Source organism: Oncorhynchus mykiss, chromosome 9 (assembly GCF_013265735.2).
Source record: "Oncorhynchus mykiss isolate Arlee chromosome 9, USDA_OmykA_1.1, whole genome shotgun sequence".
Lineage (NCBI taxonomy): Eukaryota > Metazoa > Chordata > Actinopteri > Salmoniformes > Salmonidae > Oncorhynchus > Oncorhynchus mykiss.
In genome coordinates, this window is record NC_048573.1 from 63,088,019 (window position 1) to 63,232,197 (window position 144,179).

At 41.4% G+C, this 144,179-nt stretch overlaps 1 protein-coding gene across 2 annotated transcripts; it reads right to left on the minus strand.

The window, feature by feature from the left end:
* Positions 1 to 33,673: 33,673 nt before the first annotated feature.
* LOC110532613 (teashirt homolog 2-like) lies at positions 33,674 to 109,196 on the minus strand. 2 transcript variants are annotated; one of them, XM_021616667.2, is made up of 2 exons: positions 108,667 to 109,196; positions 33,674 to 37,399 (listed from the first exon to the last, which is right to left on the minus strand). In XM_021616667.2, exons 1-2 carry the CDS (start codon positions 108,704 to 108,706, stop codon positions 34,356 to 34,358), a joined length of 3,084 nt encoding a protein of 1,027 aa, XP_021472342.2. In that variant the 5' UTR covers positions 108,707 to 109,196; the 3' UTR covers positions 33,674 to 34,355. The 2 variants fall into 2 exon arrangements, with proteins under 2 accessions (XP_021472342.2, XP_036844530.1); XM_036988635.1 differs by lacking the exon at positions 108,667 to 109,196 and adding an exon at positions 46,769 to 46,807.
* Positions 109,197 to 144,179: the final 34,983 nt, after the last annotated feature.

Below are 144,179 nucleotides of genomic sequence, written 5' to 3' on the forward strand. Positions count from 1 at the left end.
TGCTGAAGAAAAGCAGGCCCAAACCATGATGCTGCCACCACCATGTTTGACAGTGGGGATGGTGTGTTCAGCTGTGTTGCTTTTATGCCAAACATAACGTTTTGCATTGTTCCCAAAAAGTTCAATTTTGGTTTCATCTGACCAGAGCACCTTCTTCCACATGTTTGGTGTGTCTCCCAGGTGGCTTGTGGCAAACTTTAAACGACACTTTTTATGGATATCTTTAAGAAATGGCTTTCTTTTTGCCACTCTTCCATAAAGGCCAGATTTGTGCAATATACGACTGATTGTTGTCCTATGGACAGAGTCTCCCACCTCAGCTGTAGATCTCTGCAGTTCATCCAGAGTGATCATGGGCCTCTTGGCTGCATCTCTGATCAGTCTTCTCCTTGTATGAGCTGAAAGTTTAGAGGGACGGCCAGGTCTTGGTAGATTTGCAGTGGTCTGATACTCCTTCCATTTCAATTTTATCGCTTGCACAGTGCTCCTTGGGATGTTTAAAGCTTGGGAAATCTTTTTGTATCCAAATCCGGCTTTAAACTTCTTCACAACAATATCTTGGTCCTGCCTGGTGTGTTTCTTTTTCTTCATGATGCTCTCTGCGCTTTTAATGGACCTCTGAGACTATCACAGTGCAGGTGCATTTATACGGAGACTTGATTACACACAGGTGGATTGTATTTATCATCATTAGTCATTTAGGTCAACATTGGATCATTCAGAGATCCTCACTGAACTTCTGGAGAGAGTTTGCTGCACTGAAAGTAAAGGGGCTGAATAATTTTGCACGCCCAATTTTTCAGTTTTTGATTTGTTAAAAAAGTTTTAAATATCCAATAAATGTCATTCCACTTCATGATTGTGTCCCACTTGTTGTTGATTCTTCACAAAAAAATACAGTTATATATCTTATGTTTGAAGCCTGAAATGTGGCAAAAGGTCGCAAAGTTCAAGTGGGCCGAATACTTTCGCAAGGCACTGTATGTAAATGTGATATTTCACAAATCTATTTTTGCTTTGTCATTATGGGAAATTGTGTGTATATTGATAAAAATAAAAATAATTTCATCAATTTTAGAATAAGGCTGTAACGTATCAAAATGTCGAAAAAGTCAAGGGGTCTGAATATTTCCGAATGCACTGTATAATTTTTTTTTCTCACCTTTATTTAACCAGGCAGGCCAGTTGAGAACAAGTTCTCATTTACAACTGCGACCTGACCAAGATAAACCAAAGCAGTGCGACAAAAACAACAACACAGAGTTACACATGGGATAAACAAACATACGGTCAAAAACACAATAGAGAAATCTGTATACAGTGTGTGCAAATTAAGTAAGGAGCTAAGGCAATAAATGGCCATAGTGGCGAATAAATGACAATTTAGCAATTAACACTGGAGTGATAGATGTGCAGATGAGGATGTGCAAGTAGACATACTGGTGTGCAAAAGAGCAGAAAAACAAAAACAATTATGGGGATGAGGTAGGTAGCTGGTTGGATGGGCGATTTACAGATGGGATGTGTACAGCTGCAGCTGTAAGCTGCTCTGACAGCTGATGCTTAAAGTTAGTTAGGGAGATGTAATTCTCCAACTTCAGTGATTTTTTCAATTCGTTCCAGTCTTTGGCAGCAGAGAACTGGAAGGAAAGGCGTCCAAAGGATTTGTTGGCTTTGGGCATGACCAGTGAAATGTACCTGCTGGAGCGCGTGCTACTATGGTGACCAGTGAGCTGAGATAAGGCAGAGCTTTACCTAGCAGGGTCTTGTAGATGATCTGGAGCCAGTGGGTTTGGCGATTAATATGTAGCGAGGACCAGCCAACGAAAACATACAGGTCGCAGTGGTGGGTAGTATATGGGGCTTTGGTGACAAAATGGATGGCACTGTGATATACTGCATCCAATTTGTTGAGTAGAGTATTGGAGGCTATTTTGTAAATGACATCGCCGAAGTCAAGGATCGGTAGGATAGTCAGTTTTACGAGGGTATGTTTAGCAGCATGAGTGAAGGAGGCCTTGTTGCGAAATAGGAAGCTGATTCTAGAATTAATTTTGGATTGGAGATGCTTAATGTGAGTCTGGAAGGAGAGACTACAGTCTAGTCAGAAACCTAGGTATTTATAGTTGTCAACATATTCAAAGTCATATTCTAAGTCAGTATGTAGCTATAATAGGAGCTACTTAGCCATAATAGAGATCAGAAATATACAGTTGATGTCAGAAGTTTACATACACTTAGGTTGGAGTCATTAAAAATAGTTTTCAATCACTCCATAAATTTCTTGTTAAAAAATTATAGTTTGGGCAAGTCGGTTAGGACATCTACTTTGTGCATGACAAGTCATTTTCCCAACAATTGTTTACAGACAGATCATTTCACTTATAATTCACTGTATCACAATTCCAGTGGGTCAGAAGTTGACACTAAGTTGACTGTGCCTTTAAACAGCTTGGAAAATTCCAGAAAATGATGTCAAGGCTTTAGAAGCTTCTGATAGGCAAATTAACATAATTTGAGTCAATTGGAGGTGTACCTGTGGATGTATTTCAAGGCCTACCTTCAAACTCAGTGCCTATTTGCTTGACATCATGGCAAAATCAAAAGAAATCAGCCAAGACCTCAGAAAGAAATGGTAGACCTCCACAAGTCTGGTTCATCCTTGGGAGCAATTTCTAAACGCATGAAGGTACCATGTTCATCTGTACAAACAATAGTACACAAGTATAAACACCATGGGACCACGCAGCCGTCATTCCACTCAGGAAGATGATTGTACTTTGGTGAGAAAAGTGCAAATCAATCCCAGAACAACAGCAAAGGACCTTGTGAAGATGCTGGAGGAAACAGGTACAAAAGTATCTATATCCACAGTAAAACGAGTCATATATCAACATAACCTGAAAGGCCGCTCAGCAAGATAGAAGCCACTGCTCCAAAACCTCCATTAAAAAGCCAGACTACGGTTTGCAACTGCACATGAGGACAAAGATGGAGAAATGTCAATTTTTGGAAAAATGTCCTCTGGTCTGATGAAACAAAAATATAACTGTTTGGCCATAATGACCATCATTATGTTCGGAGGAAAAAGGGGGTGGCTTGCAAGCCAAAGAACACCATCCCAAACGTGAAGCACGGGGGTGGCAGCATCATGTTGTGGGGGTGATTTGCTGCAGGAGGGACTGGTGCACTTCACAAAATAGATGGCATCATGAGGCAGGAACATCATGTGGATATATTGAAGCAATATCTCAAGACATCACCAAGTTAAAGCTTGGTCGCAAATGGGTCTTCTAAGTGGACAATGATCCCAAGCATACTTCCAAATTTGTGGCAAAATGGCTTAAGGATAACAAAGTCAAGGTATTGGAGTGGCCATCACTAAGCCCTGTCCTCAATCCTATAGAACATTTTTGGGCAGAACTGAAAAAGCGTGTGCGAGCAAGGAGGCCTACAAACCTGACTCAGTTACACCAGCTCTGTCAGGAGGAATGGGCCAAAATTAATCCAACTTATTGTGGGAAACTTGTGGAAGGCTACCCAAATTGTTTGACCCAAGTTAAACCATTTAAAGGCAATGCTACCAAATACTAATTGAGTGTATGTAAACTTCTGACCCACTGGGAATGTGATGAAAGAAATAAAAGCTGAAATTAACAGTTCTCTCTACTATTATTCTGACATTTCACATTCTTAAAATAAAGTGTTGATTCTAGCTGACCTAAGACAGTGAATTTTTACTCGGATTAAATGTCAGGAATTGTGAAAAACTGAGTTTAAATGTATTTGGCTAAGGTGTATGTAAATGTCCGACTTCAACTGTACTGGGGAGAGCTGAACAAGGGCTGTCTTATTTGTCTTGAAGAGCTGTATATTTATACTTAAACTAAAATTACATTTTAACCTTAAATGATGACACAAGGACGTTGGAAATTAACTTTTATTATCTTTGATGATGATTTGTTTTAACTTTAATAGTTGTTTCCACCATGATGCAGTTTACTTATACTACCCAAGTATGTTGGTATGATATTTATGACATCCTGAACCATTCTGAAAGAATGTATTACAGCATATTTTGTGTGACTACTGTGCTTTTAACTTTTTCTGCACTGGCTGGTGTGGTCAGCATTATGTTCTACATGAGAAATGGTTCACAGAAACTCCACAAGGCTGAAGGGCATGTAAATAATGAAGTCAGATCATTCATTGTTGAAGCGCCATCTGTGTTTTGGGTTCTGAAAGTCCCAAGGTAGCACTCAATACTTTAACGTGTACAGGACAGATTACCCTGATGGGAGAAATTCAAAGTCTTAAGTTTACCACAATTTTGTCATTTGCTTATCTTGTCCTGCTGTCAAAACTTTGTCACATTACAACTTGAACTGTTCTGACAGTCATTCCCTTTGGGGCAGCATAATAATTCAAATACAATACAAAAACAATACAATGTTTTGAGTTAATAAAGCTACTTCTTCTTCTGGTTTGAGTTCACAAGGACAGTTAATGAAACAAATAATGAAAAGGTGTATGATTAAAAAACAATAATCTATATACAACACCAACAATTGCTGAAAGCACTCAATTAAATAGGAGAAGTGGAAGCCTAAATGTATTCCGTGGCCGGAGAATGAACTTGCCGGCCATGTGACACATGATTTACACACAAAAGCCTACTGACTCTACAATGATAGATCTCCTCCTCAGTCTACTCATGCTCATTCTATGACATAGAATCCTTCTCTTTAAAGCTGTAGGATAGAGATAGATAACAAAACGCTATATTGTTTTCCCTGTCTGCACAGGCTGGGCTTTATAAGAGAGCACAATAATATCATGACCATGTCTGAATGCTGAAATTAAAGATGGCTGCTATTGCAGTTATTAATTTTTTCCCCTGCTGGAATTGTTATTATGGTTTTTACAACGAATGTTAACATATTGTAAATTAATTTCTATATTCATTCAATAACAATTTTCATTTTGTTTCACACACTATCATTACATTGTAAATGTTGAATATAATGGTTAATATGCATATCACCTTTCAGTGCAATTCAATCATATTGAATTGAATTCAAATAATGGGTTGCAATACTGGGTGGAATTAGAATTTGGTTTTGTGAGAAAATTGAAAGCAATGTTTCTCCTAATCAAACCAGCCTTTTATTGGGTTTGTGGACTATTGTTTATCTTGTAAAAAAAAAACATCACTCTGAATAAAATAAACATCAAATCAAATCAAATCAAATGTATTTGTCACATACACGTGGTTTGCAGATGTTGATGTGAGTGTAGCGAAATGCTTGTGCTTCTAGTTCCGACAATGCAGTAATAACCAGTGAGTAATCTAACCTAACAATTCCAAAACTACTACCTTATACACACACACAAGTGTAAAGGGATGAAGAATATGTACATAAAGATATATGAATGAGTGATGGTACAGAACGGCATAGGCAAGATGGAGTAGATGGTATAGAGTACAGTAGTGGTGGGTAGTATTTACTGTATATACATATGAGATGAGTAATGTAGGGTATGTAAACATTATATTAAGTAGCATTGTTTAAAGTGGCTAGTGATATATTTTTACATCAATGTCCATCAATTTCCATTATTAATGTGGATGGAGTTGAGTCAGTGTGTTGGCAGCAGCCACTCAATGTTAGTGGTGGCTGTTTAACAGTCTGATGGCCTTGAGATAGAAGCTGTTTTTCGGTCTCTCGGTCCCTGCTTTGATGCACCTGTACTGACCTCGCCTTCTGGATGATAGCGGGGTGAACAGGCAGTGGCTCGGGTGGTTGTTGTCCTTGATGATCTTTATGGCCTTCCTGTGACATCGGGTGGTGTAGGTGTCCTGGAGGGCCGGTAGTTTGCCCCCGGTGATGCGTTGTGCATACCTCACTACCCTTTGGAGAGCCTTACGGTTGTGGGCGGAGCAGTTGCCGTAGCAGGCGGTTATACAGCCCGACAGGATGCTCTCGATTGTGCACCAGTAGAAGTTTGTGAGTGCTTTTGGTGAAAAGCCAAATTTCTTCAGCCTCCTGAGATTGAAGAGGCGCTGCTGCGCCTTCTTCACGACGCTGTCTGTGTGGGTGGACCATTTCAGTGATGTGTACGCCGAGGAACTTCAAATTGACTACCCTCTCCACTACTGTCCCGTCGATGTGGATAGAGGGGTGCTCCCTCTTCTGTTTCCTGAAGTCCACAATCATCTCCTTTGTTTCGTTGACGTTGAGTGTGAGGTTATTTTCCTGACACCACACTCCGAGGGCCCTCACCTCCTCCCTGTAGGCCGTCTCGTCGTTGTTGGTAATCAAGCCTACCACTGTAGTGTCGTCCGCAAACTTGATGATTGAGTTGGAGGCACGCATGGCCACGCAGTCGTGTGTGAACAGGGAGTACAGGAGAACGCACCCTTGTGGGGCCCCAATGTTGAGGATCAGCGGGGTGGAGATGTTGTTACCTACCCTCACCACCTGGGTGCGGCCCGTCAGGAAGTCCAGTACCCAGTTGCACATGGCGGGGTCTCGAGCTTGGTGACGAGTTTGGAGGGTACTATGGTGTTAAATGCTGAGCTGTAGTCAATGAACAGCATTCTCACATAGGTATTCCTCTTGTCCAGATGGGTTAGTGCAGTGTGCAGTGTGGTTGCGATTGCGTCGTCTGTGGACCTATTTTGTCGGTAAGCAAATTGGAGTGGGTCTAGGGTGTCAGGTTGGGTGGAGGTGATATGGTCCTTGACTAGTCTCTCAAAGCACTTCATGATGACGGAAGTGAGTGCTACGGGGCGGAATTCGTTTAGCTCAGTTACCTTAGCTTTCTTGGGAACAGGGACAATGGTGGCCCTCTTGAAGCATGTTGGAACAGCAGACTAGGATAAGGGTTGATTGAATGTGTCAGTAAACACACCAGCCAGCTGGTCTGCGCATGCTCTGAGGACGTGGCTGGTTATGCCGTCTGGGCCTGCAGCCTTGCGAGGGTTAACACGTTTCAATGTTTTACTCACATTGTTTGCAGTGAAGGAGAGTCCGCAGGTTTTGGTAGCGGGCCATGTCAGTGGCACTGTATTGTCCTCAATGCGGGTAAAAAAATGATTTAGTCTGCCTGGGAGCAAGACATCCTGGTCCGCGACGGGGCTGGTTTTCTTTTTGCAATCTGTGATTGACTGTAGACCCTGCCACATACCTCTTGTGTCTGAGCCATTGAATTGCGACTCTACTTTCTTTACTCTATACAGACGCTTAGCTTGTTTGATTGCCTTACGGCGGGAATAGCTACACTGTTTGTATTCGGTCATGTTTCCGGTCACCTTGCCCTGGTTAAAAGCAGTGGTTCGTGCTTTCAGTTTCACGCAAATGCTGCCATCAATCCATGGTTTCTGGTTTGGGAATGTTTTTATCGATGCTATGGGTACGACATCGTCAATGCACTTTCTAATGAACTCGCTCACCGAGTCAGCGTATTCCCCACTGTTGTTGTTGGACGCAATCTGGAACATATCCCAATCCACGTGATCGAAGCAGTCTTGAAGCGTGGAATCAGATTGGTCGGACAAGCGTTGAACAGACCTGAGCACGGGAGCTTCTTGTTTTAGTTTCTGTCTGTAGGCTGGGAGCAACAAAATGGAGTCGTGGTCAGCTTTTCCGAAAGGAGGGCGGGGGAGGGCCTTATATGCATCGCGGAAGTTAGAATAAAATGATCTAGCGTTTTACCAGCCCTGGTTGCGCAATCGATATGCTGAAGTCAGGTGAACAGAAGGACTTGAGTTCCTGTATGTTGTTATGATCACACCACATCTCGTTAATCATAAGGCATACCCCCCCGCCCACCACATCTCGTTAATCATAAGGCATACCCCCCCGCCCCTCTTCTTACCAGAAAGATGGTTGTTTCTGTCGGCGCGATGCGTGAAGAAAACAGCTGGCTGCACCGACTCCGTTAGTGTCTCTCGAGTGAGCCATGTTTCCGTGAAGCAAAGAACGTTACAGTTTCTGATGTCTTGCTGGAATGCTACCCTTGCTCAGATTTCATCAACCTTGTTGTCAAGAGACTGGACATTGGCGAGTAGTATGCTAGGGCTGCAGAGATCTACAGCTGAGGTGGGAGACTCTGTCCATAGGACAACAATCAGTCGTATATTGCACAAATCTGGCCTTTATGGAAGAGTGGCAAGAAGAAAGCCATTTCTTAAAGATATCCATAAAAAGTGTTGTTTAAAGTTTGCCACAAGCCACCTGGGAGACACACCAAACATGTGGAAGAAGGTGCTCTGGTCAGATGAAACCAAAATTGAACTTTTTGGCAACAATGCAAAACGTTATGTTTGGCATAAAAGCAACACAGCTGAACACACCATCCCCACTGTCAAACATGGTGGTGGCAGCATCATGGTTTGGGCCTGCTTTTCTTCAGCAGGGACAGGGAAGATGGTTACAATTGATGGGAAGATGGATGGAGCCAAATACAGGACCATTCTGGAAGAAAACCTGATGGAGTCTGCAAAAGACCTGAGACTGGGACGGAGATTTGTCTTCCAACAAGACAATGATCCAAAACATAAAGCAAAATCTACAATGGAATGGTTCAAAAATAAACATATCCAGGTGTTAGAATGGCCAAGTCAAAGTCCAGACCTGAATCCAATCGAGAATCTGTGGAAAGAACTGAAAACTGCTGTTCACAAATGCTCTCCATCCAACCTCACTGAGCTCGAGCTGTTTTGCAAGGAGGAATGGGAAAAAATGTCAGTCTCTCAATGTGCAAAACTGATAGAGACATACCCCAAGCGACTTACAGCTGTAATCGCAGCAAAAGGTGGCGCTACAAAGTATTAACTTAAGGGGGCTGAATAATTTTGCACGCCCAATTTTTCAGTTTTTGATTTGTTAAAAAAGTTTGAAATATCCAATAAATGTCATTCCACGTCATGATTGTGTCCCACTTGTTGTTGATTCTTCACAAAAAAATACAGTTTTCTATCTTTATGTTTGAAGCCTGAAATGTGGCAAAAGGTCGCAAAGTTCAAGGGGGCCGAATACTTTCGCAAGGCACTGTTTTTGGGGAGTCTCCCACATGCCTTTTGGCAAACACCAAATGTGTTTGCTTATTTTTTTTCTTTAAGCAATGGCATTTTCTGGCCACTCTTCCGTAAAGCCCAGCTCTGTGGAGTGTACGGATTAAAGTGGTCCTATGGACAGATACTCCAATCTCCTCTGTGGAGCTTTGCAGCTCCTTCCAGGTTTCTTTGGTCTCTTTGTTGCGTCTCTGATTAATGCCCTCTTTGCCTGGTCCGTGAGTTTTGGTGGGCGGTTCTCTCTTCGCAGCTTTGTTGTGGTGCTATATTCCAAAAAAAAATTATAATGGATTTAGTGGTTCTCCACGAGATCTTCCAAGATTTGGATATTTTCTTATAACCCAACCCTGATCTGTACTTCTCCACAACTTTGTCCCTGACCTGTTTGGAGAGCTCCTCTGCCTTCATGGTTCCGCTTCCTTTGTGGTGCCGCTTCCTTAGTGGTGTTTCAGACTCTGGGGTCCTTTCGGAACAGGTGTATATATAGTGAGATCATGTGACAGATCAAGTCACACTTAGATCCCACACATGTGACTTCTGAAGGTAATTGGTTGCACCAGATCTTATTTAGGGGCTTCAAAGCAAAGGGGGTGAAAACACATGCACCACTTTTCATTTTTCAGTTTTTTTAGAAGTCTTTAAAACATTTTTTTTTTTCATTTCACTTCACCAATTTGGACTATTTTGTGTATGACCATTACATTAAATCCAAATAAAAATCTATTTAAATTACAGGGTGTAATGCAACAAAATATGAAAAATGCCAAGGGGGATAAGTACTTTTGCAAGGCACTGTATACAGTACCAGTCAAAGGTTTGGACACCTACTCATTCAAGGGTTTTTCTTTATTTTTACTATTTTCTACATTGTAGAACAATAGTGAAGACATCAAAACTGTGAAATAACACAAATGGAGTCATGTAGCAAAATAAAAGTAAAATATAAAACACTTTTTTGGTTAATTAATGATTCCATACTGTATGCGTTCATCATTTTGATGTCTTCACTATTATTCTACAATGTAGAAAATAGTAAAATAAAATAAAAACCATGAATGAGTAGGTTTGTTCAAACGTTTGACTGGTACTCTATATACAGTTGAAGTCAGAAGTTTACATACACTTAGGTTGGAGTCATTAAGCAAGTTTTCAACCACTCCACAACTTACTTGTTAACAAACTATAGGTTTGGCAAGTCGGTTAGGACATCTACTTTGTGCATGACACGAGTTATTGTCCCAACAATTGTTTACAGACAGATTATTTCACTGTTTCACAATTCTAGTGGGTCTGAAGTTTACATACACTAAGTTGACTGTGCCTTTAAACAGCTTGGACAATTCCAGAAAATGATGTCATAGCTTCAGAAGCTTCTGATAGGCTAATTGACATAAGTTGAGTCAATTGGAGGTGTACCTGTGGATGTATTTCAAGGCTACCTTCAAACTCAGTTCCTCTTTGCTTGACATCATGGCAAAATCTAAAGAAATCAGCCAAGACGTCAGAAAGTAATGGTAGACCTCCACAAGTTTGGTTCATCCTAGGAAGCAATTTCCAAACGCCTGAAGGTACCATGTTCATCTGTACAAACAATAGTATGCAAGTATAAACACCATGTGAACACGCAGCCGTCATACCACTCAGGAAGGAGACGCGTTCTGTCTCCTAGAGATGAACGTACTTTGGTGCGAAAAGTGCAAATCAATCCCAGAACAACAGCAAAGGACCTTGTGAAGATGCTGGAGGAAACAGGTACAAAAGTATCTATATCAACAGTAAAACACGTCCTCTGTCAACATAACCTGAAAGGCTGCACAGCAAGGAAGAAGCCACTACTCCAAAACCGCCATAAAAAAAGCCAGACTATGGTTTGCAACTGCACATGGGAACAAAGAACATACTTCTTGGAGAAGTGTCCTCTGGTCTGATGAAACAAAAATAGAACTGTTTGTCCATAAAGACCATCATTATGTTTGGAGGAAAAAGGGGGAGACTTGCAAGCCGAAGAACACCATTCCAAACGTGAAGCATCATGTTGTGGGGGAGGAGGGACTGGTGCACTTCACAAAAGAGATGGCATCATGAGGCAGGAAAAGTATGTGGATACAGTGCCTTGCGAAAGTATTCGGCCCCCTTGAACTTTGCGACCTTTTGCCACATTTCAGGCTTCAAACATAAAGATATAAAACTGTATTTTTTTGTGAAGAATCAACAACAAGTGGGACACAATCATGAAGTGGAACGACATTTATTGGATATTTCAAACTTTTTTAACAAATCAAAAACTGAAAAATTGGGCATGCAAAATTATTCAGCCCCCTTAAGTTAATACTTTGTAGCGCCACCTTTTGCTGCGATTACAGCTGTAAGTCGCTTGGGGTATGTCTCTATCAGTTTTGCACATTTTTTACCATTCCTCCTTGCAAAACAGCTCGAGCTCAGTGAGGTTGGATGGAGAGCATTTGTGAACAGCAATTTTCAGTTCTTTCCACAGATTCTCGATTGGATTCAGGTCTGGACTTTGACTTGGCCATTCTAACACCTGGATATGTTTATTTTTGAACCATTCCATTGTAGATTTTGCTTTATGTTTTGGATCATTGTCTTGTTGGAAGACAAATCTCCGTCCCAGTCTCAGGTCTTTTGCAGACTCCATCAGGTTTTCTTCCAGAATGGTCCTGTATTTGGCTCCATCCATCTTCCCATTAATTTTAACCATCTTCCCTGTCCCTGCTGAAGAAAAGCAGGCCCAAACCATGATGCTGCCACCACCATGTTTGACAGTGGGGATGGTGTGTTCAGCTGTGTTGCTTTTACGCCAAACATAACGTTTTGCATTGTTGCCAAAAAGTTCAATTTTGGTTTCATCTGACCAGAGCACCTTCTTCCACATGTTTGGTGTGTCTCCCAGGTGGCTTGTGATAAACTTTAAACAACACTTTTTATGGATATCTTTAAGAAATGGCTTTCTTCTTGCAACTCTTTCATAAAGGCCAGATTTGTGCAATATACGACTGATTGTTGTCCTATGGACAGAGTCTCCCACTTCAGCTGTAGATCTCTGCAGTTCATCCAGAGTGATCATGGGCCTCTTGGCTGCATCTCTGATCAGTCTTCTCCTTGTATGAGCTGAAAGTTTAGAGGGACGGCCAGGTCTTGGTAGATTTGCAGTGGTCTGATACTCCTTCCATTTCAATATTATCGCTTGCACAGTGCTCCTTGGGATGTTTAAAGCTTGGGAAATCTTTTTGTATCCAAATCCGGCTTTAAACTTCTTCACAACAGTATCTCGGACCTGCCTGGTGTGTTCCTTGTTCTTCATGATGCTCTCTGCGCTTTTAACGGACCTATGAGACTATCACAGTGCAGGTGCATTTATACGGAGACTTGATTACACACAGGTGGATTGTATTTATCATCATTCGTCATTTAGGTCAACATTGGATCATTCAGAGATCCTCACTGAACTTCTGGAGAGAGTTTGCTGCACTGAAAGTAAAGGGGCTGAATAATTTTGCACGCCCAATTTGTCAGTTTTTGATTTGTTAAAAAAGTTTGAAATATCCAATAAATGTCGTTCCACTTCATGATTGTGTCCCACTTGTTGTTGATTCTTCACAAAAAAATACAGTTTTATATCTTTATGTTTGAAGCCTGAAATGTGGCAAAAGGTCGCAAAGTTCAAGGGGGCCGAATACTTTCGCAAGGCACTGTATATTGAAGCAACATCTCAAGACATCAGTCAGGAAGTTATGGTCGCAAATGGGTCTTCCAAACGGACAATGACCCAAAGCATACTTCCAAAGTTGTGGCAAAATGTCTTAAGGACAACAAAGTCAAGGTATTGGAGGGGCCATCACAAAGCCCTGACCTCAATCCCATAGAACATTTGTGGGCAGAACTGAAAAAGAGTGTGCGAGTCAGGAGGGCTAGAAACCTGACTTAGTTACACCAGCTCTGTCAGGAGGAATGGGCCAAAATTCACCCAACTTATTGTGGGAAGCTTGTGGAAGGCTACCTGAAACATTTGACCCAAGTTAAACAATTTAAAGGCAATGCTACCAAATACTAATTGAGTGTATGTGAACTTCTGACCCACTGGAATGTGATGAAAGAAATAAAAGCTGAAATATATAATTCTTTCTACTATTATTCTGACATTTCACATTCTTAAAATAAAGTGGTTATCTTAACTGACCTAAGACAGGGAATATTTACTAGAACTAAATTGTGAAAAACTGAGTTTAAATGTATTTGGCTAAGGTGTATGTACACTTCTGAAGAAACTGAAGATCTCATACAAGGCTGAAGTACAGTAATCGGTAAGCTGCTCAGAGAGCTGATGCTTAAAGTTAGAGAGAGCGATATAAGACTCCAGCTTCAGAGATTTTTGCAATTCGTTCCAGTCATTGGCAGCAGAGAACTGGAGGGAAAGGCGGCCAAAGTAAGTGTTGGCTTTGGGGATGACCAGTGCAATGTACCTGCTGGAGCGCGTGCTACGGGTGGGTGTTGCTATGGTGACCAGTGAGCTGAGATAAGGCGGGGCTTTACCTAGAAAAGACTTATAGATGATCTGGAGCCAGTGGGTTTGGCGACGAATATGTAGTGAGGGTCAGGCAACGAGAGCATACAGGTCGCAGTGGTGGGTAGTATATGGGGCTTTGGTGATCAAACGGATGGCACTGTGATAGACTACATCCAGTTTGCTGAGTAGAGTGTTGGGGGCTATGATGTAACTGAGGCTTTGTTGCAAAATAGGAAGCCGATTCTACATTTAATTTTGGATTGGAGATGCTTAATGTGAGCCTGGAAGGACAGTTTACAGTCTTACCAGATACCTAGGTATTTGGAGTATTACACATATCCTAGGTCAGAACTGTCCAGAGTAGTTTTGGTAGTCGGGCGGGAGGGTGCGGGCAGCAATCGGTTGAAGAGCATGCACTTGGTTTTACTAGCATTTAAAAGCAGTTGGCCACGGAAGGAGTGTTGTATGGCGTTGAAGCTCATTTGGAGGTTTGTTAGCACAGTGTCCAAAGAAGGGCCAGATGTATACAGAATGGTGTCGTCTGCGTGGAGGTGGATCAGAGAGTGACCAGCAACAAGAGCGACATCATTGATATATACAGAGAAAAGAGTCGGCCCAAGAATTTAACCCTGTGGCACCCCCATAGAGACTGCCAGAGGTCCGTACCACAGGTCCTCCGATTTGACACACTGAACTCTGTCTGAGAAGTAGTTGGTGAACGAGGCGAGGCAGTCATTTGAGAAGCCAAGTCTATTGAGTCTGCCAAAAAGAATGCGGTGATTGACACAGTCGAAAGCATTGACTTGGTCGATGAAGATGGCGCACAGTACTGTCTTTTATCGATGGCGTTTTCGATATCGTTTAGGACCTTGAGCGTGGCTGAGGTGCACCCATGACCAGCTCAGAATCCAGATTGCATATTGGAGAAGGTACGGTGGGATTCGAAATTGTCGGTGATCTGTTTATTAAAAACTTCTCAAGGATCGGGGCCCCGCTAGCGGGACAACTTCCGGTGAATCTGGAGGGCGCGCAATTCAAATATATTATAATATATATATATATTAGATTTTAAACATTTAGGTACACATAAGTGTCCTATATCGGCTGAAAGCTTCAATTCTTGTTAATCTAACTGCACTGTCTGATTTTCAGTAACTATTACAGCTAAACGTGCCATGTAATTGTTTGAGGACAGCGCCCCACATCAAAATATTTTTACACCGGCACAGGTTTCATACATTCACATATAAAGATTACATTTTCACTGACTTTTTGAAAATATTCCTCTGATTTGTTTTCCAAATTGTCCCAGCCATAACATGTAGTGTCGTTTTGTTAGATAAAATCCTTCTTTATATCCCAAAAAGTCTGTTTAGTTCAACTTTCTATTGTGTTATTGACTGTACGCTTGTTTATTCCATGTGTAACTCTGTGTTGTTGTTTGTGTCGCACTGCTTTGCTTTATCTTGGCCAGGTCGCAGTTGTAAATGAGAACTTGCAGAGAAAGGAATCTGAAATCTACCCCTACAACCTTGTTTCAACAAGTCAAAATATGTTCTATATACTCCTCAGATACCTTAAAATGTAAACTAATATTTATTTCTGAAAGAAGTATGTTCAATAGGAAACCGATTTTAGCAGGTGAGCAATTTCTTCATGGCGTGCGCAAACACAGATTTCCAGGACTGTGTCCTTCTACAAAAACTGTTATTTCTTATTCATTTTTTGAAGTTACAAGCCTGAAACCTTGAACATAGACTACTGACACCCTGTGGAAGCCATATTTTATAATATGACCTTTCTCTTGCATTGCTAAGAAGATGGTCTCTCAAATTTTTTAAATTCTGTTTGTTTTTCTTTTCTCAATATCTATTGTGTTATATTCTCCTCCTATAAATGTTAAAGTGTTAACTTCCAATGGTACCAATTATATGCATATCCTGGCTTCAGGGCCTGAGCTACAGGCAGTTTACTTTGGGCATGTCATTCAGGCGGAAATGGAGAAAAAAGGGGCCTAGCCCTAAGAAGTTGGCGTTCAAAGATTTTAGAGAGGCAGGGCAGGATGGATATAGGTCTATAACAGTTTGGGTCCAGAGTGTCTCCCCATTTGAAGAGGGGGATGGACCGCGGCAGCTTTCCAATCTTTGGGGATCTCAGAAAGAGAGGTTGAATAGGCTACTAATAAGGGTAGCAACAATTTCCACTGATACTTTTAGAAAGAAAGGGTCCAGATTGTCTAGCCCAGATGATTTTTAGGGATCCAGATGTTGCAGTTCTTTCAGATCATCAGCTATCTGGATTTGGGTGAAGAAGAAGCAGCAGGGGGGGCAAGTTGCTGCAGGGGGTGCTGAGATGTTGGCCAGGGTAGGGGTAGCCAGGTGGAAAGCATGGCCAGCTGTGGAAATATGCTTCTTGAAATTATCGATTATCGTAGATTTAAAATCAAATCAAAGTTTATTTGTCACATGCGCCGAATATAACAGGTGTAAACCTTAGAGTGAAATGCTTACTTACAGGCTCTAACCAATGGTGTGGAAAAAAAGGCATGTGTGTGTGTGTAGGTAAGTAAAGAAATAAAACAACAGTAAAAAGACATTTGAAAAAAGAGTAGCAAGGCTATAAACAGACACCTGTTAGTCAGGCTTATTGAGGTAGTATGTACATGTAGGTATCGTTAAAGTGACTATGCATATAAGATAAACAGAGAGTAGCAGCAGTGTAAAAGAGGGGTTGGGGGGGTACACAATGCAAATAGTCTGGGTAACCATTTGGTTACCTGTTCAGGAGTCTTATGGCTTGGGGGTAAAAACTGTTGAGAAGCCTTTTTGTCCTAGACTTGGCACTCCGGTACCTCTTTCCATGCGGTAGTAGAGAGAACAGTCTATGACTGGGGTGGCTGGGGTCTTTGACAATTTTTAGGGCCTTCCTCTGACACCGCCTGGTGTAGAGGTCCTGAATGGCAGGCAGCTTTGCCCCAGTGATGTACTGGGCCGTACGCACTACTCTCTGAAGTGCCTTGCGGTCAAAGGACGAGCAATTGCCGTACCAGGCAGTGAAGCAACCGATCAGGATGCTCTCGATGTTGCAGCTGGTGACAGTGTTTCCTATCCTCAGTGCAGTGGGCAGCTGGGAGGAGGTGCTATTATTCTCCATGGACTTTACAGTGTCCTGATTTAAGACAGCAGAGGTGTATTTAGAGGGCAGGTTGGTCAGGATGATATCTAAGAGGGTGCCCATGGTTACGGATTTAGGGTTGTACCTGGTCGGTTCCATGATGATTTGTGGGAGCTTGAGGGCATTTATCTTAGATTGTAGGACGGCCAGGGCGTTAAGCATGTCCCAGTTTAGGTCACCTAACAGTACGAACTCTGAAGATAGATGGGGGGCGATCAATTCACATATGGTGTCCAGGGCACAGCTGGGGGCCGAGTGGGGTCTATAACAAGCATAAACGGTGTGAGACATGTTTCTGGGAAGGTGGATTTTTAAAAGTAGAAGCTTGAATTGTTTTGGCACAGACCTGGATAGTATGAAAGAACTCTGCAGGCTATCTCTGTGGTAGATTGCAACATTGCCCCCTTTGGCAGTTCTATCTTGTCGGAAAATGTTATAGTTAGGGATGGAATGCCAGGATTCAGACACGGCTAGGATATTCGGGTTGGCGGAGTGTGCTAAAGCAGTGAATAGAACAAACTTAGGGAGGAGGCTTCTAATGTTAACATGCATGAAACCAATTATTTTACGGTTACAGAAGTCAACAAATGAGAGCGCCTGGGGAATGGGACTGATACTGGGGGCTGCAGGGCCTGGGTTAACTTCAACATCAGAGGAACAAAGGAGGAGTAGGATAAGGGCACGGCTAAAGACTAAAAGAACTGGTTGTCTAGTGCACTTGGAACAGAGAGTAAAAGGAGCAGGTTTCTGGGCGCGAAAAAATAGATTCAAGGCATAATGTACTTACAAGGTTATGGTAGGATATAAGTACAGTGGAGGTAAGCCTAGGCATTGAGTGACGATGAGAGAGGTTTCGTCTCTGGAGGCACCATTTAAGCCAGGTGCAGTCACCGCATGTGTGGGGGTGGAACATAAGGCAAAGCTAAGGCTAGCTAAGGCATATTGAGCAGGGCTGTAGGCTCTACAGTGAAATAAGGCAAAAATTACTAACCAAAACAGCAATAGACAAGGCATATTGACATTAGGGAGAGGCATGTGTAGCCGAGTGATCATAGGGCCCAGTAAGTAGCTAGGCGAGCTGGAGGTACGGCGATTCAGACTTGCAGGCCGGGGCTAGCAGATGGGCCTCAGGGAGACATCGCAACAAGAGTCTGTTGAAACCCCTTCGGACAGTTACGTCGGCAGACCCGTCGTGATGGATCAGCTGGGCTCTGTTTCGGCAGCAAAGGGTCCAGGCCAATTGGCAGGAGATGTATTGAAGCCCAGGAATTATCTGATGGAATTCTTTGGCTAGCCTGGAGAAGGGCCTAGCTCGAGGCTAGCTCAAGGCTAACTGGTTCTTGCTTCGGGACAGAAACCCCCTTGGACGGTTACGTCGGTAGACCAGTCGTGATGGATCGGCGAGGCTCTGTGTCGGCAGCAAAGGGTCCAGGTCAATTGGCAAAAGAGGTAATTGAAGCCCAGGGATTGCTTGATGGAATCTCTTCAGCTAGCTGGCAGATGGGCCTAGAATGAGGCTAGCTCCAGGCTAACTACTAGCTAGTAGCTACAGTGCCTTGCGAAAGTATTCGCCCCCCTTGAACTTTGCGACCTTTTGCCACATTTCAGGCTTTAAACATAAAGATATAAAACTGTATTTTTTGTGAAGAATCAACAACAAGTGGGACACAATCATGAAGTGGAACGACATTTATTGGATATTTCAAACTTTTTTAACAAATCAAAAACTGAAAAATTGGGCGTGCAAAATTATTCAGCCCCCTTAAGTTAATACTTTGTAGCGCCACCTTTTGCTGCGATTACAGCTGTAAGTCGCTTGGGGTATGTCTCTATCAGTTTTGCACATTGAGAGACTGACATTTTTTCCCATTCCTCCTTGCAAAACAGCTCGAGCTCAGTGAGGTTGGATGGAGAGCATTTGTGAACAGCAGTTTTCAGTTCTTTCCACAGATTCTCAATTGGATTCAGGTCTGGACTTTGACTTGGCCATTCTAACACCTGGATATGTTTATTTTTGAACCATTCTATTGTAGATTTTGCTTTATGTTTTGGATCATTGTCTTGTTGGAAGACAAATCTCCGTCCCAGTCTCAGGTCTTTTGCAGACTCCATCAGGTTTTCTTCCAGAATGGTCCTGTATTTGGCTCCATCCATCTTCCCATCAATTTTAACCATCTTCCCTGTCCCTGCTGAAGAAAAGCAGGCCCAAACCATGATGCTGCCACCACCATGTTTGACAGTGGGGATGGTGTGTTCAGCTGTGTTGCTTTTATGCCAAACATAACATTTTGCATTGTTGCCAAAAAGTTCAATTTTGGTTTCATCTGACCAGAGCACCTTCTTCCACATGTTTGGTGTGTCTCCCAGGTGGCTTGTGGAAAACTTTAAACAACACTTTTTATGGATATCTTTAAGAAATGGCTTTCTTTTTGCCACTCTTCCATAAAGGCCAGATTTGTGCAATATACAACTGATTGTTGTCCTATGGACAGAGTCTCCCACCTCAGCTGTAGATCTCTGCAGTTCATCCAGAGTGATCATGGGCCTCTTGGCTGCATCTCTGATCAGTCTTCTCCTTGTATGAGCTGAAAGGTTAGAGGGACGGCCAGGTCTTGGTAGATTTGCAGTGGTCTGATACTCCTTCCATTTCAATATTATCGCTTGCACAGTGCTCCTTGGGATGTTTAAAGCTTGGGAAATATTTTTGTATCTTCACAACAGTATCTCGGACCTGCCTGGTGTGTTCCTTGTTCTTCATGATGCTCTCTGCGCTTTTAACAGACCTCTGAGACTATCACAGTGCAGGTGCATTTATACGGAGACTTGATTACACACAGGTGGATTGTATTTATCATCATTAGTCATTTAGGTCAACATTGGATCATTCAGAGATCCTCACTGAACTTCTGGAGAGAGTTTGCTGCACTGAAAGTAAAGGGGCTGAATAATTTTGCACGCCCAATTTTTCAGTTTTTGATTTGTTAAAAAAGTTTGAAATATCCAATAAATGTCGTTCCACTTCATGATTGTGTCCCACTTGTTGTTGATTCTTCACAAAAAAATACAGTTTTATATCTTTATGTTTGAAGTCTGAAATGTGGCAAAAGGTCGCAAAGTTCAAGGGGGCCGAATACTTTCGCAAGGCACTGTATATATACCAATATACATGAAATAGTGTATATACGAAGAAAAACTATATATACAAAGGACGGGGACAAGACAATCAAAACAGACATCCCCACTGCTACTCGATCTTGGTTGACAGTGAAGAGAAGACTTTGGGATGCTGGCCTTCTAGGCAGAGTTCCTCTGTCCAGTGTCGGTCCAGTGTCTGTGTTCTTTTGCCCATCTTAATCTTAATATTTTTATTGGCCAGTCTAATATATGGATTTTCTTTGCAACTCTGCCTAGAAGACCAGCATCCCGGAGTCGCCTCTTCACTGTTGACGTTGAGACTGCTGTTTTGAGGGTACTATTTAATGAAGCTGCCAGTTGAAGACTAGTGAATTAAGCACACATAATTATACCTACGGAGGTGTGGTTTCTTATAAAGGAACTTTGAATGTCTTTGAACTTCAGAGAGTTGGCTTAACTAACGTTTGACTGGAGCTAGCCCTTGATCATGACTCTCAGTTCCATTACATTACACATAATGCTGCCTTTTCACGAGCTAGAGCAGAGCTAGCTAACAAGCTTGTGTGTGCAGAGCAGCACCAGAATTAAAATAAAAACACATCTTTACTTTCTGTAGTTAATCCAATGTGAAAGTGATAACTATAGTATCCTTAACTATAATTTAATTTAATCCGGTGTTCTCTAATTAAAAATCTCTCCCTAATTTCTGAATCACACCTATAACGTCAGTAGCTGCAGTAGACTATTCATAGTTTGGAGGGAGGGGAGGGGCAGGTAGCATACACACATACACACTCGCAAAGTTTTTCAGCTGGCAGGCAGACAGACACTAGAATACGTTTCTTAGTGACAGTGAAGGCTTTGCATAGGCGCACTGTTGCGTTTTTTGTGGGACTGGAAAAAAATGCTCAGAACATGAAAAGGAGTGTATTTACCAGTTCATGCTTTTAAAATAATGGTTCTGTTGGGGAAAGTATAGATCACTTTCCTTCTCAGTTCTGGTTCTGTTCCTTGAAAAATGTATTTATTTTCCAGTATTTGGTTCTGTTTCCTGAACCGTTTCAAACCCGTGCTCTAAATGTAAAACTGCTCTTGTGGGTCATGCACCTGTCCTGAGGCCAGTGGTTTCAGGCCATGGTGTGGTTAGTGAAGGCTGTTCTTTCGATTTGGGCCTGCTATGTGAACTCTGCCTGTGTTTACAGACTGAGAGAAATGGCTTAAATCTGCTGGTGTCAACCCTGATTCATGTCACTGTGAGTGATGGGTGACCTAGTAGCTGCTCGTCTGACAGTGAGACGGATTACAAATGAGCACAACGCCAACAACCTCTGGCCTGCTGTGGGGCAACAGATGACAGGAGAGGAGGGCAGGAGGTGAAGAGAAAACACAGGGCCTGCATTCATCCTCCCATCCTTTTTATTTATCTCTGCATGCTCTTAGACAGCTTAGGCCTAATGTACAGAACAGCGGTTGAAAAGCATCCTAAGGCCAAAACTTCATCTTTCTGTTTTTCATCAATCTAATAATAGACATATAATCATCAAGCATAATGAATTTGCTAAAAATGATATATTTCTATGAATAATTTCTGAAAAATCCATATATAGTCGGAAGTTTACATACACTTAGGTTGGAGTCATTAAAACTCGTTTTTCAACCACTCCACAAATTTCTTGAAAACAAATTATAGTTTTGGCAAGTCGGTTAGGACATCTACTTTCTGCATGACACAAGTAATTTTCCCAACAATTGTTTACAGACAGATTATTTCACTTATAATTCACTGTATCACAATTCCAGGGGGTCAGAAGTTTACATACACTAAGTTGACTGTGCCTTTAAACAGCTTGGAAAATTCCATAAAATTATGTCATGGCTTTAGAAGCTTCTGATACCTGTGGATGTATTTCAAGGCCTACCTTCAAACTCAGTGCTTCTTTGCTTGATCAAAAGAAATCAGCCAAGACCTCCGAAAAAAATTGCAGTCCTCCACAAGTCTGGTTCATTATTGGGAGCAATTTCCAAACGCCTAAAGGTACCACGTTAATCTGTACAAACAATAGTACGTATAAACAATAGTAAGTATAAACACCATGGGACCACGCAGCCTTCATAACGCTCAGGAACGCATTCTGTCTCCTAGAGATTAACGTACTTTGGTGGGAAAAGTGCAAATCAATCCCAGAACGACAGCAAAGGACCTTGTGAAGATGCTGGAGGAAACAGGTACAAAAGTATCTATGTCCACAATAAAATGAGTTCCATATTGACATAACCTGAAAGGCCGCTCAGCAAGGAAGAAGCCACTGCTCAAATACCGCCATAAAAAGCCAGACTACGGTTTGCAACTGCACATGGGGACAAAGATGGTACTTTTTGGAGAAATGTCCACTGGTCTGATGAAACAAAAATATAACTGTTTGGCCATAATGACCATTATCATGTTTGGAGGATAAAGGGGGATGCTTGCAAGCCGAAGAACACCATTCCAACTGTGAAGCACGGGGGTGGCAGCATCATGTTGTGGGGGTGCTTTGCTGCAGGAGGGACTGGTGCATTTCACAAATTAAATAGCATCATGTGGCAGAAAAAATATGTGGATATATTGAAGCAATATCTCAAGACATCAGTCAGGAAGAAAATGTTTGGGCAGAACTGAAAAAGCGTGTGTGAGCAAGGAGGCCTACAAACCTGACTCAGTTACACCAGCTCTGTCAGGAGGAATGGGCCAAAATTAACCCAACTTATTGTGGGAAGCTTGTGGAAGGCTACATGAAATGTTTGACCAAAGTTAAACAACTTCTGACCCATTGGGAATGTGATGAAAGAAATAAAAACTCAAATTAAATAATTCTCTCTTCTATTATTCTGACATTTCACATTCCTAAAATAAAGTGGTGATCCTAAATTACCTAATACAGGGATTTTTTACTAGGATTAAATGTCAGGAATTGTGAAGAACTGAGTTTAAATGTATTTGGTGTATGTAAACTTCCAACTTCAACTGTAGGCTTTATAAAGGGTTTATAAAGACTTCATTAATGCATTGACAATTATATTTAGTTTAATGCTTTTGACCAAATACCATACAGACAATATAGCTACATTCAGAGTTGGTTTAGCACCCTTCCATAAAACAACCACATTTGATTTGACTGAACACAGACATTGTTGCAGATGTAAGCTCTATTTACATCTCAACCATGTATTTACCGAGGCAGAATCCTCCTCTCTCCCCTCACACATCTTTACAACTGTATTAAAGTCATCTGATAAGCATAGGTGTCAGCCTCATCTCTGGCGTCCAGCCATTAGTGTTTGGTCTGTGAGTCTGAAGATGCTTGGGAGGCACAAGCAGCCAGTCGGCAGGAATTAGAGAGGCGTCCGTGATTGTGCTGACGTCTGCAAGGGGGCTAGGCTGCAGATTAGGCTCCAATAAAAATGTGTGATTTGTTGTGTTCATATTCGGGACATGTCAGCTTCAATTTGAGCCAGCATGGTGCCTTGAGTCAGGCTGGGTGACACATTTGAAGGATGCACTGATGAACTGCTGGCAATCGAGTGTTTGTTTTCTCCTCCAGTAAATGATTGCAATGAAAATGTTGGCCATGCATTCCTACGCTGAAATTCATCCACATTTCTCTGTGGCAAACTCATCCTGTTTAATAATAAACTTTGTAAGGGGAATACAGAAATGCTAAATGTGGACTTTAAACAATATTTGAATTAAGAGGATTTGAATAGATGGTCTATGTCTGGCTAAAAATAATCACACTATCCAAAGCAAATAGGAGAATATTGGATAAACGGGGGGGACTGTTTCACCTTAGCTACCTTATCGTCCTCTGAACTACTCAATTACCCCATGTCAGATAAATTTTTTTAGATCGCCAAGTAAGTTAGTCTAACCAGATTTTAAAACCTTGTAGTCATCATGGCCAAATTACTGACCGTGCACATTGGCCCCTGACCTTCAGGGGGCCCCCATTCATTTTGTCAGTTACTCTCACTCAGATATCATATGAAGATGGCTTAAGACAGGGGAAAATGTGTAGAACTGAAGGGCATTAGCTTTAAAACTGCTAAATATTATCTCCATCCCATTGTAAAATGAGTAGAATCAGATCAAATTAGTTTTGGTCACACTTTATTTGAATAGTCTGGGTGTTCCATCTGTAGATGCTCTACAGATGATCATACTATCAAAAAAACTATATTTTAATAAGCAACTGCTTGCTACGGTTAGGGTTAGTTTTAGTATAAGGGTAAGGGTTAAGTTTAGGGTTAGGATAGGAATTAAGGTTAGAGCTAGAGATAGGGTTAGTAGATAGTTAGTTGAAATGGTACCGATTGTCTGTAGATAATCTGTAGAGCATCTACAGATGGACTGTCCAAATAAAGTGTTACCTTAGTTTTAACACTGCAACATGTTGTCTCTGACCCATGGAAAAATGTGTAGTATTTGCAGAAAATGTGCTTTAAAACAGCAACATTTGATCTACGACCTATGGCAAAATGCAGGACATTCACATTCAAGCTGCAGATTTTTCTCTACACAGCTAAAATGCTTTTTTTTGTTGCTTTGTGGGTGTTTTTCTGCTAAGGGGACAGGGCAACTTCATTGCATCAAAGGGACGATGGACGGGGCCATGTACCGTCAAATCTTGGGTGAGACCCTCCTTCCCTCAGCCAGGGCATTGAAAATGGGTCGTGGATGGGTATTCAAGCATGACAATGACCCAAAACACACAGCCAAGGCAACAAAGGAGTGGATCAAGAAGAAGCACATAAAGGTCCTGGAGTGGCCTAGCCAGTCTCCAGACCTTAATCCCATAGAAAATCTGTGGAGGGAGCTGAAGGTTCGAGTTGCCAAACGTCAGCCTCAAAACCTTAATGACTTGGAGAAGATCTGCGAAGAGGAGTGGGACAAAATCCCTCCTGAGATGTGTGCAAACCTGGTGGCCAACTACAAGAAACATCTGATCTCTACTTGCCACCAAGTACTAAGTCATGTTTTGCAGAGGGGTCAAATACTTATTTATAACATTTTTGACATGCGTCTTTCTGGATTTTCTTTGTTGTTATTCTGTCTCTCACTGTTCAAATAAACCTACCCTTAAAATTATAGACTGATAATTTGTTTGTCAGTGGGCAAACGTACAAAATCAGAAGGGGATCAAATACTTTTTTCCCTCACTGTAAGTGTTCATGATTCTTTATTTACTTAGAACACCAAACAAAACAACAAAAGAATAACGAACGTCACGTTCTGCAGGCTTCACAGAGCTAACCAAAAACAAGATCCCACAAATAGGAGAATGACATCTTATATGTGATCCCCAATCAGAGACAATGATAAACAGCTGCCTCTGATTGGGAACCACACTCGGCAAAAAACAAAGAAATAGAAAACATAGAAATAAAGGAACTAGAATGCCCACCCTAGTCACACCCTGGCCTAACCAAAATAGAGAATAAAGCCTCTCTATGGCCAGGGCGTGACAAAGTGAGGCCTAAGAGGGTTTTATAAATAAGCATCAAACAGAGATGACCATGGCCAAAAGGAAAATAACATCTAGCCGCTCGAGAGCACCCTTACCTGCCGATCTATAAATTATGTCTCTGTAATCTAGCAGGGGTAGGATGGTAATCTGAATCAGGGTTCGTTTGGCAGCTGGAGTGAAAGAGGAGCGATTACGATAGAGGAAACCAAGTCTAGATTTAACTTGAGCCTTCAGCTTTGATATGTTCTGAGAGAAGGACAGTGTACCATCTAGCCATACCCCCCAAATACTTGTATGACGTGACTACCTCAAGCTCTAAACCCTCAGAGGTAGTAATCACACCTGTGGGGAGAGGGGCATTCTTATTACCAAACTATATGACCTTTGTTTTGGAGGTGTTCAGAACAAGGTTAAGGGTAGAGAAGGCTTGTTGGACACTAAGAAAGCTTTGTTGTAGAGCATTTAACACAAAATCCGGGGAGGGGCCAACTGAGTATAAGACTGTATCATCTGCATATACATGGTTGAGAGAGCTTCCTATTGCCTGAGCTATGTTGTTGGTGTAAATTGAGAAGAGTGTGGGACCTAGGATTGAACCTTGGGTTACTCCCTTGGTGACAGGCAGTGGCTGTGACAGCAGATGTTCTGACTTTATACACTGCACTCTTTGAGAGAAGTACTTAGCAAACCAGGCCAAATACCCCTCAGAGACACCAATACTTAGCCGGCCCACAAGAATGGAATGGTCTACCATATCAAAAGCTTTGGCCAAGTCAATAAAAATAGCAGCACAATATTGCTTAGAATCAAGGGCAATGGTGACATCATTGAGGACCTTTAAGGTTGCAGTGACACATCCATAACCTGAGCGGAAACCAGATTGCATACCAGAGAGAATACTATAGGCATCAAGAAAGCCAGTCAGTTGATTATTGACAAGTTTTTCCAACAATGTTGATAAACAGGGCAAAATAGAAATAGGCCTATAATAGTTAGGATCAGCTTGATCTCCCCCTTTAAATAATGGACGAACCGTGGCTGCCTTCCAAGCAATGGGAACCTCCCCAGAAAGGAAAGACAGGTTAACAGGTTGGAGATAGGCTTGGCGATGATAAGGGCAGCAACCTTAAAGACGAAAGGGTCTAAACCTTCTGACCCAGATGTTTTTTGGGGGTCAAGTTTCAGGTGCTCCTATAGCACCTCGGACTCAGTGACTGCCTGCAGGGAGAAACTTTGTAGCGGGCAGGGGGAAAAAGAGGGAGAAGCATCGGGGATAGTCGCATTGAAAAGGGTGGTAGATGTGGAAATGTTGAATGGCAAGGAGGCATGACTGAGTCAAACAGGAATCCTGACTTAATGAAGTGGTGAGTAAAGAGCTCAGCCATGTGCGTCTTGTCAGTAACAACCACATCATCAACTTTAAGGGACATGGGCAGCTGTGAGGAGGAGGGTTTATTCTCCAGTTCTTTAACCGTTTTCCAGAACATCTTGGGGTTAGACCCACAGAGAGAGAACTGCTCCTTAAAGTAAATAACTTTGGCCTTCCAGATAGCCTGAGTGTACTTATTTCTCATTTGTCTGAACGAAAGCCAGTCAGCCTGAGTATGCGTGTGCCGAGCCTTTCGCCAAATGCAATTCTTGAGGTGGAGTAACTCTGCAAGATCACGGTCAAACCAGGGGCTGAACCTGTTTTTAATTCTCATTTTGTTTATGGGGGTGTGTTTGGTAACAATACCATAGGTCCTAGCGTCTTCGACAGAGGGGATCAAGCTGATTCTATACCATTTTACAGAGGCCAGTTCATGAAGGAAGGCTTGCTCTTTAAAGTCTATGACAAATCAGGACAGGTCATTTCAGTGAACAGCCATTACGAACACAGGCTGTAAAACAGTGATCACTAAGGTCATTACAGAAAACACCAGACTGATACCTACAGTGCCTTGCGAAAGTATTCGGCCCCCTTGAACTTTGCGACCTTTTGCCACATTTCAGGCTTCAAACATAAAGATATAAAACTGTATTTTTTTGTGAAGAATCAACAAGTGGGACACAATCATGAAGTGGAACGACATTTATTGGATATTTCAAACTTTTTTAACAAATCAAAAACTGAAAAATTGGGCGTGCAAAATTATTCAGCCCCCTTAAGTTAATACTTTGTAGCGCCACCTTTTGCTGCGATTACAGCTGTAAGTCACTTGGGGTATGTCTCTATCAGTTTTGCACATCGAGAGACTGAAATTTTTTCCCCATTCCTCCTTGCAAAACAGCTCGAGCTCAGTGAGGTTGGATGGAGAGCATTTGTGAACAGCAGTTTTCAGTTCTTTCCACAGATTCTCGATTGGATTCAGGTCTGGACTTTGACTTGGCCATTCTAACACCTGGATATGTTTATTTTTGAACCATTCCATTGTAGATTTTGCTTTATGTTTTGGATCATTGTCTTGTTGGAAGACAAATCTCCGTCCCAGTCTCAGGTCTTTTGCAGCCTCCATCAGGTTTTCTTCCAGAATGGTCCTGTATTTGGCTCCATCCATCTTCCCATCAATTTTAACCATCTTCCCTGTCCCCGCTGAAGAAAAGCAGGCCCAAACCATGATGCTGCCACCACCATGTTTGACAGTGGGGATGGTGTGATGAGCTGTGTTGCTTTAAGCCAAACATAACGTTTTGCATTGTTGCCAAAAAGTTCAATTTTGGTTTCATCTGACCAGAGCACCTTCTTCCACATGTTTGGTGTGTCTCCCAGGTGGATTGTGGCAAACTTTAAACTACACTTTTTATGGATATCTTTAAGAAATGGCTTTCTTCTTGCCACTCTTCCATTAAGGCCAGATTTGTGCAATATACGACTGATTGTTGTCCTATGGACAGAGTCTCCCACCTCAGCTGTAGATCTCTGCAGTTCATCCAGAGTGATCATGGGCCTCTTGGCTGCATCTCTGATCAGTCTTCTCCTTGTATGAGCTGAAAGTTTAGAGGGACGACCAGGTCTTGGTAGATTTGCAGTGGTCTAATACTCCTTCCATTTCAATATTATCGCTTGCACAGTGCTCCTTGGGATGTTTAAAGCTTGGGAAATCTTTTTGTATCCAAATCCGGCTTTAAACTTCTTCACAACAGTATCTCGGACCTGCCTGGTGTGTTCCTTGTTCTTCATGATGCTCTCTGCGCTTTTAACGGACCTCTGAGACTATCACAGTGCAGGTGCATTTATACAGAGACTTGATTACACACAGGTGGATTGTATTTATCATCATTAGTCATTTAGGTCAACATTGGATCATTCAGAGATCCTCACTGAACTTCTGGAGAGAGTTTGCTGCACTGAAAGTAAAGGGGCTGAATAATTTTGCACGTCCAATTTTTCAGTTTTTGATTTGTTAAAAAAGTTTGAAATATCCAATAAATGTCGTTCCACTTCATGATTGTGTCCCACTTGTTGTTGATTCTTCACAAAAAAATACAGTTTTATATCTTTATGTTTGAAGCCTGAAATGTGGCAAAAGGTCGCAAAGTTCAAGGGGGCCGAATACTTTCGCAAGGCACTGTATCAGTTTAGGTCACCTAGCAGGACAAATTCAGACTTGAAATGCCAATACCATCCTCCTCTCTTTCACATTGACGAAATGGTCTATCACTACCACTATCTATCACTATCATACAGTACACATTTTCATTTTTTGTTGTCCTTGGCTACATGGCTAAATAGTTGTTCGCTAGCCTAACCTCCATACATGGGCAACATTAGCTAGTTAACATTAGCCTTCTACATCTAGCTACATATTGAACTTCCATACTCTCAGGCCAAGGGCACAACAATGTATGAATTAATGGTTGGATCAAAATCGCCATTTTAATCATTGGCTAGTATGGCGAATTAAATAAAACCACAAGTCCAAATCCCGATCTCCATCCATGGCTAATTTAGGAAAGTGCCAATTTTATCTAGCTAGCCACCAGAGGACAACAACACAACGAGATGCAACAATTCAAGTTTTTCTGTCAATGACGGATGCTCTCAATGGGATGTACAGTTGAGCTCGCTCAGTTTAGCTCAACGCTGATTGGCAAATTTTGTATACTTTTTTATTATGGGAGCCCAAATGCTCTCTGGCTTCCCTTGCCTTCAATGCTACAGGTGGCAACAATGTCATACTCGTTTCGACAAGACAGCATCAGATAGATGGACTACATGTAGAGAGACAGAGGGGCACAGTTTCGTTTGCTCGGATGCTTTCTCCTGTGAGATACACTCAGCTCCTTGCAAATTGAAGGAAAATGATGAAATACAGAGATATGAAAGATCTTCTCTTTTTTTTGACATTGGTATATTTTTTGGGGAAACCTGGCCTCCCTTGGCATCCATGAATACATCCATGAATACATGAATACATGAATACACCCCACTGCGTTGGACTCTGCGTTGATAGTGCAACATACAGCACTTCAAGAGGGAGGGAGACTCTTCAAATCTCCTTGACATCAGATTACTGACTGACACAATGGTGAAGCCTTTCAAATGTTATTCTCCTCTCACAGAGAAGTAATGATATGACTCAATCATTGACTGGCCTATGTATTTCGCATTGAACAAGAAATGAAACAAAATTAATAATTAAGGACGACCATTATAAGTTAAACCATAAGAGACAGACAGAGAAAGCACAAGGAAGAGAGGATGATTAGAAGAAAAGATGGCAGAAATCATGAGTCGGCCTAAATTATGAAAATAATGTTTGAACTATTATGATAGAACATTTTGTAGACTTCTAATGGAATACAGCACTGTTCCTGAGTTTTCACCTGTTCTCAACTACTTTATCAACCCTTATCTTTTCGTTTTAGAATCAGGTATCAGGTTACATGATTGATAAGACATGCATGTGCCATAATTGCTAAATAACAAGGAGTTTATAATGTATGATGCAAGATGAATATGCTGTATCATGCCACTTGATTGATTGAATGTTTTGAAGTATATTAATCAAGTGTTTGATATGATTAGCACATTTGTAACAACACAACAATCTAACATAAATAACATGAGAGATAGGCCTACTGAAGGAGGCGTAATGGAGATGGCTACTAATTTTGACCAATTCTATAGGTAAAATCTGTGCAATGAGCGCTTTTATGTGAAAATTGCAATCCATTCTTTGCTCATGCAATAAGTCATGCATACAGTATGAGGACTGAAAATGGAGGCCTAGAAGTAATGAGGTGTAATGGTGTAAAATGGACATTACAAATCATAAAGATTTCAGGGAAGAAGAAATGATACTCAAGGGCTCGGTCTCTGTCCCTTATCTCTAACAGGTAATTATTTTCATGGTAATTCATTAAACAAATGAGATTCACTTATTATGATGATGTTGTGTGACAACCCTCTTCCAACCCTCTTTTCCTCTGTGATTCACAGAAAATGCAGAAAACACATCCCTGTCTAACCCATAGAAAGAAACAAAGTCAGGCACATAGTTAATGTTTTGTGTGTATCCAAGCAGGCAAATTCCAATGTCCCATTACAGCACATCAACATCATAGCGGACCAAGCAATGGGCGTACACTTATCATTATTTGATAACATGTTTAATGGCAGATTGACAAAGGATTTGCAAATGCGAGCTGGCATCAATTTTGCTAAGTTCGGTTTTCACGGCTGTGTCTGCAATGCTAGCATAGTTATGTGCATAATTTGATTTTTCTACTAAGCCACTGGTACAGTTTTTTAAAAGAATCTCCAAGCCCTAGCCTGTGTGGAGAGAGTAAGCTGTTTTGATGTTTCGGATCCATCAGACTGTGAATAATCAGAATCATGACATTTATAGACCTTAATAAGACAGTTTAAATGTTTCAATTTTTTTTTACAGCTAGACAAACCGCATCATGGTATAGGCAGGCTGTTACTTTTCATTGACTGCAAAACATTAGGCAAGAATAATTTCTTAAACCCGATATGACTAAGACAGAGAATTTCACATAACAGTACTAATATTTTTTCCAAAGTTTATTTTATTTACTTTTCCTTCATTCAATTTCCATGGATGCTAACACAGTCTAGCTTTGACAATTCACCACAACTTCTGGATTTACAGTACTGTGTATACTACGATCTCTGCTAACCAGGGGTGTAACTGGGCCAATTGTGTGCTGCTCTATGGGACTCCCAGGGTATGGTTCAATTCCAGACCCTGGAATCAAACCAGGGTCTGTAGTGACGCATCTAGCACGGAGATGTAGTGCAGCACCACTCGGGAGCCCAATTTTCTAATTGGAATGTGATACAAAACAAGGCAACGGTGTGCTTTAGGACCATACTGACACTTCCGAGCGGTCGTGTAGGGTGTTTGGAGTGTTCATCGGACTGGATAAAAAAATGATATTTAAAAAAAATGTATTATGTCCCCCCCACCAAAGTTGCACCCCTGCTGCTAACCATATATTTCAGTCCATGAAGTGCAGTAGGGATACAATACTACTACCTTCAGCCATTGCGGAGGTGCCCAGTTATTTTGCAAATGAAAATGAAAAATCTTAATAATCATGCCCGGTGTACAAAGATTAACTGTATGGAAATGGAAACAATCCATATGAAAAATCATGAAGCCTGGATTGTTTAGCAACTCACTTACCAGAGTCTGCTTTTTGTTTGATAAAATGGAATTTGAACCTTGCGGAATATTTGTTTTAGCTCATGGTCACATATACAGTACATATATTTTACTTATAGATTATACACTGAGTGTATAAAACATTAGGAACACCGTCCTAATATTGAGTTGCATCCCCTTTTGCCTTCAGAACAGCCTCAGTTCGTTGGGACATGGACTCTACAAGGTGTCGAAAGAGTTCCACAGGAATGCTGGCCCACGTTGCCGCTAATGCTTTCCACAGTTGTCTTAAGTTGGGTGGATGTCCTTTGGGTGGTGGACCATTCTTGATACACACGGGAAACTGTTGAGGGTGTAAAACCGAGCAGCGTTACAGTTCTTGACACACTCAAACCGGTGCACATGGCACCTACTGCCATACCCCGTTCAAAGGCACTTAAATATTTTGACTTGCCTATTCATTCCCCCTCTGAATGGCACACACACACAATCCATGTCTCAATTGTCTCAAGGCTTAAAAATCCTTCTTTAACCGGTCTCCTCCCCTTCATCTACAATGATTTAAAAGGATTTAACAAGTGACATCAATAAGGGATCATAGCCTTGGATTTATCTGGTCAGTCTATGTGATGGAAAGAGCACATGTTCCTAAGTGTATCACTTCCCTGTACAGTAACAAATCACCAATGTGACTGACTTATTAGACCAAATCAAGGTAAGAAACAATCCAGTTGATTGCATTGATGACAGCATTTTATCAATGGTAAGCCTTAACCTAATGTTGATCACTTGCATGCTATGCTGATAGAGCCAGACTACTATATATGCTTGTTGTCCCACATCCAATACTGCAGTGAATTTCTATAGTAATTTCACAAAGGATAAAGGAACTTAAGCAAAATTGTGACATTCTGAATGCTTACAACTGCAGCAGTACTGAGGCATATCTCCTCTTTAATAAGACAATTCAATCTCACATTTTAATTTCCATGAATAAACACAAATGATCTGAATATTGCAATCCGTTTTCCCACTATAATCTTCCCATATCTTAGATCATTTGTGCTGGTCTCAATTTAAAATAAGTTGCTGCTCTACAACATAATGGCTCTACAGACGAATTAGGGGATCCATTGGTGAGGCGAGGCATTACATCATTTATAGCTTTAATCTGCTCACTGAGGTGTGTGGTATATGACAGTAATTATAAATGCAAGAAGAAATTATAGCTGAATACTTTAACTGCATTAGGAGTCATCTGATGAACAATTGTGATTGCCTGCTCATTTCCAACAGAGGGCAAGTTGGTGTCACAGTATTCAAATCACCATAGAGCCCATGTGCTTTTCTCCATTTGCCATCAAATGTCAGCCGCCTGTTATTAAACAGAGATTTGATGGTGGTGGTAATTGAGGGACTTGATTGCTGGAAAGAAGAGAGATAAATTGTGTAAAATGTTTATGAATTTAGCAGGCAATTATATTTTATAGCTGTGAAATAAAAGAGCTGAAGAAAATGTCTACTTGTTATGAAGAACAGACATTCCCGACCACACATTGATCTACGCATATATTGTTAATTTACAATATTTCAGGAGACGTACAGGAGACTCATGAAAACTTAAAATGAACACAGTCTGGTATCAAATGTTAATTCTTTATTTCAATTGGTAAAAAAAAAGGTGCAGGTATCATTTATCTCACTGTCATCCTTTTAAAATGAAACCCATTTATATTTGATTTTTCCTTGTTTCCAACCTGTTGTTGGGTTCATGTACATAATCTGAGTCTAAACTGTTGATTTAACATTTATTAAAGTGCTTTTCTGTTCTATCAATGAAACACAAAACATTTTTACGTAGCAATTAACTGTACATTTCAATGTACAGTGCAATAAATGTGTTAACATGTGTCTGGCTACCTGTTTAAAACAGCTGCATATTTTACAAAGGTGTAGCATTGGAGATGAACATTACAATTTATCCATTACATTGTCTTAGTAATAATACAATTGAAACTTGACATATTATACAAATAAATAGTAGTCATAGCCAGAGCTATTGCATGCAAACGTTAGCAATTATATTTCAAGCAGTAATACATTTCATTACTGGTGATGCATTTGAGAAGGGTGCAAAGGTATAAGTTGGTGTATTCTTTAACATTTTAGGGTTTAGTCTAGCCAGTGTGTCCATGTCATATTCAATCAAATGTTTTCAATGTCTTTATTCATACTACACAATGCTACTGGAAACATGGCTGAAATATCTAACCAGTGTTTCAAAAATGAACAACAACAAAAAAGGTAGCAAAAATGAACAACTCCTACTCTTTATCCATTTCCACATATTGTGAATGGTTATCAGGCGATTTGCTGTGAGTTTTACTCAAGTGGAGTTTAACTGCATGGTTACTAGCAAATGTCCTACAACACAGCTTACATTTGAACTTAGTGTCAACATCCTCCTCTGTGACTAGCGTCTCTGTCGCACGGACACTGAGAGCCTTTGACAGTTCTGGCTCCACTACCTTCGTCTGATGCTCAATAGGCAATTTGCGCATATCTTTGATTTGGAACCCTAGGTGTGATTCCAGGTGAGAGATGAATGCTGGTGGTGTCCTGAACTGGGAAGCACAGTCATTGCAGTAGAAGATCGGATGGCCAGTGTCCATGCTCTTCAGAAACTTGGTCCCCCCTGTTTTCCTAAGTTGGTATTTCACATTGGCCAACCAGTGGCTGATGGTTGTCATGGACAGTCCAGTAAACTTAGAGATGTGCATTCGTTCCTGAGGACCAAGATCTGAGAGTAAGTACTTGCCCTCAGAAGTCAGAAAGAGGCTGGAGACAAACTGGGCTTGGAGGATGATAAGATGTCGGGGGTTCCAGTTCGAATGCCTTCCCTTGCGCTTGTGAACCGAGTATACCTCAGCCGACACGTCCTCAGAGCGTCTCACGTCTGATTCCAGTTTCATGGTGGGTATCCTTGATGGCATAGAGGCTTTTGGTGTGGTGGCTTTAGGAAGAACCTTGACCATGTCAGCAATGTCAGACAGAGCGTGTTTCTGTGGCATTGGGGCAAAGGTTTGTAGGTGGGAGGAACTTGGCTTGTTAGGTTTATATTTTGTCAGGTCTATTGGCTGATCATTGCTAGCAAACAGGAAGGCAATGTTAGCGCTGTTCCTAGCAGGGGTAGCATGCATCACTGCTGGTTTCTCCATACTCTGGTTGAGTTCAGCTATTATAGATTGAGAGCGAGCAGATGGTTTACTATTTTCAGATCTTGAATTGGTGGGCTTATTTGCTTTACCCAAATGGCTGTTCAGAACTGACTGCAGTGCACTTAGAGGGTTTATGCCGAGTATTTCCGGGGTGTCATTGACAAGCTCTGAAGTAGTGCTTCTTCCACCGGTGGCAGGAGGGCTTGGTGTCTTGCCTCTGTCTGAGAAATCTGGGCTCAACTTCCCTCTGATCACATCACTCCCTTCATTCAGACAGCCTATATTGAGCTTTGAAGAGGTAGAGGAATCATCCTGACAATCGCTGTCATTATTCTCCACCAGATCAAACTTAATATTCAGACGTTCTTTACCATCGCTAATGCCAATCTTTTCTTTCTTGGTGTCCGCTTTTCGATACGGTTGCTGTGGAGTGTCAACTCCCCCAGCACCCTGAAGAAACTTCCCCTTTGGGGCGATCGGTCTCAGCTTGTGGTTGAATGTGTGCTTTATCTGAATGGGGGGAGACGCTGAGAGATGAGTGCTGCTCTTGATGATCCCAGAGAGTTGATAGGAAGCGTGGATACTGGGGTAGGCACTCCAGCTGGGGGTCCCAGTCTGAGCCTTGTTGATTGCAGAGGCCACTGTGTTGGCTAAAGACTTGAGGATATCCCCTCCACCACCTGACGATCCCTGCTGCTCCAGATCCTCCTCACGAAGATATCGATATTTAATCACCCTGTTCCCTGCCTTTTGATCCTCACTGTCTGCCTTGTCATCTTTCACTTCACTTTCTTCCATTTTGTCCAATGTGTCATCCCTCTGGCTATCTTTCTCACTGACCCTTGGGGAATATGTTTTTGGAGACACTTTATCGCCATCAGTTTCGTTAGCAAGCGGCTCAGCTAAAACCTGCATCTTTTCTATAACCAAGGGATCCAGAGCTAACTGTTTCCCTTTCTTAGAGGCTGAGTTTGTAACTTTCATGAAATGTCCAGTGACCATCATATGAGTGGTGAGTTGTTGCAGGGTATCGTGTGAGCTTCCACACTCCATGCATTTTAGAATCTGAGATTTGCATGTCTCAAACTGCCAAGTGTAGCTAGCCCCATTTTGATAACCATAGCGATTACTGTTAGCATTTGAAATAGCAGCTGACCGTTGGGCCTCGCTGTAGCCAGCTAACCCTGTGGTAGAATCAGGAGAACAAGGTCTGTTGGCCTCATAGGTCAGTTTCTTTGCTGGTGGCAGTAATTTCGGTGAGAGTACTGGAATGGGTTCTTTCAAAGGCACTTTTTGGTAATGCTTAGTTTTTATCATATGGACACTCAAGTCCTGGAGGGACTCAAAAGAATGGCCACAGAACATACACTTCAGAACTTTCTGTGCATCCTCTTTCCCTTCAATGTCTTGCAAATTTCGTTTCCTTGATTTGGAAGAGGATGTGGAGGCATTGCTTGGTTTGCCATGATTGTTGTCCTGGTAATGTCCACTCTTGTTCATGTGCACTGTCAAATCCACAATACTGTCATAGGCTGCACTGCAGTCCTTACACTTGAAACGGCTGGCCCCTGTAAACACTGTCCCACCTGCTTTGCTGCTTTGTCTGTAGAGGTGGACCGAGCTGAAGAGGTTGGGTTTGGACACAGGCTTTGGGGAGTGTGTTTGCTGGAAGGTTTTGGATAGTGCATCCTGATGCCAGTCAAATTCACTCTTGGTGCTAACATTGGTGCTGTCACAGTTAGCCTTGCTGGGAGTTTTGCTAATTTTCAAGTCCATTCCGAATCCTGTGCAGTAGGAATCTGAGAGGAAGTTAGCATAGGCGGCCCTCATTTTCTCCAGGCTGCTGTGCATGTCATCCTTGTATTTCGAACCGCTGCTCCCCTCGTCCTTCTGGCTTTCAGGTGGTGAGGAACTTTTGAAGTCTGAGAGTGAGAGTCTATCGCTGGCGTCGCTAAGGCGCGACTCCAACTCGGCTTCTTGATGGGAAAGGACACTGACGGGGGAGTCCTGGTAGCTGTAGCTGCTTTTGTTGTCAATCTCTTTGTCCTCTGAGGCCTTGGGACTCGTCTTCTCTTCAGTTGGAGTGTCATTCTCTCTGTCATCCTCAGGGATGGTCTCTCGCATGACGCCATGTTCATCAGGCTCGTATACTGAAAAAGAAGGAGAAAGATAGAAACAATTTAGAGGCCTTTGTTATTACGCTTCACATAATCTCGTTCCCAGACACTTCCATCCAATGAAAATCTGGTGGACCAACGCGTCAAACTGTGTCTTCGTTAGCCAATAAAGAAAGACCCGGAGAAACTCCCGGTGCATAGGCATTGGCTTAATCTACAACATCTTCCTTGTAACCCTCCCCACGCCTCACAGTCATGTGATAAATTATGACAAATACTTGACTCAGTAGGCAATTCCCATAGTGGGAGTGAACATAGAATTCTAAGGCCAAGTTTGAATCGTTGATATCCCAGGCTTATATGCCCAATAGCCTGGGGGCGAGGTTATTCATTACAAGACCCCTATCTCTGTTTAGACTACATAATAGTAAAAAATCACCATAGGAGAGGGAAATTAGTTGAGTTGCAATCACTTCTGAGCATTTGAAATATTTCCAAGAGTGGAAAAATATGCAAAGTACGTCAAAACATGAGGTTTTGTTTGTTCTGTTTTCAGAGAAACTGTGAAATCCACACAAGGCTACATGCACAATGCAGGCCTGAGCTACATGAGAGGATCAACAGTGTGGATGTCACATGCCTTTTTTAACAAACTACTAGAGGTCAAGCAGCTCCTTGTGATTCACGGTGGGCCATTGACTTAGTGCTGTGTCAAATGGTTCCCTGCCTCATGTTGAAATGTTTACAACAATCGTTGGCCAATGACAGGCAAAAGGCAATTGATTTTTTGTAGGGATTTACTAAGTGTTATTGCAAGTGGCCTATTCTAAAGTGATTATGAGTATCTCCAAACTGCAATGAACTTGCAATGAAAAAACTGAAGCTTTCTCAGTTGGATAATATCTTTCCATGCTTGGATCCACCAGATTGTGTTGCAGCAAATTACAAAGACTGCGCGATATTCTAATATTCCACAAGTGTTCTATGAATAAATGAAAAAGCCTGAGCCTTGCAAGATGAGGGGTTTACTTACATTTCAGATTTCAAAATGAGATGAAATGTATCCTGTCTCCATTTAAGTGGTTACAGAGTGAGACAGTCTTTCTTGACAGTGAAATTTGAATTATTTATGCAAATGTAAACCTAAATCTGGATAATTATTAACACATGAATCACAGCACAACAAAGAACCAGTAAATTGTTGAAAATATATGTATTTATCATAAGATCATTATCTAACATTTCTAGAAGTTGCTGGCAATATGTCACATTGTTATATTGTCCTTGACAGTCTCAAACAGCAATTATCCATTTCATTATTCACCTGTTTGTTCACACACATGGGGCTCAATGTTATTGCATCAATTAACTGATAATTAAACAACAATTTTTCTAATTGACATATTTAACATCATCTAATTTGCATTACTTGTGATACAGCATATTAAGCCGTTTTGAACAAGGCTGGAGTATCAGATATTCATACAGTAAATTAAATCAGTAAAACTATTATCAATACAAAACAATCAAACTCTTGTCTGTTGAATTAAGGTCCCTTTCAAATTTAGCCAGTCTACAATATGAAAACAAACTACTTAAAAAATACTTTTGAAGAGAAATCTTGCAGTATGTTCTCTTATTCATGTTGGAAAATTTGCATTTTGGGAGAAGTTATGGCAGATGTGCTTTTACATAAACATGAAAAGGACACAACGGCCTTGTTTAGGAACCTATGCATTTAATGTGGGTAATATTTCACCTTTGATTTAGGGGCACTCTATGGAATGCTGAATGTAAGGAGCACTCCAAGTACTACAGAACACTGGGTCAGCCCATAGAATGAAGAATGTCATCCTCCTTCGCATTTGGAAAAAAATACTGTTTTTTTTTAAATCAGTATTTCACAAGTGCCTCAGGACAAGCTCTAGAGGTGAACTGGTTGCCAGCTAATGGATGAAGATGGTCATGGGACACTAAACTTCAAAACAAACATGGAGAACAAGGAGCCACGCAGCACACCAAAGATTCCCGAATGTGCTATGACCCTCAACCACAAGATAAACTTCTGGATTGGCCAACAGATCATTGATGGCCTCCAAAACACCCTCTTCCCCCCATGCTGGAGAGGGAGTGTTGTCAGAGTACAGAGACATGTTTTATTGATTGTTTTATACATACAGTTGGAGTTGGAAGTTTACATACACTTAGGCTGGAATCATTAAAACTCATTTTTCAACAACTGCACAAATTTCTTGTTTAAGTCGGTTAGGACATCTACTTTGTGCATGACACAAGTCATTTTTCCAACAATTGTTTACAGACAGATTATTTCACTTATAATTCACTGTATCACAATTCCAGTGGGTCAGAAGTTTACATACACTAAGTTGACTGTGCCTTTAAACAGCTTGGAAAATACCAGAAAATGATGTCATGGCTTCAGAAGCTTCTAATAGGCTAATTGACATCATTTGAGTCAATTGGAGGTGTACCTGTGGATGTATTTCAAAGCCTACCTTCAAACTCAGTGCATCTTGCTTGACATCATGGGAAAATCAAAAGAAATCAGCCAAGACCTCAGAATTTTTGTAGACCTCCACAAGTCTTGTGAAGCGCACCTTGGCTGGTGCACTTCACAAAATAGATAGCCTCACGGGGAAGGAACATTATGTGGATATATTGAAGCAACATCTCAAGACATCACCAAGTTAAAGCTTGGTCGCAAATGGGTCTTCCAAATGGACAATGACCCCAAGCATACTTCCAAAGTTGTGGCAAAATGGCTTAAGGACAACAAAGTCAAGGTATTGGAGTGGCCATCACAAAGCCCTGACCTCAATCCTATAGAACATGTGTGGGCAGAACTGAAAAAGCGTGTGCGAGCAAGGAGGCCTACAAACCTGACTCAGGTACACCAGCTCTGTCAGGAGGAATGGGCCAAAATTCACCCAATTTACTGTGGGACGCTTGTGGAAGGCTACCCAAAACATTTGACCCAAGTCAAGCAATTTAAATGCAATGCTACCAAATACTCATTGAGTGTATGTAAACTTCTGACCCACTGGGAATGTGATGAAAGTAATAAACGCTGAAATTAAATAATTCTCTCTACTATTATTCTGACATTTCACATTCTTAAAATAAAGTGGTGATCCTAACTGACCTAAGACAGGGAATTTTTACTAGGATTAAATGTCAGGAATTGTGAAAAACTGAGTTTAAATGTATTTGGCTAAGGTGTATGTAAACTTCCAACTTCAACTGTAGTTATCACAGATAAACAAGAACACTATCGCCTATGACAAGCTTCTAGTTAAAGTCTTCTATTCTGAAAGTCTTGAAAGAATATGGACAGAAGTCAATTATAGCACATTGCTTTTTGGCAAATTCAAAATTACCGTAGAACCTTTCACTTATATCGACCATTACCAAATATTGATTGATAAAAGAGCTTTTTCAAGTAGAAGTTTCAAGGATTGTCTGGTGACATATGGCAGATATAGCAGAACAGCGTTACTTAGCCTACTTCATGCAGATAGTGAACCTTCTAACTAATTCATGGATTAGGAATTAGCATTAATAAATATTTCACTAAGACATTTAGCAATCATACAGCAATGGAGCTGACATGCATCCAATAAATTGTTATTTCATGGCAATTAGATGATACAATTTACTATGTTCAAGTAGCTTTATCTACACTGCCATAGAGCACTATCAAACTCAGCATGGCTATTTAATGAAACAAAAAGTTATTAAGATAACTTAATTATAAGGAATTAAAATCCTAAAGTAACAGAATGTGAGAATAGTCTACATTCAGTATATTTTGTATTTCCAGACGAAATTGAGAGAAATTATCAGCAGCATTTCCTGCCCATTTGATCAGAAGTAATATCAGTGAAAAAGATGTGACGCGAGAAGTTCCACTCCCGTCCATGCGGGAATACAGACCGCCTGCCTTCCCACATTTGCGACAACCACTCCCATAGTTAGTGCGGAGACAAGACCATCTCGTCATTATATACAGTATCTTTGGTTATCAACATCCAAAGGCACCAGGCAGGGGTGACTCCAAGATACCCACATGTCTACTTCCACTTATCACACTCTTTGTAACTCCATTTTGCCAACCCTTGGTTGATGCCAATTAGCAATATCAAATGCAAGGGCAGAGCCTTCTCTGATGCTACTTAGGGACATTGTAGTCTACATCTCTGATACAAATGTATGATCATCATTTGATTACCTGTTGCAGAATAACTTTCCAGGAAGGCAGGAAATTTAAAACTTGTAGTCTATTTGAGGCTTGAAAAGGCTTCTGAAGATTGTAATTTCCACTAATTTCCAAATTTCAGACTTGAATTTCTCTTACAAATGTCCATTAAGCATAATCCACATAATAATTCACATTTCCTGGATTATTTTCCTGCTGTAGCAAACAGTCTCAAATTAAGATCCTAAAACTTTATGATGACAAAATGTGTCAATGCAAAACTGGAACACTCCACCCTAGTAGTAAATTGTCAACTGAATACCTGTGGTTTACAATTGCTACAACTGTCAAAATACAGTACAAGATTAAACAAGATGTAATAATACTGATGATGTCATAATTTCAGTGATCATCAACTTTTAGGAATGTTTCCTAAACTACAAAATAGACCTTCCGAGGAAATGTTGTGCCTTTTAGTCTGGTATAGGCAGCATTCAGTCTAACTAGGCTTGTAAAATGAGAGGGTTGGCATGCCAGGGCTGAGATTTATCATGTCATAAACCCCTGCAAAGCCTCCAATCTGTGTCACTACAAATGTATATCTTCAGACAGGGATATGCAAAGGTCAAAAAACCTACAGTGTCCATCATAAAACAGCTACTTGAGGTGTTTATAACATGAATCCGTTAGAACAGACCCCTGGCACAACAAGGCCTGAATATCCAGGAGAAGCAGTCACTTTCTAAGCCAAGGCAATTTTAGAACACAGCCTAGTGAATGGGTAGTGGTAGACGTAGTATAAGAAATCATATTCTCACACTTACAGGAATGATTTTTCCCCCCAGTTAAAACAATACTGAAAGGGTATTAAACATGTCAGAATACAGAAATACAAACATTTAAAAATGTATGACAATCTTGGCATTTTCCAAGTTAGAATGCTGAAATTAGTCTGTGTTTTTCCCCAGTAACAGTATTTAACTTCCACTATTAGCCTTTTAGTATTAACTTTGTAATGGTAAAGATATCAACATTTATCCCATGGAAGGTCAACATTTCCCTCATTAAAGTGACAAGGCAGTCAGTGAGCAGCCTGACAGGATTAGCTAATGGACAGCTGCCTGCAATACCCTGAATATCCCAGGTAGTACTATCTTCACAGAAAATTGGGTAATTCATAGGTGCCAGTGACAGGTCTGCACGTCTGTGCCACTTTCCTGAACTGCTCTCCGGTTGTCTCAAGCTACAGTTTTCGCACCTCACAAATCAATATCCCTTTTTACTTCACATTGATTGCCTGGCAGTGGGACCGACCTAAGCAGGACTGTTATGACATTTCTAGATTTCCCCCTGTCCTTGGAACAATCAATTACACGCTCATAGCAATCAAAACCTCTTTGGAAAATGATCCTGCTCCATGACATTTTCATCTCCCGGATTTATGGCACGCTAAATAGAAAAAAATAAAACAGCAGGCCTGTCCGTCTATGCTGTCCCTCCGTCTATGGTGTCCGTCCGTCTATGGTGTCCGTCCGTCTATGCTGTCCCTCCGTCTATGCTGTCCCTCCGTCTATGCTGTCCCGCCGTCTATGCTGTCCCGCCGTCTATGCTGTCCCTCCGTCTATGCTGTCCCTCCGTCTATGCTGTCCCTCCGTCTATGCTGTCCCACATAAGGATGCAGCTTCTAGAGTCTACATGTTAATAAAACAGGTCGGGCAAATAAAGCAATCTACAGACTTTGTCTTCTGGAGTCAAATTTTCTCCCTAAATTCTGCAAGACTTTTGTTGATATATTGTTGTAAATGAGCAGTTTCATTTTGTCGTCTCTATAGATTTCAGTTCTATAATAAGGTAAGTGAGATATGTTGTAGGTTCCTCTCCAGAGCCCTCTATGGAGTTGGAGTCCTTGTAGTGTGAAGGGAGACATCTCAAAGAGAGGCTGTGGGGGGCTGACGCACTGTACTGTAATTTTGATAAAATATCTACTAAAACTATACTTTTGTTGTTGACTTCATAGTGTCTGCAAGATGGCTACACTTTTCTAGTGGTTAGTCATCATTATGTACAGTATTAACTTACGCTTAATGCACAAGCCTGTCATAAGACCGAGAGACATACCAGCTATGTAATATTTGACAGAGATGTACTATTTGACAGACGTCAGTCAGTTGAAGTCAGGTTACAGTATGCTGTTTATCTAGATCAATCTGAGACTGGATACACGGCTGACATTGCATGAGTTAATTTTTAATCCGGGCCAATAGTTTACTGTAAACTCAATAATCATTGCTTTATTTTACAGATAGTATAAAAGACAAACAAGTCAAATATACTGTCTCGAAACAATGAAGGGACATGTTTACAGGGTTCACAAACTGCCTAGCCTATGTGATCCAGTTAACTATTACTGGAAGGTAATAGACAAGACACAAAATATCTGTATTTTAAAAAATTGTAAATTAAGTAGGCCTAAATAACTTTTACGATCTTTCTCACACTCCACCTATAGCCTAGATGGTTTATTTGGCTTGATACAGTACATCACCCCCACAGTCATAAATACACCCAGAACGCTTATGTTACCAGCAACAATAAGATGAAGTCAGAATGCAGTGGTTGCAGAAATCACAAAATGTCAAATAGTTTGCCTAATTTCAGTTTATGTGACAAAACAAGCAAGTATAGTGTAGAGAATCATTGTACCATCTAAACCGCTGTGAAATATATTTTTCATAACCAAACATATTTTATTTTCAGCTGTTTGAAACTGGTATACTAAACCGAAAGTAAAAGATGCAAAAACAAAACTTAAGCATGGGAATCATAGAAATAATGCACACAGAACAGATCTTCCGCTTCTTAGACTTGCTTTCAACGAGAATGACATATCTATAACTCACATTTCTATGTCACCCAAAAAGTTACACATTGCAGCTTTAAGATCTCTCTGAGGGCTCTGCTGCAGTGTGAAACCATGTGACAGAGTTTAGTGTACATTTTTGTATGCATGAATGGGATGATACTTAAAGTGCATTACCTACTTCACTAAACAGGGGCTATTCATGCAGATAAATGCCTTGCTTTCATACACCGGCACATTCAATATTTCATAGTCTAATATGATCAAATAAAGAACCTCAACATTTCAAAGCAGACGTGGACAACGTGAAGAAAGGCAGATTGTGAATTGTGCTAAAGGCAGCACGATGTAGCTACTGGGATGGATAGATTTATATGATAGGATCATAAATATGACGCCAGACCATACCCTACCATCTGGTGGTTGATTTGGGCAAAAATCAACAAGTTGGTTAGTGAATGAAGGTAAAACATTGAAAACCTTACTAACCTACACCATTGACACTTGATCTTGAAACAGCTACAATATGTTTCAAGACTGTAAGACTAAAAAGGAGCTGAATCTATTTGGAGATTTTTATCTTTCTGATTTGGGGATTTTCATGTTAAAAATAAAAATGCTGTCAATCGTCAGTGTCCTTGTTTCTTCATCGATACTAATCACAATTCTCACCTAGTCACATTAAGCTGTGGCTGCCATCCTACTGTAGCTCCAGGAGTTCCTTCCCCTCCCTCCCTCAATGATGTCACTGAGCGACACTGCTCTTTTTGATGCCTGGCTGCTAGAAGCTCCTGCTCCGAGATGCATCACTCGGCCCGCTGCCTAATTGGAAGTGAATAGCAGGAGAGCAATGCAATTTGCACTCTAGCACCCAAGTCATCACGTAAGCGTGCCACCGTGCTAACGCCAGCCGCCATGACGCCTGCCTGCCACCGCCTCACATGCAGTACTGTTGCCTTGTGTTGCATCTCACCAGAAGAGGAGGGCCCCGCTTTGAGGGCTGGCAGGGGACATTCTACACACCCTTCCAAAAAATATAGATGGAACCACGAGAATATTGCCTCACTGGAGGTGGCACTACAGTCCATTGTTAAGTTCAAGGATTTTGTTTCTGGAAAATGCAACAAATACTTTCTTAGGAAAAGGAAAACAGTACATTTAATCATGAACAGCAAGTACTACTGTCAATATAATAAAAAAAAAAACATTTTTATCTGAGAAAAAGAAAGAGAGACAGCGAGAGAGAGAGAGAGACAGCGAGAGAGAGAGAGAGACAGCGAGAGAGAGAGAGACAGCGAGAGAGAGAGAGACAGCGAGAGAGAGAGAGACAGCGAGAGAGAGAGAGACAGCGAGAGAGAGAGAGACAGCGAGAGAGAGAGACAGCGAGAGAGAGAGACAGCGCGAGAGAGACAGCGCGAGAGAGAGAGCGAGAGAGAGCGAGCGAGAGGGAGACAGAGAGAGAGAGCGAGCGACAGACAGACGGACAGAGAGAGACAAGGGGACAGAGAGACAGAGCTGCTACTCAGTACAGCCCAGCGTGCTGCTGCTTGCTCCTCTCTGTCACTTGGTATTTGAAGAGCTTGTGACATGGCTCTCCAGGAGCGACGTGATGAGGTCTGATGGTTCCTTTCTGCAGAATAGCAGTTTACCCCTCATTCACCCTTATCAGAGAGAACTCATCATCTTACTGTACGCCACCCATCCAAACTGTGCATATTGGAGCTGACCAGTCAAGCAAACAGAGGTACATCAGAGACCATCCTGCTTCGGTTCAAATTTCTCTGATTGAATGTCAGTCAGGAATGTTTGCGTGGTTTGGCAGGCAGGGTAGGGGAAAGTGGGCCATCGTTTAAAGGACCACTGCCTCGCACAGATTAGGTCTTTGTTCAAAGCTTTTATGAGCCACAGGCTGGGAGGAGGAGGATGGGACAATTATTCTACGCTTGTCTGACCGGACTGGGATTTTATGATGCCCAGTAGTTCTGCCACATACAGACTAATAAAACAAATGTATTATACATTTACCAGGTCATTTGATTGCAAATAGAGATTTTTATTTAATTAGATTTTGCTATATTGAAAGTGAAAGTGGTTGAATTGAATCTTTTTAGAGAAAATTCTTAAATTAATTAAATAACCTATACATTATATTTTGGTCCTTTGCTATATAACACATTCTGTTGTGGCAATAAGCTATTACATATCATATGTAATTTCACATGACTGGGAATACAGATATGCATCGGTTGGTCACAGATAAAGATTTTTTTAAAAGTAGGGGCGTGGATCAGAAAACCAGCCAGTATCTGGTATGACAACCATTTACCTCATGCAGTGTATAGAGTTGATAAGGCTGTTGATTGTGGCCTGTGAAATGTTGTCCCACTTCTCTTCAATGGATGTGCGAAGGTGCTGGATATTGGCAGGAACTGGAACACGCTGTTGTATACGTCAATCCAGAGCATCCCAAACATGCTCAATGGGTGACGTCTGGTGAGTATGCAGGCCATGGAAGAACTGGGACATTTTCAGATCCTTGCGACATGGGGTCGTGCATTATCATGCTGAAACATGAGGTGATGGTAGTGGATGAATGGCATGACAATGGGCCTCAGGATCTCTTCACGGTATCTCTGTACATTAAAATAAAAATATAAAGCAATTGTGTTCATTGTCTGTAGCTTATGCCTGCCCATACCATAACTCCACTGCCCCCATGGGGCACTCCTTTCACAACATTGACATCAGCAAACCGCTCTCTCACAGGGTGCCATACACGCCATCTGCCATCTGCCCGGTACAGTTGAAACCAGGATTCATAAGTGAAGAACATGGAATCAACACTTTACATGGTGCATTTATATTTTTGTTCAGTGTACAACATGAAATATAAAGGCTGCTGGTGGTCCACCTCTGTCGCTACATGGTTCACTCTCTGTTACATTTCCTCTTCTCCGAGATAAGTGAATGTATATAGTCACAGCATCATGAACTTCACAAAAACGCTGGCCATCATGAATCTGATACTGCAGCTGCATGGTGAAGTGTGTATTCTATTAAAACAATCTGCATTTCACTAACTCTCTCCCTCTTCTGGCTCTATGGATCTTTCATTAGAATCTGGACGGGAATCCAGAAGAGGCTTTCCCTATATAAGCAGTTTTGTGCCGTTTTCAGCAAAGGGAGGCATTTTTTATATTCCAAATTCATTAATAGTAGATTGCTGCTTTTTCCCTTCATTAAATACAACAGAAGCGTGGTACTGTCAGATGGTTTCTTGTGGGACCAAAGGCTGTTTCATGGCAAGTGTAAAGGGGAGAAGCAGACCCGCCAAACCTGCAGCAGCTTTCGGGAACGAGACAAGCTAAAAAGTAAGAAAGGCAGAAATGCTTCAAAACAACCGAGCCTCCCTCCCATTCATTTTAATGGCAAATTTGTTGTCAAATGTCCTTCTGCAAAAATGATTAGGGCTCGCAGTTTTTCTGAAAAGCGCAAACTTCTGGATTTACCTGCTGCTGCATTGTCACTTTGACAGCCCGTTCTGAGAACAATGGTTGCCCAAATAGTGAAATGTGTTGGCACCAAATTTCTGAAAGTTGCCCCTCAATACTGTGGCTCATGGCTTCTTTCCGCTGTTTGTGGATATTCTGTTGCGTTGATACCTAGATGTGGATTAGAATGGTAAAAGAAAGCAGCTAGTGAATTGAAGCTTCCTGCGACGGGGCATCATCTATTGTTGACAGATTGACATTCACTCTATTGAGTCAATGTTTCAGTTCATAAAAACCTTTTTCTATAAGATCTGGTTAAAGAGTACAGTCATTGTGTCATTGTAAGCCTCGGTTTGTAAAGCATTACCGTTTCCAGTAAAGCAATATAATTTAGTGGAAGGGCCCACCACAAATACTGGTTTGAAAGTACAGAGTAACTTTATAACCCTGGCTACAAATAACAAAATCCTTGTGATGATATTCCTTTAGTTTGTTAGGTTATTAAATCCATAGATTTACATAGTATATGTATGTAACTGAGTAAAACAATTATGTGCACATATAGGTGTTCAAATATTTCCATTAGAAAACATTTTTTGTTGTTTTGCATGTGCTACATCCTCAATTACGCTGAGCTTCTCAGCAGTGACATTTCTGTGGTGTTATGCTGCATTCGTAACCAAGTATGAGGTGGGAACTTACCCATTGTAAATACCAGTTGGATGCATTCATGTGCTTTGAACTTGTTGAGAAACGCAAATGAATTATAGCATTCAAAAACCATATTAATAAATTGCTTTTTATAAATAAAGTTTTGATGTTGCATTTAACTGCTGAAAATGCTGTTATCAAGGTAATTTCCTTAGTAGGCAATGTCAGAGGTCACCATGTAGGAGAAGTGGGGGCTTAGAATGATATGCTGTGTTCATATACTAGTCGGAACTAGGAAACTGAAATGTCTGACATGTTAATTGGTGGTAGTTATACAGGTGCTGCGTTCAACCAATTAGCAAGTTGGACATTTGAGTTTCCTAGTCCCGACTAGCGCGTGAACGTGGCAATAGACCGGTTTCCAACTAGTAATTATCAGGTGGAGGGCTGCTTATGTGGATTTGTCCCAGTCATATGTGGTAAATTCCCACTTCCCACTTGGTTATGAAAGCAGCATTAATGTAATGGAGGAGGAGTAGGAGCTGCCTGCCTGCCTGACGAGTACAGGGCCTTTTTGTTCATTGGTTAATTTATTGAAAAGAAGGTAGGCGGACGGACGGGGCAGCGAAACGGAACTGATACCCTGTGTGGCTGTAGGTTGTGCATTGAGGGGGAGGAAAAGGAGGGAGGGAAGGAGAGAAAAAAAAGAGAGGTTGAGGAAGCCGCAGACCAGAGCGACAGAGGAGGGGTTAATGGTAATGAGTGACAGGCTTTCAGAATGATTTACAACGGGTGGCGCGGCGGCAGAGCCGGAACTTGATGGATGATCCTGAAAGACGGAGACAAACCATAAATCATGTCTTTGAATCATTGACAGAGATAAAGGAGGGGGAGAAGAAGCAATGGCATTGACGTTCATTCTTCCAATAATGTACATTGACGAGTTACACTACGGAGCCTTAATTAAAAAGTGAACATGGCGGGTCCTCGCTTTCTATCCCCTCCCTCCTTCTGCTCCTCTATCCTCTCCTCTTGCCTCTCTCTCCTTCTCTCGCTGTGGCAATATCAACGATAATTAAATATGCAGTAGCATCCACAGCCCGTCCCTGTCCCCTCTCTGCTTCTGTCCCGTAGCCGCTTCCTCTGGCTTCCCAAAGCACAGCAGACGGATTAGATAAGTGCACTGCTTAAAGATAGTCACTCCTCAACAATATCAATGAGGGCCTAGTCTGCAAACAGACCCGACAGCACAAACTGATAAAAGCATACAGCGGGCCTACACACAAGTGATAACATAGCCATGCAAATAGTAAACCGTGTTTGAATGAGGCCTATTCAATAGAGTAATACACATCAGTTCAGTTTTTGATAACAGAAGTTGGTTGTATTTAAGATAAGTCTATTTAACCTTTTTCTTTGGATACAAATCCCACTTGCGGAGATTATGGCCTGAGAAGTGGGTTAGAGCTACTCTCTGTCCAGTACAGATGGCTGTATGGAAAAAAGGATAGAAAAGCCCTGGGGTAGCAAGGAGGCTGAATGAGTGGCATTCCACATCAGCTAAACTCTGTTAAAGTGCAAACAAGGTGAAAGTAATCCTAAACATCTGTCTTATGTGTCCTACACACACGCTGTTTGTTCAAGTTCTAGAAAGACATTAGCAAGCAGAGGAAGAAGAGGGAGAGATAGAGGGATATGTAATATCATGTCCTAGCTTTCCAAAGAGATTTGGCATGCAAAAGGTTATTTTGTTGTGTGTTGCCTCACTGCTCAGTCAAACAAAATGGAAATGACTGCTCTAATGGTAACACTTTGATTTTTCAATATTAAAAGCCTATGGGGTGTTCTACATCTCTGTTTGCATATGGATGCTTTGACATACTGTGACATCAAGCAGCCTACAGAATGGACTGCGCCCAGGGGCATTAGTGGGTGGGCTGTTTAAGCAATAAGGCATGAGAACCTGGGAATTATCATGTGATAACTCACAACTAGGGGCAGTTATTAGGCCAGAGGCAAAGCCAAGGGCTTGTGAAACAGCCCTTAGGATGGAGTTATCACACAATAATTCCTGGGTTTGAGGAACTTATTGCTTTAATGAACCGGTTGCCAACATATAAAAACAAGATGAATGACATGTTTTCAGTAGCCTTTTACACTTGTACCCGTATACGGGTTGAAAATGGCTGATTTGGGCACTAATAAGCACCTAAATTGGAACATAGTGGCTCTACAGTAACATGCTATACAGGATGTGAGAGCTCTGGCTCTGCACTTCACAGCAATCTATGGGTTTTGACTGAACTTAAGCGTGTGACAAGTTGCCCCCATTCTTCCCAGCAATTGGTCAACTTGCAACAAAAAAAAAAAATGTCTGAGTGAGGGAAACGCTATAAATTAAGATGACTCAATGTATTTTCAAAGGTGAGACGTTGAGGAGTATAATAAATACTGCTTTGATTTCAAACAAGCAAACCAAACCTGCACTTTCCAAATCATATACAGTGTCACTATGTTTGATGTACAGTTACAAGATGACATGGCAACATACCCTGGGTTGTTCTGAACAGAATGAGCCTGTCTCTGTTAATTGTGAAAAAAATTTGCCGGGGCACCTGAACGCACTCGAGTTCTTTCTATGCTCACCAAAATTACAAAAACGGTTTCACTGAATTGCATTGTGAAAGCCTAAGAGTAAGATTATATTTTATAATTTATGTTGCCAATAGAACTTTCAAATTATGCCCACCTAACCCAGATTGCGATTTATAATGGACCGTTTATTTTATTGTATAAACAGCAACAGTAATTGTGTGATGGCGGGGATGCAAGGTTGTGTTTCAAATGAAACAACAAGTGTGCTTGCTCTAGACCCTCAATGGCACAGCTAGAAGAGCTACAGAAATACCTTAGAAGACTGAGTCATAAAAGTGCATTGAAATTGCTTAGGAATTGTGCACACTTGAGAGGTGTGTGGCCTCTTGGAGACACCAGTTAGTCCTCTCACTGAGACCCTTGTCATGTTTTTGTCTTATGTTGCAGCTACCCCACATTTTCCAGGATTAGTTTTACATTACTGAATGTATCCAGGTTTTCAGATTTCAATGTAAAATGCACAGAATGTAAACATTTTTGGATACAGTACTGTGTCAGGTGAACTGTTGTGTCCTCACATTTGGTATAATAATTTTCCCATTATCTCCGAACTGTTCCCTTTAAATTCCTACCATTGTTATGCATACTGTATGCTTTTCAATTTAGCCTTATCCATATAGGCCAATTCCCACGAGTGTAAAGGGTTAAAAACAAGTATATTGAGTAAATTCCACCATACAAAATAATCTGGGCAAAAACCAATCGTTAGTTCGGAGATTCTGATGTTGATATCCAAATGGGATGGTTGTTCTCATGTTTTGACCCAGTTGTTCATTCTATTTATTTCATGTTGCTATGCTAAACAAATCACTGGCATGTAGCTTGTTAGCTAGCTATACAGTTAGCTAGCTAGCAGAGATAAAATTATGATGAGAGACAAGAATTTCAATAATTAATGACTTAAAGACATGTTCCCGGAACTTTGGCAACTAGCAAGTATTTTTTAAACCTCAGACTTTGGGCTGGATTTATCAATGTGTAGTTCATACATGCTTAATGGGCAGAAGTACTGTCTTACCTCAATTAGTCACGAAATCCCTAGTTTGAAAGCAACTGTTTTCCAGAAGCTGTGAGCTTCAGTGCCTCACCATTTGACTGACAGCTAGCAAGATGCACATATACAGCAGAGAGCGAGAGCGAGAGCGAGACAGAGAGAGAGAAATGACGTGGCGCACATATTTGATATAGTACGCAATCAATTTTTGGGGACCACTTTTGTCTTGTGAGCACTACTTTCAGAACTCCTGACTAAAAAGTATACAATAGTAACAGAGAATCACTTTAATAAATAAATATAGTAAATGGTTGGCCAGTCCATATTATAGCAAGCTAGTAGTTGGTGATGTTGATATGAACAGCACCTTGTTAGCTAGCTAGCCAACTTGGGCTAATTTAGTCACATCAAACATTGCACTGGAATGACAGTACACTAGCTGCATTTATTTGTTTTAGCTTTTTCTATTGGTATTTAATTGGATATATCCATGATAATGATGTTGATGTGTGATTTCGCTTGGCTCAGAAAAATGTGTCTCGTCTGGGCACCGTTCACTTGTACAGGGCAGATTACAACTTAAAAGTGAAACGTTGTTTCCGAGGTCAGATAGTCAGACAGTGAGGCTTACATTAACCCCCGCTGTACCAAACCAAATGCTAGGTAAGAAGCATGGGGAAATCATTTCTAGACGCCCGCCCCCCCATCCCCCCATCCGCCCGAGGGCATTTGAAGTTTAATTGCCTGGCTGGGGTGCGGGACAGTGGATACATATTGATACTTGAAAAGAAGTTATGCCATTAAAGCATCTTTGTATTTTTCAGGAATTATTGTGTGTTATCTCCCTGCTATCAACCAATCAGCATCCAGGATCCAAGCAACCAGGTTTTATAATGTGTATGGGAGGAAAGGGCTACGTGATGAGTATGTAGCAAGATTACCAAGGCCTGGTGGACTGTCCTAACTGTCCTATATTCAATGGCTGTAGAGGGAGACTGGGGACATCCGAGACACAAACAGCGTTTTGTGGGATATTCTCCGTTGTTGCTGAACGACAGCAAAAGCGCACTCATTCCAGCTGGGAAAATACTTTTTTTTTGTCTAAATCGCAACTGAAGACACAATGGCCATTTAGAATTGAAACTCTGTGGCAGTGGAATGCTGTGGATATTGAATGCAGAAGCTCACATGCACACTGACATAAACAGCTTTTCAAATACAGTAGTAATCATTTTCAGGTGAGATTTGATACTGTATATCAATCATGTTTGATTCAACAATGGATCAAAACAGTTTGATGGACAACTGAAGTAATTGCTTGCCATTCATCTGTTTCAGTTTTTCTTTCTCTGTTTTCTTATTGTTGTCCCAACTCGTATAATTATTTTTCAAATTCAAACCACCGAGGGAGATCTCAGAAGTAACACAAATAGCATATCTGCTTTAAATAAAAAATAAGAATTTGTCATAACACCGGTGGTATGTTTATTCTGTACAGAAATAAACTAAAAAAGACAAGCACGTCAAAGAAGAAGTGCTCCTCAAGTTGAATGAATGAAAGAGCTTAATGAACATCTGAGTCTGTTGAAGTAGTCATTACTTGACTGTGACTCTGGGCACTGTGATCTTAAATGGTCTTAAAAGATGATCCATACAGTAACGAAGCGAGTGCTCATGTTGGCTCCAAGCCCAAAGTGGAACATAATCAAAGTAGAATCACAGGGATACTACTGTAGCTTTGACTACTAAACAGTGTTTCTTCCTAGTAGTGTTGCTCTTCCAATTGACGAAAATCGACAAAACAACATGCGGCTTTATATTCAACATATCCTGAATATTTGTATTTAAACAGGCAAATTCATTCCAGGTCCCTAGACCAGCAGACTGCAGTCAAGTGTACTGCGCCTACGCAAATGCAGCATGTAACTATTGCTCAGCTCGGACCACCCTGTTCGCTGTGTGGCTGCAGCTGCACATGACATGACGATGCTACTCAGTCCTTGGACCCATCACATACTTTTTCTTGGACAGTGGTGAAAGCAAAAAGTAGCTAAAAGGACCCAGCACTTGCAGTAAAAAATAAAAACCTGTGGAGTCATTCATCAAAGCATCAGACAATTCGCTATTTCCCAAACTCCTTACCTCCCACCCCCCAAGGCATGCCATCTCCCCCACTCTGGGCTTTTAACTAGGACTCCACGTAACTATAGAAATGACCAATTATACTTACTGTATATACACTACCGTTCAAAAGTTTGGGGTCACTTAGAGATGTCCTTGTTTTCAAAAGAAAAGCTATTTTTTTGTCCATTAAAATAACATCAAATTGATCAGAAATACAGTGTAGACATTGTTAATGTTGTTGTAGCTGGAAATGGCAGATTTTTTAAGGAATATCTACATAGATGTACAGAGGCCCAATATCAGCAACCATCACTCCTGTGTTCCAATGGCACGTTTTGTGTTAACTAATCCAAGTTTATCATTTTAAAAGGCTAATTGATCATTAGAAAACACTTTTGCAATTATGTTAGCACAGTTGAAAACTGTCGTGCTGACTAAAGAAGCAATACAACTGGCCTTCTTTAGACTAGTTGAGTATCTGGAGCATCAGCATTTGGGGGTTTGATTACAGGCTCAAAAGGGCTAGAAACAAAGACCTTTCTTCTGAAACTCGTCAGTCTATTCTTGTTCTGAGAAATGCGCAAACTGGCCCTAACCAGAATAGAAAGAGTGGGAGGCCCTGGTGCACAACTAAGCAAGAGGACAAGTACATTAGAGTGTCAAGTCCTCAACTGGCAGCTTCATTAAAAACTACTCGCAAAACACCACTCTCAACAGTGAAAAGGCGACTCCGGGATGCTGGCCTTCTAGACAGAGTTCCCCCAGTGACTGTGTTCTTTTGCCCATCTTAATATTTTTATTGGCCAGTCTGAGATATGGCTTTTTCTTTGCATCTCTGCCTAGAAGGTCATCACAGAAGTGATGGTTGCTGATAATGGGCCTCTGTACGGCTATATAGATATTCCATAAAAATCATCAGTTTCCAGCTACAATAGTAATTTACAACATTAACAATGTCTACACTGTATTTCTGATCAATTTGATGTTATTTTAATAGACAAAACAATTGCTTTTAAAATGTATTTTAAACAAAGACATTTCTAAGTGCCCCAAAACTTTTGAACGGTAGTATATATCTTCCCAGTGCCGAATAAACAAGCATGCAACACAACTATCCATCTTGAGAGGTACTGACAGTAGTGGTTCAGTGGAGAAGCTCTTGGTGGATTTATTCAAAAGTAGGATGTAGAGAGAGCGAGACAGTACACACAGTACATACCCTTATAAATGACAAATATTGAATGGTAGTTTAAAACCAGCCGTTGATGCCAACAGAAAAACAATGGCAGCAGTCTATCTAGAAGAGCCATGATGTAAAACATCCCAATGCAACGTGTCCTCCTTCATCCCACTAAACAAGGATGACCGACTATCCATCCATTTGTGGAAATATGTGTGACCTGCTGAACTGGGACAGGGGTTATTTTGACAGGAGCACTTGTACGTGTTTACATGGCATTCTGGAATATGAGCTGATGGCTGCTGTAAGGGCCCCTCTCCTCTCCGGGCCTGTATCAGAGAAGCAGCTGACAGATAGCACTTCAGCCCAGCTTTAGCTGCAGCTCCCCTTGAGGGCCTGTGATTGATGATCACACTGCCACCTAGATCCACTTTTCTGCACAATCTGGCTACTCTACCTCAGCTAGCCTAGCTAGCGGATACAAATAGTCTGTTTTTTCCTCTCTTCCCTTCTGTCAACATTCTTACTTGTTAGATATTACTACACTGTCGGAGTTAGAAACACAACAATTTTGCTACACCCACAATAACATCTGCTAAACACTTGTATGTGACCAATAAAATTTGATCTGAAGACAGGTTGTTTTAGTTTTACAAATACCATCACTGGAAAAGATCTAGATTGAACACATTAAGTAAGTGGAGTTTAGGATGACTTATTTCAACTCAATGCTTGCTAGTGAATCATGATCTCAAAAATAATTTCAAACTGCAGGATGTTAAGAACAACAACAATACCATTAGTACTTAAAATGTTTGGACCTCAGACCCCTGCAGGTCTAAAGGCATTTAAGAACACTTCGCTTAGCCATCTGGTAGACAATTACACAGGAACAAACACTCCGCCTCAGCAAATAAGGCTTGGGTCATCAATCACGTTGGATACAGAAGTTCAGCTGCTGTTGCTCTACTGATTTTAATAACCCCATGAACTGCAGTGCTCTCCTCGTCTCTCCTCTCCCTATCTATCTACAACTAAATTTCACTCAGTTGAAGAGCAACACAAAAATAAAAAACAAACATTTAATGGGGGTTTGATTTTAAAAGAAAGCTGTAAATTACAGTTTCTTAATTTTTATATTATGATACCATAGTATCAGCTATCCTTAACATAATTATGTTTAATAGCAATATTTTTCAAAATGAAGCAATTTGTTTTAGACACAGGGACTATAATGAGTATGCCAGTGAAATAAAGCTCTATTATTATCTTAATGGGCAACAGGCAACAAAGATAAAATGGAAGTTAAATTGTAGCACAGAGTCAAGGAATTTCAAGCATTCATTGTTTCCCGTTTCAAGTAGTTTACTTAATTTACATTTGGCCCATGCTTTTTAATTGCAATCATGGTTCCCTTAGGGACTCATATGGGGGCTGTTCAGTAATTGTGAATGTTGATATGAGTTCGTGACAGTATCAACCCTCCATGGTGAATTTTCAGAGTAGAAAACAGATAGGCCAGCAGGTTGATTAGTCATGCCTGTCTACGGAACATCACTACACTGGATGACAGGAAGAATATGCTCTGTGTTTCCATTCTTTCCACTGCAATAATGCTAAGTTAATATGCACAAGAACAATAGAACATATTGTTATAGAAACATTTTACCCAGGATACCACTGTACTGTACCACTTACTGTAGTAAGATGCCTTTTATCATCATACTGTACACTCTTAGAAAAAGGGTTCTTCGGGTGTCCTCATAGGATAACAGTGAGTTCCAGGTAGAACCCTTTTGTGTTCAATGTAGAACCCTTTCCACAGATGGTTCTACCTGGAACCAAAAAGGGTTCTACCTTGAACCAAAAAGGGTTTTCCTATGGGGACAGCCAAAAAACCCTTTTGGAACCCTTTTTACTAAGAGTGTAAGTTAGATAATGGTTTAATGCTGTAAAGACCGTGGCAAAATGTTGCATAAACCCTTTAAAACCCCTTCTCAATCCACCGTATCCGTCAATGTTGTAGTTCCGCATCTGCGGTAAAAAGGTGACAGAGCTAGAGCGGTATTTGTCAGACCATGAGCCCCCCCCCCCCAGTTTAGACAGAGCTTAGTCTGTAGAAGATTAACTCACCTCAATGCATGCAGGTCATGCTTTATACAGGTGTGTTTCTGAAACAAGACAAATTGATTCATTGGGTTGTGGCACTGGCCTGCATGGAGACAGAAGAAGAAGTAGGCCACCACCACGGTACAGTCTCTAGTGTAGATCTCCTCTCCTCTGGCACACGTGCCACCTGCCTGCTTGCTAGCTTGCCTGCCCATGTGGCCCTGTTGAGACATGACTTGAGCAGGTCTGGCAAGAACCAAATGTTTTCATTTACCTCAGGGGCAGCTACACTCCCCTTCAGAAGGCAGTGGCAGCCTTACATGTCAAGATACTGGCTCCAGACTCTATTGCTACTGGAAAAGGTCATGCACTCCGAGTTGGGTTTAGAAAACACCCCGACACACCTCTGCTCTACCCTGCACTCAGTGAGAGTGAAGGAGAAATGGGGGAGGCTTGGGCGAGTTGCTGTGGGGGGTGCAGGGTGGAAGGGTAGCCAGGTGGAATGCATGGCCAGCCGTAGAAAAATGCATATTGAAATTCTCTATTATCGTGGATTTATCGGTGGTGACAGTGTTTCCTAGCCTCAGTGCAGTGGGCAGCTGGGAGGAGGTGCTCTTATTCTCCCTGGACTTTACAGTGTCCCAGAACTTTTTTGAGTTTGTGCTACAGGATGCAAATTTCTGTTTGACTTGCCTAGTTAAATAAAGGTTAAACAAAATCTTACAGCTGGTAGTTAGTGATTATGTTAATGAATACTCAATGGTTGCCATGTGTCAATTAAACAAACAAAATACACCACAGAAACCACTGGATATCAACACAGTTTACAGATATCAGTTAAAGTAATACAAAATAATAATAGCTCTATTTGATCACTAATCAGAATTCAACACACCTGGACGTTTTCTCACTCAACAAGGTACTTCAACGATAGCTTCAATTATAAGCAGTTATAAGCAAATGTTACTAAATTATGACACACACACACACTGGGGAGAGCAAGAATTTGATACACTGCCGAAAATCATACAATGTGATTTTCTGGATTTTTGTTTTAGATTCCATCTCTCACAGTTGAAGTGTACCTATGATAACAATTACAGACCTCTACATGCTTTGTGAGTAGGGAAACCTGCAAAATCGGCAGTGTATCAAATACTTGTTCTCCCCACTGTATATGTGTGTGTGTGTGTGTGTGTGTGTGTGTGTGTGTGTGTGTGTGTGTGTGTGTGTGTGTGTGTGTATATATATATATACACACACACACACACACACACACACACACACGTACAGTCGTGACCAAAAGTTTTGAGAATGACAAATATTAATTTTCAGTCTGCTGCCTCAGTTTCTATGACGGCAAATTTGCATATACTACAGAATGTTATGAAGAGTGATCAGATGATTTGCAATTAATTGCAAAGTCCCTCTTTGCCATGCAAATGAACTGAATCCCATAAAAACATTTCCACTGCATTTCAGCCCTGCTACAAAAGGACCAGCTGACATCATGTCAGTGATTCTCTCGTTAACACAGGTGTGAGTGTTGACGAGGACAAGGCTGGAGATCACTCTGTCATGCTGATTGACTTCGGATTACAGACTGGAAGCTTCAAAAAGGAGGGTGGTGCTTGGAATCATTGTTCTTCTTCTGGCAACCATGGTTACCTGCAAGGAAACACGTGCCGTCATCATTGCTTTGCACAAAAAGGGCTTCACAGGCAAGGATATTGCTCCCAGTTAGATTGCACCTAAATCAACCATTTATCCGATCATCAAGACCTTCAAGGAGAGCGGTTCAATTGTTGTGAAGTAGGCTTCAGGGCACCCAAGAAAGTCCAGCAAGCGCCAGGACCGTCTCCTCTAGTTGATTCCGCTGCGGGATCGGGGAACCACCAGTACAGAGCTTGCACAGGAATGGCAGCAGGCAGGCAGGTGTGAGTGCATCTGCACGCACAGTGAGGCGAATACTTTGAGGATGGCCTGGTGTCAAGAAGGGCAGCAAAGAAGCCACTTCTCTCCAGGAAAAACATCAGGGACAAACTGATATTCTGCAAAAGTTACAGGGATTGGACTGCTGAGGACTGGGGTAAAGTCATTTTCTCTGAAGACTCCCCTTTCCGATTGTTTGGGGCATCCGGAAAAAAGCTTGTCCGGAAAAGACAGGGTGAGCGCTACCATCAGTCCTGTGTCATGCCAACAGTAAAGCATCCTGAGACCATTCAAAGGAGTGGGCACTCCACAATTTTGCATAAGAACACAGCCATGTATAAAGAATGGTATCAACACATCCTCCGAGGGCAACTTCTCCCAACCATCCAGGAACCGTTTGGTGATTAACAATGCTTTTTCCAGCATGATGGAGCACTTTGCCATAAGGCAAAAGTGATAACTAAGTGGCTCGGGGAACAAAACATCAATATTTTGGGTCCATGGCCAGGAAACTCCCCAGACCTTAATCCCATTGAGAACTTGTGGTCAATCCTCAAGAGGCAGGTGGACAAACAAAACCCCACAAATTTTGACAAACTCCAAGCATTGATTATGCAAGAATGGGCTGCCAGGGCGGATTGCATGCCAGGGCGGATTTGCCTTTGACACGTATGAAATGCTTGTAATTATACTTCAGTATTCCATAGTAGCATCTGACAAAAATATCTAAAGACACTGAAGCAGCAGACTTTGTGAAAACTAATATTTGTGTCATTCTCAAAACTTTTGGGCACGCACGACTGACTGACTGACTGACTGACTGTCTGTATGTATACGTCCATACATAAATCAAATCAAATTTATTTATATAGCCCTTCGTACATCAGCTGATATCTCAAAGTGCTGTACAGAAACCCAGCCTAAAACCCCAAACAGCAAGCAATGCAGGTGTAGAAGCACATACACTTTTGCAGACCTATATGTGACACATATTAATGCCAAAATAACATGCAAAACAGGCAACAACTAAAATAAATAAATTATTATAATGTTTTTAGGCTAAACAGGTGGGGGCCTGAATGACGGGTCGCCACTGATCATAATGCTATAGATTGCCAACCAAATAAATACTGCAATGTCTATTAATGAACGTACCAGTAGGTTTAAAAATAATACTGCTAACGACATGTCCCAATTTTTCTGTCTTCATCGCCATACGAAACCATCTAAATCTCATTTTTCTGACACAATGAGTGATAGAGCCAAGCAATACAACAGGGCACAAAGTAACATCTAGACAAGGTGCTACTTATATCCCCGCTTGAAAATCTCCAGCATTTAATCATCCTCCACTAAGGAGAATCCACACGCCTCAGAAAAAAATTCAAATCCCTTCTCCCACAGCCTCTTTCAACCTGTATGATAAATGACACCCTTCATTATGCCGTTGCCAAACAGCACAGAGGGGATTTGTACTGATATATGATTTGCAAGAACAGGAAATAAACTCTCCCTTCCTCTAATGCAGCGTCTCTTACCAAGTGGGACAGACCTGGACAGTGTCAATGCTCAGGCTGAAAGTTCAGCAAGGACTGAGGCACTGGCTGACTAGACAATGGTTTCAATACATGAACTCTAACCTTTCTCAAATGCCTGAGCTGCTACTGACTGATGATGAAATGCAAGGGTCATTATGTAAAAAACAAACATAAAATAATCAAATCAAATTGTATTTGTCACATGCATCGGTGTAGACTAACAGTGACCATTGCCGTGTCGTCAGAAAACTTAATAATGCGCAGTCACGCAGTTATGGGTGAACAGTGAGTACAGGAGGGGTCAGAGTGGCGGATGTGTTGTTGCCTACCCTCACCACCTGGGGGCGGCCAGTCAGGAAGTCCAGGATCCAGTTGCAGAGGGAGGTGTTCAGTCCCTGGGACCCCACAGGGAACATATGTACATATCCCAACCAGAAGTATGGAGCTTAGCAATGAGCATGGAAGGCACTATGGTGTTGACATGAAGTTGTAGTCAATGAACAGAATTCTGCCATAGGTGTTCCAATTGTCCAGGTGGGAGAGGGCAGTGTGGAGTGCAATAGAGATAATTTGTGGATCTGTTGAGGCGGTATGCAAATTGGAGTGGGTCCAGAGTTTCTTGGATGATGGTGTTGATGTGAGCCATGACCAGCATTTCAAAGCATTTCATGGCTACAGAAGTGAGTGCTACGGGGAGATAATTATTTAGACAGGTTACTTTGGCGTTCTTGGGCAGGCTGGTTTGCTTGAAACATGTAGTTATTACAGACTGGGTCAGGGAGAGGTTGAAAATGTCAGTGAAGACTCTTGCCAGCTGGTCAGCGCATGTTCTGAGTGCACGTCCTGGTAATCTGCTGGCCCCACGACATTGAGAACATTACCCTATTTAAAAGTCTTACATCGGCTACGGAGAGCAAAATCTCACTGTCAACCATAACAGCTGGTGCTCTCATGCAGGGTTCAGTGTTGCTTACCTCGAAGCAAGCATAGAAGGCATTTAGCTAGTCTGGTAGGCGTGTGACACTGGCAAGCTCATGGCTGGGTTCTCCTTTGTAATCCGTGATAGTTTGCAAGTCCTGCCACATCCAACGAGCATTAGAGCCCGTTAGTAGGATTCAACCTTAGTCCTGTACTGATGCATTGCCTGTTTGATGGTTCATCGGAGGTCGTAGCGGGATATCTTTTAAGCATTTGGATTAGTGTCCCACTCTTTGAAAGCAGCAGCTCTAGCCTTTAGCTCAGTACAGATGTTGCCTGTAATCCATGGCTTCCGGTTGGGATATGTACGTACAGTTACTGTGGGGAAGATGTTGCCGATGCACTTATTACTGAAACCGGTGACTGATGTGGTAAACTCCTCAATGTTATCGGATGAATCCAGGAACATATTCCACTCTGTGCTAGCGAAACAGTCCTTTAGTTTAGCATCCGCTTCATTTGACCACTTCCGTATTGACTGCATCACTGGTACTTCCTGTGTGTTTTTGCTTGTAAGCAGGAATCAGGAGGATAGAGTTATGTTCAGATTTTCCTAAGGGAGGGTGAGAAAGAGCCTTTTGTGTTTCTGTGTGTGGACTAAAGGTGATCTGGAGTTTTGTAGTTGCATAGGTGACATGCTGGTAAAAATGGTGTTAAAATGGATTTCAGTTTCCCCCCATTAAAATGACTGGCCACAAGAAGCGCAGCCTCTGGATGTGCATTTTTTTGTTTGCTTATGGCCCTATACAGCTCGTTAAATGCAGTCTTATTGTCAGCCTCAGTTTATGGTGGTAAATAGACAGCTAAAAAAAATATGAAAACTCTCTTGGTAAATAAGTATGGTCTGCAGCTTATCGTGAGTTTTCTAACTCAGGTGATCAAAAACTTGAGACTTCCTTAACATCAGAGATCGCACACCAGCTGTTGTTTCGCTTACCCGAGGCTGCCGACCTGTCTTGACGTTGCATTGAAAAATAAACATAAAATATTACAGTTCTTCAGGTCCCGTTGATAGGATAGTCTCAAACCAAGCTTGTCCAGTTTGTTCTCTAGTGCCTGTAAGTTTGCAAATAGAACGGAGGGTAGAAGTGATTTATTTGCTTGCCAACGTAGTCTCGTCAGGATGCCGGCTCGCCTGCCTCTCTTGCGCCGTCACTTCCTCTTTCGAATCCAAGGGATTAGTGCCCGGTCGAAAGTAAGCATAACGTCCAGAGCTGTGAACTCGTTGAAATAGAAATTGTCATTCTAATTGAGGTTTGTGATAGCTGTTCTGATGCCCAGAAGCTCTTTTCGGTCATAGGAAATCATGGCGAAGACATAATGTACAAAACGGTTAATATCAGTGTAAAAAAAACACCAAACAGCAGAATTGGTCAGGAGCCCATAAAATGGCTGCTATCCACTTCAGCTGGACGAGTTGAGGAAAAGACTGAAGGAAAAAAGCTGTCTTGAGCAACCTAAAGTACGTAATTATCAGAAAGAAAAGAAAAACAGAGAAAGATCAACCTCCTCCTGACCCCAATTACCATGAAGCAAGTCAGGCTAATTACCGCTCCTTGATTATCTCAGATTCCTGTGAGAGTGAGTGATAGACAGACAGGAGGGAGAGAGAGGGTTTGAGAGAGAGATGAAAGAGAAAGAGGGGAGAGAAAGAGAGAGCAATAGGTGAGAGAGAGCGAGAGAGAGGGGGAGATTCCTATTTGAAGTTAACGGCAGGGCACACAATACTGTATTGATAATGTTACAGTACTTAAGGAGCCCGCATGCTTCCCAGCCGAAACCGCTCAGAAGAGTTTGTGTATATACTATGATGACATTTTGTAACGTTTTTGTTTGGACGTTGGTGGGTTTATTTGGGGCTGTTCCGGCACACAAACATTTTTGTATGCCCTTCCGTTGGTGACTGGTCAACATTAGGAATTCTTCTTTGTTGTCATTCAACGAGGGACATTTGTTTTATTGAGAAACCCTGCACCAAACGTCTTAGTCGCACAATTTTAAATTTAACTAAGATCTAAAAACAAAAAAATGAATGGCAGATTTCTTGAGATATTTTTAGATTAATTCTGATTATTTTGAGGAAGTGAATGCTGGCCATGGTGTCTCAAAATGTACAAAACAGTACTATTGAATCTTTTAAGGGTGTATTGCGAGCATACTCGTTCGGTTTGCCTAGCCGCCAGCCGAAATGAAGTCTGCTGATGCCTTTAGGAGGTTACGTGAAGACACATTTATCACATGATCTACCCCCCATAAATTGTATCATGTTTTTCTACTACAATAAAACAATTCAGCACACCAAGTTTCACATTTCATAAATTAATGTATGTTTCTCCCCACAGATGTAGGCCTACTATGAGACAATACCCCATTCACATTGTGTTCACGCTATAGCTGGCTGCACTGCAAGTGTTCCTTTGTCTTTGGTCTGAAAGGGAGAAAGGGTCTCTGCAGCTTTTATGCTGTGTGTGTAGCTGTATGTCTGCGACTGATCGGCCTGCGTTAGTAGAAGAGCCCCCTCAGGCCAGCCAGCCGAGTACTCTGCTCAGCGGTAGGCCTCCCATTTGGGTGCTGAGTACAGGGATGTGCCCAGGGCCAGGATCAGGAGCACTCAATCACTCAGACAGCAACATCCTTTCGCCATCACCATCAGAGGGGCCCCTATGGGGGAGGGGATATTTATGAGCAGCGCGTTCACACACACACGCCCATGCGGCTGCGATTTCGATGATATACTACCGTCTGGACTGTGGGATGGAGCCATATAGTTCATCTCACCCCATCCCAGAGTCAGACCCCTGGGAGACCTGCAGGTTGGACCTGATGCAGGGAGGAAACGTATGACTCACACCCACCATATGTAAATCTGATCAGGATATGTAATTAGAATGTCTAACGAGAATTTGTTTGGTGGTTTTTGAGAATTTGTTTGATCGTTATCATTTACAGTGCTTTAAAAAAGTTGTAGCTATGTACCTTATAATCTCTGTTTTCAAAGGATTTTCCATTTTTGGTACAGTTCATGATCAGCAAGAGCCCTTTTTAGTTGATGGTATCAATCTAAAGACAGACAACTAATACGATAGATTTACCTCAGAGTTATCTTTCTTTACCTCATTTCAGTTAGTAGAGTAATTGCATCGGAAGCCCTGTAAAGCCTGCTGACAGATAAGGGAATTAATTGGAAATGGCTTTAAATTATCTCTTAAAAGTAAAGAGGCTACTTCGCACCACAAGGGTTTTCTTTCCTCTTGGCGGGCGGGTTGAGGGACAAAAAGAAGGCAATAAAAAGGTCTCTAATGGCAGCCGTAATGTTTCACCACCATTAAAATCACTCTTGCTACTCAATTGTCTTCCTAACTATATTTGTGTGCCTTGATTTAAATGCTCTCTCTGTTTTAAAAAAAATGACAAGAAAAAGTTACTTATATAAACTTCAACAGATGAATGTTTTTTTTGAAAACTCTGTTTATTCCGTTTTACACACAGGACAACACAAAACAATATAAATAATATACTCAACTAGAAAAAATACAAATAAAAAAGATTAGCTATAAAGATACCGTACTTTGGACAAGTTAAACACATCGGGCAGAAGGCTACCAAGGTTAAAGGGGACAGAGCAGACACCTCAACTTTGTACCTGAAAACAGACAAGGGATAGGGGTGAAGAAATGCAACCACTCACAGACAGTCATGGACACAGACCAACCATCCACTGGACCCCAAAAAATGTATAAAGTTTACAATGCTTCAAACAAAAAAATTATGATCATTTTATGTAAGAGTGAACAAAACAAATAAAAAAACAGGGCAAAATAAGCTCATATATTAGTCTCTGACAGGACAAGGTGAAAAAGGCACCCGCAGGACACATTCAATAAGAATCAATAGGCACATCAACCTTAATACAGTGCCTTGCAAAAGTATTCGGCCCCCTTGAACTTTGCGACCTTTTGCCACATTTCAGGCTTCAAACATAAAGATATAAAACTGTATTTTTTTGTGAAGAATCAACAACAAGTGGGACACAATCATGAAGTGGAACGACATTTATTGGATATTTCAAACTTTTTTAACAAAGCAAAAACTGAAAAATTGGGCGTGCAAAATTATTCAGCCCCCTTAAGTTAATACTTTGTAGCGCCACCTTTTGCTGCGATTACAGCTGTAAATCGCTTGGGGTATGTCTCGATCAGTTTTGCACATCGAGAGACTGACATTTTTTCCCATTCCTCCTTGCAAAACATCTCGAGCTCAGTGAGGTTGGATGGAGAGCATTTGTGAACAGCAGTTTCCAGTTCTTTCCACAGATTCTCAATTGGATTCAGGTCTGGACTTTGACTTGGCCATTCTAACACCTGGATATGTTTATTTTTGAACCATTCCATTGTAGATGTTGCTTTATGTTTTGGATCATTGTCTTGTTGGAAGACAAATCTCCGTCCCAGTCTCAGGTCTTTTGCAGACTCCATCAGGTTTTCTTCCAGAATGGTCCTGTATTTGGCTCCATCCATCTTCCCATCCATTTTAACCATCTTCCCTGTCCCTGCTGAAGAAAAGCAGGCCCAAACCATGATGCTGCCACCACCATGTTTGACAGTGGGGATGGTGTGTTCAGCTGTGTTGCTTTTATGCCAAACATAACATTTTGCATTGTTGCCAAAAAGTTCAATTTTGGTTTCATCTGACCAGAGCACCTTCTTCCACATGTTTGGTGTGTCTCCCAGGTGGCTTGTGGCAAACTTTAAACAACGCTTTTTATGGATATCTTTAAGAAACGGCTTTCTTCTTGCCACTCTTCCATAAAGGCCAGATTTGTGCAATATACGACTGATTGTTGTCCTATGGACAGAGTCTCCCACCTCAGCTGTAGATCTCTGCAGTTCATCCAGAGTGATCATGGGCCTCTTGGCTGCATCTCTGATCAGTCTTCTCCTTGTATGAGCTGAAAGTTTAGAGGGACGGCCAGGTCTTGGTAGATTTGCAGTGGTCTGATACTCCTTCCATTTCAATATTAATCGCTTGCACAGTGCTCCTTGGGATGTTTAAAGCATGGGAAATCTTTTTGTATCCAAATCCGGCTTTAAACTTCTTCACAACAGTATCTCGGACGTGCCTGGTGTGTTCCTTGTTCTTCATGATGCTCTCTGCACTTTTAACGGAACTCTGAGACTATCACAGTGCAGGTGCATTTATACGGAGACTTGATTACACACAGGTGGATTGTATTTATCATCATTATTCATTTAGGTCAATATTGGATCATTCAGAGATCCTCACTGAACTTCTGGAGAGAGTTTGCTGCACAGAAAGTAAAGGGGCTGAATAATTTTGCACGCCCAATTTTTCAGTTTTTGATTTGTTAAAAAAGTTTGAAATATCCAATAAATGTCGTTCCACTTCATGATTGTGTCCCACTTGTTGTTGATTCATCACAAAAAATACAGTTTTCTATCTTTCTGTTTGAAGCCTGAAATGTGGCAAAAGGTCGCAAAGTTCAAGGGGGCCGAATACTTTCGCAAGGCACTGTATATATATATCTATCTATCAGAGAAACATTTAAATATGAATTCCCAGAAACCTGAGTTTGTGACAGCCACAAAACATATGATCCCGTGTGGCTGATTCCGTTTTACATCGGACACAGGTAGAAGCAAAATCAGAGAATATTCTTCCAAGTTTGGCCCCAGACCAGTGGATATGGTGAACCACCTTGAATTGAATGAGGTGGTGTCTGGTGCTAAAAGAGGACGAATGCACCCAGTGCAGCACAGATTCCCAGGTGTCTTCCCCAAGTTCCTCCCCCAAATCCTTTTCCCATCGAGTCTTTGAAGGCACCAAAGAAAAGTTCTGTAAGACATTAATGATTGCATATAGATCTGAAATTGCGCCCCTAGGAAGCTTGTTCAGCTCAAATATGCTCTCTAAAGCTGTATTCGCAGGCCTATGGGGAAATTCAGGTGTGTTAGCTCTGACAAAGTTTCTAGTCTGGAGATAGCGGAAAAAGTGGAATTGGGGGAGGTTGAACTGTTCCTGAAGCTGAGCAAGTGAAGCAAATCATAGAATAATTGGCTAGTGAGGAGAGGCCTAGTGAGTGCCAGATGCCAAAAGCCCCATTATTTAACTTCTTTGGTGTAGGGGGCAATATTGGGAATTTTGGATGAAAAGCGTGCCCAAATTAAGCCGCCTGCTACTCAGCTATAAAAGCTAGAATATGCATATAATTAATAGATTTGGATAGAAAACACTCTGAAGTTTCTAAAATTGTTTGAATGATGTTTTCGAGTATAACAGAACTCATATGGCAGGCAAAAACCTGAGGAAAAAATCCAACCAGGAAGTGGGAAATCTGAGGTTTGTAGTTTTTGAACTCAGCCCCTATCGAATACACAGTGGTATATTGGTCATTTTGCACTTCCTAAGGCTTTCACTAGATGTCAACAGTCGTTAGAAAAGTGTTTGATGCTTCTACTATAAAGGAGGGGGGAATGAGAGGGGATTGAGTCAGAGGTCTGCCAGCCGCCACAAGCTCAGTCTTGCGCGCTCAAGTGAAAGGTAGCTGCGTTCCACTTCATTTCTGAAGACAAAGGTATTCTCCAGTTGGAACATTATTGAAGATTTATGTTAAAAGCATCCTAAAGATTGATTCCATACATCGTTTGACATGTTTCTACAGACTGTAACAGAACTTTTTTGACTTTGTCTGAAACTAGTTAACGCGCTTCATGAATGTGGATTACTGGACTAGACTCGCTAACAAAAGGAAATATTTTGCCATAAATGATGGATATTATCGAACAAAAAAAACATTTATTGTGGAACTGGGATTCCTGGGAGTGCATTCTGATGAAGATCATCAAAGGTAAATGAATATTTATAATGCTATTCTGACTAAAGTTGACATGTTGACACAACATGGCAGATATTTGTATTGGCTCTGAGCGCTGTACTCAGATTATAGCATGGTGTGCTTTTTCGGTAAAGTTTTTTTGAAATCTGACACAGCGGTTGCATTAAGGAGAAGTGTATCTATAATTCCGTGCATAATAGTTGTATCTTTTATCAATGTGTATTATGAGTATTTCTGTGAATTGATGTGGCTCTCTGAAAAATCACCAGATGTTTTGGAACTACTGAACGTAACGCGCCAATATAAACTCAGATTTTTGGATATAAATATTAACTTTACCGAACGAAACATACATGTATTGTGTAACATGAAGTGCTATGAGTGTCATCGGATGAAGATCAAAGGTTAGTGATAAAATGTATCTATATTTCTGCTTTTTGTGACTCCTCTCTTTGGTTGGAAAATGGCTGAATGCTTTCTGTGACTAGTTGCTGACCTAACATAAATTATATGTTGTGCTTTTGCCAAAAAGCATTTTTGAAATGTGACACTGTGGTTGGATTAACGAGAAGTTAATCTTTAAAATTGTGTAAAATTGAGGAATTTTAATTATGGGATTTCTGTTGTTTTGAATTCGGCGTCCTGCAGTTTCACTGGCTGTTGAGAGGTGGGACGCTCACATCCCGAACGATCCCAGAGAGGTTGAAGACGGAATAAATAAAATGTTCTAATTGATTGGGCCCGATAGAGAAAAGCCTCGGAGGCTAAAGGCTGAAAGGAACTGATTCCACATTTCAACCTTTCTGGGATAGGGGGCAGCATTTTCACTTTTGGATGAATAGCGTGCCCAGAGTGAACTGCCTCCTACTCTGTCCCAGATGCTAATATATGCATATTATTAGTAGTATTGGATAGAAAACACTGACGTTTCTAAAACTGTTTGAATGATGTATGTGAGTTTAACAAAACTCATATGGCAGGCAAAAACCTGAGAAAAATCCAACCAGGAAGTGGGATATCGGAGGTTTGAAGTTTTTCAAAGCTTGGCCTACCGAATACACAGTGTCTATGGAGTCAAGTTGCACTTCCTATGGCTTCCACTAGATGTCAACCATCTTTAGAAACTGGTTTGAGGATTCTACTATAAAGGAAGGGGCTCATTAGACCTGAATGAGTCAGTGGTCTGGCAGAGTGTCTCAGGCTCATGACGCGCGCTCCCGACAGAGTTAGCTCGTTCCAGTGCTTTTCTTCAGACATAGAAATTCTCCGGTTGGAAGCTTATTGATGTTTTATGTTAAAAACATCCTAAAGATTGATTCCATACATCGTTTGACTTGTTTCTACGACCTGTAACGGAAACTTTCAAGTTTTTGTCAGGACAAAGTGCTCGCGCCTCATGAAGATGGATCACTGGGCTGAACACACTAACAAGTGGCTATTTGGACATAAATTATGGACTTTATGGAACAAAATCAGTCATTTATTGCCGAACTGCGATTCTTGGGAGTGCCTTCTGATGAAGATCAAAGGTAAGTGAATATTTAGTGTTTTTTCGAACTTCTGTTGATTCCAAAATGGCGAATATTCCTCTGGCTGTTTTGGGCTCTGAGCGCCGTTCTCAGATTATGCTTTTTCAGTAAAGTTTTTTTGAAATCTGACACAGCGGTTGCATTAAGGAGAAGTGTATCTATAATTCTGTGAATAACACTTGTATCTTTTATCAATGTTTATTATGAGTATTTCTGCAAAATCAAAGGATGTTTTGGAATCAAAACATCACTGCACGTAAGGCGCCAATGTAAACTGAGTTTTTGGGATATAAATATGCACATTATCGAACAAAACATACATGTATTGTGTAACATGATGTCCCATGAGTGTCATCTGATGAAGATCACCAAAGGTTAGTGATTAATGTTATCTATATTTCTGCTTTTTGTGACTCTCTTTGGCTGGAAAATGGCTGTGTTTTTTGACTTGGCTATGACCTAATATAATCAATCATATGTTGTGCTTTCGCTGTAAAGCATTTTTGAAATCGGACACGATGGATAGATTAACAAGTTTCTTTCATTTGCTGTATGGTACTTGTTAATGTGTGAAAGTTACATATTTCTAAAAAATATATTTTTGAATTTCGCACGCTGCCTTTTCAAGCGGAATGTTATCGAGGGGTTCCGCTAGCAAAAAAGTAAAAGATAGTTTCAAACTGTCTGCTAGAACAACAATGTTTTCCTGAAAGAAATGTAAATATTTCCTTGTTACTTTAACTCCCAAGTAGGTGAATTGATCCTGGATAATCCTAAACTGAAAACTTGTAAAAGAGCACGTTAAAGCAGCCATATTTACTGGAAAAAGCTCACGCTTGCCTAGATTCAGCTTGTACCCTGAGACTGATCCAAACTTTTTAAGAACAGATAAGGCATGTGGCAATGAGGATTCAGGGTTAGAGATAAACAAAAAGAGGTTGTCAGCGTATAGAAAGACTTTCTGCTCTAAGCTGGTCCTGATTATACCTTGAATGGCATCAAAATGATCATATTACTCCACTGCTAGCCTCTCTACACTGGTTTCCTGTTAAGGCAAGGGACAATTTAAAGGTTTTATTCCTAACCTACAAAGCATTACATGGGCTTGCTCCTACTTATCTTTCCGATTTGGTCCAGCCGTACATACCTACACGTACGCTATGGTCACAAGACGCAGGCCTCCTAACTGTCCATAGAATTTCTAAGCAAACAGCTGGAGGCAGGGCTTTCTATTATAGAGCTCAATTTTTATGGAATGGTCTGCCTACCCATGTGAGAGCCGCAGACTTGGTTTCAACCTTTAAGTCGTTATTGAAGACTCATCTCTTCAGTGCGTCCTATGATTGAGTGTAGTCTGGCACAGGAGTGTGAAGGTGAACGGAAAGGCACTGGAGCAACGAGCCGCCCTTGCTGTCTGGCCGGTCCCCCTCTCTCCATTGGGATTCTCTGCCTCTAACCCTATTACAGGGGCTGAGTCACTGGCTCACTGGCTTACTTGTGCTCTTTCATGCCGTCCCTAGGAGGGATGTGTCACTTGAATGGGTTGAGTCACTGACGTGATCTTCCTGTCTGGGTTGGCGCTCCCCTTGGGTTGTGCCGTTGCGGAGATCTTTCTGGGGTATACTCGGCCTCGTCTCAGGATGGCAAGTTGGTGGTTGAAGATATCCCTCTAGTGGTATGGGGGCTGTGCTTTGGCAAAGTGGGTGGGGTTAGATCCTGCCTGTTTGGCCCTGTCCGGGGGTATCGTTGGATGGGGACACAGTGTCTCCCGACCCTTCCTGTCTCAGCTTCCAGTATCTATGCTGCAGTAGTTTATGTGTCGGGGGGCTAGGGTCAGTCTGTTATATCTGGAGTATTTCTCCTGTGTTATCCGGTGTCCAGTGTGAATTTAAGTATGCTCTCTCTTTTTCTCTCTCCATTTCTCTCTCTCGGAGGACCTGAGCCCTAGGACCATGCCTCAGGACTACCTGGCCTGATGACTCCTTTCTGTCCCCAGTCCATCCGGCCATGCTGCTGCTCCAGTTTCAACTGTTCTGCTTGCGGCTATGGAACCCTGACCTGTTCACCGGACGTGCTACCTGTCCCAGACCTGCTGTTGTCAACTCTCTAGAGACAGCAGGAGTGGTAGAGATACTCTGAATGATCAGCTATGAAAAGCCAACTGACATTTACTCCTGAGGTGCTGACCTGTTGCACCCTCGACAACCACCATTATTATTTGACCTGCTGGTCATCTATGAACATTTGAACATCTTGGCCATGTTCTGTTATAATCTCCACCTGGCATAGCCAGAAGAGGACTGGCCACCCCTCATAGCCTGGTTCCTCTCAAGGTTTCTTCCTAGGTTCTGGCCTTTCTAGGTGGTTTTTCCTAGCCACCGTGAATCTACACCTGCATTGCTTGCTGTTTGGGGTTCTAGGCTGGGCTTCTGTACAGCACTTTGAGATATCAGCTGATGTAAGAAGGGCTTTATTAATAATTTTGATTTGATCAGTTTGCAGCCGGCACTACAGTGGTAGGCTTGATTACAAACAATGACGAGATGGCCTACAGGGAGGAAGTGAGGACCTCGGAATGTGCGGTCAGGAAAATAACCTCACACTCAACGTCAACAAAGGAGATGATCGTGGACTTCAGGAAAAAGCAGAGGGAGCACCCCCCTTTCCACATCGATGGGACAGTAGTGGAGAAGGTAGAAAGTTAAGTTCCTCGGCATACACATCACAGACAGAGTGGTGAAGAAGGCGCAGCAGCGCCTATTCAACCTCAGGAGGCTGAAGAAATTTGGTTTGTCACCAAAAACACTCAAATTTTTACAGATGCACAACCGAGAGCATTCTGTCGGGCTGTATCAACGCCTGGTACGGAAACTGCTCCGCCCACAGTTGCAAGGCTCTCCAGAGGGTAGTGAGGTCTACCTGACCTCCAGGACACCTGCACCACTAGATGTCACAAGAAGGCCAAAACGATAATCAAGGACAACAACCACCCGAGCCACTGCCTGTTCACCCAGCTATCATCCAGAAGGCGAGGTCAGTACAGGTGCATCAAAGCTGGGCCCGAGAGACTGAAAAACAGCTTCTATCGCAAGGCCAAACTGTTAAACAGCCATCACTAACATTGAGTGGCTGATGACAAAATACTGACTCAATCTCTAGCCACTTTAATAATTAAAATTGCATGTAATAAATGTATCACTAGTCACTTTAAACAATGCCACTTTATATAATGTTTACATACCCTACATTACTCATCTCATATGTATATACTGTACTCTATACCATCTACTGCATCTTGCCTATGCTGTTCAGCCATCGCTCATCCATATATTTATATGTACATATTCTTATTCATTCCTTTACACTTGTGTGTATAAGGTAGTTGTTATGAAATTGTTAGATTACTTGTTATTACTGCACGGTCGGAACTAGAAGCACAAGCATTTCACTACACTCACATTAACATCTGCTAACCATGTGTATGTGACCAATAAAATGTGATTTGATTTTAAATGTATGTCAATTGTAAAGCCTTTTTGTCTGTAATTCATTATGTGTCGACCCCAGGATGGCGTCATTATGTGTCGCCATTTGCGTCGGCTAATCCCCCAAAAATGATTTTCTCTCTCTCCTACTACTAAAATACAGAATGTATAAAGCTTTGCATTCACATATATACCCAGGTCACATAATAGGAGCCAGTGTTGAGTTAACACCTTGACTGCTTTATGGCTGGCCTTCTAACCGTCAATTATAGCGTCCGTCCGTCTGTCCGTCTGTCCGTCTGCCCGTCTGCCTGCCCGCCTGCCCGTCTGTCGAAATCCAGGCCCAGCAGTAATCTTTTCCCTGCTAGCCTTTAATAAACCACAGGCCGCTTCATTAGCCTGCACTCAAAGTGATTGATTGCTGCCAGTCAAAGAAACCCCATCCTACCTCTCCTCTCCCTCAACCCACAAAGTAAGCTACCTTTTCAGCTACCACCCATCACACTATTAAAAGAGAGTATTCACAGGGAGCCAGAGAGGGGAGTGGCATCAGCTCTCTAACATGGGCAATGTAACAGTGATGTTTTTGTTCAAACGCTTGAGTCAAAATCAATTTATGGGAAGTGTATACAGCCTATGTATATTAGATTTTTTATGAGCTCACATTATGTTTTGGCACATGAGTAAAGATGAGAAAACGATCCAATGAGAGGGTTCAACAATGAGCTGTTCATTCTACTATTGTATGTTCCATTATTTATATACTGGATTCTTGACATAGCTCACTGCAATATACTGCATCTACTGCTGTACATATCATTCTTAGTATATAGTTGAAGTCAGAAGTTTACATACACCTTAGCCAAATGAATTTAAACTCAGTTTAAATCCTTGAAACTTCTACTTGAAAAAGCTCTTTTATCAATCAACATTTGGTAATGGTCGATATAAGTGAAAGGTTCTACGATAATTTGAATTTGCCAAAAAAGCAATGTGCTATAATTGACTTCTGTCCATAGTCAATATCAAGACTTTCAAAATAGAAGACTTTAACTAGAAGCTTGTCATAGGCGATAGTGTTCTTGTTTATCTGTGATAACTACAGTTGAAGTTGGAAGTTTACATACACCTTAGCCAAATACATTTAAACTCAGTTTATCACAATTCCTGACATTTAATCCTTGTAAAAAGTCTCTGTCTTAGGTCAGTTAGGATCACCACTTTATTTTATGAATGTGAAATGTCAGAATAATTAGTAGAAATATTTATTTATTTCAGCTTTTATTTCTTTCATCACATTCCCAGAGGGTCAGAAGTTTGCACACACTCAATGAGTACTTGCTACCATTGCCTTTAAATTTTTAAACTTGGGTCAAGTGTTTCTGGTAGCCTTCCACAAGCTTCCCACAAGTTGGGTGAATTTTGGCCCATTCCTCCTGACAGAGCTGGTGTAACTGAGTCAGGATGCAGGCCTCCGTGTTCACACATGCTTTTTCAATTCTGGCCACAAATGTTCTATTTTTTTATTTCACCTTTATTTAACCAGGTAGGCTAGTTGAGAACAAGTTCTCATTTGCAACTGCGACCTGGCCAAGATAAAGCATAGCAGTGTGAACAGACAACAGAGTTACACATGGAGTAAACAATTAACAAATCAATAACACCGTAGAAAAAAAGGAGAGTCTATATACATTGTGTGCAAAAGGCATGAAGAGGTAGGCGAATAATTAAAATTTAGCAGAGTAACACTGGAGTGATAAATGATCAGATGGTCATGTACAGGTAGAGATATTAGTGTGCAAAATAGCAGAAAAGTAAATAAATAAAAACAGTATGGGGATGAGGTAGGTAAAAGTGGGTGGGCTATTTACCGATAGACTATGTACAGCTGCAGCGATCGGTTAGCTGCTCAGATAACAGATGTTTGAAGTTGGTGAGGGAGATAAAAGTCTCCAACTTCAGCGATTTTTGCAATTCGTTCCAGTCATTGGCAGCAGAGAACTGGAACGAAAGGCGGCCAAATGAGGTGTTGGCTTTAGGGATGATCAGTGAGATACACCTGCTGGAGCGCGTGTTACGGGTGGGTGTTGCCATCGTGACCAGTGAACTGAGATAAGGCGGAGCTTTACCTAGCATGGACTTGTATGGGATTGAGGTCAGGGCTTTGTGATGGCCACTCCAATACCTTGACTTTGTTGTCCTTAAGCCATTTTGCCACAACTTTGGAAGTATGCTTGAGGTCATTATCCATTTGGAAGACCCATTTGTGATCAAGCTTTAACTTCCTGACTGATGTCTTGAGATGTTGCTTCAATATATCCACATAATTTTCCTGCCTCATGATGCCATCTATTTTTTGAAGCGCACCAGCCCGTCCTGCAGCAAAACACCCCGCAACATGATGCTGCCATCCCCGTACTTCACAGTTGGGATGGTGTTCTTCGGCTTGCAAGCCTCCCCTTTTCCACCAAACATAACAATGGTCATTATGGCCAAACAGTTATATTTCTGTTTCATCAGACCAGAGGACATTTCTCCAAAAAGTACAACCTTTGTGCAGTTGCAAACCGTAGTCTGGCCTCCTTGCTGAGCGGCCTTTCAGGTTATGTAGATATAGGACTCGTTTTACTGTGGATATAGATACTTTTGTACCTGTTTCCTCCAGCATCTTCACAAGGTCATTTGCTGTTGTTCTGGGGTTGATTTGCACTTTTCGCACCAAAGTACATTCATCTATAGGAGACAGAACGCATCTCCTTCCTGAGCGGTATGACAGCTGTGTGGTCCCATGGAGTTTATACTTGCGTACTATTGTTTGTACAGATGAACGTGGTACCTTCAGGTGTTTGGAAATTGCTCCCAAGGATGAACCAGACTTGTGGAGTTCTACAATTATTTTACTGAGGTGTAGGCTGATTTATTTTGATTTTCCCATGATGTCAAGCAAAGAGGCACTGAGTTTGAAGGTAGGCCTTGAAATACATGTATAGTGTATGTAAACTTCCAACTTCAACTGTATCTTGTGTAAATTCATCCGGTGTATATACGTAAAGAATGCATTTGGACTACTTGGGTTGTTAATTCGATTTGTTAAGATATTTCTTGATTTTGTTCAATTTAATTAAAATTAAATGTTTTTTGTACTTGTTTGAAATGTTACTGCATTGTTAGGAGCTAGTAACATAAGCATCCCGCGGAACCCACTAAAACATCTGCTACACTGTCTACACAACCAATAAAGTTTGATTTCATTTTAATAAAAAAGACAATTGAAAATGCATCATGATTGGTAGAGAACCTGTTTGCTTTAGTAGGGAAGGTTTTTGTAGATGACATTTAAATACATTTTGTTTTTGCTTTATAGCTCAACAACAACAACTCATACATCATGATCTCATTTGTAATCCTTTGTAGTCCTTGGCACAAATTCTTATTGTTTGTGTAAAGTAAAATCATTAATTTCAGAAAAATTCTTATTTTTTTGTGGTTCATTACATTCTACATTTTAGTAATTTAGCAGACACTCTTGTCCAGAGCGACGTACAGTAGTGAGTGCATACATTTTCATATTTTGTTTGTACTGGTCCCCCGTAGGAATCAAACCCACAACTCCTGCATTGCAAGTGCCATGCTGTACCAACTGAACCACACGTTTGCCTTTTTAGTCCGGACTACTAGAAGGCAAACATAAAACATAATACAAGCCAACTCAAATGTTAATGGCTCTTTCCACCAATTCATTGCCTTTTGAGAAGTGAAACTTTGTCAAAAAAACTTTTGATTTCAACTAATTAACATTCTGACAATAAGAACACATATTCAACTTCATAAAAAAACTAGTTTTCCAATCTCAAGAGTTAAATAAATAAAATAAAAGTGAGTGGCAATAAGTGAGTGTTTGTTTGTTTGTCCTCTCGTGTAATATTGTATTTTTTGTATATGTATTTCAAATTTACTTTCAATCTCTTTTCGATTTTTAATTTGATTATACCTTCCGGTAACCTGCCTCACCCAATGTGATACGGAATCGTTATTATTTTAAATGTTAGAACACATACAAGAACCTCCAGAAGCTAACCAGCTAATTAGCTACAAGCTATTTAGTCATTGTTAGCTACTGCTAGCGGCTTTTACCTTCTGCACAGATACCAGCCCTGTTTTTAGCCTGGATAATACTCGCTAGTCTATCAGTATCGGACTGTCTCTCCACAACTCCGGATTCTTGCCTGGACCACTACTTCTGATCATCACAGCTAGCTTGAAGCTAGATAGTTAGCTCACAGCTTGCAGCTAGCTAGCTCGCACTCACCATGGTACCCAGTACCGAAGCTATCCGAGGCCCACCTCCCGGCCTACTCAGCTGTTCACCCGAACCCCAATCAAAAACACAGCTAGAACCCAATACTCCACCGGATCCTTGCTGTAAACTCTGGACCTTGCCACCGGATCACCGCTGCTACCGATTGGATTTAGTGGCTAACTCCACTGCCACGAAGCTAGCACCAGTTAGCCGTGAGCCAGGCACATCTCCCGGCTAGCAAACTAAATTCCACAATACCCCTTTCGCCATCTGGCTTGGATTCTCTGTCGACGCAGTGCCTCGCCGCACCACCACGACTGGTCTGCCGACAAATACTCCATCCGCTGTGCCTTCATCCAGCCTCCGTCGGAGCAGACGCTCCTACTAGCCCAGGGCTACTAACTTTAAACGCTGTGTCGCTAGCGTAGTGGCGGCTTCCCTGTTCCATCTACTGTTGCCCCCTGGACACTATGATCACTTGGCTACATAGCGGATGCCTGCTGGACTGTCCATTAATCACGGTACTCCATTCTGTTTATTTATTTTTTATCTGTCGACCCCAGCCGCAAACTCAGGCTCTGTGTGTAGTTAATCCGACCCTCTCTGCCTAGTCATCGCCATTTTTCCTGATGTTGTTGTTTTAGCTGATGTTGTCTCACCTGTTGTTTTAGCTAGCTCTCCCAATCAACACCTGCGATTACTTTATGCCTCGCTGCATGTCTCTCTCAAATGTCAATATGCCTTATATACTGTTGTTCAGGCTAGTTATCATTGTTTTAGTTTACAATGGAGCCCCTAGTTTCACTCTTCATAGCTCTGATACCTCCTTTGTCCCACCTCCCACACATGCGGTGACCTCACCCATTACAACCAGCATGTCCAGAGATACAACCTATTATTATGCCCTGAATATATTCTAACACGCCCAGAAATCTGCTCCTTTTATTCTTTGTCCCCAACGCTCTAGGCGACCAGTTTTGATAGCCTTTAACTGCACGCTCATCCTACTCCTCCTCTGTTCCGCGGGTGATGTGGAGGTAAACCCAGGCCCTGCATGTCTCCAGGCACCCTCATTTGTTAACTTCTGTGATCGAAAAAGCCTTGGTTTCATGCATGTCAACATCAGAAGCCTCCTCCCTTTGTTTTGCTCACTGCTTTAGCACACTCTGCCAACCCTGGTGTCCTTGCCGTGTCTGAATCCTGGCTTAGGAAGGCCACCAAAAATTCTGAGATTGCCATACCAAACTATAACATTTTCCGTCAAGATAGAACTGCCAAAGGGGGAGGAGTTGCAGTCTACTGCAGAGATAGCCTGCAAAGTAATGTCATACTTTCCATGTCCATACCCAAACAGTTCGAACTTCTAATTTTAAAATTTAATCTCTCCAGAAATAAGTCTCTCACTGATGCCGCCTGCTACCGACCCCCTTAGCTACCAGCTGTGCACTGGACACCATTTGTGAATTGATCGCCCCCCATCTAGCTTCAGAGTTTGTTCTGTTAGGTGACCTAAACTGGAATATGCTTAACACCCCAGGCAATCCTACAATCTAAGCTAGATGCCCTCAATCTCACACAAATCATCAAGGAACCCACCAGGTACAACCCTAAATCTGTAAACAAGGGCACCCTCATAGACGTTATCCTGACCAACTGGCCCTCCAAATACACCTCCGCTGTCTTCAATCAGGATCTCAGCGATCACTGCCTCATTGCCTGTATCCGCTACGAGTCCGCAGTCAAACGAGCACCCCTAATCACTGTCAAACGCTCCCTAAAACACTTCTGCGAGCAGGCCTTTCTAATCGACCTGGCCCGGGTATCCTGGAGGGATATTGACCTCATCCCGTCAGTTGAGGATGCCTGGTCATTCTTTAAAAGTAACTTCCTCACCATCTTAGATAAGCATGCTCTGTTCAAAAAATGCAGAACTAAGAACAGATATAGCCCCTGGTTCACTCCAGACCTGACTGCCCTCAACCAGCACAAAAACATCCTGTGGCGGACTGCAATAGCATCGAATAGTCCCCGCGATATGCAACTGTTCAGGGAAGTCAGGAACCAATACATGCAGTCAGTCAGGAAAGCAAAGGCCAGCTTTTTCAAGCAGAAATTTGCATCCTGTAGCTCTAACTCCAAAAAGTTCTGGGACACTGTAAAGTCCATGGAGAACAAGAGCACCTCCTCCCAGCTGCCCACTGCACTGAGGCTAGGTAACACGGTCACCACCGATAAATCCATGATAAATCGAAAACTTCAACAAGCATTTCTCAACGGCTGGCCATGCCTTCCTCCTGGCTACTCCAACCTCGGCCAACAGCTCCGCACCCCCCGCAGTTACTCGCCCAAGCCTCCCCAGCTTCTCCTTTACCCAAATCCAGATAGCAGACGTTCTGAAAGAGCTGCAAAACCTGGACCCGTACAAATCAGCTGAGCTAGACAATCTGGACTCTCTATTTCTGAAACTATCCTCCGCCATTGTCGCGACCCCTTTTACCAGCCTGTTCAACCTCTCTTTCATATTGTCTGAGATCGCCAAGGACTGGAAAGCTGCCGCGGTCATCCCCCTCTTCAAAGGGGGAGACACCCTGGACCCAAACTGTTACAGACCTATATCCATCCTGCCCTGCCTATCTAAGGTCTTCGAAAGCCAAGTCAACAAACAGATCACTGACCATCTCGAATCCCACCGTACCTTCTCCGCTGTGCAATCTGGTTTCTAAGCCGGTCACGGGTGCACCTCAGCCACGCACAAGGTACTAAACTATATCATAACCGCCATCGATAAAAGACAGTAATGTGCAGCCGTCTTCATTGACCTGGCCAAGGCTTTCGACTCTGTCAATCACCATATTCTTATCGGCAGACTCCGTAGCCTCGGTTTTTCTAATGACTGCATGGTCTGGTTCACCAACTACTTTGCAGACAGAGTTCAGTGTGTCAAATTGGAGGGCATGTTGTCCGGTCCTCTGGCAGTCTCTATGAGGGTGCCACAGGGTTCAATTCTCGGGCCGACTCTTTTCTCTGTATATATCAATGATGTTGCTCTTGCTGCGGGCAATTCCGTGATCCACCTCTACGCAGACGACACCAATCCGTATACTTCCGGCCCTTCCTTGGAACCTGTGCTATCTAACCTCCAAACGAGCTTCAATGCCATACAACACTCCTTCCGTGGCCTCCAACTGCTCTTAAAACGCTAGTAAAACCAAATGCATGCTTTTCAACCGTTCGCTGCCTGCACCCACACGCCAGACAAGCATCACCACCCTGGATGGTTCCGACCTAGAATATGTGGACATCTATAAGTACCTAGGTGTCTGGCTAGACTGTAAACTCTCCTTCCAGACTCATATCAAACATCTCCAATCCAAAATCAAATCTAGAATCGGCTTTCTATTTCGCAACAAAGCCTCCTTCACTCACGCCGCCAAACTTACCCTAGTAAAATTGACTATCCTACCGATTCTCGACTTCGGCGATGTCATCTACAAAATAGTTTCCAATAATCTACTCAGCAAACTGGATGCAGTTTATCACAGTGCCATCCGTTTTGTTACTAAAGCACCTTATACCACCCACCACTGCGACCTGTATGCTCTAGTCGGCTGGCCCTCGCTACATATTCGTCGCCAGACCCACTGGCTCCAGGTCATCTACAAGTCCATGCTAGGTAAAGCTCCGCCTTAGTTCACTGGTCACGATGGCAACACCCACCCGTAGCACGCGTTCCAGCAGGTGTATCTCACGGATCATCCCTAAAGCCAACACCTAATTTGGCCGCCTTTCCTTCCAGTTCTCTGCTGCCTGTGACTGGAACGAATTGCAAAAATCGTTGAAGTTGGAGACTTTTATCTCCCTCACCAACTTCAAACATCTGCTATCTGAGCAGCTAACCGATCGTTGCAGCTGTACATAGTCCACCGGTAAATAACCCACCCAATTTACCTACCTCATCCCCATACTGTTTTTATTTATTTACTTTTCTGCTCTTTTGCACACCAGTATCTCTACCTGCACATGACCATCTGATCATTTATCACTCCAGTGTTACTCTGCTAAATTGTAATTATTCGCCTACCTCCTCATGCCTTTTGCACACAATGTATATAGACTTTTTTTTCCTATTGTTTACTCCATGTGTAACTCTGTGTTGTTGTCTGTTCACACTGCTATGCTTTATCTTGGCCAGGTCGCAGTTGTAAATGAGAACTTGTTCTCAACTAGCCTACCTGGTTAAATAAAGATGAAATAAAAAATAAATATCAGGTGGGGAAAGCTCAGCCCAACCAACCTGTTTCTTCTACGCCAGGACCCCAGAGGAGAAGAATGCTGGGACAATTCCATCTGCCCTCCCCCTCTCTTCCTCTACCCCCAGAGCAATCACCCTGTGATCCCCCATCCAGGCCTCACCCCCTCAGGTACAGTACATCCCCTTCATCCACCTATAGGGGGAATGGAATCTTATGTGCAACAGGGAATGGCAACTGAATGAAACCTTCACAACAACAAAAAAAATTGTTAAAAACATTTCTAGCCTATGTGTAACAGTGTTATGCTAGACCAGCTCAGTTTCCCACCAGAAACACCATAAGATTGCCAGAGTGGAACCAGCTCACCTTATTTTACTCTATGATTTGACTACTAGATGTTCAAATGTGTCTTTCGAAAAGTATATATTTTAAAATTAATAGTTTCACAATATTAAAACGAGAGTTCAGTTCACGGAAGTGTTGACCTTAAAATGCGGGTCAGATGTAAATGAATCACATTAAATAAATAATCATCTTCAGAGATGATTTTGTCAAAGCAACAAAATAACTAGGGCTTTACAATGATGGTGAAATGTTGGGATAAAGTGAGTGCAACTACAGTAATGTACAAGAGGACCAGGAAACTGGAACACAATTTCTGACATTATTACATCAGTAATAGAATACACGGTAGGCATGGGTAATAAGACATTATGTATGGCGACTTTTCATCCTCCTATTCTGTATTGTACGCAAGTAATGTTTAAAATCTTTGCTTTGGTAATATCTCAAATGAGTGGGCCATGTAAACCTTCACATTAGTGTTCAATAGAGGAATAGAGAGATACTGAGGGGAAAGGTGCTAGATGGTGTTCAGCTGCAGTAATAAAGTCTGTAATATCGCAATCTCACTCTCCTCTCCCAAGAATTGCTATAAACCGAATTACGAAAATTGCACCCATATATTTGTGGGAGACAGTTAGCTCATCTTGGTGACAGTGCAAACTTTTAGGGTGAATTATGCCTGTGTCATTCAGGAGTTTACCAGAGCAAGTCAATTACTCACAGACTGGAATCTCAGCTAGCCCATATACAGTATAGGCTGCCCATACAGCATCTCTCACACACACACACTTTTTGTGTGTGTGTGTGTGTGTGTGTGTGTGTGTGTGTGTGTGTGTGTGTGTGTGTGTGTGTAAATACGATAATGAACAACCTTGGCAATTTATTTTGTTTCAGTTTCCATGTCGTTATCCACAATTGAATCGCACCACCTATTACAAGAAGAAGTAGGTGTCTTTACAGTAACTGTAGTTAAGGCCTATCTACTAAAAAAGTTGTTTATGTTACTCAGATCGAAACAAACACACTGTTCCGCTCTCACTAGAATAAGTATAAACGTTCCGATGACTTTCTGTCATGAACAACGATCAATGTGGGCTGTTTGAAGACCGCAGACACATTTTGCTCAATGTGTCTGTAGGCGAGAGGGAGGCAGAGAGCAGAGAGCACATTCCTCGCTGACTGAACAGAGCCGAGACAGAGACCCCTCATGATCTGAGCCAGAGTGGAGATCATCCTCTCAAAGCTAAAGGTGCTGCAGTTGTGTGTATGTGTGTTTAGAGTTGACATGGCAACCATACAGACTACAGCCTACAGAGTCACTAAGTGGCTAAGCTACCCCACCCAGGCCTGCATATTTAGAGGAAGGATACTTAATATTGTGCAAATGATAGGGTGGAAGGTAGCCTAGTGATTAAGAGCGTTGGGCTCACTTGGTGAAAAATATGTCAATGTGCCCTTGAGCAAGGCACTTAGTCCTAATTGTTCCCGTAAGTCGTTCTGGATAAGATGTAATGATACCGGAGTTTTGGATAAATAGGTAGATGCGTATGCTGTCTGTATCATATAGCAACATCAAAGTACGCCAGTAATTAAAGGGTTGAGTTACATGACTGACTTATTTTCATTACCATTAATTTACTCAACGTCCTCAGTAAGAAAATAAATATACAGCCAGCAGTCTAATCATAGTAATTTATTTCAAATCTCTATATCATTGGGCACTACTAACTTAATTTAGAGGTTTTTTTTCAGTTCAGGATGAGAAAAACATCTTTAAGATGACACAAAAGTGTACTAGTATATGAAGCAACTAAGATATGGATATCTGGAGTGATGAATGTCATTAAAAAAAAAAAAAAAAAAACACCCAACAAAGAGTTCACTAACACTACACTCAGTAATCACAGATCCTAACATGGAGCTTTCCTTCATCCTACCCTCTGACATGGCATGACAATCATTAACAGTCTAGGGTCTAAATCAAATGGGAATGTATAAGCTGGAACTGGAAGCCTAAGTACTGTTGTCCATTACTCTACTTCAATTAGAGGAGGGGTGGTAGGGTTAGGGGGAAATAATACATTTAAAAAATACAAAACATTTAAATGTGAATGAGTGTGCAGGTTCGTGTTGTAAGTAATGCAGGCAGGAAATAAGAGTGGGGGGAAGAAACTCGCCTTTTATCATTTCCCCCAAATCAGAGGAGGAAATGAATATGAATGCCCTCCGGCAGGCGGGGGGGGGGGGGGGTTCAGGACCTGATGAGGTCCTTTTAAAAGGATGCGTCTGGACACTGCCGGAACCTTCTCAGTTGGGTCCATGCCAGAATGGTGAGGCTGCCATAGTTCATGTAGGGAACATGCAAAAATAAACACATACAGTATGTACGCACAAACAAGTGTGCAAACACATGTCACTGACACAATGTATAAGGACTGCAATTGTGTATGTACAGTAGAGCACAAGACATACATGCAAACACACTACAAAACAACAACAACATAAGGATAAGCAATTTTCTAAGACAATGAATAGCAGCTGTTATTTTGGCCATAGTACATGTGTCCTGACAGCTGCATGAGTCTCTTAGATTGACAAGGTAAGAGAGTGGACAGGACAGGAAGTCATGAGTCATAACTCAGCGCTTCTTGATCCACCTCTTTTGTGTTTCAGGAAATGGAAGTGGCGGCAAATAGGGTTAGGGGTTCAGAGTCAAAGTTATTCTGAAGGGGGGGTCAGGGTGTTGTCAAAATACGAAGGAAATGCACTTAACATTTAACAATGTTTACAAACACAAATTCAAATCTATATAAACTACATCAAATGTGTTCCCAAAACACTTCACTCCTTGACTGATATAGGTGTTAAATAGACATCAGAAATGAATCCGCTTACATCCTCCATATGACATCTGATATACAGTTTCACGTATCGAACAGCCAATCACAAAGTCCCTTTTCAAAGTGAATCAACCCCTGTCTCTAAGCCTTGTTCACAGCCAGCCCGTGGATGAATGCATATACTGTACAGTACTGAAACATGCAATGATTGTTGTTGTGTACATACAGAACTGAAACAGTCTGGCTCAGTTCACAACAATGATAGAGGAGCAGATTGTTTGGATGTATGTTTCCAGTAGATATGAAGAGATATGCAGTAACCTGTCCAGCTGACAAAGAGCCGGTCCAGTGTTAATGTCATGGCTCTGGGCAACGTGCTTTGATCTATGTGTGACCTCTTTTACGTTGTCGTGGAGATGATCTTCCCACAGCCCTGAGCTCTGGTCATGTCACTCAGACTCACAGACAGAGGATTGCTGTGGCTTATTATGGCCAAGGGGACGACTAGCACGTGGTTCACTCCCAACATGATAACTTTCACCTCCAGACAATGGCTTCCCTCTTATCCAAACACTACACCACAGACGTCATGGAGAAAATGGCTGTGATTTACTTCACAAAATTACCTGAGGGGACTGTGAGATAATTCAAATCAAATTGTATTTGTCACATGCTTCGTAAAACAACAGGTGTAGACTAACAGTGAAACGCTTACTGAAAGGTCCTTTTCCAAAAATGCAGAGTTAAAGATAAAAAATAAAAAAAATCAATGAATAAAAATATAAAACTAATGAACTTTGATCAAAACAAAAAGGAAATGCTGAGTCAGCATGTTTTGCAGGATATGAGAGGGAGGGGAAAAAAATATTGTCTTTTACAGCTAAAATGGCTTTTGGACTCATTTGAACATTCCTTCTGAATGTGAAGACTTCCCACCAGTACCTGATCACATCACTGTTAGCTCAATAAGTATTGATGTTTCCCTTTTCCACTTTCCATTTTATTGAAAAACAGTAAGGGACAAATAGATATGTACACTGTATGTTCAGGGAACAACAGTGGAAACGCCTGAGAACATTAAAGTCTGGTTTCCACTGAAATGCATAGTCATTTTACCACAGAATTCATTTGACTGCAGTATGATGTGGAACAGGATCCTGCTGACCGTTAATGACTCCCCCTGGCAATGTAATGGCATGTATTACACTGCTGATCCCCCAAAGCCCTGCCTCCCACACACACACACACCAGGGTTTTCGTTAGGAAAAAAATGTGGCGCCAGACAATTGACCGGGAACATTTAAATTTACCGTTCAGTTGAGAAATGTACCTGACCCATATGCATTGGGTGTGTAACCTGATTAGGGCGTACACCCACGGTGTTCAGAATGACAGAAATCTCATTTAGATTATGCTATTAATATTAAAACAGAACATGCAAGTCGAGGTTGCAACGATGTGCGGTCCTTCTTACCAAATTCTGATGCGCACTTTGAAGATGTTAGAATAACTTTACAAATGTACTTTTTTCTCACCCAACAAGACAAGTAACAAACAGCAAAATCACTTACCTGTCAATCTACTATCCCCCATAGTAGAAAAGTTTACCTATGCCATCAGTCAACTTGTCAAGAAATAAATAGCCTATTCCAGACAGTTGTGGGACGATAGATCAAATTCATACTAATGTAACAGTAGGCCCAAAAGAATACATAATAATTGCATAGGTTGCTAGTATAACTAGGATTGTGCCTTTGGCTATTTAACAATAAAAGATAGTTCATTAAGTAATAAGGCCCGAGGAGGTGTTGTATATGGCCAATATACCATGGCTAAGGGCTGTTCTTATTGCAAGACGCAATGCGGAGTGCTTGAATACCGTGGTATATTGGCCATATACAGTTGAAGTTTGTGACCAAGCTTTAACTTCCTGACTGATGTCTTGAGATGTTGCTTCAATATATCCACATAATGTTCCTTCCTCATGATGCCATCTATTTTGTGAAGTGCACCAGTCCCTCCTGCAGCAAAGCACCCCCACCACATAATGCTGCCACCCCTATGCTTTACAGTTGGGATGGTGTTCTTCGGCTTACTAGCGTCCCCATTTTTCCTCCGAACATAACAATGGGCATTATGGACAAACAGTTCTATTTCTGTTTCATCAGACCAGAGGACATTTCTCCAAAAAATACGATCTTTGTCCCCATGTGCAGTTGCAAACCGTAGTCTGGCTTTTTTATGGCGGTTTTGGAGCAGTGGCTTCTTCCTTGCTGAGCGGCCTTTCAGGTTATGTCGATATAGGACTCGTTTTACTGTGGATATAAATACTTTTGTACCCGTTTCCTCCAGCATCTTCACAAAGTCCTTTGCTGTTGTTCTGGGATGGATTTGCACTTTTCGCACCAAAGTACGTTAATCTCTAGGAGACAGAATGCGTCTCCTTCCTGAGCGGTATGACAGCTGCGTGTTCCCATGGTGTTTATACTTTCGTACTATTGTTTGCATAGATGAACGTGGTACCTTCAGGCGTTTGGAAATTGCTCCAAAGGATGAACCAGACTTGTGGAGGTCTACAATTCTTTATCTGAGGTCTTAGCTGATTTCTTTTGATTTTCCCATGTCGTCAAGCAACGAAGCACTGAATTTGAAGGTAGGCCTTGAAATACATCCACAGGTACACCTCCAATTGACTCAAATGATGTCAATTAGCCTATCAGAAGCATCTAAAGCTTCTGACATCATTTTCTGGAATTTTCGAAGCTGTTTAAAGGCACAGTCAACTTAGTGTATGTAAACTTCTGACCCACTGGAGTTGTGATACAGTAAATATTTCCAATTGTTTACAGACAGATTATTTAACTTATAAGTGAATAGGTATTGATATTTCCGACCTAACCGACTTGACAAAACTATAGTTTGTTAACAAGAAATTTGTGGAGTGGTTGAAAAACGAGTTTTAATGACTCCAACCTAAGTGTATGTAACCTTCTGACTTCAACTGTATCAAACCCTCAAGGTGCATTATTGCTATTATAAACTGGTTACCAATGTAATTAGAGTATTCAAATTAAATGTTTTGTCATACCTGTGGTATACGGTCTGATATACCACGGCTGCCCGCCAATCAGCATTCAGGTCTCAAACCACCCAGTTTATAATATAAAATAATTGCCTCAACAGATTTGGTTTGATTTTGGCTAGGCTACTTTGAAGCAAGGTAAGACATGCCTCATAATATGTAGTAAAACGTTCAGGTTTCAAACAAAGTACACAATACCGGTCAAAAGTTTTAGAACACCTACTCATTCAAGGGTTTTTCTTTATTTTGAATCATTTCTACATTGTAGAATAATAGTGAAGACATCAAAACTTTTAAATAACACATGGAATCATGTCAAAATCTAAAAAGTGTTAAACATTTCAAATTATATTTCATTTTTGAGATTCTTCAAACAGCTACTCTTCGCCTTGATGACAGCTTTGCACACTCTTGGCATTCTCTCAACCAGCTTCATGAGGTACTGTTGTCACCTGGAATGCATTTAAATTAACAGGTGTGCCTTGTTAAAAATGGTGAAATATCTTTCCTTCTTAATGCATTTTAGCCAATCAGTTGAGTTGTGACAAGGTAGGGGTGGTATACAGAAGATAGCCCTATTTGGTAAAAGACCAAGTCCATATTACGGCAAGAACAGCTCAAATAAGCAAAGATAAACGACAGTCCATCATTACTTTAAGACATGAAGGTCAGTCAATACGGAACATTTCAAGAACTTTGAATGTTTCTTCAAGTGCAGTCGCAAAAACATCAAGAGCTATGATGAAACTGGCTCTCATGAGGACAGTCAAAGGACTGGAAGACCCAGAGTTACCTCTGCTGCAGAGGATAAGTTCATTAGAGTTACCAGCCTCAGAAATTGCAGCCCAAAATAAATGCTTCACAGAGTTCAAGGAACAGACACATCTCAACATCAACTGTTCAGTGTAAATCAGGCCTTCATGGTCGAATTGCTGCAAAGAAACGACTACTAAAGGACACAAATAAGAAGAAGGGACTTGCTTGGGTCAAGAAACACAAGCAATGGACATTAGACCAGTGTAAATTTGTCCTTTGGTCTGGAGTCCAAATTGGAGATTTTTGGTTCCAACCGCCATGTGAGACGCGGTGTGGGTGAACAGATGATCTCCGCATGTGTATTTCCCACCGTATAGCATGGAGGAGGAGGTGTCAGTGTGGGGTTGCTTTTCTGGTGACACTGTCTGATTATTTAGACTTCAAGGCATACTTAACCAGCATGGCTACCACAGCATTCTGCAGTGATCGGCCATCCCATTTGGTTTGTGCTTAGTGGGACTATCACCTGTTTTTTAACAGGACAATGACTCAACACAACTCCAGGCTGTGTAACGGTTATTTTAATCCAAGATGGCGGAGCAGTCGGACATGGGTGTTTGTCTTTTCCCGTGTACAGTGGGGCAAAAAAGTATTTAGTCAGCCACCAATTGTGCAAGTTCTCCCACTTAAAAAGATGAGGCCTGTAATTTTCACCATAGGTACACTTCAACTCTGACAGACAAAATGAGAAAAAAAAATCCAGAAAATCACATTTTAAAAATCCACCTTTCCAGAATCAAGTCTCTCACAGTTGCCGCTTGTTATAAACCCCCTTCAGCTCCCAGCTGTGGACACCATATGTGAATTGATTGCCCCCCGTTTATCTTCAGAGTTCGTACTGTTAGGTGACCTAAACTGGGATATGCTTAACCCCCCGGCCATCCTACAATCTAAGATAGATGCCCGCAATCTCACACAAATTATTAAAGAAACCGACCAGGTACAACCATAAATACGTAACCATGGGTACCTTCTTAGATATGATCCTGACCAACTTGCCCTCTAAATACACCTCTGCTGTCTTCAACCAGGATCTCCGCGATCACTGCCTCATTGCCTGTGTGCGTAATAGGTCTGTGGTCAAACGACCACCTCTTATCACTGGCAAATGCTCCCTCAAACATTTCAACGAGCAGGCCTTTCTAATCGACCTGGCCCAGGTATCCTGGAAGGATATTGACCTCATCACGTCAGTAGAGGATGGCTGGTTATTCTTTAAAAGTGCTTTCCTCACCATCATAAATAAGCATGCCCCATTCAATAAAAAATTAAAAAACTAAGAACAGATATAGCCCTTGGTTCACCCCAGACTTGACTGCCCTTGACCAGCACAAAAACAGCCCGTGGCATTCTGCATTGGCATCGAATATACTAATCGATAATTTCAATAAGCATTTTTCTACGATTGGCCATGCTTTCCACATGACTACCACTACCCCGGCCAACAGCTCAGCACCCCCTGCAGCAACTTGCCCAAGCCCCCCCCCCCCCCATTTCTCCTTAACCCAAATCCAGACAGCGGATGTTCTGAAAGAGCTGCAAAATCTGAATCCCTACAAACCAGCTGGGCTAGACAGTCTGGACCCTCTCTTTCTAAAATTATCCGGCAAATTTTTGCAACCCCTATTAAAAGCCTGTTCAACCTCTTTCGAATTGAGATCCCCAAAGATTGGAAAGCCGCCGCAGTCATCCCTCTCTTCAAAGGGGGAGACACTCTAGACCCAAACTGCTACAGACCTATATCCATCCTGACCTGCCTTTCTAAAATCTTCAAAAACCAAGTTAACAAACAGATCACCGACCATCTCAAATCCCACCATACCTTCTCCACTATGCAATCTGGTTTCCGAGCTGGTCATGGGTGCACCTCAGCCACTCTCAAGGTCCAAAACAATATAACTGCCATCAATAAAGGACCGCACTGTGCAGCCGTATTCATCGACCTGGCCAAGGCTTTCGACTCTGTCAATCACCGTATTCTCATTGGCAGACTCAATGGCCTTGGTTTCTCAAATGACTGCCTCGCCTGGTTCACCAACTACTTCTCAGATAGAGTTCAGTATGTCAAATCGGAGGGCCTATGGTACGGACCTCTGGCAGTCTATGGGGGTGCCACAGGGTTCTACTCTCAGGCCAACTCTTTTCTCTGTATATATATCAATGATGTCGCTCTTGTTGCTGGTGATTCTCTGATCCACCTCTACACAGACGACACCATTCTGTATACATCTGGCCCTTCTTTGGACACTGTTAACAAACCTCCAAACGAGCTTCAATGCCATACAACACTTCTTCCATGGCCTCCAACTGCTCTTAAATGCTAGTAAAACTAAATACATGCTCTTCAACCGATTGTTCCCCCCCCCCCCCCAGTATCACTACTCTGGACGGCTCTGACTTGCAATATGTGGACAACTACAAATACCTAGGTGTCTGGTTAGACTGTAAACTCTCCTTCCAGACTGACATTAAACATCTCCAATCCAAAATTAAATATAGAATCAGCTTCCTATTTCACAACAAAGCATCCTTCACTCATGCTGCCAAACATACCCTCGTAAAATGGACTATCCTACTGATCCTTGACTTCGGTGATGTCATTTACAAAATAGCCTCCAACACTCTACTCAGCAAGTTGGATGCCGTCTATCACAGTGCCACCCGTTTTGTCACCAAAGCCTCATACTACCCACCACTGCGACCTGTATGCTTGGCTGGCCCTTACTACATGTTCGTCACCAAACCCACTGGCACCAGGTCATCTATAAGTCATTACAAGGTAAAGCCCCGCCTTATATCAGCTCACTGGTCCCCATAGCAACACCCACCCGTAGCACGCACTCCAGCAGGTATATTTCACTGGTCATCCCAAAAGCCAATTCCTTCTTTGGCTGCCTTTCCTTCCAGTTCTCTGCTGCCAATGACTGGAACGATTTGCAAAAAAATAAAATCACTGAAGCTGGAGTCATATCTCCCTCTCTAACTTCAAGCATCAGCTGTCAGAGCATCTTAACGATCACTGTACCTGTACACAGCCAATCTGTAAATAGCACACCACAACTACCCCTTCCCCATATTGTTATTTATCTTCTTCCTCTTTTGCACCCCAGTATCTCTACTTGCACATCATCATTTGCACATCTATCACTCCAGTGTTAATGCTAAATTGTAATTATTTTTCCTCTATGGCGTATTTATTGCCTTACCTCCCTACTCTTCTACATTTGCACACATTGTACATAGATTTTTCTACTGGCCTACCTGGCTAAATAAATCAATAAAATAAAATTGACTTGGCCTCCACAATCCCCTGACCTCAACTAAATTGAGATGGTTTGGGATGAGTAAGACCGCAGAGTGAAGGAAAAGCAGCCAACAAGTGCTCAGCATATGTGGGAACTCCTTCAAGAATGTTGGAAATGCATTCCAGGTGAAGCTGGTTGACAGAATGCCAAGTGTGTGCAAAGCTGTCAAGACAAAGGGTGGCTACATTGCAGAATCTAAAATATATTTTGATTTGTTTAACACTTTTTTGATTGCTAGATGATTCCATGTGTTATTTCATAGTTTTGATGTATTCACTATTATTTTACAAAGTAGAAAATAGTCCAAATAAAGAAAAGCCCTTGAATGAGTAGATGTTCTAACACTTTTGACCGGTAGTGTATGTATTCAAAATGCATACTGCGGCAGCAGTATCTGAATGCTGTACTAGTGTGATAAATAAGATACATAACGCATATACTGTGTACACAAGCAACATTTTAATTCCACTAAATTATGCAAATTAACCTATAGGCCGAATAGCATTACCAGTCAAATGTATTTATATTAACTGGTATTTGCATCAATGAAGAGTCTTTAACGCATTATTTCGCAACAGGATTTCTTATTCTCTCGGACAATTGGTCGGCACCAATTTAATTTCTCGCCCAAAATAATTATAATAAAACGCCAAAAGACGGTTATTACCGGAAACCCTCACACACACACACACACACCTCTCTGCCTTTCAACTAACAACATTTCTTTGGAAAAAGTTGCCTGGGTGTACTTTAGAATTGTGTGGAAATTCCAGAAACGCATTTGTCCAATCAGTCATGAAACATTTGCGGTCTCTAAAATCTCATCTGTGACATCACAGCATCTAACACCCACGTGAACCTTTCATGATTAGTCATGTCATTTCATACAGGAAGCCTTTGGCATCATGTTTTCTTTCACTTAGATACATCTAATTGTGGGCTAAGTGTATCTCTTTCCTGTACAAAGCCCTCCCTGTCTACTATTAATCATGGGAGGACAAAATTATTGAGCTTTAGATCCATCTCCTTCGGAAAACCCCTACCCTTTTCATAATCTTAAAAATGGTGAAAAGGACTTGTGTAGTTTAATCAGATGTCTGCAATCTGAGATGATACATGGGCCAAGTACTGGAATCTGCAATGATTCATGTTCTTAAGTACAGGATGATCTGAGTTAATGGTAAAAAAGAGGGGGGGGGGCTAAAGAAGAAAAAGTGGGCTAAGAAATGGATTCAATTTTGAAAATATTTGTGTAGCCTACTCGTCTTCATACACACACTATCAAATCTACATTGTCCATACATCATTTGTGTTACTACCAGACTATAACAATGTTAGAAAATACCTAATGATTAACTGGCGATCATACATTTCCTGGTATATTTAGCAGAATTAGTGACTCTTCATGGCGAATAAAAAATGCAACAGAACCATTATTTCTTTGGTCTGCCCGCATTTATTTCCTTTCCCTAAATTATACCATTCGTCATCCTCTCATTACAAGGACAGACAATTTTGAACCAATTCCAATTGCCTTTTATTGCTAGCTTAGATGATACAGGATGCATATTTTTCATAACTCCGTCTACTACGGACTCTGTTATTGTAGCTAAGATAATATATTGTGCCCTGCATGAATAAATGCAACAATAAAGTGAAAATGATTCACATTTTGAGTTGCATGCAAACTGTCCTGTTACTATATAGTACGTTGTTGTTGTGCATGTTGAGTTTCCAAGGTAACACTGTTCCAGTAGAATAACAAAATACCACGCCATTACAAGATAACATACTACAAGATATTACATACATATGAACTCATGCAGTAATTGTCTAAGATGCTCAATTATTTGTTTAGTATTGTATTTTCCTGGAAAATGAGAATGTAAGTACTAATAGGCAAGTACAGCGCATTCGGAAAGTATTCAGACCCACTTTTTTCCACATTTTGTTACGTTACAGCATTGTCCTAAAATTGATTAAAATATTTCCTACACCCCATAATGATAGATATATTTATACATTTTTTGCAAATGTATATCAAATAAAATACTAGATTTACATAAGTAATTAGACCCTTTAGTCAGTACTTTGTTGAAGCACCTTTGGCAGCGATTACAGCCTCGAGTCGTCTTGGATATGACACAACAAGCTTGGCACACCTGTGTTTGGGGAGTTTCTCATATTCTTCTCTGCAGTTCCTCTCAAGCTCTATGAGGTTGGATGGGGAGCGTCGCTGCACAGCTATTTACATGTCTCTCCTGAGATGTTTGATCGGGTTCAAGTCCGGGATCTGGCTGGGCCACTCAAGGACATTCACAGACTTGTCCCAAAGCCATTCCTGCATTGTCTTGGCTGTGTTCTTAGGGTCATTGTCCCGTTGGAAGGTGAACCGTCGCCCCAGTCTGAGGTCCTGAGTGCTCTGGAGCAGGTTTTCATCAAGGATCTCTATACTTTTCTCTGTTCATCTTTCCCTCGATCCTTCTCCCAGTCCCTGCCACTGAAAACATGAGCATGATGCTGCCAACACCGTAGGGATGATACCAAGACTCCAGATGTGACGCTTGGCATTCAGGCCAAAGAGGTCAATCTTGGTTTCATCAGACCAGAGAATCTTGTTTCTCATGGTCAGAGTCCTTTTAGGTGCCTGTCACGTGCCTTTTACTGAGTGGCTTTGTCAGAGTGACCATCAGGTTCTTGGTCACCTCCCTGACCAAGGCCCTTTCCCCCAATTGCTCAGTTTGGCAGGGCGGCCAGCTCTAGGAGGAGTCTTGGTGGTTCCAAACTTATTCTGTTTAAGAATGAGGGAGTCTACTGTGTTCTTGGGAACCTTTAATGCTGCTAACATTTGGTGTTACCCTTCTCCAGATCTGTACCATGATACAATCCTGCCTCAGAGCTCTACCGACAATTCCTTCGAATACAAAATGTGGAAAAGGGTCGAAGTGGTCTAAATAACATCCGAATGCACTGTAAGGAACATAACTGTTACCTAGTAAGTACATGCCTGGTAAAAAGTTTAATTCCCTTTAAAAAAAAAAAGGTTATTCCCTTTAATGATTGACTTAATTTTACATACCAGAGTAAACCAAGGCATACAATAATATGTTCTCTTGAATCCTCTTAATCAAGTTGCAAGCACAGCAGAATTACTCTATATTCAACAAAAACACCCAAGCTGTCAGTGCTATTTAATGAGATTCAATTAAGATGTTGGTTTCAAAAGACTGGCTCAGCACATGCAGGCAAATAACTCAAGGCTTGAAATGCACACCAATGGAAAGTGAAGAGCGAAAACAGTCTGATTTGAGTAACCATACTACATTTGCTGTATTGAATTAGGAATATTGTTCAGTATGAATGTTTATTGCAATATGTTACTAAGAGGCCCATCAACTGACATTATATGTCTATCTGTATATCTATCTGATATTTTGCTATCATAGCAAAATAGTTTTAAATGCCCAAAATCAGAAGAAACCGATATACGGTTCTGTTTAGTCTGTTGATTGATCAATGAATTGATTGTCAAATACAGTAGTATACAGTAATTGACATTGAAAATACCATGATTTTTTGCCCACTTTATATTCCTGAATAGTTGAATACTAAGAGGTTAATGTACAAGAGTCGTTCTTTCAAGACACGAAATGTGATTGAATTGGTGAAATTCTTTCAAACGTAAAAGCCTCCGTTTGAACCCAGTCTAGAGAATGGAGAGCATAGGCCAGGGAGGTCAGCTTTTTGGTTCCAGGTAGAACTCTTTTGCGTTCCATGTAGAATCATTTGCACAGAGGGTTCTACCTGAAAAGAAAAATTGTTCTTTAAAAGTTATTCATATGAGGACAACTGAAGAATCCTTTTGGAACCCTTTTTTCTAAGAATAAATGCTAAAATATGAACAACATTTAAATGCAAATTGAACTGCCTTTTGACCTCTAGGAAAAGCATAGAGCCACAGTATGAAGTCAGCTTACCTTTATAAATTGTAACAGATCACACCATTAGCACAATATTGTCCTAGCTCCTGCAGACAGTAACTGCTGAGAGTTAATTTGCATAATACATCTTAATTTAAGCCTATTAAGGATTTGATTAGAAGCAAGTCAGGTACACCGCAGATAACTTCAGATTAATGTTTTCACTGCGTTTTAGATTTTTTTGCATTCAGTGGCACTGAGCAATTAACCAAAATGTTGATTATTTTTTGTTTAAAACAACTAATTGACCCAATCAGTTCTATTATGTGTCTTTTTTCAGTGAGCTTAATGTGCACTTTGCACAGTTTCTCTAAAGACAAATCAGATCACTACTGCGAACTTTGTGATGTTGTAGCTTCCAACAGACCAATAATTCTACATAATTTACCACATTGTCTGCGCTAAACTAACTACAATGACCATAATCCATTGCACGCCTACTTGTCTGGTCTGTGTGTTTCTTTTACGCCTGCCACATTAGGTTAGTGTGGGGAAGAAAAGGAAAGAGAGAATGCGTGATGGAAAGGGATAGAGAGCAGTTAATTCACGAGGTCTCTCTACCTGAAAATACCCAATCTAAGTGATTGATAGTAGGTATTCAGCAGTCATAAAAGCCTTATTTACTTTGAAGAACTACTAAAATGATGTTTGTCAGACAGTATAGGCAGCAGCTCTAAAGAGATGAGTTGATGACTTGAGAATAAAATAATCAAGTAATCAAATGTAATATACACAACTACTGAAATATTTGATTAAAGTAATGTGAATAAATAAATTATGGGTAATAACCGATTAGCAGTAATGGGCAGACACTAACAATGGGACTGGTATTAAATTGTTTTATTCTGTGTTGTTACAGCATTCAACCCACATTATGTGTAAAAAAATAAAATGAATTAATCAAAACCCCCCAAAAATAAGATTCAAAACAAAACAACCTCAAAAGCACTAAATTGCTCAAATGTTGTATAGTTGAGGTGCTGTCGTCAAATTTGAAATTTCTCTATGCTAATCTTACACACAACTACTTTTTTATTTTTTTCACAAGTATACAATATGATGTGGCGTACACAATATGTTGTGTATACAACTAAAATGAGAGAACATCATATATACAGCACAGGATATTCTTCTGTGAATTGGGTCAAATAGAACAGATATGGATTTATATGGATGTATCCATTTGAGAGGCATATGGCGCTAGATACCTGATCCAGCACTGCCTTCATAGCCATATGTCCAAAAAGTAGGTCTACAACCATACATTTCATTCAACAATTCTCAGGTAGTCCTCGTCTTTCCTGTGTTGGAGTAAACTGTGTTTTATAAGGTGATGTACAGGGTAAATGTGCTTATTGCATACTTACAAGAATGCAGTGCTCTTGGCAAGTGGAAATCCTCCACTGTACTTCGTCATATACAAACATCCGTCACACAGCAGGAACAGTGTTTTATTACATTATCTCTACTAATCCTTCCCCATTTTCATCTTCAAAGTACATTTAGATGAACAGCCCTTACTCTTCAGTCTTTTCCCCAATTCGGTCATTTAACCATTGTATCTGTAACCTGGACAAAGCACAGTGCTGTGGCATACTTTCCTTGATCCTTGAGATTTAGCCTGCTTACATTAAACTCTCCCAATATTCTAGTTATTGTCTGCCTTAATGAGGAACAAAAATATAACAAGAAAGCCTTTTTCTGCTACGATGATCACATGGACACATGAATTACCCAGCCCAATGGCATATCAAATTGTGTAATTTGCCTGGAAACTAGCACAGGTCTCAGAGGGAACGCAAGGTGAATGAGCAGTTGCAAGCTGCAGTTGTAGGCTGCAGTCTCGTTGTGACTGAGGAGGTACGGTGCAACACTGCACAGGCAGTCAGGCACTCGCCTTGAGAGCAATCATAAGTCTGTTTTCCACACAGGAGAGATCAGTCCGCTGGAGGGCATAGGAGTCTCTGTTCTTATCACATAGATAGCAGGGGGGCGCACTATTACCTATCCACACCTGCTGTCACCTCACCTCACTGTCGTGAAATGTAATGAGATCTCTATAGCTTAGCTGGTAGAGCATGGTGCTTGCAATGCCAAGATTGTGGGTTGAATCCTGCTGGGTCCACCCACTCGAAAAATGTATGCACACATGACTGTAAGTCTCTTTGGATAAAAAACATTTACTAAACAGCATTTATCATTCCAAAATCACAACACACCCCATATTACTCTTATACTAAATATGAGGACAACTCAATATGAGAGCAAAACTAAGCCATCAAGACCTTTGACAAAGTCAACACTTTTTGGTACAAAACACAATAATTAGCAAAGGTTATAATCTTCTATAGAAAAATAGGACAGAAAATGTATCACTTCTATATTTGGTGGTGCCCTTACCTTTCATCTTTTGTCTTTCAAATCAAACTGCTACTCTGGACATCCTTTTCTTTTTACATGAACTAGAATAAACAACATCTCTCTTGATGATAAGATGTTTCCAGAACAAATCACTTTCAGCTTGCCAATCCCCACAAGCTACTGTCACTCACGTACTGGCACTGCAACACTTAAAGCCTTTGTTTGTTGTCCAATGTATCTTGTTTAAAAGCTAAATTGGGCTAACGGTTTGAGGCACAGCTAGAGCTACAGTATTTAGTCCAGTCATAGGGTTGCATGTGTCTGCAACATATGAAACAAAACACTGAAATGCTTTCCTATACTCCATCCCATAATCCTTGGTGCCAGGAAGGAATTGTAACTTTAAGTCACCCTTACGTTCAATGAATGATGAGCAAATCTAATACTGTAACTGAAATTCGCATGAATGTCTGTCGCCTCACACAAAATGTCCCATAAATTAATGGGCTGTAGCTGAGGACATTCTCTTCATTACACCTTCAAAATCACATTTTCACTGAGGTATAGGCCTACTACATCCGCACAAAAAAACGAATCCTTGCATCTCATTTCAATAGCCCTCTCTCCCGGTTCCCATCCACACATCACTAAACATATTATTATAACATGACTGTCAGCCCGTGTCTCTCTTCGCACCATTCTTGCTCTGCCAGGTAATCAATTTGTCGTCACTCTCTGTAACCCCAGTAAAGTCATCAAGCGAAATGAGTTACAGCTGCAAAGAGCCTTCAAGAATACAGAGGGGGAAAAAAGCGAGTGAGAAAAATGACAACAACGCCCAGGAATATTCAGCTGCCTGCTAGCACATCCCAGGTCTTGAAGATGAAATATTAATACACAATTTGTTTATCTGCAGGCCAACATCTCTCCGGTGCCGAGCTGTTAATTTTCTATGGGCACAGACAACGGATCAGTCAGTCATGAACTCTTCACAACCATTACCGGGAGACATTTTGATTAAGTATTCCTAATGTAGTGGATAGGAAAGAATGGAAACACTCTGCCTGCCAACTTTTGATTGACCATTAAGCCACTGATGAATGTGCCTGTCAAAGAGGAGACAATTACCTCAACAATGAAGAAACTCTTCAGGAAGGCTTATTTCTCTAAAGGGCTGACACATTTACCAGATTACAGACGAGGCAGCTGAGAGCGTGTAAAGGGATCTTAGGCATCTTTTCAAAAGTTCCCAGGATAATAGTGGGTTGGGGACACATTGTTTTTAAGAAAAGGGATTTTTGTGGGACAAAAATACTTAGTGTGTGAATAATAATAATAAATAATAATAAATACCCAGTGCATATGGAAAGCATTTAGACCCTTTGGACTTCTAACATTTTGTTGTTACAGCCTTATTATATAATGGATTAAATAAAAACTATTCCTCATCAATATACACACAATACAAAGTGAAAACAGGTTTTTAGAAATTTTGGCCAATTTATAAATAATAAAAAACAGATACCTTATTTACATAAGATTTCTGATCCTTTACTATGAGACTTGAAATGAAGCTCAGGTGCATCCTGTATCCATTGACCATCCTTGAGATGTTTCTACAATGATTGGACTCCACCTGTGGTAAATTCATTTGATTGGACATGATTTGGAAAGGCACAAACCTGCATAAGGTCCCTCAGTTGACAGTGCATGTCAGAGCAAAAACCAAGCCATAAGGGCGAAGGAATCGTCCGTGGAGCTCCGAGACAGGATTGTGTAGAGGCACAGATCTGGGGAAAGGTACCAACACATTTCAGCAGCATTGAAGGTCCCCAAGAACACAGTAGCCTCCATCATTCTTAAATGGAAGAAGTTTGGAACCACCAAGACTCTTCCTGGAGCTGGCCGCCTGGCCAAACTGAGCAATCTGGGAAGAAAGGCCTTGGTCAGAGAGGTGACCAAGAACCCGACAGGCGACACTCTGACAGGGCTCTAGAGTTCCTCTGTGGAGATGGGAGAACATTCCAGAAGGACAACCATCACTGCAGCACTCCAACAATCAGGCCTTTATGGTACAGTTGCCAGATGAACGCCACTCCTCTGCAAAAGGCAAATGACAACCCACTTGGAGTTAGCCAAAAGGCACCTAAATGACTCTCCGAATATGAGAAACAAGATTCTCTGGTCTAATAAAACCAAGATAGAACTCTTTGGTCTGAATGCCAAGGGTCACGTCAGGAGGAAACCTGGCACCATCACTACGGTGAAGCATGGTGGTGGCAGCATGTTTTTCAGTGGCAGGGACAGGGAGACTAGTTAGGATTGAGGCAAAGATTAACAGAGCAAAGTACAGAGAGATCCTTCATGAAAACCTGCTCCAGAGCTCTCAGGACCGCAGACTGGAGCAAAGGTTCACCTTACAACAGGACAACAACCCTAATCACACAGCCAAAACAATGCAGGAGTGGCTTCGGGAAAAGTCTCTGAATGTCCTTGAGTAGCCCAGTCAGAGCTCGGACTTGAACCCGATTGAACATCTCTGGAGAGACATGAAAATAGCTGTCAAGCAAAGCTCCCATTCCACCCTGACAGAGCTTGAAAGGATCTGCAGAGAAGAATGGGAGAAATTCCCCAAATACAGGTGTGCCAGGCTTGTAGCATCATACCCAAGAAGACTCAGTTTAAATGTATTTGACTAAGGTGTATGTACACTTCTGACTTCAACTGTGTGTGTGTGTGATATACACTGCTCAAAAAAATAAAGGGAACACTTAAACAACACAATGTAACTCCAAGGTCAATCACACTTCTGTGAAATCGAACTGTCCACTTAGGAAGCAACACTGATTGACAATAAATTTCACATGTTGTTGTGCAAATGGAATAGACAACAGGAGGGCAACAACCCAGCAGCAGGACCGCTACCTCCGCCTTTGTGCAAGGAGGAGCAGGAGGAGCACTGCCAGAGCCCTGCAAAATGACCTCCAGCAGGCCACAAATGTGCATGTGTCTGCTCAAACGGTCAGAAACAGACCCCATGAGGGTGGTATGAGGGCCCGACGACCACAGGTGGGGGTTGTGCTTACAGCCCAACACCGTGCAGGACGTTTTTCATTTGCCAGAGAACACCAAGATTGGCAAATTTGCCACTGGCGCCTTGTGCTCTTCACAGATGAAAGCAGGTTCACACCGAGCACGTGACAGACGTGACAGTCTGGAGACGCCGTGGAGAACGTTCTGCTGCCTGCAACATCCTCCAGCATGACCGGTTTGGCGGTGGGTCAGTCATGGTGTGGGGTGGCATTTCTTTGGGGGGCAGCACAGCCCTCCATGTGCTCACCAGAGGTAGCCTGACTGCCATTAGGTACCGAGATGAGATCCTCGGACCCCTTGTGAGACCATTTACTGGTGCGGTTGGCCCTGGGTTCCTCCTAATGCAAGACAATGCTAGACTTCATGTGGCTGGAGTGTGTCAGCAGTTCCTGCAAGAGGAAGGCATTGATGCTATGGACTGGCCCGCCCGTTCCCCAGACCTGAATCCAATTGAGCACATCTGGGACATCATGTCTCGTTCCATCCACCACAGACTGTCCAGGAGTTGGCGAATGCTTTAGTCCAGGTCTGGGAGGAGATCCCTCAGGAGACCATCTGCCACCTCATCAGGAGCATGCCCAGGCGTTGTAGGGAGGTCATACAGGCACGTGGAGGCCACACACACTACTGAGCCTCATTTTGACTTGTTTTAAGGACATTACATTAAAGTTGGATCAGCCTGTAGTGTGGTTTTCCATTGATAATTTGTGTGTGATTTTGTTGTCAGCACATTCAACTATGTAAAGAAAAAAGTATTTAATAACAATATTTCATTCATTCAGATCTAGGATGTGTTACTTTAGTGTTCCCTTTATTTTTTTGAGCAGTGTATATATAGTGGTCCAAAAAAGTATTGTCAGCCACCAATTGTGCAAGTTCTCCCACTTAAAAAGATCTGAGAGGCCTGTAATTTTCATCATAGGTACACTTCAACTATGACAGACAAAATGAGAAGAAAAAATATCCAGAAATCACATTGTAGGATTTTTAATGAATTCGGTTAGGACATCTACTTTGTGCATGACAAGTAATTTCCCCAACAATTGTTTACAGACAGATTATTTCACTGTATCAAAATTCCAGTGAGTCAGAAGTTTACATACACTAAGTTGACTGTGCCTTTAAACAGCCTGGAAAAATCCAGAAAATGTCATGGCTTTAGAAGCTTCTGTGATGATGCTGGAGGAAACAGGTACAAAAGTATTTATATCCACAGTAAAACGAGTCCTATATCGCCCACTCAGCAAGGAAGAAGCCACTGCTCCAAAACTGCCATAAAAAAAGACAGTGTGCAGTTACGGTTTGTAACTACACGTTGGAACAAGGATCGTACTTTTTGGAGAAATATCCTCTGGTCTGATGAAACAAAAATATAATTGTTTGGCCATAATGACCATTGTTATGCTTGGAGGAAAAAGGGGGAGGCTTGCAAGCCGAAAAACACCATACCAAACGTGAAGCACGGGGGTGGCAGCATCATGTTGTGGGGGTGCTTTGTTAAAGGAGGGACTGGTTCACTTCACAAAATAGATGGCATCACGAGTGAGGAAAATTACATGGATATATTGAAGAAACATCTCAAGACATCAGTCAGGAAGTTAAAGCTTGGTTGCAAATGGATCTTCCAAATGGACAATGACCCCAAGCATACTTCCAAAGTTGTGGTGGCAAAATGGCTTAAGGACAACAAAGTCAAGGTATTGGAGTGGCCATCACAAAGCCCTGACCTCAATCCTATAGAAGATTTGTTGGCAGAACTGAAAAAGCATGTGCGAGCAAGGAGGTCCACAAACCTGACTCAGTTACACCAGCTCTGTCAGGAGGAATGGGCCAAAATGCACCCAACTTATTGTGGGAAGCTTGTAGAAGGCTACCCGAAATTGAAAGGCAATGCTACCAAATACTCATTGAGTGTATGTAAACTTCTGACCCACTGGGAATGTGATGAAAGAAATATAAGCTGAAATAAATCATTCTCTCTACTATTATTCTGACATTTCACATTCTTAAAATAAAGTGGTGATCCTAACTTATCTATGTTAATTGTGAAAAACTAAGTTTAAAATGTATTTGGCTAAGGTATACGTACATTTCCGACTTCAACTATGTGTGTGTGTGTGTGTGTGTGTGTGTGTGTGTGTGTGTGTGTATACACACTACCGGTCAGAAGTTTGGTGTCACTTAGAAATGTCCTTGTTTTCTAAAGAAAAGCAATTTTTTTTGTCCATTAAAATAACATAAAATGGATCAGAAATACAGTGTTGACATTGATAATGTTGTAAATGACTATTATCCCTGGAAACAACAGATTTTTTATGGAATATCTACATAGGCGTACAGAAGCCCATTATCAGCAACCATCACTCCTGTGTTCCAATGACACGTTGTGTTAGCTAATCCAAGTTTATCATTTTAAAAAGGTTAGTTGATCATTAGAAAAACATTTTGCAATTATGTTAGCACAGGTGAAAACTGTTGTTCTGATTAAAGAAGCAATACAACTATCTGGAGCATCATCATTAGTGGGTTCGATTACAGGCTCAAAATGACTAGAAACAGACCTTTCTTCCGAAACTCGGCAGTCTATTCTTGTTCTGAGAAATGAAGGCTATTCCATGTGAGAAATTGCCAAGAAATTGAAGATCTCGCACAACACTAAATACTACTCCCTTCACAGAACAGCACAAACGGTCTCTAACCAGAATAGAAAAGAGGAGCGGGAGGCCCCAGTGCACAACTGAGCAAGAGGACAAGTACATTAGTGTGTCCAGTTTGAGAAACAGATACCTCACAAGTCCTCAACTGGCAGCTTCATTAAATAGTAGCCGCAAAACACCAGTCTCAACGTGAACAGGCGACTCCGGGATGTTGGCTTTCAAGGCAGAGTTCCTCTGTCCAGTGTCTGTTCTTTTGGCCATCTTAATTTTTAAATTTTTATTGGTCAGCCTGAGGTATGTTTTTTTCTTTGCAACTCTGCCAAGAAGGCCAGCATCCTGGACTCGCCTCTTCACTGTTGACATTGAGACTGGTGTTTTGTGTATGTAGGTATGTACATTACAATGCATTCGGAAAGTATTCAGACCCCCCCCCCCCCCCCCCAATTTACACACAATACACCATAATGACAAAGCAAAAACAGATTTTTAGAAATTTTTGCAAATGTATAAAAAAATACAATTAAAAAAATAAAATATTTAATTGACATAAGTATTCAGACAGTTTCCTCAGTACTTTGTTGACACACGTTTGGTAGCGATTACAGCCTTGAGTCGTCTTGGGTATGACAGTTCAAGCTTGCCACACTTCTCTGCAGATCTTCTCAAGCTCTGTCAGGGTAGATTGGAAGTGTTGCTGGACAGCTATTTTCATGTCTCTCCAGAGATGTTCGATCGGATTCAAGTCCGGGCTCTGGCTGGGCCACTCAACCACATTCAAGGACTTGTCCCGAAGCCACTCCTGCGTTGTCTTGGCTGTGTGCTTAGGGCCGTGGTTGCGTTGCAAGGTGAACCTTTGCCCCAGTTTGAGGTCCTGAGCACTCGATCAGGTTTTCATCAAGGATCTCTCTGTACTTTGCACCGTTCATCTTTCCCTCAATCCTGACTAGTCTCCCAGTCCCTGCCGCTGAAATACAACCCCACCATCCTTCACCGTACGGATGGTGCCAGGTTTCCTCCAGACATTACGTTTGGCATTCATGCCAAAAAGTTCAATCTTGGTTTCATCAGACCATAGGATCTTCTTTCTCATAGTCTGAGAGTCTTTAGGTGCCTTTTGGCAAACTCCAAGCGGACTGTCATGTGCCGTTTATTGAGGAGTGGCTTCAGTCTGGCCACTCTACCATAAAGGCCTGATTGGTGGAGTGCTGCAGAGATGGTTGCCCTTCTGGAAGGTTCTCCCATCTCCAAAGAGAAACTCTAGAGCTCCGTCAGAGTGACCATCAGGTTCTTGGTCACCTCTCTGACCAAGGGCTTTCTCCCCCGATTGCTCAGTTTGGCCACCACTCTAGGAACAGTCTTGGTGGTTCCAAACTTATTCAATTTAAGAATGATGGGAGGCCACTGTTTTCTTCGGGACCTTCAATGCTGCAGATATTTTTTGGTACCCTTCCCAAGATCTGTGCTTTGACAATACCATCACGGAGCTCCACGGACAATTCCTTTGACCTCATGGCTATGTTTTTGCTCTGACATGCACGGTCAACTGTGGGACCTTATATATACACATGTGCCTTTCCAATTCATGTCCAATCAATTGAAATAACCAAAAGGTGGACTCCAATCAAGTTGTAAAAACATATCTCAAATATGATCAACGCAAACAGAACGCACCTGAGCTCAATTTCAAGTCTCACAACAAAGGGCCTGACTATTGATGTAATAAATTATATTTTTATTATTAATAAATAAGCAAAAGTTTAATTTTTTTTTTTTTCGCTTTGTCATTATGGGGTATTGTGTGTAGAGTGCTTTTTTACATTATTTTTACTATCTATTTTAGAATAAGGCTGTAACGTAACAAAATGTGATAAAAGTCAAGGGGTCTGAATACTTTCCGAAGGCACTGTGTGTGTGTGTGTATATAAGGATGTGTGTGTGTGTGTGTTTGGAGGTGCTTTTCTGTCAGTCTGTGTGTGTGTGTGTGTGTGTGTGTGTGTGTGTGTGTGTGTCCATACACTTGAGTGGGTGTCTATTAGATAAGGGTTTCACGATCTTAAGCGACTATATTGATCTGCCATTACTGGCAGAGAACCACCACCATCTGGTGCCTACATCCGCAATCATAAAAAGGAGTGATAACTTCGAAACCCACTGAACTGCAGGGTCGGTATAAATTTGTGGAACGTTCCAACAGGAATCTGTTCCACAAACTACATAAAGTGCAAGGTTGCCAACAAACAACGCATACAAAGTAGCATGATCAATTCACCTAGCTAACTAGCTGCCGAATAGGCATCAACTCACCAACGTAGCTTATTCTTAATCGTTGTCCATAGGCTACCAGAGACGTTTTTCTGAATAAACGTGGTGGGTGAAAACTAATAGCTCACTCCCTACCCGGTATCTTATTCAGCGGCTATCCAACTTTGTATGCGTTGTTTGTTGGCAACCTTGTTATTTCTGAAGTTTTTGGAACAGATTCCTGTTGGAACGTTGCACAAATTATACCCACCCCATCCTGCCACCTCCACTGACAATACCTTTTATCAATCAATTCATATCCATCATCTCAAATATTTTCAGTCCCTATTTTAATAAAGCCACTGGTCTGCACTACAGTGCGTTATTACAATGGTGGAAACACTGTCAAAGAACAAGGTTAATCATACAGGTGATGTATATGGCCTGAATTACTGAGCATTAACACCAATTATTTAGCAGAGTGAAGTAACAAAGGATGAAAGAAGGAGTAGGACAGCCTGATGGTTTTGGTAATGATCAATCTGGCTTAAGTAACCCGATTAGTAAACACTAAAATTAGTTGGTCACCATAACAAACCAAGTATTGGCACACTGATGACCTTTAGCACTACAGTACTATTTGTCATGACATGAAGAAAGGCCACACTGAGAAATATGCTTAAGTACACACACAAAAAACTAAGGGCAACACAAACTCTAGCCTTATTTGAAAGATGTGCATGTATTTTTCCTGATGAACCATAACACCTACATTTAGGCAACAGAGCTTTGTTCATATTTTCCACCTTGCACTGTAGATGATGTAGGCCTACTGTATGTATTCAGTTTACTGAGTGACAGTCAGGTATAACTATTTACATAACATTTGCATTACACTGTTAGTGGTTGTCAATGATTGTCTCAGGTGTTCTACATCTTGTTTAAACACATAACACAGTAGACACACACACACGCCAAAAAGTACTCTGTTCTCCATTTGTCCGTGATATCAAATAATAAGAGTTCTTTGTAAGTTAAACTGTTTCAGACAGCCTACCCGAAGCACACATCTGAAATGTACTTTTACGCACGTCTTAATCGTGTATGGTAATACACACAACTTTTGCTTTCTAGTAAAACTATTTTCGAATGACTTGGACTAAATTACAAACCCTAAAGTAGACTAATTCAATGAAATTACCCCCACATATGTGCGCATTATAGCCTATGCATCTCTCTCTTATTCAAAAAACAGAAAACTTTAACTTATTATAAAAAAAGACTCGAGTATATTTGAATAAATTGCACCTTTGTCATCTCGTATTACCGTCACTTTGATATTCGCTTTGGGTCAGTAAAGAGGCTATATCAGTTTGATAAGAATAACATCTAATATTGTTCAATACCAATATACGTGTGAATGTCCTCTTACCCGCAGCCCTTTTCGGCGCCTGCTGTTTCCTTCTTGGCATTTTTTAACTCGTAGTTCACGTAGCTCACTCTGTCCAGGTTAAATCAGTATGCAGTCTAATAAGCTAGTCCATGCAGAGCGAGCGACTCTATTTTGCTCTCAGAGTAGGCTACTTCTTTCCTCTTACTATAAAATCCAGAGTCAGAAAACGTTGCCTGGGCAATGCAGGTGTCAAAGCAATTCTTCTTCTTTCACGGTTCCTAGATCATATAGGGCGGATTGTCTTCTCCTTTTCTTTCCGTTTCGGTCCACCAAAGCCATAGGACGACGTCCGTCAGATAGATGCCAGTCAGGTTCTGAGTGCACCCTGTATAAATAGCATATATGGAAGGAAGAGCGTAAAACGTTTGGGTAATGGTACAGTAGGCTATATCACGCAAGGAGCAGGCAGGGTGAGGCGATGCCAGCAAACATCGATACATAGTACAAACTGAACATTAAAAACTCCTCCCTCCTCGCCTGGACTTGATGATGGCAGTCAGACATTTGGTCGTCACTAGCCACAAAGTCATAATTTTGTCTAAACCCCGCCCATTTCTAAAATGTATCTTATAAAATGTGTATATTAAACCTAACCTTAACCGTAACAACACTGCTAACCTTAAAGTAAGACCAAAAAGCGACTTTATTTTGTGCCAATTTTCGTTTTATGGCTATGGAAGCTAGTGGAAACCATACATTTGTTACGCTCAATAACTTATTAAAGGGACAGGGGCCAGAGAAAATACCAGGATATGGCCCGGTAGGAACTTTTTTTAAAGAAGGTACTATACGTCATCAATTTAAATTACCTTTTGTTTTCACAATGTTGTGCTGAGATGTTGGAAGCAAGAAAGAAATAGGCATTTCAAAACTGAAATTACTTCCAAACATAGTAAATGCTATAATATGAGGTTATAGAGTTGTATAAGAAGTATACAACACCTGTTTATGTCTTTGTAATCTGTGAATCAGTCTTGCGTAGCATCATGTTCATCAACTTCACATTCACCCTCACAAAAACACGTTTTGTGCTGTAATATTGTGCTCTAATATTTTAGAAATATCTTGTACAGTGATAATTATGTCTAATCCCCGCCCATTTCTACAATTTCTGTTTGAGAATTGCAATGCTGCAGGAGAACTTGACCAACTGCTTCACCAGAAATGTCCTTACTAGATTATTGAGGTAAGTAGGAGTTTAGACAAATTGTGTTCCTATTACATAGAGAAGCTTCTCATGACATAATCAGAAACTAGGTTTAGGTAATATGATGGATGACTTCGGTGGTCCTCACAGTGCAACATGATCTCACAAACCCTTTCGGAGAAACTGGTTTGCCTTGGCCAGTCCGTCCCTACATTACAAATGGCTTCATAATAATATTCCATCGTGCCATTGATGTGGATATCAGTCATCTTACCCACAATGCCAGCGACCTCCCCTGAACTCGGCCTGAACCGGTGTGATCAATCACGGTTTAGATGCAACCCCAGCCATACCTGTCTGACAGCTTTTAACACCCACCCCGGTCCCGGCTGTGTGTTTCAAAAGAAGCATGTGTGTGTGTACACCGCCACCCAGCTCCCCTCAGTTCAGGGGTGTGTGTTCTTATGTTTGTGTGTGCGTGCGTGTGTGTAAATCATGCATTGATGTCTATGGGAGGCTGTGTGTGTGTGTGTGTGGGTGTGCGTGTGCATGCATGCGTGCGTGCGTGCATGTGTGTGTGTGGGTGTGCGTGTGCATGCATGCGTGCGTGCGTGCATGTGTGTGTGTGTGTGCGTGTGTGCATGCGTGAATCATGCATTGATGTCTATGGGATATCTCTGCTATACACTGAGTGTACAAACACCATTGTCGGGTCATGGACTCTACAAGGTGACGAAAGTGTTCGACAGGGATGTTGGCCCATGTTGACTCCACCACCCAAAGGACATCCAGCCAACTTGACACACACAAGGAACTGTTGAGCGTGAAAAACTCAGCAGTGTTGCAGTTCTTGACACACTCAAACCGGTGCGCCTGGCACCTACTACCATACCCCAATCAAAGGTACTTAAATATTGTCTTGCCCATTCACTCTGAATGGCACACATACACAATCCATGTCTCAATTGTTTCACGGCTTAAAAATCCATATTTAACCTGTCTCCTTCCCTTAATCTACACTGATTGAAGTGGATTTAACAAGGGACATCAATTAGGGATCATAGCTTTTACCTGGATTCACCTAGTCAATCTATGTCATGGAAAGAGCATGTGTTCCTAATGTTTGGTACAATCAGTGTATATACAGTATATTGTATATTGCTACTAGTCTATGCTATAGTACAATTTCTCATCTTTTTGTCAAGCATTTCAGTGTTACACGGCTGCATCTCTCTTACTTGGCTGCTTATGGATTTTCCACCACATAGCTGATGATCCACAACCATAACATATGGTAACAAACCAGTTTTAGTGGGATTATGTTCCTAACTGTGGACACTTGTGGCTTCAAGCTTCCAAAATGTTCAGTGTTGCAGCAATTAGATGCATTGTGTTGCCTGGATGCTGAGAAGGCCGTAAACAAAGACACACTGATGTGTGTATACTTAGTTTGAATTTTTTTGTCTGTCTGAGGATATCAAAGCCCCAACATTATAAAATCATATAACATATTCCAATTGCAAATGATGTTGCTCACATGTACTCATTCAATGATGAAACATGTAATCGATGTTCGCTAAACACAAGAAAGGCACAAACATGCACTTCAACATCAATCAGTCACATTTTTTTTGTCAAAAAATCTCTCAAATGTCTCTGTAAAAAAAAACTGTTTAATGTTGGAAAGGCAGCATCCTGTGACAGTGCCAATTTGAAAGTCACTGAGCTCTTCAGTAAGGCCATTCTACTGCCAATTTTTGTTTATGGAGATTGCATGGCTATGGGCTCGATTTTATACACCTGTCAGCAACGGTACTGGCTGAAATAGCCAAATCCACCAATTTGAAGGGGTGTCCACATACTTTTGTATATATAGTGTATGTGAAACAAAATAAAAACCTTTTGACCACGACCTCATGTTGAACAAGGATTTACTTATTTAAGGAAATCAGTGTTCTGGAATTCACTAAGAGCAGTTAGTTTCACCTCCTCGTGACTGTTTCCAATGTTGCAACAACCCAACAACCCAGTACTCATTTGCATCTTTGGTTCAACTCTTTAGTTACGCAGGTTGGCTACAAAACCAAGCAGCATAGCCAGTCTAATTAAAATATACTAGCCATTGTCGTGTCTTTGGCTATGCCGGATTAAGTGATATGACATGCTATTCTATAAAATCCTTTCTCTGTAATTAATATTACCTGATTGAGCTAATCATGTAAATGTAATTAACTAGAAAGTCGGGGCACCACAAAATAATATTTATAGAGCAGTTATCCTCAGAATAAACTCTTAAAGACCTGGTAATATTTTACATCAATAGCAGTCAATATTAATCGTTACCTTATTTCAGTCTCATCTGAAAGTTGTAAATTCTTGGTTATCTTCACAAACCCTGGCTAACAAGTTGAATCAGCAATACAAAATTGGGTTTAATTATTTATTTACTAAATACCTAACTAATCACACAGAATTACATATACACAGAATGAACCATACATTGATAACTAATTAATAATTATAACTAATTATTTCATAAAGGGAACAGATATGACAGTTGGTTAGAGACAGAGAAAAGGGGGTTGGGTTTGAGTGAAAGAGCGGGAAGACTGAAGAACAAAGGGAGAAGCGATATCTCTATTGGGCCGTAGGCAGCTACTCTATCGTAAATACAGGATCTTATGCATTCTAAATTATAGCCCATTTGGAAAAGAAAAATGCAATGAATATTTACTCTGAGGTGTGCTTCAATAGGTTGGTGGTAGATGGAAGGCCAAGTTGCCCAAGAGTTATTCCATCCTTTGAAGAGCGTCTCTGGTGGTAAACTGTACTCGTTTTAGTAACGTCGTTGTGTGGTAGACGGTATACTCTGTCTGTCCTTTCCCAGTCCACGCTTGGTGGCTGGAGTGAATCAGAGTTCAAAGTTCATACCCCGTTGCCATGCTTATATGCTCATGCTATATTCTGGCTGGTATTGTTGAAATTCATCATATTGAACGTGTCGATCGTCCTCTTCACGTGGGAATTCAATGCTAATTTCGTTAGGTAGCTGAGATTGGCTTTGATCTGTAGGTGTCACCTGTCCTTCTAACGTCAAGGCCGTCGTCTTAATGTCCCCGGAACATGAAGTTATATTGTCTTCAAGGCTTTATATAGGAAGGGAGAGGAGGGTGTGTTTCATAGTTTATAACCAATGACTCTTCACGTGGGCGGGCCACTGAGTCAGGCCTAATTCACTCATGAAAACCCAATTCTCACATTTTAGAAGCTAAAATCACATTTCATTCCCTCACAAATAATTTCATATTCAAACATTTAAATTGCACAACAATTCCATGTGGATCTGATGGACACTGGACAGTTTATGTCATCTTATCATTGATGAGAATGTCTCAGATGACAACCGAACTGACATCATATTCATTAAGTACCAACGCATATGTTCAACTGGTTGGATGACCAAAATATGGTTCATTTCCACCCCACCTTCTAAAGTTCCCAGAATCTCTATGTTAACCAAGGGATTTTCAATAGTCACATCAGTAGGGTAGAAAGAGGGAAAAAAAGGGGGAGAGGTATTTATGACTGTCAAAAACCTATCCCTAGGCCAGCATCATGACACCATGATGAAAGAAGGAAGGCCTAGGGAATCCAAACCTGTTTTTGATTCAAAGCTGAAATTTCATGTGAGACGGACAGCCAGTGATCCATCTTGAGAGTCATAGGTTACAAAGTAGAACAACAACATATGCATACTGTTAACAGCAGATGCCCATTTCAAAATCAAATATAGAAACCAGTTTGGGGAAAAAACTAGTCAAAAGAACAAAGAGCCTCAATAAAATATCAAACTATATTACAATTAGTTGCATGAGAACTTTGTATATTAATTTGGAGTCATTTGAAATGCACATATTTATGACAATGACTAACACAATGGTTTTACTGTTTTATGCTCTGATTGCTAACCTTGAAGCAAACGCTCCACTGTGAGAAATCCTTGTCAAAGTTTGCCAAGACTAACATGTTAGAGAATGACATTGCTCAATGTCCAATAATATTGTATTTGGATCTAAATATCTCTGTTGTTTTTAATTCTAAATTTGGTGTCTATTATCTAAGTTGACTAAACAATGGCCTTGATATCTTTAGGATAATATTTAAGCAATAAGGCCCGAGGAGATGTGGTATATGGCCAATATACCACGGCTAAGGGCTGTTCTTAAGCGCGACACAACGTGGTGCCTGGTGGTATATTGGCCATATATCACAAACCCTGAGGTGCCTTATTGCTATTATAAACTGGTTACCAACGTAGTTAGAGCAGTAAAACAAAATGTTGTGTCATACCTGTCGTATGACATGGCTTTCAGCCAATCAGAATTCAGGACTCAAACCACCCAGTTTATCAATCCTAATATATTAGTTTTGGCATAGGCTACCATCGAGTCGCTTGACCTATTTCCTCTCCTGTAATATATCGTTAAGGAAGCCTTGTGAAATTAATTAATTATTCATGCTTGATTTCAAAATGAAGTGCTTTAAGAACATGGATCCACTGGAGGATTGACACATGCAACTGTGTTCTTACAAGAACACACACTGAGGCGCACTGGGACTAAGCAGCAGGGCTGTTCAAAAACACCCATTGGGTTCAGGGAGTGTGTGTATGTGTGTGTGTGTGTGTGTGTGTGTGTGTGTGTGTGTGTGTGTGTGTGTGTGTGTGTGTGTGTGTGTGTGTGTGTGTGTGTGTGTGTGTGTGTGTGTGTGTGTGTGCATGCGTGTTGGTGTGTGTGTGTGTCGATATGTGTCTGTGTCGGTGTGTATGTTGTGCACTTGAGGCAGTAAAGCAGGAGTGAAGATAAATGCCCTGTCAGTGTCTTTAATGATTTATCTCAAACATTTCACTTGATCCTATAAGGTTCACCCTGTGGCAGGTAATTGCTTAAAAAGAAAAAGATAATTTGTTTGTTAAAGTACTGAACATTGAACACTCTGTCTAGAGCTCTACATCTTACCTAGTCTAGAGCTGTATGTCAATGTATTGCACATGTTAGTGAACTGTAGGCCTGCTGTTAGTACATCGTTTTGCCTTTCCCTGAGTTTCTGCAGTTTAAACCTTTGTGATGGCCTATATGTATCTTTAGGGTATATTTAAAATAATGTGTGTGTGTGTGTGTGTGTGTGTCTGTGTGTGTGTGTGTGTGTGTGTGTGTGTGTGTGTGTGTGTGTGTGTGTGTGTGTGTGAGCATGAGAGCATCCACTCCGTGTGCCTATTTCTGCCTCCCTGTTTGCATGTGGGCCTACTGCAGTGGGCACTTAGGTAAGGCATCAAAGCAACCTGTCACTTGTCTCTTGGCATTGCTTTAGTCTGTGTCGACAGTGTGTCCACCCTGGGTTTGTCAGTGTCTGTTCAGACCTAATCTGTCTTGTTCAGCACATGGCACTGGCTAAAGGATGCTGATGGACATTTCCAGTGCTCCTTCTCCGTGTCCATCACCCAGCCCAGGAAGGATGGCAGGATGCATCCCTGACGCATCTTGTTGACAGCTACAGAGGGTGGTCTGCTGTTCTGCCACCCTCAATTATGGGAGATCTGATCTGATTCTAACTTGAGAAGTTTAGGTTGGTGGTTGCCTGCTGTGCAAACATTTGCCTGATTGTAGCCAATCAATTTTTTTTTAATTGACTCTGAAAATAGAAAGTAATTTGATTTGATCTCATGATCTCATAATTATGCATGCATAATGAAGATATGACTCAGTTGATATAGTAGTATCATACAAACGCAATCATAAGTCTTAAGGGATATTTGATTTATATTTGTCCAGTTTTTGTCTGAATTATTTTGTATAGATCTCTTAAAATGATCAACATATTTTATGGGAGTTGGAAATTAATCCCAACTCCTTTTCTAATGAAGTCAGTGGAAACAATGAATCACAACTCCCTTTCTAACGAAGACAGTGGAGACAATGAATCCCAACTCATTTTCTAATGAAGACAGTGGAGACAATGAATCCCATGTCCTTTTCTAATGAAGTCAGTGGAGACAATGAATCCCAACTCCTTTTCTAATGAAGACAGTGGAGACAATGAATCCCAAATCCTTTTCTAATGACGTCAGGGGAGACAATGAATCCCAACTCCTTTTCTAATGAAGACAGTGGAGACAATGAATCCCAACTCCCTTTCTAATGAAGCCAGTGGAGACAATGAATCCCAACTCCTTTTCTAATGAAGACAGTGGAGACAATGAATCCCAACTCCTTTTCTAATGAAGACAGTGGAGACAATGAATCCCTACTCCTTTTCTAATGAAGACAGTGGAGACAATGAATCCCAACTCCCTTTCTAATGAAGACAGTGGAGACAATGAATCCCAACTCCCTTTCTAACGAAGACAGTGGAGACAATGAATCCCAACTAATTTTCTAATGAAGACAGTGGAGACAACAAATCCCAAATTATTTTCTAATAAAGACAGTGGAGACAATGAATCCCAACTCCTTTTCTAATGAAGACAGTGGAGAAAATTAATCCCTACTCCTTTTCTAATGAAGACAGTGGAGACAATGAATCCCAACTCCCTTTCTAATGAAGACAGTGGAGACAATGGAACCCAACTCCCTTTCTAACGAAGACAGTGGAGACAATGAATCCCAACTCCTTTTCTAATGAAGACAGTGGAGACAATAAATCCCAAATTATTTTCTAATAAAGACAGTGGAGACAATGAATCATAACTCCTTTTCTAATGAAGTCAGTGGAGACAATGAATCCCAACTCCTTTTCTAATGAAGACAGTGGAGACAATGAATCCCAACTCCTTTTCTAATGAAGACAGTGGAGAAAATTAATCCCTACTCCTTTTCTAATGAAGACAGTGGAGACAATGAATCCCAACTCCCTTTCTAATGAAGACAGTGGAGACAATGGATCCCAACTCCCTTTCTAACGAAGACAGTGGAGACAATGAATCCCAACTCCTTTTCTAATGAAGACAGTGGAGACAATAAATCCCAAATTATTTTCTAATAAAGACAGTGGAGACAATGAATCCCAACTCCTTTTCTAATGAAGTCAGTGGAGACAATGAATCCCAACTCCTTTTCTAGTGAAGACAGTGGAGACAATGAATCCCAACTCCCTTTCTAACGAAGACAGTGGAGACAATGAATCCCAACTCCTTTTCTAATGAAGACAGTGGAGACAATGAATCCCATCTCCTTTTCTAATGAAGTCAATGGAAACAATGAATCCCAACTCCTTTTCTAATGACGACAGTGGAGACAATAAATCCGAAATTACTTTCTAATGATGACAGTGAAGATAATATATTCCAACTCCTTTTCTAATGATGTCAGTGGAGACAATGAATCCCAACTCCTTTTCTAGTGAAGCCAGTGGAGACAATGAATCCCAACTCCTTTTCTAATGACGTCAGTGGAGACAATGAATCCAAACTCCTTTTCTAATGACGTCAGTGGAGACAATGAATCCCAACTCCTTTTCTAATGAAGACAGTGGAGACAATGAATCCCAACTCCCTTTCTAATGAAGGCAGTGGAGACAATGAATCCCAACTGCTTTTCTAATGAAGACAGTGGAGACAATGAATTCCTACTCCTTTTCTAATGAAGACAATGGAGACAATGAATCCCAACTCCCTTTCTAATGAAGACAGTGGAGACAATGAATCCCAACTCCCTTTCTAACGAAGACAGTGGAGACAATGAATCCCAACTCATTTTCTAATGAAGACAGTGGAGACAATAAATCCCAAAATATTTTCTAATAAAGACAGTGGAGACAATGAATCCCATCTCATTTTCTAACGAAGTCAGTGGAGACAATGAATCACAACTCCTTTTTTAATAAAGACAGTGGAGACAATGAATCCCAACTCCTTTTCTAATGAAGTCAGTGGAGACAATGAATCCCAACTCCTTTTCTAATGAAGACAGTGGAGACAATGAATCCCATCTCATTTTCTAATGAAGACAGTGGAGACAATGAATCCCAACTCCCTTTCTAATGAAGACAGTGGAGACAATGAATCCCAACTCCCTTTCTAACGAAGACAGTGGAGACAATGAATCCCAACTCATTTTCTAATGAAGACAGTGGAGACAATGAATCCCAACTCCTTTCTAATGAAGACAGTGGAAACAATGAATCCCAACTCCTTTTCTAATGTAGACAGTGGAGACAATGAATCCCAATTGCTTTTCTGATGAAGACAGTGGAGACAATGAATCCCAACTCCTTTTCTAATGAAGACAGTGGAGACAACAAATCCCAAATTATTTTCTAATAAAGACAGTGGAGAAAATGAATCCCATCTCATTTTCTAATGAAGTCAGTGGAGACATTGAATCCCAACTCCTTTTCTAATAAAGTCAGTGGAGACAATGAATCCCAACTCCTTTTCTAATGAAGACAGTGGAGACAATGAATCCCAACTCCCTTTCTTATGAAGACATTGGAGACAATGAATCCCAAATTATTGTCTAATAAAGACAGTGGAGACAATGAATCCCAACTCCTTTTCTAATGAAGACAGTGGAGACAATGAATTCCAACTCCCTTTCTAATGAAGACAGTGGAGACAATGAATCCCAACTCCCTTTCTAATGAAGACAGTGGAAACAATGAATCCCAACTCCTTTTCTAACGTAGACAGTGGAGACAATAAATCCAAATTGCTTTTCTGATGAAGACAGTGAAGACAATGAATCCCAACTCCTTTTCTAATGAAGACAGTGGAGACAATAAATCCCAAATTATTTTCTAATAAAGACAGTGGAGACAATGAATCCCATCTAATTTTCTAATGAAGTCTGTGGAGACATTGAATCCCAACTCCTTTTCTAATGAAGTCAGTGGAGACAATGAATCCCAACTCCTTTTCTAGTGAAGGCAGTGGAGATAATGAATCCCAACTCCTTTTCTAATGACGTCAGTGGAGACAATGAATCCCAACTCCTTTTCTAATGACGTCAGTGGAGACAATGAATCCCAACTCCTTTTCTAATGAAGACAGTGGAGACAATGAATCCCAACTCATTTTCTAATGAAGACAGTGGAGACAATAAATCCCAAAATATTTTCTAATAAAGACAGTGGAGACAATGAATCCCATCTCATTTTCTGATGAAGTCAGTGGAGACAATGAATCACAACTCCTTTTTTAATAAAGACAGTGGAGACAATGAATCCCAACTCCTTTTCTAATGAAGTCAGTGGAGACAATGAATCCCAACTCCTTTTCTAATGAAGACAGTGGAGACAATGAATCCCAACTCCTTTTCTAATGAAGACAGTGGAGACAATGAATCCCATCTCATTTTCTAATGAAGACAGTGGAGACAATGAATCCCAACTCCCTTTCTAATGAAGACAGTGGAGACAATGAATCCTAACTCCCTTTCTAACGAAGACAGTGGAGACAATGAATCCCAACTCATTTTCTAATGAAAACAGTGGAGACAATGAATCCCATCTCCTTTTCTAATGAAGTCAATGGAAACAATGAATCCCAACTCCTTTTCTAATGACGACAGTGGAGACAATAAATCCGAAATTACTTTCTAATGAAGACAGTGAAGATAATAAATTCCAACTCCTTTTCTAATGAAGTCAGTGGAGACAATGAATCCCAACTCCTTTTCTAGTGAAGCCAGTGGAGACAATGAATCCCAACTCCTTTTCTAATAACGTCAGTGGAGACAATGAATCCGAACTCCTTTTCTAATGAAGCCAGTGGAGACAATGAATCCCAACTCCTTTTCTAATGAAGACAGTGGAGACAATGAATCCCAACTCCCTTTCTAATGAAGGCAGTGGAGACAATGAATCCCAACTGCTTTTCTAATGAAGACAGTGGAGACAATGAATCCCTACTCCTTTTCTAATGAAGACAGTGGAGACAATGAATCCCAACTCCCTTTCTAGTGAAGACAGTGGAGACAATGAATCCCAACTCCCTTTCTAACGAAGACAGTGGAGACAATGAATCCCAACTCATTTTCTAATGAAGTCAGTGGAGACAATGAATCCCAACTCCTTTTCTAATGAAGACAGTGGAGACAATGAATCCCAACTCCTTTTCTAATGAAGACAGTGGAGACAATGAATCCCATCTCCTTTTCTAATGAAGTCAGTGGAGACAATGAATCCCAACTCCTTTTCTAATGAAGACAGTGGAGACAATGAATCCCAACTCCTTTTCTAATGAAGACAGTGGAGACAATTGTCATGTACTGTCATGTTGTGTCTTGTCTCTGTCCTTTCCCTTCACCCTGTCTCCCTCTGCTGGTCGTTGTTAGGTTACCTTTTCTCCCCCGCTTTCCCCCAGCTGTTCCTTGTCTCCTCTGACTACCCATTCACCCCGTTTCCCACCTGTTCCCTTTTTCCCTCTGATTAGGTCCCTATATCTCTCTCTGTTTCTGTTCCTGTCCTTGTCGGATTCTTGTTTGTTGTGTTTCATGCCTGAGCCAGACTATCGTCATGTTTGCTGTAACCTTGTCCTGTCCTGTCGGAATCTGCCGGTCTATCTGAGCCTACCTATGTTTGGTTATTAAAGAAGCTCTGTTTAAGTTAGTTCGCTTTTGGGTCCTCATTCACTCACCATAACAGAAGAATCCGACCAAGAATGGACCCAGCGACTTCGGATCCTCTCCACTCAGCCGTCGGGATCCAGGGAGCGATGCTAGGCAGACACGAGCAGGAAGTGTCTGCTGCTCGACATGCCGTTGAGACCCTGGCCACCCAAGTCTCCAACCTCACAGAACAGGTTCACCATCTCCGCCTCGATCCACCGGCCACTTCCAGGGCTTTCGAATCTCCGGAGCCCAGAATCAATAACCCGCCGTGTTACTCTGGGGAGCCCACTGAATGCCGCTCGTTCCTCACCCAGTGTGATATTGTGTTTTCTCTCCAGCCCAACACTTACTCCAGGAGCACTGCTCGTGTCGCCTACGTCATATCTCTCCTTATTGGACGGGCTCGTGAGTGGGGCACGGCAATCTGGGAGGCAAGGGCTGAGTGTACTAACCAGTATCAGGACTTTAAGGAGGAGATGATACGGGTTTTTGATCGATCTGTTTTTGGGGAGGAGGCTTCCAGGGCCCTGTCTTCCCTATGTCAAGGCAATCGATCCATAACAGACTACTCTATTGAGTTTCGCACTCTTGCTGTCTCCAGTGGCTGGAACGAGCCGGCCTTGCTCGCTCGTCTTCTGGAGGGTTTCCGCGCAGAGGTAAAGGATGAGATTCTCTCCCGGGAGGTTCCTTCCAGCGTGGATTCCTTGATTGAACTCGCTATTCGCATTGAGCGACGGGTTGATCTTCGTCACCGAGCTCGTGGAAAGGAGCTTGCGCTCTCCGTCGCCTCCCTCTCCGCATCACTACCATCTTCCTCTGCCGGCTCGGGTGCTGAGCCCATGCAGCTGGGAGGTATCCGCATCTCGACTAAGGAGAGGGAACAGAGAATCACCAACCGCCTCTGTCTCTATTGCGGTTCCGCTGGTCATTTTGTCACTTCATGTCCAGTAAAAGGCCAGAGCTCGTCAGTAAGCGGAGGGCTACTGGTGAGCGCTACTACTCCTGTCTCTCCTTCAAGATCCTGCACTACCTTGTCGGTCCATCTACGCTGGACCGGTTCGTCAGCTTCCTGCAGTGCCTTAATAGACTCTGGGGCGGAGGGCTGTTTTATGGACGAGACCTGGGCTCGGGAACATGACATTCCTCTCAGACAGTTAAAGGAGCCCACGGCCTTGTTCGCCCTGGATGGTAGTCCTCTCCCCAGGATTCAGCGTGAGACGCTACCTTTAACCCTCACTGTTTCTGGTAATCATAGTGAAACCATTTATTTTTTAATTTTTTCGTTCACCTTTTACACCTGTTGTTTTGGGCCATCCCTGGCTAGTTTGTCATAATCCTTCCATTAATTGGTCTAGTAATTCTATCCTCTCCTGGAACGTCTCTTGTCATGTGAAATGTTTAATGTCTGCTATCCCTCCTGTTTCCTCTGTCTCTTCTTCACAGGAGGAGCCTGGTGATTTGACAGGGGTGCCGGAGGAGTATCACGATCTGCGCACGGTGTTCAGTCGGTCCAGGGCCACCTCTCTTCCTCCACACCGGTCGTATGATTGTAGTATTGATCTCCTTCCGGGAACCACCCCCCCCCGGGGTAGACTATACTCTCTGTCGGCTCCCGAACGTAAGGCTCTCGAAGATTATTTGTCTGTAGCTCTTGACGCCGGTACCATAGTCCCCTCCTCCTCTCCCGCCGGAGCGGGGTTTTTTTTTGTCAAGAAGAAGGACGGGTCTCTGCGCCCCTGCATAGATTATCGAGGGCTGAATGACATAACAGTGAAGAATCGTTATCCGCTTCCTCTTATGTCTTCAGCCTTCGAGATCCTGCAGGGAGCCAGGTTTTTCACTAAGTTGGACCTTCGTAACGCTTACCATCTCGTGCGCATCAGGGAGGGGGACGAGTGGAAGACGGCGTTTAACACTCCGTTAGGGCACTTTGAATACCGGGTTCTTCCTTTCGGCCTCGCTAACGCTCCAGCTGTCTTTCAGGCATTAGTCAATGATGTCCTGAGAGACATGCTGAACATCTTTGTTTTCGTTTACCTTGACGATATCCTGATTTTTTCACCGTCACTCCAGATTCATGTTCAGCACGTTCGACGTGTCCTCCAGCGCCTTTTAGAGAATTGTCTTTTTGTGAAGGCTGAGAAGTGCACTTTTCATGCCTCCTCCGTCACATTTCTCGGTTCTGTTATTTCCGCTGAAGGCATTAAGATGGATCCCGCTAAGGTCCAAGCTGTCATTGATTGGCCCGTCCCTAAGTCACGCGTCGAGCTGCAGCGCTTTCTCGGCTTCGCGAACTTCTATCGTCGTTTCATCCGTAATTTCGGTCAGGTGGCAGCTCCTCTCACAGCCCTTACTTCTGTCAAGACGTGCTTTAAGTGGTCCGTTTCCGCCCAGGGAGCTTTTGATCTCCTCAAGAATCGTTTTACATCCGCTCCTATCCTTGTTACACCTGACGTCTCTAGACAGTTCGTTGTCGAGGTTGACGCGTCAGAGGTGGGCGTGGGAGCCATCCTTTCTCAGCGCTCCCTCTCTGACGACAAGGTCCACCCATGCGCGTATTTTTCTCATCGCCTGTCGCCGTCGGAACGTAACTATGATGTGGGTAACCGCGAACTGCTCGCCATCCGGTTAGCCCTAGGCGAATGGCGACAGTGGTTGGAGGGGGCGACCGTTCCTTTTGTCGTTTGGACTGACCATAGGAACCTTGAGTACATCCGTTCTGCCAAACGACTTAATGCGCGTCAGGCGCGTTGGGCGCTGTTTTTCGCTCGTTTCGAGTTCGTGATTTCTTATCGTCCGGGCTCTAAGAACACCAAGCCTGATGCTTTGTCTCGTCTCTTCAGTTCTTCAGTAGCCTCCACTGACCCCGAGGGGATTCTCCCTGAGGGGCGTGTTGTCGGGTTGACTGTCTGGGGAATTGAGAGGCAGGTAAAACAAGCGCTCACTCACACTCCGTCGCCGCGCGCTTGTCCTAGGAACCTTCTTTTCGTTCCCGTTCCTACTCGTCTGGCCGTTCTTCAGTGGGCTCACTCTGCCAAGTTAGCCGGCCACCCTGGCGTTCGGGGTACGCTTGCTTCCATTCGCCAGCGTTTTTGGTGGCCCACCCGGGAGCATGACACGCGTCGTTTCGTGGCTGCTTGTTCGGTCTGCGCGCAGACTAAGTCCGGTAACTCTCCTCCTGCCGGCCGTCTCAGGCCGCTTCCTATTCCCTCTCGACCGTGGTCTCACATCGCCTTAGATTTTGTCACCGGACTGCCTTCGTCAGCGGGGAAGACTGTTATTCTTACGGTTGTCGATAGGTTCTCTAAGGCGGCTCATTTCATTCCCCTTGCTAAGCTTCCTTCTGCTAAAGAGAGGGCACAAATCATCATCGAGAATGTTTTCAGAATTCATGGCCTTCCGTCAGACGTCGTTTCGGACAGAGGTCCGCAATTCACGTCTCAATTTTGGAGGGAGTTTTGCCGTTTGATTGGGGCTTCCGTCAGTCTCTCTTCCGGCTTTCACCCCCAGTCTAACGGTCAAGCAGAACGGGCCAATCAGACTATTGGTCGCATCTTACGCAGTCTTTCTTTTCGTAACCCTGCGTCTTGGTCAGAACAGCTCCCCTGGGCAGAATACGCCCACAACTCGCTTCCTTCGTCTGCGACCGGGCTATCTCCTTTTCAGAGTAGCCTCGGGTACCAGCCTCCGCTGTTCTCATCTCAGTTCGCCGAGTCCAGCGTCCCCTCCGCTCAGGCTTTTGTCCAACGTTGCGAGCGCACCTGGAAGAGGGTCAGGTCTGCACTTTGCCGTTATAGGACGCAGACTGTGAGGGCTGCTAATAAGCGTAGAACTAAGAGTCCTAGATATTGTCGCGGTCAGAGAGTTTGGCTCTCCACTCAGAACCTTCCCCTTAAGACGGCTTCTCGCAAGTTGACCCCGCGGTTCATTGGTCCGTTCCGTATTTCTCGGGTCATTAATCCTGTCGCAGTTCGACTTCTTCTTCCGCGATACCTTCGTCGCGTCCACCCGGTCTTCCATGTCTCCTGCATCAAGCCCGTCCTTCGCGCCCCCGCTCGTCTCCCCCCCCCCCCCCCCCATCCTTGTCGAGGGCGCACCCATCTACAGGGTCCGTAGAATTTTGGACATGCGTCCTCGGGGCCGTGGTCACCAGTACCTCGTAGATTGGGAGGGGTACGGTCCTGAGGAGAGGAGTTGGGTTCCCTCTCGGGACGTGCTGGACCGTGCGCTGATCGAGGATTTCCTCCGTTGCCGCCAGGTTTCCTCCTCGAGTGCGCCAGGAGGCGCTCGGTGAGTGGGGGGGTACTGTCATGTACTGTCATGTTGTGTCTTGTCTCTGTCCTTTCCCTTCACCCTGTCTCCCTCTGCTGGTCGTTGTTAGGTTACCTTTTCTCCCCCGCTTTCCCCCAGCTGTTCCTTGTCTCCTCTGACTACCCATTCACCCCGTTTCCCACCTGTTCCCTTTTTCCCTCTGATTAGGTCCCTATATCTCTCTCTGTTTCTGTTCCTGTCCTTGTCGGATTCTTGTTTGTTGTGTTTCATGCCTGAGCCAGACTATCGTCATGTTTGCTGTAACCTTGTCCTGTCCTGTCGGAATCTGCCGGTCTATCTGAGCCTACCTATGTGTGGTTATTAAAGAAGCTCTGTTTAAGTTAGTTCGCTTTTGGGTCCTCATTCACTCACCATAACAACAATGAATCCCATCTCCTTTTCTAATGTAGACAGTGGAGACAATGAATCCCAACTCCCTTTCTAATGAAGACAGTGGAGACAATGAATCCCAACTCCCTTTCTAACGAAGACAGTGGAGACAATGAATCCCAATTCCTTTTCTAATGAAGACAGTGGAGACAATGAATCCCATCTCCTTTTCTAATGAAGTCAATGGAAACAATGAATCCCAACTCCTTTTCTAATGACGACAGTGGAGACAATAAATCCGAAATTACTTTCTAATGAAGACAGTGAAGATAATAAATTCCAACTCCTTTTCTAATGAAGACAGTGGAGACAATGAATCCCAACTCCCTTTCTAATGAAGACAGTGGAGACAATGAATCCCAACTCCTTTTCTAATGAAGACAGTGGAGACAATGAATCCCAACTCCCTTTCTAATGAAGACAGTGGAGACAATGAATCCCAACTCCCTTTCTAACGAAGACAGTGGAGACAATGAATCCCAACTCCTTTTCTAATGACGACAGTGGAGACAATAAATCCCAAATTACTTTCTAATAAAGACAGTGGAGACAATGAATCCCAGCTCATTTTCTAATGAAGACAGTGGAGACAATGAATCCCAACTCCCTTTCTAATGAAGACAGTGGAAACAATGAATCCCAACTCCTTTTCTAATGTAGACAGTGGAGACAATGAATCCCAATTGCTTTTCTGATGAAGACAGTGGAGACAATGAATCCCAACTCCTTTTCTAATGAAGACAGTGGAGACAATAAATCCCAAATTATTTCCTAATAAAGACAGTGGAGACAATGAATCCCATCTCATTTTCTAATGAAGTCAGTGGAGACAATGAATCCCAACTAATTTTCTAGTAAAGACAGTGGAGACAATGAATCCCAACTCCTTTTCTAATGAAGTTAGTGGAGACAATGAATCCCAAATCCTTTTCTAATGAAGTTAGTGGAGACAATGAATCCCATCTCCTTTTCTAATGAAGTCAGTGGAGACAAGGAATCCCAACTGCTTTTCTAATGAAGACAGTGGAGTCAATGAATCCCAACTCCTTTTCTAATGAAGACAGTGAAGATAATAAATTCCAACTCCTTTTCTAATGAAGACAGTGGATGCAATGAATCCCAACTCCCTTTCTAACGAAGACAGTGGAGACAATGAATCCCAACTCCTTTTCTAATGACGACAGTGGAGACAATAAATCCCAAATTACTTTCTAATAAAGACAGTGGAGACAATGAATCCCAGCTCATTTTCTAATGAAGACAGTGGAGACAATGAATCCCAACTCCCTTTCTAATGAAGACAGTGGAAACAATGAATCCCAACTCCTTTTCTAATGTAGACAGTGGAGACAATGAATCCCAATTGCTTTTCTGATGAAGACAGTGGAGACAATGAATCCCAACTCCTTTTCTAATGAAGACAGTGGAGACAATAAATCCCAAATTATTTCCTAATAAAGACAGTGGAGACAATGAATCCCATCTCATTTTCTAATGAAGTCAGTGGAGACAATGAATCCCAACTAATTTTCTAGTAAAGACAGTGGAGACAATGAATCCCAACTCCTTTTCTAATGAAGTTAGTGGAGACAATGAATCCCAAATCCTTTTCTAATGAAGTTAGTGGAGACAATGAATCCCATCTCCTTTTCTAATGAAGTCAGTGGAGACAAGGAATCCCAACTGCTTTTCTAATGAAGACAGTGGAGTCAATGAATCCCAACTCCTTTTCTAATGAAGACAGTGAAGATAATAAATTCCAACTCCTTTTCTAATGAAGACAGTGGATGCAATGAATCCCAACTCCTTTTCTAATGAAGAGAGTAAAGATAATACATTCCAACTCCTTTTCTAATGAAGACAGTGGAGACAATGAATCCCAACTCCTTTTCTAATGAAGACAGTGAAGATAATACATTCCAACTCCTTTTCTAATGAAGACAGTGGAGACAATGAATCCCAACTCCTTTTCTAATGAAGACAGTGAAGATAATAAATTCCAATTCCTTTTCTAATAAACACAGTGGAGACAATGAATCCCAACTCCCTTTCTAATGAAGACAGTGGAGACAATGAATCCCAACTCCCTTTCTAACGAAGACAGTGGAGACAATGAATCCCAACTCCTTTTCTAATGACGACAGTGGAGACAATAAATCCCAAATTACTTTCTAATAAAGACAGTGGAGACAATGAATCCCAACTCCTTTTCTAATGAAGACAGTGGAGACAATGAATCCCAACTCCCTTTCTAAGGAAGACAGTGGAAACAATGAATCCCAACTCCTTTTCTAATGTAGACAGTGGAGACAATGAATCCCAATTGCTTTTCTGATGAACACAGTGGAGACAATGAATCCCAACTCCTTTTCTAATGAAGACAGTGGAGACAATAAATCCCAAATTATTTTCTAATACAGACAGTGGAGACAATGAATCCCATCTCATTTTCTAATGAAGTCAGTCGAGACAATGAATCCCAACTCCCTTTCTAATGAAGACAGTGGAAACAATGAATCCCAACTCCTTTTCTAATGTAGACAGTGGAGACAATGAATCCCAATTGCTTTTCTGATGAAGACAGTGGAGACAATGAATCCCAACTCCTTTTCTAATGAAGACAGTGGAGACAATAAATCCCAAATTATTTCCTAATAATGACAGTGGAGACAATGAATCCCATCTCATTTTCTAATGAAGTCAGTGGAGACAATGAATCCCAACTAATTGTCTAGTAAAGACAGTGGAGACAATGAATCCCAACTCCTTTTCTAATGAAGTTAGTGGAGACAATGAATCCCAAATCCTTTTCTAATGAAGTTAGTGGAGACAATGAATCCCATCTCCTTTTCTAATGAAGTCAGTGGAGACAAGGAATCCCAACTGCTTTTCTAATGAAGACAGTGGAGTCAATGAATCCCAACTCCTTTTCTAATGAAGACAGTGAAGATAATAAATTCCAACTCCTTTTCTAATGAAGACAGTGGATGCAATGAATCCCAACTCCTTTTCTAATGAAGAGAGTAAAGATAATACATTCCAACTCCTTTTCTAATGAAGACAGTGGAGACAATGAATCCCAACTCCTTTTCTAATGAAGACAGTGAAGATAATACATTCCAACTCCTTTTCTAATGAAGACAGTGGAGACAATGAATCCCAACTCCTTTTCTAATGAAGACAGTGAAGATAATAAATTCCAATTCCTTTTCTAATAAACACAGTGGAGACAATGAATCCCAACTCCCTTTCTAATGAAGACAGTGGAGACAATGAATCCCAACTCCCTTTCTAACGAAGACAGTGGAGACAATGAATCCCAACTCCTTTTCTAATGACGACAGTGGAGACAATAAATCCCAAATTACTTTCTAATAAAGACAGTGGAGACAATGAATCCCAACTCCTTTTCTAATGAAGACAGTGGAGACAATGAATCCCAACTCCCTTTCTAAGGAAGACAGTGGAAACAATGAATCCCAACTCCTTTTCTAATGTAGACAGTGGAGACAATGAATCCCAATTGCTTTTCTGATGAACACAGTGGAGACAATGAATCCCAACTCCTTTTCTAATGAAGACAGTGGAGACAATAAATCCCAAATTATTTTCTAATACAGACAGTGGAGACAATGAATCCCATCTCATTTTCTAATGAAGTCAGTCGAGACAATGAATCCCAACTCCCTTTCTAATGAAGACAGTGGAAACAATGAATCCCAACTCCTTTTCTAATGTAGACAGTGGAGACAATGAATCCCAATTGCTTTTCTGATGAAGACAGTGGAGACAATGAATCCCAACTCCTTTTCTAATGAAGACAGTGGAGACAATAAATCCCAAATTATTTCCTAATAATGACAGTGGAGACAATGAATCCCATCTCATTTTCTAATGAAGTCAGTGGAGACAATGAATCCCAACTAATTGTCTAGTAAAGACAGTGGAGACAATGAATCCCAACTCCTTTTCTAATGAAGTTAGTGGAGACAATGAATCCCAAATCCTTTTCTAATGAAGTTAGTGGAGACAATGAATCCCATCTCCTTTTCTAATGAAGTCAGTGGAGACAAGGAATCCCAACTGCTTTTCTAATGAAGACAGTGGAGTCAATGAATCCCAACTCCTTTTCTAATGAAGACAGTGAAGATAATAAATTCCAACTCCTTTTCTAATGAAGACAGTGGATGCAATGAATCCCAACTCCTTTTCTAATGAAGAGAGTAAAGATAATACATTCCAACTCATTTTCTAATGAAGACAGTGGAGACAATGAATCCCAACTCCTTTTCTAATGAAGACAATGAAGATAATAAATTCCAATTCCTTTTCTAATGAAGACAGTGGAGACAATGAATCCCAACTCCCTTTCTAATGAAGACAGTGGAGACAATGAATCCCAACTCCCTTTCTAACGAAGACAGTGGAGACAATGAATCCCAACTCCTTTTCTAATGACGACAGTGGAGACAATAAATCCCAAATTACTTTCTAATAAAGACAGTGGAGACAATGAATCCCAACTCCTTTTCTAATGAAGACAGTGGAGACAATGAATCCCAACTCCCTTTCTAAGGAAGACAGTGGAAACAATGAATCCCAACTCCTTTTCTAATGTAGACAGTGGAGACAATGAATCCCAATTGCTTTTCTGATGAAGACAGTGGAGACAATGAATCCCAACTCCTTTTCTAATGAAGACAGTGGAGACAATAAATCCCAAATAATTTTCTAATAAAGACAGTGGAGACAATGAATCCCATCTCATTTTCTAATGAAGTCAGTCGAGACAATGAATCCCAACTCCTTTTCTAATGACGACAGTGGAGACAATAAATCCCAAATTACTTTCTAATAAAGACAGTGGAGACAATGAATCCCAACTCCTTTTCTAATGAAGACAGTGGAGACAATGAATCCCAACTCCCTTTCTAATGAAGACAGTGGAAACAATGAATCCCAACTCCTTTTCTAATGTAGACAGTGGAGACAATGAATCCCAATTGCTTTTCTGATGAAGACAGTGGAGACAATGAATCCCAACTCCTTTTCTAATGAAGACAGTGGAGACAATAAATCCCAAATTATTTCCTAATAAAGACAGTGGAGACAATGAATCCCATCTCATTTTCTAATGAAGTCAGTGGAGACAATGAATCCCAACTAATTTTCTAGTAAAGACAGTGGAGACAATGAATCCCAACTCCTTTTCTAATGAAGACAGTGGAGACAATAAATCCCAAATTATTTTCTAATAAAGACAGTGGAGACAATGAATCCCATCTCATTTTCTAATGAAGTCAGTCGAGACAATGAATCCCAACTCCTTTTCTAATGACGACAGTGGAGACAATAAATCCCAAATTACTTTCTAATAAAGACAGTGGAGACAATGAATCCCAACTCCTTTTCTAATGAAGACAGTGGAGACAATGAATCCCAACTCCCTTTCTAATGAAGACAGTGGAAACAATGAATCCCAACTCCTTTTCTAATGTAGACAGTGGAGACAATGAATCCCAATTGCTTTTCTGATGAAGACAGTGGAGACAATGAATCCCAACTCCTTTTCTAATGAAGACAGTGGAGACAATACATCCCAAATTATTTCCTAATAAAGACAGTGGAGACAATGAATCCCATCTCATTTTCTAATGAAGTCAGTGGAGACAATGAATCCCAACTAATTTTCTAGTAAAGACAGTGGAGACAATGAATCCCAACTCCTTTTCTAATGAAGTTAGTGGAGACAATGAATCCCAAATCCTTTTCTAATGAAGTTAGTGGAGACAATGAATCCCATCTCCTTTTCTAATGAAGTCAGTGGAGACAAGGAATCCCAACTGCTTTTCTAATGAAGACAGTGGAGTCAATGAATCCCAACTCCTTTTCTAATGAAGACAGTGGATGCAATGAATCCCAACTCCTTTTCTAATGAAGACAGTGAAGATAATACATTCCAACTCCTTTTCTAATGAAGACAGTGGAGACAATGAATCCCAACTCCTTTTCTAATGAAGACAGTGAAGATAATAAATTCCAATTCCTTCTCTAATGAAGACAGTGGAGACAATGAATCCCAACTCCTTTTCTAATAAAGACAATGGAGACAATCCGATCACAGACAGACATTGCCACCAATACTTTATATTTTTTTCATTTTCTTGAAGAGGACAACAACTTCAGCTTTTAATAAACATGTTATAAGAACGACAACAGCTGGCAGTATCCGCACAGATGGCTCCGTTCCTGGCATCTCCAAGGAGGAGACCACACATGCAGTCTCATTATTCCAGCATTTGGTTATGCATATTGCTCAACATTTTATTCCAATGCATAACAACCAGTATAAGCAATGCAGGTGTTACTATTTTTCACGTGGCTGAGGCTCTGAGTCCACTGTACAGTAACAATTTGGGACCTGGACTTTGCTTTGGTCATAAGGCTAGCATTGGTGCAGATCAGTTGATATGTGTCTTATATACCAGCAGCCTTTTACTTGTATACATTTTTCAGTCCCTGCTGTCTCTTTTTGTGATTGTGAGGTATGCTCTGTTAAATCTTCAGTAAGGGAATGATTCATCGGCGAACTGGCTGTCAATCTATTTCTGACTGCGACTTAGGCTCAAGCAGAGCTGCACGTTGTGTCGTTAGGGCAGTTGTGTCGTTAGGGCAGAGCTGCACATTGTGTCGTTCGGTCAGAGCTGCACGTTGTGTCGTGAGGGCTGAGCTGAGAGCTGCACGTTGTGTCGTTAGGGCAGCACACAGATATTTCAGCCAAGCATCCATTTCTTAAGACAGGATGGAAGGTATTGATTACAAAGAGCAATAGCCAAACATGTCAGCCATAGCCAGATGTGAGCCTAGTGATTTCTGGCCTTAACCTTGACCTAATGTAAAATGGTATTCACACCATAGATAGATAAGCCATCTACATGCGTTTAAGCCTGAATATACCCATAATATTATATGTATACACTTCAGTAACATTATAAATTGTGTTACTGGGAAAAACGTAATTTGAATTGAAACAAGGCAAAGATGGAGTCCCATGAGAAAAATGTGTTTTTGGTTTAAGTTTGTTCTATTTAGGTTGAATGTTTTAAATTACATATGCTCTCTAATTGGCCGCGCAAGCATGGTCAAATAAAACCATGCTAATGAGGCATTGCATTAATTTGCTTACTTCCTTTCAAGTCTCTCTCTCTCCCTCTGAGCAAAAGTCTGCTACTCGCACACTTATACAGGCTTCTCCGGACAGGGTAGTTGACAGACAATTACGCCTACAATGAATATGTAGATATACTACATTCTAGAAACAGAATAAATAAGACCTCCAAATGTACATGATGACCAGACAATATCATGAAGGAAAGATGAATTAGCCAGTATGAACTGTTCGTTGACTGTTCCTGCATGATGCAGAATACTGATGACCCCTGGAAGGTTTCAAACCTTCTAGTTCAGAAAGACAGTAGTGAAAATCACGAGGGCATTTTCACATTTTAACACAGCACAGCATCTCCATGAGGCACAGCATCTCCATGTCATGTCTATTATCTCTTATGTAATGAACTGGTTGAAATACTTCTCTCTCTGTTCAATTTGATGATTAAGTGTCTGCTACTCACAAAGGAGAGGAGAGGATCTATCGAGGTCTGTCTACGTCTGTCCCTAAAAGATCCAAGGGATTTTCCTTCAGACTTGACACTACAAGTATGCTCAAGCTGTCTGATTTCATTTATAACAGAAGGCTACGTGACCTTTATCCCAGCTATAACTATAATGCACTTTAGCACATGTCAGTCTGAAGTGTCGTATGGTTTGTTTTGTACGTAATGCAATCAGCAGGGACAGCCATGGGTTTGGTTGGTGTTTCAACCTAACCAACTTGGTAACACTTAAAGATGGACGATGCAGAAATCGCTCCACCATTTCCTGATTGCTTAAATTCAAATAGTTCTCCTAATTTCAGTTAGTGACAAAACAAGCAAGATAGTGTAGAGAATCACTGTACCATCTAAACCACTGGGAAAAATATTTTCCATAACAGAAAAGAGTGTATGTTTAAAGCTGGTGTACAAAACCGAAAGTAAAAGATGCAAAAACAAAACTTAACATTTTCCAAAACACTTTATCAAGTGAGTCTGCCATCTCAATATGAATGTCATCCAGTAAATATGTATGTCTCCAAGGGAACCTGATACTTTTAAAGTGACAACAACGATGACCTTGAAATGTATTTTTGTCAGACCCAAAACTGTCTCCCTCAGCAATGAGAGATGTGTGTCTGTCCAGATGGTTTTGTGTGGCACTGTCTTGCTAATCGTCAGCGATGCCATCAAAGAGATGAAGCAGACCTGACAAAATACCTAAAATTAGAGCCGAAAGACATGCAACCGTTATTTAGTGAAGCTTACCAATGCTATATTGAAAACGCCAACTTACCATCCTGAATTTTTCACTTGTATGCCCCAAAGACATGAATGATATTATACTCACCACTTCTTTCTCTGATGGTACTGTTCTGTTAGCATCTAAAGACTCATCCTGTAGTACATCAACACTCATTTACAGTATCGGTAGGGCTGTGACTGTCATGGATTAAAAAAAATATGCACATTTTCTCCTCTCCTCTGCTCCTGGCTGCATGTGCTGCCATAGAAATAGAATGAATAAAACCGGCGTCCCCATTCAAGTCAATGATGGCATAATGGGTGGACTGGCAGACATTGTGATTAGCAAAGCAGGAAGTAAAACCAGGAAGTGTACCCATCAATATGTGCTGGTATTTGTTGATTCAACTCAACTGACATTACAAACAATAGATTCCATTGCATGTGCTACATCAGTTAACATCATTTGAATAAACATTCTATATTACCATGGAAAATAGTGACTCACAATACCATGCAGCCACTGCGAGTGTACCCATGAATTTACCAGTTAAATTGCCAGGGTTAGAGGTTTCAAGCCCGCTCTATCCATTATATTTCTATATGTGCTGCTGCAGGTAGGGGTGCATTGTCTAGGCAACTGAAGACTCGTTTGCTACAACAACCTTGCTTGTTTTAGCAAGGAGCAACAAAGTTTCATCACGTTGTTAAGAGTCCATTTACTGCAGAAACACATTCAACCACATGAATTGCCTGGTCATCCCGTCTTCAGTCACCTGGTCACCCCTCCTCTCCAGAAAAAAATAATAATATATGCATACAGTTGTGATGGTTATTCTATTTTCATGACAGTCTTCATTCATAACTGTCGGTTACACAGTTATGCAGTAATTGTGCCCGCCCCAAGTTGTCATGACGTTGGCCTGGGGGTAGGTTTATGACAGTCATAAATACCTCTTCCCCCCTTTTTCCTCTCTCTACCCTACTGATGTTACATTTGCAAACCCCTTGGTTAACATAAAGATTCTGGGAACATCAGAAGGTGGGGGGAAATTAACTATATTCTGGTAATCCAACCAATTGAACATATGCGGTGGTACTTAATGAATATGATGTCAGTTCGGTTGTCATCTGAGACATTCTCATCAATGATAAGATGACATAAACTCTAGAGTGGAAAGTCTACACATCAGAGTTATCGGATTCACATGGAATTGTTGTTCAATTTAAATGTTTGAATATAAAATTATTCGTGATGGGATGAAATGTGATTTTAGCTTCTAAAATGTGAGAATTGGGTTTTCATAAGGTTAGGGCTTTGCTCAATCAGTGGCTGTGAAGAGTCATGGGTTATAAAACTTTTCAGACACACCCTTCTCGCTCCACTATATAAAGCCTTTGAGGAAAATGTTCCGAGGATGTGAGGACGACGGTCCGATGTCAGAATGGTTCAGATAATAACTACAGAACGAAGCCAACATCAGCGTGAGCTTTGGTTGCGAATGGTATGAACTTTGAACTCTTATTCACTACAGAAGTGATACCTCCTAGCCGTTGAGTTAGCCACAGCAGCTGCAAACGCGGGCTAGTAAAGGACAGACAGAATATCCCGTCTACCACACAACGACATTACTACAACGTATCCAATTGACCACCTGAGACATTCTTCAAAGGACAAAGGACTCAGTTTGGCAACACGGCCTTCCATCTACCACCAACCTACCGAAGCGCAGCTCAGAGTAAATATTCATTGCATTTTCCTTTTCCAAATGTGTGGTAATTTAGAATGCATAAGATACTGTATTTATGATAGCACAGCTTCTTCCTTTGTCCCTCAGTCTTCCCGCTCTTTCACTCAAACCCAGACCCTTTTCTTTTGTGTAAAAAACTGTCATATCTGTTCCGCCCGCTAGGGACGTTTTCCTTTATGACGTAAATTGTAATCAAGGTATAATTCATTCTTTGTATATGTAATTCTGTGTGATTAGATACGTATTTAGTAAATAAATAATTAAACCCAATTTTGTATTGCTGATTCAACTTGTTAGCCAGGGTTCGTGAAGATAACCAAGAATTTACAACTTTCAGGTGAGACTGAATTAAGGTGACGATTAATATTGTCTGCTATTGATGTAAAATGTGACTAGGTCTTTAAGAGTTTATTCGGAAGATAACAGCTCTATAAATATTATTTTGTGGTGCCCCGACTCTCTAGTTAATTACATTTACATGATTAGCTCAATCAGGTAATATTAATTACGGAGAAATGATTTTATAGAATAGTATGTCATATCACTTAATCCGGCATAGCCAAAGACACGACAAAGTATAAGGCTTTATTTGCTGTAAATGGGTAACACATTATTTGAAGTACATACTGCTGTTCAACCAGTTAACAAGTCGGAATTTTCAGAGATACCCATTCATATGCAGTACAACTAAATAAATATAAAAAAATATTGAACTTTTTAGGAGACTCGACCAAGTTTCACATAGAAATGTGATCTGTCATTCTCATTGAAAGCAAGTCTAAGAAGTGGTAGATCTGTTCTATGTGCGCTATTTATATGCTTCCCGTTCTTAATAACCTCTACGTTATCGGTGTCCCCTATACCGGGACGGTTGAGCTAATGTACGCTAATATGATTAGCATGACATTGTAAGTAACAATAATCTTTGCAGGACATAGACATGTTTTATATGGGCAGAAATCTTAAATTATTGTTAATCTAACTGCACTGTCCAATTTACAGTAGCTATTACAGTGAAACAACACCATGCTATTGTTTGAGGAGAGTGCACAACAACAACAACAAAAAATCACGGCAACTGGTTTGATACGTTCACCTCTGAAGGTAAATAATGTACTTACATTCAGTAATCTTTCTCTAATTTGTCATCCTGAGGGTCTCAGAGATAAAAATGTAGCATGGTTTTGTTTGATAAAATCCATTTTTATATTCAAATGTAGGAACTGGGTTCTACAGTTTGAACCCCTGCTGTCTCTGGCTCCACACCCAACCTGCCCAGCCATCTAGATGTGTGAAAGTTAGTGTATAAGCTAATGATCCGTCATGTATGTTATTTCTGGGACTGTGTAAACTTACATTTTGTATTACCATATCATCTTTGTATGTTCTCTATAGTTATGTACTTGGAAATGTATCAATTGACCAATTCAGCACATTTGGGCAGACTTGATACAAAATGTTGTCCAGTTTTGCAATGCTTCACTGGATCAATATGAAACTTTGTTCACACACTGCTGCCATCTAGTGGCCAAAATCTAAATAGTGCCTAAACTGCAATATTATATTATGGCCTTTCTCTTGCATTTCAAAGACGATGGAGAAAAAAAAAGAAAATGCATGTTTTCTGTTTGTATTATCTTTTACCAGATCTAATGTGTTATATTCTCCTCCATCAATTTCACAATTCCACAAACTTCAAAGTGTTTCCTTTCAAAGGGTATCAAGAATATGCATATCCTTGCTTCAGGTCCTGAGCTACAAGCAGTTAGATTAGGGTATGTCATTTTAGGCAAAAATTGAAAAAAAGGGTCAGTTAAAACCTGTTTGGGATAGGGGGCAGCATTTTCACTTTCGGGTGAAAAACGTGCCCAGAGTAAACTTCCTGCTACTCAGGCCCAGAAGCTAATATATGCATGTTATTAGTAGTATTGGATAGAAAACACTCTGAAGTTTCTAAAACTGTTTGAATGATGTCTGTGAGTATACCAGAACTCATATGGCAGGCAAAAACCTGAGAAAAATCCAACCAGGAAGTGGGAAATCTGAGGTTCTGAGACATGGAAGCCAGACGAGTCAGCTGAGGCTCCCCTGGTTCCTTTGGGAGCAACACCTGGACCCAACGTCACCAACCCAAACAAGAAACAAAGAACTCTCTGTTGCTTCCAATGTTGGTGTCTGCATTCTGTGAGGACAGACACTGGGAGATGAGAAGCAAGTACAGGGAGTGAATATTTAATAAATAACGGACATGAAACAAAACAAGGACAGCATCTGGACAAGGGAAACAAAACGCCATTAATGCAGACACGGGGAAGATATTGAGGAAGTGACAGATATAGGGGAGACAATCAAAAAGTTAAGAGTCCAGGTGAGTCCCATGAAGTGCTGATGCGCGTAACGATGGTGACAGGTGTGCGTAATTATGGGCTGCCTGGCGTCCTCGAGCGCCAGAGAGGGGGAGCGGGAGCAAGCGTGACAGAATGTCCTTTGGGTGGTGGAGCATTCTTGATACAGAATAGTTGGCGTGGAAAACCCAGCAGCGTTGCAGTTCTTGACACACTCAATCCGGTGCACCTGGCACCTAGTACCATACCCCGTTCAAAGGCACGTAAACATTTTGTCTTGCCCATTCAACCTCTGAATGGCACACATACACAATCCATGTTTCAATTGTCTCAAGGCTTAAAAATCCTTATTCAACCTGTCTTCTCCCTTTTATCTACACTTATTGCAGTGAATTTAACAAGTGGCATCAAAAAAGGATCTTAACTTTCACTTGGATTTAATCAGTCTATGTCATGGAAAGAGAAAGTGTTCTTAATGTTTTGTATACTCTGTGCATATCTATAATCTGTGATTTTACACAGTTACCATAACCAATAGATTAATTCATAAATACACCTACAGTAGATACATACAGTCCATATAGATAGAAAGATGTGTGGGACAGTGATATTGACACATTGGACCTGTTCCAGGCCTGGTTGATGAATGAGTGTTGGCTCTAGGCAGTAAGAGAGACACTGGGTTGCTCAGGGGTCAGAAGCCTCCAGGAAATGAGGCCTTGGCAGTTTTACTACCATTCAAACTATGATAGACCTGGCTTGTCATCTTTCTCTCTGGGAGCACACTCAGAAAAGCCATCAATTATCAGTAGGAGCGGGAAATTGATTTCCATATTTTCCGTACGCAGCAAATGTTCCCCATAAATACACAGTGCTTTGACATACCTCTTTGTACTAAACATGTGCAAACAAGGGACTGGTGTATTAGAATCATAGTGAGATGTATAAGATGATTAGCGTGACATGTCTTTAGGTATCTAATAGCCAAATTAGCAAAAAATGAGCAGAAACTGACTAGTAAAACCCTAAAACGTATGCAAATTCATGAAATTCATACTTCATAGGAGGCTTGTGCTGCTAAAAACGACTGTCCTTTACCTTGGCCTTGCCTGCAGTACTGTATGGTTTACTCATATACATAATGTGTGTACTCTGTGTACTCAAGCAGGACTGGTGTGGAACACAGGCTCCAGAGTGTCATGGAGACAGAGTTATCCTTCACTACTGGCTGATGCTGGCATTATTCTCATGGGCATTGTTTGACTAATAAGCATTTTCACTTCACTGTGAAGTGCTGGCTCCAGTCAATGCCTTGCCGTCCTGGATTTTTAGAGGACACCTTGTTGGAGGAAAAGGTGGCCAACACCATTAAATGCAACCACTGATCTGGAAAACACACTGTGATTTCATTAGGAAAATCATAAAACGGTCTAAAACATTATAACGGAGTTGCGCTTTGTCTTAAAAAAAACTGTAGTGTATGCCAAATGCAATAACTTCCTCTGTCAGGAAATGTTTTGATGATTTAACGTTGAGTAAGGCTTGCATTGGACAGTAAAGGATTGTTGTTTGGGTTTTTGGGCAGGTTGCCCAACAGACACTTAGCATTATAAGCCATCGAAATGCAGCATTGTTGTCAAATCAGTGACAAGAACGATGTGAAGTCTCTATCTCAGAGTGGTTCTGGGAACATATGAGCAGCTGCCTCATCCAATGTACACGCTAAGAGTGGTTGTATTGTCCACATATAATTGGTGATATTCTCACTAGAATTTGCTGTTCCTCCGTAAGACCTGCAGTCAAGAGATCTCCTGCTGGTTACTGGAGATCTTTACAATCCGAGTGCATCCAACAGAAGTGGAACTCCCAGCAGACTCATGAGACTCCTAATGTCATGGAGATTTCTTCAATCAGATTGTGTAGAGGATTCAATAGTCTCTCATGGTTTCGGTAAAGGTTCAACACACATGGGACGGCATCATTTGAAAAACATCTGTCACTCTGACAATAATAAGTGCACTGGTCCCCTGGGGAAAAAGAAGTGCAAGCTACATATTTTATGTTCTATGTGTGTGATGCCAAGGCTGCTGTGTGTGTGTGTGTGTGGTGATCTGCACTTTATTTCTAATAGAAGACAACTGACATTTTAAGGGCATTGCGCTTGATCGAGAAACCTGGACAAATAAATATAGTAGGCAGAATGACATGAGGAATGAAAACGATTTGTATTTGCTTGATCTTACATATATACATGTTACTATGTTATGTCTAAAATAAATCCCATATAAATACCTATGTATGTAAACATTTAGCCCTGTTTCAGCCTATATTACTGGATGTACAAATTTAGCCCTGTTTCAGCCTATGTATGTACATATTTATCCCTGTTTCAGCCTATGAATGTACATATTTATCCCTGTTTCAGCCTATGTAAGAACATTTCTATCCCTGTTTCAGCCTATGTATGTGCATATTTATTCCTGTTTCAGCCTATGAATGTACATATTTATCCCTGTTTCAGCCTATGTATGTACATTTTTAGTCCTGTTTCAGCCTATGTAAGGACATATGTTCGTTTACGTGACCCAAGGCCAATGTACAGTGCATTCGGAAAGAATTCAGACCCCTGAACTTTTTCCACATTTTGTTACATTACTGTATTCTATTCTAAAATGGATTAAATCGACTTTTTCCTCATCAATCTACACACAATACCCCACAATGACAAAGCAAAAACTGATTTTTGGGAATTTTTACTAATTCACAGCTATTTTCAGGTCTCTTCAGACATGTTTGAATGGGTTCAAGTCTGGGCTCTGGCTGGGCCACTCAAGGACATTGAGAGACATTTCCCAAGTCACTCCTGCGTTGTCTTGGCTGTGTGCTTAGGGTTGTTGTCCTGTTGGAAGGTGAACCTTCGCCACAATTTGAGGTCCTGAGTGCGTTGGAGCAGGTTTTAATCAAGGATCTCACTGTACCTTGCTCCATTCATCTTTCCTTCAATCTTGACTAGTCTCCCTGGTGCTGAAAAACATCTCCACAGCATGATTCTGCCAACTATCATACTTCACAGAGGAACTCTGGAGCTCTGTCAGAGTGACCATTGCGTTCATGGTCACCTCCCAGACAAAGGCCCTTCTCCCCCATTTGCTCAGTTTGGCTGGGTGGCCAGCTCTAGAAAGAGTCTTGGTAGTTGATGGAGGCCACTGTGTTCTTCAATGTTGTAGAAAATGTTTGGTACCCTTCCACAGATCTGTGCCTGACATGCATTGTCAACAATGGGACCTTATGTAGAGAGGTCTGTGCCTTTCCAAATCATGTCCAATCAATTGAAATTACCACAGATGTACTCCAATCAATTTGAAGAAATATCTTTAGGATGATCAATGGAAACCAGATGCACCTGAGCTCAACTTCGAGTGTCATAGCAAAGGGTCTGAATAGTTATTTAAATAATGTATTTCTGTTTTTTTAACTGTTTTTGCTTTGTCATTATGGGGTACTGTGCATATTGATGAGGATTTTTAAAAAAAATCCATTTTAGAATAAGGCTGTAACATAACAAAATGTGGAAAAAGTCAACGGGTCTGAATATTTTCTGAATGCACTGTATCAGGTATCTTTCCCTTGGGTCCTAGCAAAGGCAATACAGCACCGCACTGCACTGCAGTGCTCTCATCCTCTATTTCTCCACAGTTCCTCCTGCCTTAATTGAGAATTTGAACAAACAAATTAATCATTTCAGCCCATAAAAATGGCAGGATTCATGCAGTAGCATTCTTCATTCTCTGTAATTTGTTTTGTGTTGTCGTCGTCCCTCTCACCCTGCTCCCCTCTGCCATCCCTTTCTTAAACCCACACAGCATTTTTTTATGCTGAATCTGCTATAGTTTTCCCCCCTTATGAAAATTACAAATACTTGTCAAGGTTAACGAGTTAATATTCTCATTTAATATTTATTTTACGGGCAAGAGAGAGAGCATCTCCCTTTAGCGCGTCGTCCTCTTGCAGAGGCATTCTCTTAATCAATATGACAAGGACAGTGTCCTTTTGATAATCCTCTGAATCATCGAGAATAAAAAAAATATAGAACTTTATTAATCAGCGGACTCTGATTAATTGTTATGAAGTGTTGCTTGTCCATTTCCCCCTGCATTTCCATAATTTCCACAGAAGCCTAACAATCTCCCCAATGATTTGAAGCCTTTTGGGCTGCATGCATGGCATTGCACTCAGCAGCACGGCAATAAAACGCTGGGCTACACATTAGCCTTAGCTGTGGGTATGCATACTGTAGTTGAAAATACAATTATTTATATCTTGTGTATTTTATGTCTGGTGATACAGAATCTACAGCCCATAATGCGGAAGAAATCTAAAGAAAAGTTAATAACAACATTGACTATATCACTATTCAAATGTTTAATTTAATTTATGTTTAATTGCATCTGAGATATTAAAGATGTTTTATTATTGTCACATACCCCGGATATATGCACACCGGATATATGCAGGGAAATGTGGAATTTTACAGGTTCAGCTGAAGTCGTATGGCACCCCTGGAGAAAATGTTGGTTTAGTGCCTTGTCCATGGTCACATCAACACTTATCAGCTTGGGGATTCAAACCAGCAACCTTTTGGTTACTGGCCCAATGCTCTAACTGCTAGGCTACCTGCCACTCTACATGAAAGTGGTTGGTCACTGAAGTCAATTAGGTAAGGTTCAAATGGACATGTTTGAAAGTTTTGTCCAGATATGAGCTTTTAGAGAAGATACATGGTGTGGGGAAAAAATGATGATTTGAACACACATGTATATAGTATGAAGTGTGATCCCAAAACTCTCCAACCGACCATCTTTAAGATTTTTAAACAAGTAGGGCAATTAATACTGCATCCATTGAATGTTTTATAATTAATATGTGAAATGAAATGCCTTTTGCATAGCGGACGGGCTCAAGGTTCGGGTTCTAATCTAATCTAATTTACATGAGCATGTCAGACGTGTGGTGCTCATTTTCTCTGAAGTTCTGTCCATGAAACAGAATACAGTATACAAGCTAGGAAAGTTTCATATCTTAAGGGTCTATCTTTTCTTTCTTTCTATCTCTTCAATGCTTATTATTACTGGAGGAGGCCATCAGACCTTCATTTACTGTGTGTATCTACTGTAGCCTACCAAATATCTGATACAATTCATTTCAGCGTCCAAAGCGATGTTTACATAATAGTGTTAGTATCAAATTGCTATTATTTTTGTTTTGCAACAAATGAGCCTATAAAATCCTGAAAACGCCTCAAAGTAAAAGAATGGGTGTTGGCTATGCGGTGATTGCAGTATCTGCCCTATCAGTAGTTTTCAGAGGGTGCTGGTGGCTTATATGCAATTAATTGTGGAGGTGTTTTATCCATCAGCATGAATAATTTAAAGGAAGTGTTAATAGGTAGGCCAGACTAGGCTTGTGGAAGAGAGAAAAGCGTTGTTGAAGGACTTATCATTACTTTTCTCTCAGATCAGGCACTTCCTACAGTCTCCTGGGTCGTCTGTGGCGTTGCAGAGATCGGATGGAAAAACAAACGGCACACTACTACTAATTCATACATTCATAAGAAGGTAAATACAAATAAAAATGATGAGATATTCAGCATTGTTTACAATACAGTGTACTGTATATTCCCTTTAAAGTCTAATGGTATTTACAGTGACATGGAAGTCAATAAACTTGAGAACATGATGAGAACATTGCTTATTCAACAATTCCTCATGAGGAAAAGGAGAACAACCTTTTTAAAATTAACACAAAGTAAATGTTTAAACATTTCAACAGGAATGCAGAATAACGGTATCTGAATCAAAATAATCAATTTGTCACAGACTGCTGTGCCATACAATGGCTGAGGTTGAGCAGCATCTCAAACAAAAGTCATTGTGCATGGTGAAAAGTCAAACATTCCAATGAAGCTAAATATTGTTCATGACTTCATATATTGTTCATGATCTCTTCCAAATTGTTTAAGATTAGTGTGCTGTGAGTTCCATTTGTTACACAGACTGCTGAAACATAAAACTACATGAAAATAACTAATCTATAAAATAAAAAAAATCTGAATTTTTCATCATGATCCTCCAAAATTATTGTGTCCACAAACACAATCATCTTGGCCTGAATTACTGTTTCCCCAAAACCCACTTCAAATCATCATCAGTAACTCAGTGATGATGGCCAAAGTTTATTGTTTGACTAAATATCTTAGTTGAGTAGTTGGAACTCCCACATGCAGAGAACAGACAAAGACACTGAAAAAGTAATCTGTCAGATGCAGTAAAAAGAAGACCAGAGGTACATACTTCCCCATCCTTCACACAGTTGTATACATCACTCCAAGACATACATTAGCTAAGGTGATTATTCCTTTATACTAACCATTCAGGACAAAGAAAGACATCTGGACAAATAGGAATATTTACTGTCATAATATATCAATATTATGACAGTATATCCTTCCTCAACCAGACATGTTTAGAACAGAGCAGGGATTTCAA

What these genes read in the sequence shown, in the direction of transcription:
- LOC110532613 (XM_021616667.2), bottom strand. Translation starts at nt 108,706, where the DNA reads ATGCCAAGAAGGAAACAGCAGGCGCCGAAAAGGGCTGCGG. An exon ending in GGCGCCGAAAAGGGCTGCGG is followed by an intron (nt 37,400 to 108,666) that starts GTAAGAGGACAT and finishes CTTCTTTTTCAG; the next exon opens with TATACGAGCCTGATGAACAT.